Here is a 114,929-nt window from a genome sequence, read left to right as displayed (position 1 = left end):
TGTGTGAGGTGTATACTTTTGTTTCAAAGTAGATTTGTTTAAGACTACCAATAAACACTCTGTGTGACCCTGATTTAGCCCACTGCTGTAAAAGGTTTTAAATGCTACTCTGGATGAATCAGACAGGAGTTTTTAATTAAATGTATTGTTGAGAGTGGTGAGGTGAGATACATCAAGTGAGGTTTTAGTTTGAGGCTTTGCCAAAAATGGTTGTGGTGGGTGTGATAAGTGTGATAGAAGGAGTCAGGCGCAGGAGGGTAAATCACTGAATACAGAGTTTATTCTGTCGTACACAATTGCGCTGGATAGCGACACACGAAAACAGGCACAGGGGAAACGATCTACCCTGGCAATACACGGTACGGGATACTCCAACAATATACAGGCACAGGGGAAATATCTACCCCGGCAATACAAAGAGCGAGTAGCTCCACTGAGCTACACTACTCTCACAGTAAACAATAACCCACAAGGACAAGGGGGGCAGAGGGAACACATACACAGACTAATGAGGGGATAAGAACCAGGTGTGTGTAATTGACAAGACAAGACAAATGGAATGATGATATATGGAGCAGCAGTGGCTAGTAAGCCGGTGACGACGAACGCCAAAGCCTGCCCGAACAAGGAGGGGAGGCAGCCTCGGCGGAAGTCGTGACAGTGGGAGAGCAGAGGAGAGGAGTGAAATACATGAGCAGAGGAGTAATTATGACAATTCATTTACAGACTTGTGCTGCTTGCCACAGAACTATTGAAATGCTAAAATGCTATCATTTCAGAGTTAGAGTCATGAAAGGTGTTCATTCCCATAAATATGAAGCCACGAGAGGCTTGGAAACACTTTGTAATAACATTAATGAATAAGGCATTATAAATGTTTAGAAATATTTACAAATAATGAGATACTTATTTATGAACAGTTTATAAATATTTGATTCATGCTTATTCATGATAGTCATTATAAAGTGTTACCAGAGGCTTTCTGTAGATGCAGGAAGGAAGAAACTCCTATTAACGCTTGACAGTATATAAGCAAGTATTTACAACAAGGTTATTATGGTAAACTAAAACTGAAACTAAAACTAATCATGAAAAAACAATTTAGTAAACTGAAATAAAATCATTAACAAACAGATCAACATGGCAGTGTTGCCATTGTTTATAAAAGTGTTTCTTTCTCTCCATGTCTCCAAATCAATATCACACACTCACAAACTGAAATAATATGTCTGTACATTGTACAATCAATTAGTGAGAGAAAGAGAGAGGAAGAGAGACTCAAATATCACATTCATTTGTATATTGAGTTATTTCCAAGACGCTATATCCATCAATATTTCACATTTGTGTTTTTTCATCACAAATTATTGCTTATGGGTACCTTGATGTGTGTATAAAATATAACTGTTTTCAGATTTCTAATTCATAGATATGTATGAAAATGTGTTTTTTGGCATAATGCTATATATACATTGTTTAGCTGAAATTGAATCTTCATATCCTGTATATTTGACTCTGATAAGTGGTTGTCTCACCTAGCTATCTTAAGGTGAATGCATCTTAAGCTATCTGTAATTCACTCTGGACAAGAGTTTCTGCTAAATGACTAAAATGCCAAATGTAAACGTTTTACATATAGACCTTATATTACTTGACTGTTGTAGTGTATTAGGATTATGTCTTTGTTAATGTTTTTAAGTGGAACTGAAAGGAGGTTTATTTTAGTGTCAGAGGGAATGGTTTTAATGTGACAGCCCGGATAGGACAGAGAAGTATGTGTGTTGTAGACAGGGGATTGGACAGTAGAGGGAGCCACCCATATCTCGGGAAGATTATATATACTGGGTAAAAAGCGAAGAAGAGGTAGAGCGGCCATTGCAATCTGGGAAGTCGCTCTCCGGGTGGTCATGACATCCGTCACTTATGCTGGAATCTTGTGATATGAATAAAACTTATGATCAAAGGTTCAGTATGAGCGGACTCCTTTGTTTATCAGCAATAATTGCCAGCATTTACTCGATACTACACTGTGTAAAACCTAGCAGTACTACTTATTTCCCTGAGAGTGAGGCAGATATAAAGCATTTTGCAAAAAAAACATTTGTCTCTCTGAAATTAAACCATCAAGTGATAGATTTTAAACAAATACATTTCCTTCATTTAACAACCTCATGCCATGATTAGATAGTGAAAAAACATACCAATCTCTTTCATAATTTCTTTAAACAATAAAAGCTTATTTACTAACATTTCTGAAAATGGATGTATAGCGTTTTGGAATGAAACTCTTCATATATCCACTGTATACACGAATCGTGATAAAGTTGGTTTCTGTTTCAGTCATGTCTTTGATCACTTTCACATGGGTAGAAAACAACAACTCATGATTGGTTGACAATAGAGCCTCCCACAATGCAGGCCATGGCTGCAGGATGAAGTTTGTGGAGAGCAACTGCAGAAACCTGCAGTCGAATGCAGTCAAAACTTTATGACCTTTGATCACAAAAAAATGTAAAATGTAAAATGTAAATCACATGATTTTTGTAAAGTTCATGCAGTCGACATATAGGCGCAAGTCTGACAATTTTTATCTCCATAATGCAAAACACTTTGAAAGGCGGTGACCAACGATGGTCACCAACTTGACAAAAGTTTATCCGCTCGAACGTGCCCATTGACTTTATAATTTAAAGGTAGACTCAGCAGATGACTTTGCCATGAGCAGCACAGCAGTTATTGGGCGCGTTCAAGTGGATCGATTTTGCCTTTCAAAGTGTGTTGCATTATGGGGATACGAATTGTCTAACTTGTGCCTACTGGAGCGGCAGGTAGCTTAGTGGTTAAGAGTGTTGTGCCAGTAACCGAAAGGTTGCTGGTTCTAATCCCTGAGCCGACTAGGTGAAAAATCGGTTGATGTTACCTTGAGCAAGGCACTTAACCCTAATTGCTCCTGTAAGTCGCTCTGGATAAGAGCGTCTGCTAAATGACCAAAAAAAAACAAAAAAAAACATATGTTGACTGCATGAGGTTTACAAAAAAACGTGCTCAAAGCTCATGCAGTTTTTTATGAAGTCGCCTTCAAGTTGCTGTAGTTGCTTATCACCAACTGCACCATGCAGCCAATGCCTGGCTAGTGGGAGGCACTATTTGTCAACCAATCATTAGGGTGTTTTAGGTTGACCCACACGAACGTGAAACATAGACATGACTGAAACAGGAACCAACTTTGCTGCGATTCTAAAGCTACAGGCAGTGATATTTGAGACCTCTCTCTAACCAATTAATTGTACTCACGTTAGGTTTTCAGTTTGTGAGTTCTGTTTGTGAGTGTGTGATATTGGGGTTTAGAAAAGTTTATTTAAACATTTATAAAGACAAACTTTTGTAAACAATAGCAGCTTTGTTGACACTACCATGTTGATCTGAGCCTTGCTGTTGGAAAACCACTTCAGTGTCCGACTTTTGACTGTTGCAGATGCACCTCCCCCGACATCACTCGTTGACTGAGATGAGGTTGATGCAAGACTTTGCTCTCACACAGTCACACAGAGTATCTGCGCATGTGCACGGGTGTGCTTCCCTCTGCTACAATGTGGTAGCTACGGGACCAAAACAGCAGCAAAGTTTAGCATCGTGCTTCAATGCTCCTGGTTGTTGCAGAAATTGACCCACTACAACTGTTTACTTCGTGCATCTACGTCATCTCACTGAGTCTACCTTTAAACCTAACCTAACCTAACCTATGACCTGACCCATCACCTTATGCCTTACTAAATAATATAAAAAACGAAATAGATGTATTTTATACTTAAACTAAATATAAACTAGTAAATCAGATCTGAAAACTAACATGAAACTAAACTGAATTTCAAATAATAATCTTAAAATGAATAGAAATAAAAACAAATATATAAAAACACAAAACTATAATAACCTTGATTCACAAAGAGTCTCAGAGTAGGAGTACTGATCCAGGATCAGTTTTTTAGATCATAATATGACATAGATGACATGGACTGGGGGGACCTAATCATAGATCATACCTCCTACTCTGAGAAATATGAATTATGGGGTGAGAGACTGCTTTCCATCAACAGGTGGTGCTGTTCATTATCTAATGGATCTTAACAGGAAAACTTCTGAGAGAACTGCAACAGCACCATGCTTAGCATAGCAGCAATGTGTGTCAATGGTGTGCAATGTGCATCCTTATCACAACAAATAATTAACATGATTCACTGTTTAATAGTCACTGATTTTTTAAGGTAACTTAAAATTATTTTTGTCATATAGCTACATATTGTGTGGTGAATTTTTCAAAGCCATTTATCTGCAACAACCCTTGGAGAGCTACTGCGTGCAGGCTTTGTTCTAGCCCAGCACTAACACACCTGATTCAACTAATGAAAGTCTTGGTGATTAGTTGAATCAGGTTTGGAACCAAAGCCTGCACACCCTGAAGCTCTTCAAAGCCAACCAGGGTTAGAGACCACATTTTTAAAAGCACTAGCCTACTAGTTTGCATACGCCTTCCCCTTTCTTGAGCATTGCTCCTCCCACACCACACTTTAAAACAGTTTAAAACCCACTAATTTCTTCCAAGAGCTCTTACTACGCGCTGAGTCTGGCAAAAATTCCTCTTAACTCACATTCCAGATCTCATAATGTGGATTATAACAGAAGAAAACTAATATTTTATTAGTTCCAGTGAACAAGATTATGCATCGAGACTACAGGAGAAAACAGACAGATTGGGAATAGGCCTTTTTGGAGTCTAGCAGTGAGTGCAATTCTGTATATTTTTCAAGAGGAGAGGAAAATATCAGTATTGAGAGCATAGTGGTTTTCAGTGGAAGAGTGACATGCATGAGTGTTAAAACGCAAACATTCCAATCCCTGCTCTTACTCAGTCAGGGGTAAATGTCTATCAATTGTATTATCTGGAGTTCAGAACATCATTAATAGTCAGCGTTGTCGTGCAAATATTATGGTTAGAGATTTGGGGGTAGGCTACAATACATTGTTGATGTACTGCATTTTATGTTTTGTTGAAATATTGTTGATATACGAAGCACTTCACTTTTGACTGCAAATGACTTCAATTGAGTGTTGTGTGAGTGTAATATTGGTTCACACTACACATCTTTTATACTAAGTCTACATTAAGGCTGAGACTGGAGATTCAGATAAGATTACATGTAATACCACTTTAATGACATCATATTATTATCAGGGCTGTCAAAACATTATAATTACATATAGAACTGATTGATAGTATCTCTGTTGTCAAAACAGCCTTGAGCTCCAGCTGGTAGGAGACCATATGGAGTACATAAAACCTAGTAGATTACATGTTCCTAGTGATGTGAATAGTAGGCTAATACAGCTCTCTCCATAATGTCGCAACTGGTAAATGCAGAAGATGCCAGCAACCCCCAGGGTACTTGTAGTCTAATCAATCTATCATTGAAATAAGTATAGCTGGTGGCTAATGGCTATACGACTTTGGCTGAAACATTGACCCCTCCCTACATCTAGTGTTTTCCTTAATTCTTCTTGTTCTTGTTGATCTTGTTGAACTATTGGTTATAAAGCCCCTTTTTAAATTATTCAGCTCAAATGCTGATAGATGAAGCCTCCGTGGAACACTAAGATCACCACAGCAGAACAGACACCACAACTTGGGACAGTTGGGTTGCGTCCCAAATGTGCCCTACTTTTGACCATAGCCCTAGCTCGAGTTGCTTCAGATACAGACACCTGTTTGTAATTTAGGACAGCAGTATGTGTCTAGAGAGAAACATCAGGAGTTTGTCTTGTATGACATCCCTCAAAGTCAAGATGCCCTTTTTTTCCTGGCAGTCAGAGAAGACTTGATAATGCATTCAGGACAGGAGGTAAGAGTAACGATTTTCCATTGCGTGTGAGTGGGTTTAGCCTAGTGCAGTGGTTCTCAAACAGGGGTACTAGTACTTGGCTTATCTACAGGGAGTACTTGAGAAGACTCATGAGACCTAGGCCTACTGATAAAATGCACATGAGGGGGTTCTTAAGGGGTACTCCAGGCAAAGCAAAATGTACTTGGTGGTACAGTAACCTAAAAAGGTTAGGAATAGATTTAGGTGTGGATGGCTCAACTGAGGGTATAGTAAAATCAAAAGGTTCCATGTTATCACTTCTGTGTTCAAATGAGGTAATGACATTTCATCACTCAAGACCAGGGTGTGTAAAAAAAACAGTATAGATGCATCTCAATGCAGGTAGTTCATGCAGCTGTAGTATAATTAAAAAGGACACGATATCAGTCTAATTTATGTGTGAATCTTTCTTCTTCTCAAAAGATCCAATGAAAATGGCCATCTGCACGCACGAGAACCGCAAATCCCGCCTCAATTCGGCGTCCATGAACATCTTTCTGTTCCACAATTCGTCATACGCGGACAGTGTCCTGACGCTCCTCAACTTGCTCCGACAGCAGCGTCTCTTCACAGAAGTCCTCCTCCATGATTGAAGCCGCTCTTTCCCCTACCACCGTGCTGTGCTGGCTGCATGCAGCCGCTACATCCAGGTAAAAACACTTTGCAGCCGACATTGCAAACGACTGCTGACTGAATGATGTAAAAAAAATCACCTTGCATCATAAATAACTGTTCATTATTATTTGTAGATCAGTCAGTCACAATTTACCCACAATGCATCACATATTTGATGCTCTCAAACATGGCCACTTATTACACTTATTATTAAGACAGGGAACTAGCATAAGCATTTTCCATAGGAAAACATGTCACGTTTAGCTGCCATGCTCTTGGTTTCCAACTCTCTTTGTTCAAGGCCATGTTCTCTGGCGGGCTGAGGGAGAGCCAGGCCAGCGAGCTGGACTTCAGGGACTCAGTCACCCGGAAGTCTTGGAGCTGCTACTGGACTACACCTACATGTCCTGGATGGTGATCAACGAAGAGAACGCAGAGTCCCTCCTGGAGGCCGGGGACATGCTGGAGCTCCAGGACATTCGGGACGCCTGCACGGAGTTCCTGGAGCGTAATCTGACACTGCCTGGGCATGCTGCTGCTGTCCGACGCCCACCAGTGCACCAAGCTGTCCGAGCTCTCCTGGGGCATGTGCCTCAGCAACTTCCCCGCTTCGGCCATGGCTCGGCCGAACTCAAACACTGCCTCTACGTGGTAGGAGGCCACACGGCGGGTACAGGCTTCCTACCCGCCTCGTCCTCTGTGTCGCTGAAGCAAGTGGAGAAGTACGACCCGGTGAACATCAAGTGGTCCATGGTGGTGCCGCTGAGGGAGGGCGTGAGCAATGCGGCGGTGGTCAGCATCAAGCTCAAACTCTACGCCTTTGGAGGAACCAGTGTCACCCACGACAAACTACCCAAGGTGCAGCTCTATGACCCCCAAGAGAATCGTTGGCCCGTGCTTGCCTCCTGCCCACAGCCCTGGCGCTCTAGCCCTGCAGCCATTCTCAACAACCAGATCTTTGTAATGGGTGGGGACACAGAGTTCTCGGCATGTTCAGCCTATAAGTTCAGCAGTGACAGCTACCAATGGACTAAAGTTGGAGACGTGACGGCCAAGCGGATGAGCTGCCAGGCTGTGGCGTCTGGGAACAAACTGTATGTGGTGGGAGGGTACTTTGGCATGTAGCGGTGTAAGACTCTGGACTGTTATGACCCTACGCTGGACGGGTGGAACAGTATCACTACCGTACCCTATTCACTCATCCCCACAGTGTTTGTCTCCACCTGGAAACACCTCCCAGCCTGAGGACTGGACTCAGACTCAGCATTGAGCATCCGCCTCACATGAGTGGAACGATGACTGATATACAGTGCCTCCACATTTTGTTGTGTTACAGCCTGAATTGAAAATGCATTAAATATAGATTTTTTGGTCACTGGCCTAAACACAATACCCCATAATGTCAAAGTGGAACTATGTTTTCCAATTCTTTTTTACAAATTAATGAAAAATGAAAAGCTGAAATGTCTTGAGTCAATAAGTATTCAACACATTTGTTATGGCAAGCATTAAATAAGTTCAGGAGTAAATATTCACTTAACAAGTCACATAATAAGTTGCATGGACTCTGTGTGTAATAATAGTGTTTAACATGATTTTTGAATTACTACCTCATCCCTGTACCGCACAAATACAATTATCTGTATGGTCCCTCAGTCAAGCAGTGAATTTCAAACAGATTCAACCACAATGACCAGGGAGGTTTTCCAATGCCTCACTAAGAAGGGCACCTATTGGTAGATGGGTAAAAATAAAAAGAGCAGACATTGAATATCCCTTTGAGCATGGAAAAATGATTAATTACACTTTGGATGGTGTATCAATACACCCAATCACTACAAAGATACAGGCGTCCTTCCTAACTCAGTTGCCGGAGAGGAAGGAAACCGCTCAGGGATTTCACCATGAGGCCAATGGTGAATATGGATCAACAACATTGTAGTTATTCAAAATACTAACCTAATTGACAGAGTGAAAAGAAGGAAGCCTGTACATAATACAAATATTCCAAAACATGCATCCTGTTTGCAATAAGGTACTAAAGGAAAACTGCAAAAAATGTGGCAAAGAAATTAACTTTATGTCCTGAATACAAAGCGTTATGTTTGGGGAAAATGCAATACAACACATTACTGTGTACCGCTCTTCATATTTTTAAGCATGGTGGTGGCTGCATCATGTTATGGGTATGCTGTCATCGGCAAGGACTAGGGAGTTTTTCAGTATGCAAAAGAAACAGAATGGAGCTAATCCTAGAGTAAAACCTGGTTCAGTCTGCTTTCCACCAGACACTGGGAGATGAATTCATCTTTCAGCAGGACAATAACCTAAAACACAAGGCCAAATCTACACTGGCATTTCTTATCAAGAAGACAGTAAATGTTCCTGGGTGGCCGAGTTACAGTTTTGACTTAAATCTACTTGAAAATCTATGGCAAGACCTGATAATGGTTGTCTAGCAATGATCAAGAACCAATTTGGCAGAGATTAATTTAAAAAAGAATAATGGGCAAATGTTGAACAATCCAGGTGTGGAAAGCTCTTAGATACTATACTTACCCAGAAAGACTCACAGCTGTAATGGCTGCCAAAGGTGCTTCTACAAATTAATGACTCAGGAGAGTGAATCCTTATGTAAATTAGATATTTCTGTATTTTAATTTTCAATAAAAACATGTTTTCACTTTGTCATTATGGGGTATTGTGTGTACAGTCGTGGTCAAAAGTTTTATGGGGTATTGTGTGTACAGTCGTGGTCAAAAGCCAGGAATGGTAGCAGGCAGGTGTGAGTGCATCTGCACGCACAGTGAGGCAAAGACTTTTGGAGGATGGCCTGGTGTCAAGAAGGGCAGCAAAGAAGCCACTTCTCTCCAGGAAAAACATCAGGGACAGACTGATATTCTGCAAAAGATACAGGGATTGGACTGGGGTAAAGTCATTTTCTCTGATGAATCCCCTTTCCGATTATTTGGGGCATCCGGAAAACACCTTGTCCGGAGAAGACAAGGTGAGCACTACCATCAGTCCTGTGTCATGCCAACAGTAAAGCATCCTGAGACCATTCATGTGTGGGGTTGCTTCTCAGCCAAGGGAGTGGGCTCACTCATAATTTTTGCCTAAGAACACAGCCATGAATAAAGAATGGTACCAACACATCCTCCGAGAGCAACTTCTCCCAACCATCCAAGAACAGTTTGGTGACGACCAATGCCTTTTCCAGCATGATGGAGCACCTTGCCATAAGGCAAAAGTGATAACTAAGTGGCTCGGGGAACAAAACATCGACATTTTGGGTCCATGGCCAGGAAACTCCCCAGACCTTAATCCCATTGAGAACTTGTGGTCAATCCTCAAGAGGAGGGTGGACAAACAAAAACCCACAAATTCTGACAAACTCCAAGCATTGATTATGCAAGAATGGGCTGCCATCAGTCAGGATGTGGCCCTGGCTGACCAGAGCTGGATAAGGCACCGGTGGAGCGGACTGCTCTGGCTCCGGAGTGGAGCCGCTGACCGGAGCTGGACTGGACCCCGGTGGAGCGGACTGCTCTGGCTCCGGAGTGGCGCAGCTGACCGGACCTGGATCAGGCAACGGTTGAGCGGACTGCTCCGGAGTGGAGCAGCTGACCGGTGCCGGACCAGGCACCGGTGGAACAGGCCGGGCCGGGCTGGCGACGCGCACCACTGGCTTGGTGCGAAGAGCAGGAACAAGCCGGGCCGGGCTGGCGACGCGCACCACTGGCTTGGTGCGAGGAGCAGGAACAGGCCGGGCCGGACTGGCGACGCGCACCACTGGCTTGGTGCGAGGAGCAGGAACAAGCCGGGCCGGGCTGGCGACGCGCAACACTGGCTTGGTGCGAGGAGCAGGAACAGGCCGGGCCAGGCTGGCGATGCGCACCACTGGCTTGGTGCGAGGAGCAGGAACAGGCCGGGCCGGACTGGCGACGCGCACCACTGGCTTGGTGTGAGGAGCAGGAACGGGCCGGGCCAGACTGGCAACGCGCACCACAGGCTTGGTGCGAGGGGCAGGAACGGGCCGGGCCGTACTGGGAACACGCACCACTTTCTTGGTGCGAGGAGCAGGACTGGGTTCCTTTATTAACCCCCGCTCCTTCTGCTGCCTAACCAGCTCCTCTCGCCGTGCCTCTACTCTTTCCTTCTCCCTTTTAGCCTCCTGTAGCGCCTCCCTCTGACCGAATAACACCTTCTCCCTCTGAACCAATAGCCCCCGTAACATGGTGGCCTCCTCTCCTAACCTGCAGAGCCGCCTTTTAACGGCCTCCTGCTGCCTCGTCGTCCACACCGTGTGCCCCCCCCAAACATTTTTTTCTTGGGGTTGCCTCTCGGGTCTCCGTCGTCGGCACTGTTGGCGCCGTTTCTCCTCTCCTACCTGGGCATCCTCCTTCATCGCCCTCCGATAACGGACAGCCTCCTCCTCCGTAATTCTCCCCCAACCGAGGACATCTGTTGAGTCCCAGGCATTTGCTCCTTCTCTGCATGCTGCTTTGTCCTTGTTTGGTGGGATCTTCTATCACGTTCATCTAATGACGGGTCAGACCAAGACGCAGCGTGATATGCGTACATGTTTATTTACACTGAATAAACACATGACAAAACAACAAACAAACGAAACGTGAAGTCCTGAGGTTGTACATACAACAAACCTTACCCGGAACAAGATCCCACAACTAGACTGTGCCAATAGGCTGCTTAAGTATGGTCCCCAATCAGAGACAACGAGCGACAGCTGCCTCTGATTGGGAACCACACCGGCCAACATAGATCCACACATGCTAGATATACAACATAGAATATATACAAACAAAGAATACACACACCCTGACTCAACATATAAGAGTCCCCTGAGTCAGGGCGTGACACACCCTGAGTAACGTTAGGATCAAGACAGCCAGTTGACTGACTGGAGTGACTGACACACACTGACTGCTGCTTGTCTGGCTCAGTGAGAAGAGATGGCAAGTTTGATAGTTTTTATAGCTGTAGGCTACTTTTAGTTTGTTGAAATTATAAATATACTAAAATGTCAACTAAAGGATCATAAGTCATATCATGGTCATTATTTCATATTTAATTTATTGTTTAAAAACATTTATCCTCAAAGGTATTGCTCCTAGAATGACATTGAGCATAATCAGAAACAAATGGACAAGTCTACTTTTTTCTTTTTTTCATTAAATTGGAAACACTTCTCAACTTCTTTGTGGTGGTAAGTACAGTAGTTAATTTAGTATCTATAATAATAATATTATGCCATTTAGCAGACGCTTTTATCCAAAGCTACTTACAGTCATGCGTGCATACATTTTTTTTTTGTGTATGGGTGGTCCCGGGGATCGAACCCACTACCTTGGCGTTACAAGCGCCGTGCTCTACCAGCTGAGCTACAGAGGACCATATCTAGAATTCCACCTTTACAACACACAAAAGTAGAGAGCTTTGTGTTAAAGTCACGTGTGGCCGCTGATATGGGAACAGCAGACACCAAGACCGAGCATGCGCTGACCAACTGGCAAGTGTCTTCACTGACATTTTCAACCTCTCCCTGTCTGAGTCTGTAATACCAACATGTTTCAAGCAGACCACCATAGTCCCTGTGCCCAAGAACAATAAGGTAACCTGCCTAAATGACTACCGACCCGTAGCACTCACGCCTGTAGCCATGAAGTGCTTTGAAAGGCTGGTCATGGCTCACATCAACACCATCATCCCGGAAACCCTAGACCCACTCCAATTTGCATATCGCCCCAACAGATCCACAGATGATGCAATCTCTATTGCGCTCCACACTGCCCTTTCACACCTGGACAAAAGGAACACCTATGTGAGAATGCTATTCATTGACTATAGCTCAGCGTTCAACACCATAGTGCCCTCAAAGCTCATCACTAAGCTAAGGACCCTGGAACTAAACACCTCCCTCTGTAACTGGATCCTGGACTTCCTGACGGGTGGTAAGGGTAGACAACAACACATCTGCCACGCTGATCCTCAACACCGGGGCCCCTCAGGGGTGCGTGCTTAGTCCCCTCCTGTACTCCCTGTTCACTCATGACTGCATAGCCAGGCACGACTCCAACACCATCATTAAGTTTGCCGATGACACAACAGTGGTAGGCCTGATCACCGACAACGACGAGACAGCCTATAGGGAGGAGGTCAGAGACCTGGCCGTGTGGTGCCAGGACAACAACCTCTCCTTCAACGTGATCAAGACAAAGGAGATGATTGTGGACTACATGAAAAAGAAGAGGACCGAGCACGCCCCCATTCTCATCGACGGGGCTGTAGTGGAGCAGGTTGAGAGCTTCAAGTTCCTTGGTGTCCACATCACCAACAAACTATCATGGTCCAAGCACACCAAGACAGTCGTGAAGAGGGCACGACAAAACCTATTCCCCCTAAGGAGACTGAAAAGATTTGGCATGGGTCCTCAGATCCTCAAAAGGTTCTACAGCTGCACCATCGAGAGCATCCTGACTGGTTGCATCACTTCCTGGTATGGCAACTGCTCGGCCTCTGACTGCAAGGCACTACAGAGTGTAGTGCATACGGCCTAGTACATCACTGGGGCCATCATCCTGCCATCCAGGACCTATATACCAGGCGGTGTCAGAGGAAGGCCCTAAAAATTGTCAAAGACTCCAGCCACCCTAGTTATAGACTGTTCTCTCTGCTACCGCACGGCAAGCGGTACCGGAGCGCCAAGTCTAGGTCCAAGAGGCTTCTAAACAGATTCTACCCCCAAGCCATAAGACTACTGAACATCTAATCAAATGGCTACCCAGACTATTTGCATTGACCCCCACCCCTCTTTTACGCTGCTGCTACTCTCTGTTTATTATCTATGCATAGTCACTTTAATAACTCTACCTACATGTACATATTACCCCAATTACCTCGACTAACCGGTGCCCCCGCACATTGACTCAGTATCGGTACCCCCTGTATATAGCCTTGCTATTGTTATTTTTACTGCTGCTCTTTAGTTATATGTTATTTTAACTTCGCATTATTTTATATTGTATTTTTTTGTGTTTTTTGGGGGTATTCTTTCTTAAAACTGCATTGTTGGTTAAGGGCTTGTAAGTAAGCATTTCACTGTAAGGTCTACACCTGTTGTATTTGGCACATGTGACGAATACAATTTGATTTTATTTTATTTGAGTTTTCACCTACTGCAGCTCAGCCTGCTAGCTAACACTGTGGTACAGCATCGTAGCCAATAAGAGCTAGGCCTACAGGTAAAGGGAATAAGGGGGAAGTGTATGTGCGTGTGCGCATGATACAGTACTGACTGTTTTGTCCTATTGTAGCTCTATGGCAGTGTCGAGGCTGGTCGCAGTGAATAAGGAGACCGACTGTGGGAGTGGTCAGCTTTCTGGTGATTTACCCTCTCTACCTGCTAGTCTTCACTCTCTTCTAGATGAGCTGTAGCAAGGTGACGCACACACACACTTTTACAACTCACACACACTTTCATAACTCAAACACACACACCCTTGGATCCATCTACACACTCGTCACATCTCCACCAAAATACACTTGAATCTTTGAACACATCATAACAAGTCTGTTTGTGTGTGTCGTCCCTGCGTGTGCATATCAGTGTATGTAAAGCAGGTGTACTCCCAGGTGGATCAGGATTCAGGGGAGATTGACGACGTCCTGGATAACTCCATTGCAGGAAGCTCCTTCCTCATCTTCAAAGGGATCCCTGGAGAGGTGCGTGGATAATGATTCTGGTAAAAAGTAATGCACACACACTCTTTCGCTCTCTAATAGTAGTCTGTTTCTGGCAGCTCAAAATGTGTTTTCAAGTTAAAGCAGTGTAACTTATGCGGAATACTTCTGTGCTTCTGTATTCAAAGTTCATGGCACAACTGGACCAGTATTCGGATAACCTGATGAAGGTCGTCCGCACCAAAGGAGGAGTTGCAGGAACGAAGATATGCAACATTATGGCGGTCACAGCTAAGGTGTGTTCATTTGGTGTTAGAAGTTCATACAATGTCTTCTCTTTTCTTTTCTTTTTTTTTATTTTATTTTTTACAATGTCTTCTCTTTGCACTCTGAATAGCTATTATAACCTAATTCCATTTGGGATTGTATCACCTATAACGATATACTTGTACATTGTAAAGCAGGACCCAGCAAACATGCCCAGTTCCATCTTGATATGTTTTGTCTGACATTAACATAGAGAGAGACTGCATCCTGAAAAGCCTGTATGTCTACCCCAATGAGGATGAGAAGCTTACCAAGGAGTACTTGGTTAGTATACTGTATACAGTACCAGTCAAAAGTTTGGACACACCTACTCATTCCAGGGTTTTTCTTTATTTTTACTATCTATATTATAGAATAATAGTGAAGACATCAAAACTATGAAATAACACATATGGAATCATGTAGTAACCAAGAAAGTGTTAAACAAATACAAATATATTTTATATTTGAGATTCTTCAAATAGCCACCCTTTGCCTTGATGACAGCTTTGCACACTCTTGGCATTCTCTCAACCAGCTTCATGAGGTAGTCACCTGGAACACATTTTAATTAACAGGTGTGCCTTGTTAAAAGTTAATTTGTGTAATTTCTTTCCTTCTTAATGCGTTAGAGCCAATCAGTTGTTTTGTGACAAGGTAGGGGGGTTATACAGAAGATAGCCCTATTTGGTAAAAGACCAAGTCCATATTATGGCAAGAACAGCTCAAATAAGCAAAGAGAAATGACGGTCCATCATTACTTTAAGACACGAAGGTCAGTCAATACGGACATTTCAAGAATGTCGGAATTGGGATTGAGGGTGTGGAGGTTCTCAGCGACCTGGGACGTGTAACCTTCGGCTCTGCCATGTTGTTTGGACTGATCTATGCACTCAACTTGAGCTACCCTCAGGACTTCAAATGCACATTTGATGTGTTCCAGAAGATTATGATGAACTTGGACGGAAACACGCTTTCACCAAAAGTCCAGGCGCTCAAGATCAAAATGTTTCAGTGAACAACTGGAGCAGAATGTGACAGTTTGCAAATAGCAGTCAACTAGTCCGACAGACAACTGACTGATTTTGCCCTGGTCTAGACATTGTTTAGGACAAATGTCTCAACAGAGATGCCTGAGACTGCTATGAAAACGTCACTAACAAGGCTTTTAGGAAAGCCTTACTAGTTTCTCATTGTTTGCATTACTTGCCATGCTAGTTAACTGTGAAATCTATTTAGGACAAGGTGACTTTTATCTATATATTTGCCTGTATTTACCCCCCAAAAATGAAATTAGCTAATTAGCTGCTAATGTGGCTATCATAAAGAACTACAAATGCCACGTGCTCTCACCACTGGTGTCCCCCAGGGCTCAGTTCTAGGCCCTCTCCTATTCTCTCTATACACCAAGTCACTTGGCTCTGTCATATCCTCACCTGGTCTCTCCTATCATTGCTACGCAGACGACACACAATTAATTTCTCCTTTCCCCCTTCTGATAACCAGGTGGCAAATTGCATCTCTGCATGTCTGGCAGACATATCAGTGTGGATGTCGGATCACCACCTCAAGCTGAACCTCGGCAAGACGGAGCTGCTCTTCCTCCCGGGGAAGGACTGCCCGCCTCATGATCTCACCATCACGGATGACAACTCCATTGTGTCCTCCTCCCAGAGTGCAAAGAACCTTGGCATGACCCTGGACAACACCCTGTCGTTCTCCGCTAACATCAAAGCGGTGACCAGATCCTGCAGGTTCATGCTCTACAACATTCGCAGAGTACGACCCTGCCTTACACAGGAAGCGGCACAGGTCCTAATCCAGGCACTTGTCATCTCCCGTCTGGATTACTGCAACTCGCTGTTGGCTGGGCTCCCTGCCTGTGCCATTAAACCCCTACAACTCATCCAGAATGCCGCAGCCCGTCTGGTGTTCAACCTTCCCAAGTTCTCTCACGTCACCCCGCTCCTCCGCACACTCCACTGGCTTCCAGTTGAAGCTCGCATCTGCTACAAGACCATGGTGCTTGCCTACGGAGCTGTGAGGGGAACGGCACCTCCGTACCTTCAGGCTCTAATCAGTCCCTACACCCAAACGAGGGCATTCCACCACTGGCACCCCAATGGTGGAACAAGCTCCCTCACGACGCTAGGACAGCGGAGTCACTCACCACCTTCCGGAGACACTTGAAACCCCACCTCTTTAAGGAATACCTGGGATAGGATAAAGTAATCCTTCTACCCCCCCCTTACCCCACCCCCAAAAAATAAAAAAATACATATTGTAAAGTGGTTATCCCACTGGCTATAAGGTGAATGCACCAATTTGTAAGTCGCTCTGGATAAGAGTGTCTGCTAAATGACGTAAATGTAAATGTGAATGTAAATGTTATTCCCAACGTTTGGATGTTGAAATATATTGTCCCAATGTTCATTGTTGGATGTTGAAGTTTTTGGTCAGCAAAAAGTATCTGAAACAAAGGCATTCCTTTCACCATACTAGAATGCCAGATATTCTCCTCCTCTCTAATTTATGGCAGTATTAAGGTGTCAAGACTGGCACTGCTCCCCTGTGGGTATGAGGGTGTGGTTGTTGTCGGCCATTTGCCAAGCTGATGTGAGTCCTTTGATCCTCACCCAGGGAGAGTCATGATAGTCCCCCTCTGGTGGTTAAACCTTGGAAGGATATCTGTGTCTATCCTGTCGTCATGAAGTTGGTATAGGGCTAGGTCGTCTATGTGGATAATCGCCCCCTCTGATACCTTAACAAGAATTATCTGATTGGGGAGGTTCAGTTGGTGGTTGAGTCATGGCGTTCGTAAGTCATAGTGGCGGACGTGAATGGGGTGTTAATCAGCCATTGATTCCCTACCACTTCCACTTGCGTTGTGGTGACTCCACCTCTTGCTGTTAGTTTGGCTCTACAGCGTTCTTCGCTGGTGATAGGCTTAAGGCCACAAACGCGCTCAGTGTTATCCCTGACGAAGGGTTTGCCAGGACACAAGTAGTGGACTTTGGTTAGAGTACACATTAACAGGTTAGGGGTGAGATAGATATCTGGATTTTGTTCCTGACAAGCTATGACTGGTGGTGTGATGATTTTCACATGGGTGTTGTCACGCCAAACTCCTACGTTTAGAACTGTTTTTAACCTATAGATATTCTCCAGTTCAACAACCGGCAGCGTCAGTAAAAATCCCACTTCATTTCGATTAACATCAACGTGTATTGGAATTGCAGACCCCAGACTATAGGCCAGGTGTGACTGTAATGGCTTTCTCATGGTTGTGGTAGCTGAGGTCAATATGTTGTGCACCATTGAGAGAGGCACTAGATATGAGGGGAGTCTATTCATGGACAAGTGGTCCATAGAAGAGCTAACTTTACAGAGTAAATCCTCCAAAAACAATCAAACCAATTGGACATGGGCATAGTCATGGTTCATGACCTCTACTAGCTTGCCTACCGACAGGAGGGTTTTGTTCAGGAGAGTAGCATGTGTGTTTACCACCAGAATAGTGTCCTGGAGAGACCTTCCCATATGCTGCAACGTGAGTGCCTGTGATTACATCTGTTGTTGGATAAGTGCCATCTCTTCAGTAATCTCCCTAACATTTATTTTGACCGTGGCTAGACTGACTGCGTTGACGGCAGTGGTACCTAAAGCAAATAGTGACCCTACGGCTGCACCTATTGAGAGTGGCGCCCCGAGGAATCGTCTTTTCTCGCCTTGGCTCTGTTAGTTCTGACTGGGTGACTGTGAACTTTTGGAGTTGGGCCAACATATGGGCAGTGTCTAGCTGAGCGTGCTTAACTGCCTGGGTGGTCCAGTCATCCCCAGCCCAACTCATATGTGCCGCAGGGGAAATGGGTTGGCGGAACACGTTCTCTGCATCTAGGCGGATGTACACCCTCTGCATGTGTACTCTGCAGTTGGTTATAAGGAGTCCTGGATCATCACAGAGAATGATTCCCGTAGGGGGTCCACTCGTGAGTACATCTGCTGGATTGGTTGTGACCAGGGCACAGAGTGTCAGGATCATCCAAAGGTACTCCATCCTACAAAAACACATAATTTGAGATATTGTTTGATTATTTCAGTTGTGTTTTGTTTTGTTTTGTTTTTGTTTGAACGAAAGAAAAACGTTTTGACAACAAATTTAGCTGATTTTCCTATTTTGAACAGCACAACGCAGGTTGATATCAACAATGACAATGAAATGTGTGTCTTGTAGCTGGGAAGAGAAGAAAATATGTTAGGTAAAATGTACTGACCTCCCGGAAGGGATCAACTGAGGATACTTAAGAATTTTGTTAGTTCCTCTGATTGGCTAGGTTTCTATCTATTCGGGGCTGGCTTGCACCCCTTCTATTCCCATGGGGGGAGTGTACAACTTGATTTGGTTCCTGTGGACCCTCTTGAACGTGACGTTCTGTCGACCTTTGCTGATTCTGATTTGATAAGCAACAGGTGACGGCTTTAACACAATCTCATGTGGCCCTGTCCAGTGGGGCAGGTATCTTTTCACAACGCCCACGGGTTTGATGTATATGTGTACCACACCGTATCCCCAAACTCAAACTCCTGGTGTGAGGCCTTTTTGTCGTAATGGGTCTTGTCACCTTCCGCACTTCTTTCCAACTTTCCTTCAGCGTACGCAAAGGTAGTCTTTTTTTTATTTTATTTTTATTTCACCTTTATTTAACCAGGTAAGCCAGTTGAGAACAGGTTCTCATTTACAACTGCGACCTGGCCAAGACAAAGCAAAGTAGTGCAACAAAAACAACACAGAGTTACATATGGGGTAAAAAAAAACATAAAGTCAGAAATACAACAGAAAATATATATACAGTGTGTGCAAATGTAGCAAGTTATGGAGGTAAGGCAATAAATAGGCTATAGTGCAGAATAATTACAATAGTATTAACACTGGAATGCTAGATGTGCAAGAGATTATGTGCAAATAGAGATACTGGGGTGCAAAAGAGCAAATTAAATAACAATATAGGGATGAGGTAGTTGGGTGGGCTAATTTCAGATGGGCTGTGTACAGGTGCAGTGATCGGTAAGGTGCTCTGACAACTGATGCTTAAAGTTATTGAGGGAGATAAGAGTCTCCAGCTTCAGAGATTTTTGCAATTTGTTCCAGTCATTGGCAGCAGAGAACTGGAAGGAATGGCGGCCAAAGGAGGTGTTGGCTTTGGGAATGACCAGTGAGATATACCTGCTGGAGCGCAGACTACGGGTGGGTGCTGCTATGGTGACCAATGAGCTAAGATAAGGCGGGGATTTGCCTAGCAGTGATTTATAGATGGCCTGGAGCCAGTGGGTTTGACGACGAACATGTAGTGAGGACCAGCCAACAAGAGCGTACAGGTCACAGTGGTGGGTAGTGTATGGGGCTTTGGAGACAAAACGGATGGCACTGTGATAGACTACATCCAATTTGCTGAGTAGAGTGTTGGAGGCTATTTTATAAATGACATCGCCGAAGTCAAGGATCGGTAGGATAGTCAGTTTTACGAGGGCATGTTTGGCAGCATGAGTGAAGGAGGCTTTGTTGCGAAATAGGAAGCCGATTCTAGATTTAACTTTGGATTGGAGATTCTTTATGTGAGTCTGGAAGTTGAGTTTACAGTCTAACCAGACACCTAGATATTTGTAGTTGTCCACATACTCTAGGTCAGACCCGTCGAGAGTGGTGATTCTAGTCGGGTGGGCGGGTGCTAGCAGCGTTCGATTGAAAAGCATGCATTTAGTTTTACTAGTGTTTAAGAGCAGTTGAAGGCTACTGAAGGATTGTTGTATGGCATTGAAGCTCGTTTGGAGGTTTGTTAACACAGTGTCCAATGAAGGGCCAGATGTATACAAAATGGTGTCGTCTGCGTAGAGGTGGATCTGAGAGTCACCAGCAGCAAGAGCGACATCATTGATATACACGGAGAAAAGTGTCGGCCCAAGAATTGAACCCTGTGGCACCCCCATAGAGACTGCCATAGGTCCAGACAACAGGCCCTCCGATTTGACACACTGAACTCTATCTGAGAAGTAGTTGGTGAACCAGGCGAGGCAGTCATTTGAGAAACCAAGGCTATTTAGTCTGCCAATAAGAATGCGGTGGTTGACAGAGTCGAAAGCCTTGGCCAGGTCGATGAAGACGGCTGCACAGTACTGTCTATTATCAATCGCGGTTATAATATCGTTTAGGACCTTGAGCGTGGCTGAAGTGCACCCGTGACCAGCTCGGAAACCGGATTGCATAGCGGAGAAGGTACGGTGGTATTCGAAATGGTCGATGATCTGTTTATTAACTTGGCTTTCGAATACTTTCGAAAGGCAGGGCAGGATGGATATAGGTCTGTAGCAGTTTGGATCTAGAGTGTCACCCCCTTTGAAGAGGGGGATGACCGCGACAGCTTTCCAATCTCTGGGGATCTCAGACGTTATGAAAGAGAGGTTGAACAGACTAGTAATAGGGGTTGCGACAATTTCGCGGCTAGTTTTAGGAAGAAAGGGTCCAGATTGTCTAGCCCAGCTGATTTGTAGGGGTCCAGATTTTGCAGCGCTTTCAAAACATCAGCTGTCTGAATTTGTGTGAAGGAGAAGCGGGGGGGCATGGGCAAGTTGCAGCAGAGGGTGCAGAGTTGGTGGCCGGGTTAGTGGTAGCCAGATGGAAAGCATGGCCAGCTGTAGCAAAATGCTTGTTGAAATTCTCGATTATTGTAGATTTATCGGTGGAGATAGTGTTTCCTAGCCTCAGTGCAGTGGGCAGCTGGGAGGAAGTGCTCTTATTCTCCATGGACTTTACAGTGTCCCAAAACTTTTTGGAGTTAGTGCTACAGGATGCAAATTTCTGTTTGAAAAAGTTAGCCTTTGCTTTCCTGACTGCTTGTGTATATTGGTTCCTAACTTCCCTGAAAAGTTGCATATCGCGGGGGCTTTTTGATGCTAATGCTGTACGCCACAGGATGTTTTTGTGCTGGTCAAGGGCAGTCAAGTCTGAGGAGAACCAGGGGCTATATCGGTTCTTAGTTCTGTATTTTTGAATGGGGCATGTTTATTTAAGATTGAGAGGAAATTACTTTTAAGGAACAACCAGGCATCCTCTACTGACGGAATGAGATCTATATCCATCCAGGATACCTGGGCCAGGTCAATTAGGAAGGCCTCCTCGCTAAAGTGTTTTAGGGAGCGTTTGACAGTGATGAGGGGTGGTTGTTTGACCGCGGACCCGTTACGGACGCAGGCAATAAGGCAGTGATCGCTGAGATCCTGGTTGAAGACAGCTGAGGTGTATTTAGAGGGTATGTTAGTCAGGATGATATCTATGAGGGTACCCATGTTTAAGGATTTAGGGTTGTACCTGGTAGGTTCGTTGATAATTTGCGTGAGGTTGAGGGCATCTAGCTTGGATTGTAGGATGGCTGGGGTATTAAGCATATCCCAATTTAGGTCACCAAGCAGTACAAACTCAGAGGATAAATGGGGGGCAATCAATTCACATATGGTGTCCAGGGCACAGCTGGGGGCTGAGGGGGGTCTGTAGTACGTAGTCTGGAGGTGGGTTCGTAAGTACGTCACATATTGATGGGCCGTGTACGCGGTAGACGCGGCGACATCTCCTGGTTGGTACAGGAGATGCAGTGGAAGCGTCATTTGCCGGCCCATCATCATCTCAAATGGTGTTATTCCCGTAGACCTTTTGCTTGTGGCTCTGATCGCCATCAATACCAGTTGGAGTTTGAGGTCCCAATCTTTGTGGTTGGCTGCCACATATTTCCTCAAGAATCTTATGATTGTTTGGATGCTCCTTTCTACCCTGCCGGAGCTCCTAGGGTGGTATGCGATGTGGAGTTTAGCTTTGACTCCCAGGAGCCGCCACAGTTCGTTCATTACAGCAGCCGAAAAATGGGTTCCTCTGTCGCTGTCCACGGTTTCTACTGGCAGGCCGAAACGACTGAAAACGTGGTTGAGCAAAAGAATGGCCATGGTTTCCACTGTGTCATTGGGTGTGGGCAGGCACTTACCCACTTTGTGAATGCGCAAGTCCCTGTGAGGAAATACTTGTTGCCTCTTACCGACCTGGCAACCCAGTCGATCTGCAAGGGTGCTCTGTGAAGTGGCTTGGAGGGTTGGGTTGAAACTGGCAGCAAACTAGACACCCCCTCACATATTTAGCCACGTCTTGTTCCATGTGAGGCCAGTGGGCCACCTGTCACAATGTTTCACATGTAGTCTTGACCCCCCCATGGCCCCCACATGGCTTGTGTGTGTTTTAGGAACCACCCACCTTTGTGTGGCATCAGTTTCTGAAACATAAACCAGTAGGTTATCTACAAGTGTGAGGTGCTGTTTAGTTGCGTACAGCAAATGCCAAAGCCAGCTCAGACACTGGGTGATTGATAGGATCAGACAAGAAAGCCATGAAAGTGGCGAGGGACTCATCTTGGTGTTGCATTGCTACCAGGTCACCATTCAAGAATGAATGAGTTAGCAACACATTATGTTAGTGTGAAGAATATTCCTGCGGTGCTACATGGCTACATGTTACTGCAGACACCATGGGCGCCTCTGTGATCATTGCGTCCTGAGCATCGAACACCCAAGGGGTGCCGTGAATATCACCAGATTCCCCATGCTGTCAGCATGGTCGTTGCCAAGTTTGTCACAACCAGGTGATTTGGAGTGTCCCTTGACTTTTTTCCAATACACCTGTATGTCATGTTTGGTTATGAGGTCATCGCAAGCTAGAATGAGCTCTTTGTTTTTCACTTCTTTGCCACTTGAAGTAGTCATGTGCTTTTGTTTCCAAAACGGCAAATGGCATAAGAAGGTGAGTCTGGCATAGTTTGAGTCGGTGCAGATTGCCAGTTCTGATAAGTCGTGTTTTACCACAGTTTGCAGTGTGATAAGTACACCTGCTACTTCTGCGAACTGGCTGGTCTTGTTGCCTAGCTGAAATTGAAGCGGTTTGCACGGAATGTCGTTGTGCCATACCAATCCCACACCAGCTTGCAAGTGGTCTAGCTGACGGTAAGAACAGCCATCTACAAATGCCATCGGCATGCCAAGACACACGTTGTCTTCAAAGTAGTGATGGTTCGATGGCAACGGCAGCGCTATGTCACATGGGGCTGGTGCGAAGTCGGTTTCGTCTTCACCACAGCATTGACACACTGCCAAAGCCCCACCCAAAGGCAGGTTTTTCGCTTTTGAGTAGTTGACAACCACATCATGGCTTTGCAGCGTCATTAGCCAAGCCGCTATCCTGCTGTTGTGTACAGCACCCTCACGGATTCTTTGGCTTTTCAGAAAAGTCACCGGTTGGTGCCATGTTTCTATGATCACCTGTTGTCCGCCGACATAAGAGGTGAAGTGCTTGACTGCCCAGACTGTCGACAGCAGCACTTTTTCGCAGTCTTGAGTACTTGTGTTCAGCATGGTTGAGTGTTTTGCTCGCGTAAGCAACCACACGTCTGTCTTGGTCATATTTTTGGAACAACCCAGCACTAAGGCAGTGCTCTGAGAAACCTACTTCCAGACGTCGTCTTTGTTGGGGTAGACCAGGCAGGGTGCCGCACAAAGCAGGTCTTTCAAGGAAGTCACAGCTTCCTTCGTCGTGAGTGGCATCCCAAATGAACAGGGTGTCTTTCTGAAGAAGACGGGTCAAAGGTTTTGACAAGTCAGTATGATTTTCGATGAATTGACGTGAGTAATTACATACTCCCAAGAAGCTGCGTACCTCATGAAGGTTTGCAGGCATTTTGATGTTGCGGGCTGCTTGGATTCTGCTAGATTGTGGCAGGATGCCCTCAGCACCCACCAGAAGTCCAACATAGTTGACCTTGGTCCTGCACCATTGTCCTTTCATGATAGCCAGCTTAGCCCCTGCCGTTCCTAGTTGGTTAAGAATGTGGTCCATCTCGTTGAGGTGATGTGACCAAGTCTCGCTCCTCATGAAAACATTGTCCACATAGATTATCGTTCCCCTGGTGGCTGCATCTGGCATTGCCTTGTGCAGGAAGATGTTGAACTCTGTGGTGGAGTTCGAATACCCGAACGGGCAACGATTGAACGTGAAGAGCTTGTTCAAGAAAGAGAAAGCCTACTTTGGTGTTGGTCGCAAGGGTCGACTGTCATGGTCCAGAAACCATTCGCCACGTCGACAGTGGATAAGTATTTGCCGTTTGTCACCTTTGGCAACTCTTAGTCGAGCTGTGTCATAGGCCAACGAGACAACGGAACCAGCTTGTTGAGTTGTCTATAGTCAATGGTAAGATGCCATTTACCCATTGGTTTCAAAACAGGCCACACGGAGCGCTGTACGTACTGTTACATTCCCTGATTATCTGTTTAGCTAATAGGGATTCCATCATCTCTTGTACTGCCGAGTACGCTGCGAGCTGAATTTTGTATTGTCTCACAAACATAGGAGCTGCTCCGGGTGGCGTAGGAATACGCACCACATGAATACCCGTAACCCCGCAATCCAGCGAGTCTGTCGACCAGATCTCTCTGTGTTTGTTAAATAAGTCCCGCAACTGATGTCTTTCAGTGTAATTGACAAGTGTGTCTGCCTCTGTCAGTAGCTGTAGTACCTGTGCATGGAAAGCCAGGATATGGTTCAACAGCATTGTACAGGTATTCATCAGGTGGTGACGGCTTGTCAATGGTGGGGGAATCATTAGCTGTTACGTCATCAGTGTGTACTTCACGTGCAGAAGAAGATGCGGTATCATCCTCCGTGATGATGGAGTATATCAACAGGTCATTGTCAGAATCGTCATCCAGCCTGAACGTTGATGTGTCATCCAGTGGCAATATGGGAGTTATTGCGATTGCCTTTGACGGGCAAGTAAAAAGCGTCCCTTCCTCACCACATAGGTCTAGGGAGGAAGGAAGAGGCCCAATCACGGAAACAACAAGTTCAAAATCATGGAATGAGTAATCAATCAATGTTCCTAGCTGAGTGTGCTGAGGAATGGATATATCTGCTTGAGTCAGATTCTGCACCAAGAGGTAAGTGGATCTAGCGTTTAGCTCCAACAGCGTGTTACCATTGATAGTCAGCCCCAATTCGAATAATTGCGGCAAGGGTTGGAAGAATGCAGTGGTGCCTTCCATCTGGTAGCCGGGCACCAGGTTCCGTCTTATAGAAACCTCTGTGGTTCTTGCCGGTATCACCACGGCGGACTCAGTTATCATGTTGCAAGCTTCAGGAATAGTCTGCCAGGATGCCATTCACACAGGGTCGAAAGACAAGGCATGTTGAGCTGGCTGCACCAAAGACCAAAGAACTTGGTGTATGGTATCGCGTTTAACACCCAATCTCACCAAAATGTCCGCTCCCACATAGACTGTATGCGGGAGGTTCGCGACAACCAGTAAGTAGTGAAATACTTCCATGTTTCCAATGCGGCTCGATAGCGCACATACCCCTAAAGTGGTGAGTGTCGTCTGGGGAGTCGATCCCAGTGGGAATCTGAATGTTATCCGAACCAGGGGGTGGAAAATAGCCGTTTTTGAAATGTTGTTGAACATTTCCAAACTGATTGCAGATTTTTCGGATGGGTCCCCCGTTGCCAGTATGGCATCCTCAACCATTGTGCCGTTTAGGCACACGCCGCATATCAGTGGAGGGCGGTATGTATCGGCTGGTGATTCACCCAAGCTACATAGGAAAACCTCATGTTCGGTTAGTTTCCGAGTTGAACTAGTCACCCTGTCATCTGGGGGTATGTCAGTTGAGGACGCCGAACCGTCGTTGTCGCATAACGTATTGCATGTAGCCTTCGATGAAGGCGGTGGTGTCAGCAGAGTTATTGCGACTTGTGACCAGATTTGGTTGGATTTCCAATCCATCAGTGGTACCAAACGGTCTATTAAATCCATCCCAATCAGCATCTGCTCGGTGTCAATGCTAGTCACGTACACAGGGTGGACAAGTGACACGCTTTCAAAGCTTTCAGTTTTATTAGGATACGCTTGGTAAGAGGCGAGGTAGCCTGAGTGAAATCTCAAAGTTTAGTGTCGCATCGTTTTAACCAAGGTTTCGCTGGGTCCACTGCCCTTTTGAGTTCATCCAGCAAAGTTTGAGATATGAGGGAAATAGTAAAACCCAAATCTATCAGTGCATCACAGGTCAAACAGTCCTCTAAGACAGCTTTGAGGTATGGCCTGTTTGAGTCGGTTTTTCTTGTCATATCGCCAACAAAGTGGAGTGGGTTGGCAGAACGGAGTGGTGAGTTATCTGTGTTGAAAGCCCATGGGCTTGTGTCTAGAACGAGTGGGCTCTGGACTGCTATTTGAGTGAGGGCGGGGTTAAGGTGAACGTTTCCGACCTTGAATAGAATAGAATATGGTGTTAATTTCGGGGGACCCATTCTCTGGCAATTTCACGCCTAGTCATGGTGACTTATCTTTTCCCCCTTTCTCAAATGTTTTTCGCTGCAGTACATCTCTTATCAGAGCTTCTAGAGAGCTTTGGGTTATGTTTTGGTTACCATCGAACCCTTTGTTACTCTTGTTACGCTTGTTACCCTTGTTCCCTGACCATTTGTGAGGGTTAGATGCAGGAACGTAGCGGCCAGATCGACCTCTGCGAGGCCTGTTTGGTTGGGGACGTTCTTTGTAGCTATCATTACTGCGGTGGTCATCGGTGTGGTATGTACGTGGTAGCCGCACACCTGGTGTGTCATCTTTTTCCGCTCCTGTCCCTGATGCTGCACCCTCCAACTGGAGTGATTGCACCCCCTCAATATTGAAAACCGAGGTGTCCGGGCTCTTAGCCCGGCCCGCTTTGGATGCATCAAAAGCTGTGCTCGCAAGCTCTCAGAGTGTCGGAAACATAAAATACATGTTTTTGCCGTTGTAATGAATACTCGGACAGAGTGGTAAGATCCAATCGCAGAATTGCGATGCTTTATTAGAGTACAGACAAGGGGATAGCTTAATCGTGGTCGGGCGGGCTGTGGTCAAAACCGGGCCAGGCATAGACAGGCAGAGGTACCAAGGGAGCGGGCTTAGTCGTAGTCGAGGGCACAGGCACAGGATCAGAGGACGGTAATCACTGGGGTAGACAAGCAGAGGATTAAGCAATTCGGGGAGTCAAACAACAAGGCACAGGTCGGATACACGGGTAATCAAAAACAACAAACTCTCTCTCTCTCTCTCTCTCTCTCTCTCTCTCGGAACAAAACGCTTAGCAAGTCACAAAGGAACAATACCTCGCACCGACTGAACTTCTGAGCACACCTTCTATCCTGCCCTAATTACGGACAGGTGTGCTCAGAACTCAGGTGAACCAGATCGAGTCTGATGACTCCCCCTCTCTGTAGATCGGGGAAGTGTCAGACTCTGTCTAGACCCAGCCAACCCCCGATCCCTTACAGTATCCCCCTCCCCAGGGCCGGCTCCTGACGGCCTTCTACCTCTACCGGGTGGTCTTCCTCTGGGTCGGGGTCCGGGATGATCTGGGTTTCAGCGTGGAAAGTGGCCTTGAGAGCGGGGTCTAGTATGTCCTTAGCAGGGACCCAGGACCGTTCCTCAGGTCCATATCCCTCCCAGTCCACGAGATATTCGATGCCCCCTCGTCTCCGTCTTGACTCCAGTATCTCGTGGACTGTATAGGTGGTGTCCTGTTCATCTTCCAAAGGTGGTGTAGTAGGTTGTTGAGCGATTGGTGGGTACATCGGGCTATAATGGACAGGTTTCAACAGGGAGACGTGGAACGTAGGATTTATCCTGTAGTGTCGAGGGAGTAACAGACGGTAGGTGACAGGGTTAATACGTCTCTGTACCTTGAAAGGACCAATGTACCTGGGTTGGAGCTTCTTGCAGCTCCGTCGGAACCGCAGGTCTCGAGTAGACAGCCACACTCGTTGCCCGGTTTGATAAGTGGGAGTAGGTCTCCGGCGTCGGTCGGCGTAGGTCTTTTGCTGTTGTGAGGCTTGACTGAGATGTTGATGGGCCGTCTCCCAGACCTGCGCACTCCGACGGAACCACTCGTCCACCGCCGGTACCATCCCTGATGCGGTATCCCACGGGAACAGGGGTGGTTGATACCCTAGAACACACTGGAAGGGCGTTAGGCGTAGGGAGGTGTGAATGAGTGAGTTCTGAGCATACTCTACCCAAGGAAGGAATCGGCTCCACTCTTGCGGCTGCCGCGAACATTGTTGCCGTAGATATTTCCCAATTTCCTGGTTGAGCCGTTCTGTCTGCCCATTGGCCTGGGGATGATATCCGGAGGTTAGGCTAACCGAGATGCCCAAGCGTTCGCAGAAGGCCTTCCATACCCGGGATACAAACTGGGGTCCCCGGTCGGAAACAATATCCTCCGGGACACCAAACTGCCGGAACACCTGGGTAAACATAGTCTCAGCCATCTGAGTGGCGTTAGGCAAACGGGTCATGGGTACTAACCGGCACATCTTGGAGAAACGATCGATGACCACGAGAATTACAGTATGGCCCTCTGATTCTGGTAGGTCGGTAACAAAGTCCATGGCAATGTGCGACCAGGGTCGTTGAGGAGTTGGCAATGGCATCAGCTTACCCTCTGGTAGTGCACGAGGTACCTTGGACTGAGCACATACTGGACAGGATAAGACATAGTCTCTGACGTCATCTGTGAGGGAATCCCACCAGTATTTTCGGCTGATGAGTCGTGCAGTTCGAGTGATTCCGGGATGACCAGATCCCAGCGACGTGTGGCACCATTCCATCAGTTGAGGTCGAAACGGAGCTGGTACAAACACCTTTGACTCCGGGGATTCTGGAGGGGCTGGTTCCAATTGTAGGCTCTCCTGAATAGTGTCATCGATAGCCCACCTCACAGGACCAGCACGGCAACTCCTGGGGAGGATAGGTTCTGGTTCCACGGGTCTTTCCGCGCGCTCGAACCGTCGGGAAAGCGCGTCCGCCTTACCATTCTTGGACCCGGGGATATAAGAGACAGTGAATCGGAAACGGTTGAAGAATAAAGACCACCTTGCCTGTCGGGAGTTCAGTCGTTTAGCACTGTGAAGATGCTCCAGGTTGCGGTGGTCCGTGAGCACTTGGAACGGATGCTCTGCTCCCTCCAACCAATGTCTCCACTCCTCCAGTGCTAACTTCACCGCCAGTAGTTCACAATTACCCACGTCGTAGTTCTGCTCGGCCGAATTCAGTTTCTTTGAAAAGAAAGCACAGGGTCGTGATTTAGGCGGCTCACCTTGGCGTTGGGATAACACGGCTCCCACTCCAACCTCCGAGGCGTCCACTTCCACGATAAACGGCAAGGTAGGGTCCGGCTGACATAGAATGGGAGCGGTGTTAAAGCGTTGCTTCAACGTTTCAAACGCATGCACTGCCCCCTCCGTCCAGTTCAGACCGCGACCCTTGTAGCTGGTCATCGCCGACAGGGGAGCTGCGGTGGTGCTGAAATTACGCACGAACCGTCTATAGTAATTGGCAAACCCCAAGAATCTCTGGAGCTCTTTCACCGTCTGGGGTTGAGGCCAATCTTGTACCGCTTGTACCTTGGATGCATCCAGTTTAACCCCGTCGGGAGTGAGTATGGCCCCAAGGAAGGAAATCGTGGTGACATGGAATTCACTCTTTTCTGCCTTCACGAACAGAGAGTGGTGTAGGAGCCGATCCAGAACCTGTCGTACATGGGACACATGTTCACTCAGAGAGTTAGAATAGATTAGGATGTCATCAATGTACACTATCACAAAGCGATCAATCATGTCCCTGAAAATGTCATTCATGAACGCCTGGAATACTGAGGGCGCGTTGGTAAGTCCATAGGGCATGACACAATATTCATAGTGTCCTCGATGTGTGATGAAGGCGGTCTTCCATTCATCCCCTTCTCTAATGCCCACCAGATTGTACGCACTCCTGAGGTCCAGTTTACTGTAGATAGAGGCCTGCCCCACCTGCTCGAGGGCTGCTGGGATCAAAGGAAGAGGGTAACGATTTTTTATGGTAATATCGTTCAAACCTCGATAGTCTATACAAGGACGCAGTCCGCCATCCTTTTTCTTCACGAAGAAAAAAACTGGATGCGGCGGGAGACGTAGATGGGCGAATGGCCCCTTGCTGTAGCGCCTCATCAACATACTTGCTCATCGATTCTCGTTCCGGCTGTGACAACGGGTAGATTCTTCCACGAGGAGGTGTAGCCCCGGATAGCAGATCAATCGCACAGTCCCAGGCCCGATGAGGTGGTAATACGGTAGCCCTCTCCTTGGAGAACACCTGCGCGTAATCCTGGTATTCTGTTGGCACAACAGTAGACACCGCACCCTGCGCATCCTCCACAGTAGACGTTTTGCAAGGTAACTTGAGGCACTCGGCCCTACATACCTCACTCCAAGCTGTGATATCGCCAGATTTCCAGGAGATGACCGGATCATGGGTGACGAGCCAGGGGTGGCCGAGAACTAGCGGCTCCCGTGGAGCGGAGATGACGAACAAAATGATGTCCTCATGGTGTATGGAGCCCACTTGTAACTTGATTACCTCAGTACGGTGCGTAATGAACCCCGTGCCCATGGGCTCACCGTCTAGCGCGTTGACTCGCAGGGGGAGGTTGAATTGGGATAAGTTGAACTCCCAATTCCTCAGCGAGACCCATATCCAGAAAACTGGCAGCCGCTCCGGAATCAATAAGACCCTCCAACCTGCGCACTTTCTCTCCGACCGATAAGGTAACTGGCACATACATTTGTTTAGAGGTAATGTTGAACACTTGAGTCTCACTCACCGGTTTGGCAGTTCCGAGGCGATATCCTGGGTTACGGTTTGGGCGTACCGGACATTGACGAACGAAATGACCCGACTGACCACAATACAGGCATAGTCCGTCTTGCCGACGTTGTTGTCTCACCGAATCTTGTAGGGGTGACCGTCCCAGTTGCATAGGTTCCTCCTCAGATTCTCTCCTCCGCTCTGTCGAATGCGTAGGACCAGTGACCGAGGGCTCCCGGACTGTGGATACCTTATGTTGCACTATCAGATTATCAATAGAGATGGCTATTTTGATAAACTCATGTAGCACAGTGATATCTCCTCGACAAGCCAACTCAGTCTGTACGTCTTTGCGCAGCCCTCTTCGGAAAACGGTGAGCAAAGCAGTCTCGCTCCATCCGCTACCGGCTGCTATAGTACGGAACTCCAAAGCGTAGTCGGCTACTGTGCGACGGCCCTGCTGAAGTTCGCATAGTTGGTCTCCCACACTACGCCCAGATACTGGGTGGTCGAACACCTCTTGGAACAGTCTTTTGAACTGAACTTCCGCATTCAACTCGGGGACCTCAGCTGCCCAAAGTTCAGTAGCCCAATCCAGTGCTCTTCCCGTTAGCAGAGAAATCATGAAATCCACCCTGCTACGGTCATCGGGAAACATAGTACGATTATACGACATATACAGGGACGTCTGGAGTAGAAACCCCTGACATTTGCCAGGTTCCCCGTCGTACCTTGTCGGTAGAGAAATCGGAGGTGCATGACGAGGACTGACCGTGCTTGGGGTGGTGCCTTCAGCCGCACCAGCGTTGAGTAGTTGCAGGAGTTCATCCATCCGTTTCTCCTGTATCTCCCATCGCCTCTGTAATTCCGCTGGATCCATGGTATAGGCGAGGTATTCTGTAATGAATACTCGGACAGAGTGGTAAGATCCAATCGCAGAATTGCGATGCTTTATTAGAGTACAGACAAGGGAATAGCTTAATCGTGGTCGGGCGGGCTGTGGTCAAAACCGGGCCAGGCATAGACAGGCAGAGGTACCAAGGGAGCGGGCTTAGTCGTAGTCGAGGGCACAGGCACAGGATCAGAGGACGGTAATCACTGGGGTAGACAAGCAGAGGATTAAGCAATTCGGGGAGTCAAACAACAAGGCACAGGTCGGATACACGGGTAATCAAAAACAACAAACTCTCTCTCTCTCTCTCTCTCTCTCTCTCTCTCTCTCTCTCTCTCTCTCTCTCTCTCTCTCTCTCTCTCTCTCTCTCTCTCTCTCTCTCTCTCTCTCTCTCTCTCTCTCTCTCTCTCTCTCTCTCTCTCTCTCTCTCTCTCTCTCTCTCTCTCTCTCTCTCTCTCTCTCTCTCTCTCTCTCTCTCTCTCTCTCTCTCTCTCTCTCTCTCTCGGAACAAAACGCTTAGCAAGTCACAAAGGAACAATACCTCGCACCGACTGAACTTCTGAGCACACCTTATATCCTGCCCTAATTACGGACAGGTGTGCTCAGAACTCAGGTGAACCAGATCGAGTCTGATGACTCCCCCTCTCTGTAGATCGGGGAAGTGTCAGACTCTGTCTAGACCCAGCCAACCCCCGATCCCTTACAGCCGTTGGTCTTACTCACGCTACTGAAGGGCAATAGACAGAGAGATAATACTTTGCTTCAGCCAACAACGATATATTGTCAAATTTCTTTAATTTACTGGCCCATATGTCCTAGCTCAAGAAATTAATACTGACCGAGTCTACTCGCTTCTGAAACGCGAGAGACAGAAATAGTCCACGGTTGGCTCAACCTTGTCTATTTCTCTTGACAACTGCATTGGCTGGCTCATATGTCCTAGCTCGTAGCATTCAGTAAATCCCCTACACACTGACTTTTCGTCAGATATACAACACTGGAGTCAATCTCTCCCTACTAGTATCTGGATGAAAAGGGACCACACACACTCCACTCTCAACAACAATCCTGCCTACAGCGCTATTGGTGTACAACGTATCTTGCTACACAATTCCTATAGACTGAATTAAACAGTATGGCCTAGTTCTATCTTAGACTCCTCACACGGGGGCACCAATATGTCCTTACGTGACTTTCATTGTTGTGATGACTATTATTTATCGAATAATTACCTACTATGTTTAATTGTTACTAGATTAAATTAATAATGTAACAATTAACTCATTAGGAATTTGGGGCACCACGGGAAAAAATTACTCTAAAGATATCTAGATATCTCTTATCATTTAACAGTCATTTATTAATAATTTACCTCATATCAGTCTCATTCTGAAAGTCGTAGACTCTTTAAGTCTGCACGAACCTGAGTCTTACTGATCATTCCGTATCACACAAATTGATTTAATTTTTTATTTACTAACTAATTAAAAATGATAACACAAGACACAAACACGTACGCGGTGTAGGTAGGGATTAGAAACTTAATACAATGAAAACGGGTCCCTAGCGGACTAACATCATTATGGGGTATTGTGTGTAGATTGATGATACATTTTTTTTATTTAATCAATTTTAGAATAAGGCTGTAACGTAACAAAATGTGGAAAAAGGGAAGGGGTCTGAATACTTTCCAAATGCACTGTATATATATACAATAACCATAACAAAAGGAATAACTCTAACTTGGCCGCCACAGACCACATTTGTATGATACACACTGTCAAATAACACATATTTTGGGTTCCATGCTGCGGAGTTCGTGGTAATTTGGTTGATTACATTTAATTAGTGTGTGGTGACCAATAGGTGACAGATTTGTAAAAAATAAATCCTCTGTGTATCTTTGTGTCATACGTTACAATGTAATAATGAAAGTAATTGAATTTTTTTAACCAAAACACATTAACAGTACTACTATGTTGTCCTAACATTGTCAGAGAGCCTCCTGTGGGTGCTCACCACCTGGCATCAGACTTCAACTCAGCGCGCCACCTGCTGGAAACAGCTGAGATGGCAGAATGGGCCAACCAGGTCTGTATGATCAGAGGCAGGTCTCTGTACATGGTGAGAAATACTACAGCTAGCCTTCAACACAGATCTAGAATCAGCTTACTACGCACAAGGTGAGCAACACTCCTTAGACACAGGTATAGGGTCAGCTTACTGTTCAAGATCAGAAATATAACAGGTAGCCTTTATGCACTGATCTAGGATTTACTATGGACAAAGTGAGCAACATTGCATGAGGACATTGTCCTTTGGCATAGCTTATTCTCCCCCAATCCCACCCCTCCATGTCCTTGTAGATTTGTAAAGGAATGGGTAGGTGTTAGCAATATGATATTAATTCCACCTAGCTTATCAGGAGCTTCAAGGAACTATTGCCATATTGCCTACGCTTTTCTTTTCAGACTACAAAAAGTGCAGAGGAGAAGGTGAAATGGAATTGGGTTACTATCTCTCTGAGAGAGACAGACAGACAGACAGTCAGTCAGTCAATCATATAGAAAGATGCAAACTTGTGTAAATGGGTATGGTCATAAAGAAAGACATACCGGTGGAGAAATGGGTTTTGAGTGGGTGAATGTTTCAAACTGTTTACTAGAGCAGGAACTTCTTTACAGGGTTCAGACTTTACCTCAGTAACTTGTGACGCAAGAAATCATTAATGACCTTGGTGCATTCTCCAATGTGACTGCATTCTCTGCTGTCCAAAACACTTTAGCGCTTTTCAATTATGCTATTTGTCAGCTTAGCTGAAAGAAATTGAAAGTGGAAAAGTTTCAACTTCAAAACACGCACACACACGCACATACACACAGTGTCCCTCATACTTTTTATTTCTCCCTTGGCAGTTCAGTTTGTTGTCATGGAGATGTCATCGCTCAAGGATGCTTTAACAATACAGCATTCACACTCTTAAACTCTTCACTTCTCCACACACTCTTTAAAGATTAAGTTCAGGATTTTAAGACCTCAATTACTTTCCCTTTTACCACATAACCTTGTTATGAACACACACACACAAAACTGTCTGGGTCAAGCTACAATAGAGCATTTCAGTGGAAAATAAAGGGTCTGTATTTACCAAGTGTCTCAGAGCAGGAGTGCTGATCTAGGATCAAGTCCCCTCTGTCAATAATCAACACTCCTACTCTTAGACAATTGACAAATACTGGCCCAGGTCTTAAAATCCCAAACTTATACTTTCAGTGTATTTATTAGGGGTGCTGGCAGCGAAGCTATTGTTTTTGATAGAATTCTTATTTTTTCTTTATTATTCTTTCACACTTGTTGCAATATCTCAATGCTCGATTGGTAAAAAATATACTTTGGCAATATTAAAGTATATCAACACCGCTACTCAGAAACCCCAAAACATTATATTGGCCCATAGGTGGTGCTGTAATAAGCATTCAAAGTCTAAGGCTCAGCCCCGCTGCTCCGTTTGGATACAACCACGAAACTTGGAATATAACTGTTTCTGATCATAAAGAAACAATTTGCCTCAAGGACCCATAAGGTCCGCCATATTGTATTTTCCGCCATCTTGGATTTGTCATAAAATCATCATCCAATTGACTCTAAACTCAGAATGTATGTTAATGTCTGTCTTTACTAAGTTTGAAAAAAACTAAGCGATACATCAAAAGATAAGAGAAAATGACAACTATGTGGCACTGTAGACGCTCGTGGACAAATGAAACGTTGCGAGTCTGTCAAGGCTCACATAGAATTATGTGATTACGAGCACCAGTCGTTCCTGGTTTCATTGATTATTTGGACAAATCTGGATTGTGCGAAGGCAGTTTTCAAGCCCGTGTGCGGAATATAAACGGTTTCCACAGCCACTAAGTCAAAATTGGCTATATCATAAAAATGTATGAAAAAAAATAAAGTCATTTTTGGCCATGATAAACACTGGTGAAATTAGCGGAAGGGAGGGGCTTGGCCTAGAGTTTCCTCTTGCTTCCTTTGCACAAAGGTAATCACAATTGTTAATGGAATTTAACTTCTGGGTAACTGAGATTAATAAGATTTCAAAGTCAAAGGCTGTACATGAGGGAGGATGTACAGTATAATGCTTAAATGCAACTGTTTCTTTCAGCCTGCTCAAAAGCTAATATGAAAGACTATGCTTCCAAAACCATACCGCAAGCGACACGTGTTATGTGTTATGTAATGGAACTGAGAGTCATAATCGAGGGCTAAAGATAACCCAGTACTGGGCTGTAAAAATTGCTAAAAGTGCATAGGGGGTCAAATGTGCCATGAATTATGCCTCCAAATATGTGAAAATGTAGCAAAATTTGAAATGGTGTTTTTTACATTTGATGAAAGTAGAGACTCAGAGCTAGAAAATGGTATATCATACACTACAGTTGAGGAACAATGGAACAGTAATTCTGCTTTGAAAGTTGATAAACTTGTACCCCCACCTTTGAGAAAATGGCCCTTAAATGTTTTGGTACACCTACTGGAGAGCTCTTCTTTGTGTACATCCATTCAGCATCGTTCACACCCTTTTAAGCCTTAGCCCCACCCATCTCTTTAAGGATTCACATGTGAAACCATGTGCTAAACAGAGTGAGTATGGTAGTGTACTAAACAACCAAAGATTTCTAGACCAAAGGCTGGTTTATACTACGTCTATCGACATGTCTGTAGACAGTTGTCGAAGTGACACCATTAACATTCTATTGTCGTCCAACATCAAACTTGTCATTATGAAAAAGTATAAAAACAAAAACGAAACGACAGGCTGCATGATAGCCTAACTGGGGTATTTTAACACCAATAAACCCATCCGTTAAAAAATGAATTTAGTATATGTCAATCTAGCAAACCAGGCAACTAAAAGCAACTTTCTAAACAATGTTTTGGTTTGTTTCTAACTTGTTAGCTAGCTAGCTAATGTTAAGTTAGCTGGCTAGCCAGTTCAAATAATGACCATATCATATCGCTGACAATGTCTTAACTTTAGCTAATTTGTACTCCTGAGTGGCGCAGTGGTCTAAGGCACTGCATCGCAGTGCTAACTGTGCCACTAGAGATCTTGGTTCGAATCCAGGCTCTGTCGCAGCTGGCCGCGACCGGGAGACGCGGCGCACAATTGGCCCAGCGTCGTCCAGGGTAGGGGAGGGAATGGCCAGCAGGGATGTAGCTCAGTTGATAGAGCATGGTGTTTGCAACGCCAGGGTTGTGGGTTTGATTCCCACGGGGGGCCAGTATAAAAAAAACAAATGTATTCATTAACTGTAAATCGCTCTGGATAAGAGCGTCTGCTAAATGACGTAAATGTAATTATTACAGGAAAATAAACTCACAACAAGATCATTCTTTACAAGTTAATAATATTATTTATGAATAATATTACTACTCAGATCATACACCTAATGTTAGCTAGCGAGCCAGCCAGCTAATGTTAGCTAGCTAACATTATGCTTTAACTTGCAATGAAAACAACTTTCTGACAAAATTAGAAACGTATAATATCTGAAAATGTAGCTAGCTAGACTCTCTTACCCGTATACATAGATGAACGCTTCACCCTCTCTGTCACGGATGCCATGGTTAACCTTAGTTTGAAGGTGTAATCCGGAGACAGGTGTTTTATACAACAGCCTTCCTCTGTGTGTTCTCTTTTCGACTCCCTCTGCATTATTTGCAATCACATGGCAGAATTTTCTCCATCTCCTTAGCGATCATACTCCACCGGGCATTTCAAAACTCGGTCCTACAGAAAGTGGAGAGCATTAGCAACACTTATGCTGTTCTTCATGATATCTTTCAAAAAAGCTGCATTAGAAAGGATTACCTACACATACTGAGCAGCTCATGTTATAGACAGAAGCGTGCTACATGATAGACCAATCCGAACTCATCTCTCGGCATGTCCAGCCCATCCATTATCTCAGCCAATCATGGCTAGCGGGAAGGTTTCTGTCTTTTTCCGCCACTAAACCAACTAGGCTCTTAATTTAACAATTGTATTCGTATTTACAGATGGCATACAAGTTTGTTATTAAGGCACATGAAAGTTCGCATGTGGCAGAAGACATTTCTGCCAAAAAACGCATTTTGCTAAAAAATTAATGTTTACGTTCAAATGCCTCTAATGTGAAGTAGTAACACGTGTCATAGCCTGAAACTAGTCACATATGAGTAAAAAATAATAATATATACAGTTGAAGTCGGAAGTTTACATACACTTAGGTTGGAGTCATTAAAACTGTTTTTTCAACCACTCCACACATTTCTTGTTAACAAACTATAGTTTTGGCAAGTCGGTTAGGACATCTACTTTGTGCATGACACAAGTAATTTTTCCAACAATTGTTTACAGACAGATTATTTCACTTATAATTCACTGTATCACAATTCCAGTGGGTCAGAAGTTTACATACACTTAATTTTTTTATTTAACCTTTATTTAACCAAGTAAGCCAGTTGAGAACAAGTTCTCATTTACAACTGCGACCTGGCCAAGATAAAGCAAAGCAGTGCGATAAAAACAACAACACAGAGTTACATATGGGATAAAACAAGTCATAAAGTCAAAAATACCACAGAAAATATATATATATATACAGTGTGTGCAAATGTGGCAAGTTATGGAGGTAAGGCACTAAGTTGACTGTGCCTTTTAAACAGCTTGGAAAATTCCAGAAAATAATGTAATGGCTTTAGAAGCTTCTGATAGGCTAATTGACATCATTTGAGTCAATTGGAGCTGTACCTGTGGATGTATTTTAAGGCATACCTTCAAACTCAGTGCCTCTTTGCTTGACATCATAGGAAAATCAAAAGAAATCAGCCAAAACCTCAGAAAAAAATTTGTAGACCTCCACAAGTCTGGTTCATCCTTGGGAGCAATTTCCAAACGCCTGAAGGTACCACGTTCATCTGTACAAACAATAGTACGCAAGTATAAACACCATGGGACCACGCAGCCGTCATACTGCTCAGGAAGGAGACTCGTTCTGTCTCCTAGAGATGAACATATTTTGGTGCGAAAAGTGCAAATCAATCCCAGAACAACAGCAAAGGACCTTGTGAAGATGCTGGAGGAAACGGGTACAAAAGTATCTATATCCACAGTAAAACAAGTGCTATATCGACATAACCTGAAAGGCTGCTCAGCAAGGAAGAAGCCACTGCTCCAAAACCGTCATAAAAAAGCCAGACTACGGTTTGCAACTGCACATGGGGACAAAGATCGTACTTTTTGGAGAAATGTCCTCTGGTCTGATTAAACAAAAATAGAACTGTTTGGCCATAATGACCATCGTTATGTTTGGAGGAAAAGGGGGGTAGCTTGCAAGCCGAAGAACACCATCCCAACCGTGATGCACGGGGGTGGCAGCATCATGCTGTGGGGGTGCTTTGCTGCAGGAGGGACTGGTGCACTTCACAAAATAGATGGCATCATGAGGAAGGAAAATTATGTGGATATATTGAAGCAACATCTCAAGACATCAGTCAGGAAGTTAAAGCTTGGTCGCAAATGGGTCTTCCAAATCGACAATAACTACTTCCAAAGTTGTGGCAAAATGGCTTAAGGATAACAAAGTCAAGGTATTGGAGTGGTCATCAGAAGACCTCAATCTTATCGAAGATGTGTGGGCAGAACTGAAAAAGCGTGTGCGAGCAAGGAGGCCTACAAACCTGACTCAGTTACACCAGCTCGGTCAGGAGGAATGGGCCAAAATTCACCCAACTTATTGTGGGAAGCTTGTGGAAGGCTACCCTGTCACGCCCTGACTCAGGGGACTCTTATATGTTGAGTCAGGGTGTGTGTATTCTTTGTTTGTATATATTCTATGTTGTATATCTAGCATGTGTGGATCTATGTTGGCCGGTGTGGTTCCCAATCAGAGGCAGCTGTCGCTCGTTGTCTCTGATTGGGGACCATACTTAAGCAGCCTATTGGCACAGTCTAGTTCTGGGATCTTGTTCCTTGTAAGGTATGTTATGTGTTCTACCTTGGACTTCACGTTTCGTTTCGTCGTGTGTTTAAAGTTTAATAAACATGTACGCATATCACGCTGCGCCTTGGTCTGACCCGTCATTCAACGAACGTGACATACCCGAAACGTTTGATCCAAGTTAAAGAATTTAAAGGAAATGCTACCAAATACTAATTGAGTGTATGTACACTTCTGACCCACTGGAAATGTGATTAAATAAATAATAGCTGAAATAATTAATTCTCTCTACTATTATTCTGACATTTCACATTCTTAAAATAAAGTTGTTATCCTAACTGACCTAAGAGAGGGAATTTTTACTAGGATTAAATGTGACGAATTGTGAAAAACTGAGTTTACATTTATTTGGCTAAGGTGTATGTAAACTTCTGTCTTCAAATGTATACAGTTCCAGTCAAAGGACACACCTACTCATTCAAGGGTTTTTCTTTATCAAAATTATGAAATAACACATATGGAATCATGTAGTAACCAAAAAAGTGTTAAACAATCAAAATATATTTTATATTATACTTCAAATAGCCACCCTTTGCCTTGCTGACAGCTTTGCACACTCTTGGCATTCTCTCAACCAGCTTCATGAGGTAGTCACCTGGAATGCATTTCAATTAACAGGTGTGCCTTATTAAAATAATTTGTGGAATTTCCTTCTTAATACGTTTGAGCCAATCAGTTGTGTTGTGACAAGGTACAGGGGGTATACAGAAGATAGCCCTATTTGGTAAAAGACCAAGTCAATATTATGGCAAGAACAGCTCAAATAAGCAAAGAGAAACGACAGTCCATCATTACTTTAACACATGAAGGTCAGTCAATACAGAACATTTCAAGAACTTTGAATGTTTCTTCAAGTGCAGTCGCAAAAACCATCAAGCGCTATGATGAAACTGGCTCTCATGAGGACTGTCACAGGAATGGAAGACACAATGTTTAATAGGTGTCCAAAAAACATGCCGATGTCAAGGTGGGACTGTAGGAGTTGTTTGCAACAACAGGGTTGTGGGTTCTATTCCCACGAGGGGCCAGTATGAAAAAATAAATAAAATAATGTATGCACTCACTAACTGTAAGTCGCTCTGGATAAGAGCGTCTGCTAAATTACTAAAATGTAAATGTAAAATGTAGGAGTTAAAAGCCTATAATGTTAACTGCAAAACTTTAGCTTGTAGCTAACTTTAGCCACTGGCTAGGTTGCACATGTTTGCAAGCAAAATACACTCCAATACATCCTAAAAAACATGATCATACCTGAGAAGTTCCTCCTTTCAAATTATACGCCATGCAAGTGACGCGGCAAGTAGCCTTTTAGCTAGTTTTTGAACTTTTATAGGCTTTTTGAATGGTCTTCAATGGGCAAAAACGTAGAGTAATTGTCTTCAGAGCAAAAACTTCATAAAAGGCATCTGGCCGAAGTAAACACAAATATAATTTTATATATATCTTATATGACCGCACTTTCATGTATTTGATGTTATAATCTTGAAGCCTATGCAAAAGACCAGGGACTTGAACACAGAGGTGTCACGACTCTCTCCGAAGCTGCCACCTCTCCTTGTTTGGGCAGGCTTCGGCGTTCATCATCACCGGCCTTCTAGCCACTGCCGCTCCTCACTTCATCATTCCATTGGTTTTGTCTTGTTCATTACACACACCTGGTTCATATCCCCTCATCAGTACCTGTATAAGTGTTCCCTCTGCCCCCTTGTCTTTGTGTGTGATTGTTTATTGTGAGGATAGTGAAGCTCGGTGGAGCTCCTTGTATTTTGTATTGCCGGTTTATTTTCCCTGTGTGCCTTGTTGGTTCCAGTGTGCCTGTTTTGCGCACTGGACTGTTTTGACGCATTACTGCGTAACTCTGTTTTCCAGAATAAATCCTGTTATTCTGTGATTTACCCTCCTGCGCCTGACTCCTTCAAATCACCCATCACAAGAGGAACGCGTCACTTGCAAGGCGTATTCAGGTGAAAATTCATTGTGAGGGGGGTAAATTCCATAGCATAGCCCACTGGCAAGCTAGCTAGCTACTGGCTAACATCTTTAACTTAGCTTTTTGAATATTGAAAGAGATCTATGATCAGATACCCACACATCCTGATTTAAACCAAATTAGCTAAGATTTATAATGTCTGACACTGGATCAGTATAGAAATAATGATGTGCAGTTCACGAACGATTCATTCTTTTTGAACGACTCTTTTTACTGATTTGAGAGTCATGATTCGTTTTTCCGAGTGACTCGTTCATTTTAGTCGTCGTTTGACCTGCTGGCCGCAATGAGTTGTGGTCTTGTGTCTTGATCGAGCAGGTTCTGGATAGGGTTTTGAGTGAGAGCGGGAGTAATTTGACTGTTAACATCCTTGCTAAGGGTGTTAATTCTGGCGGCCCTGTTGTCCGGCAATTCCACGTCTAGTGATAGTGATTTGTCTTTTTCCTGTTTATCAAATTCTTTCCGGTTCTTTATTTCTCTTAGCAGAGCTTTTAGCGAGTATTGGCATATGCTTCTGTCATCATTTAACCCATTTTCACCCTTGTTACCCTTGTGCTCTGACACTTTGGTTGGATTGGGTGCCGGAATGTAGCGATCCGGTCTATTATAGCGGTAGTCGTTTTGCTGGCGACGTACTTTACAGTTATTTTGACCGTGGTGGGTATTGGTATCGTGGTTTCGTGGTAGAAACCGTTGTTGTACGTCATCTCTTGACGCTTCAATACCTGATAATGCACCCTCTAACTGGAGTGAGTGCTCCTGTTCAAACTCCAAAACCGAGATGTCAGGGCTCTTAGTGCTGCATACTTTTGCTGCCTCAAAAGCTGTTCTCGCAAGCTCTCTGAGTTCTGAGATTGGCAAACCAACGTGGGCTGTAGGACCCAAGTAGGTAATAAAGGTGGGATACATGTTCGACAGAAACATTTGTTTGAATGGTAATAGCTCTTCCATTCCGGTTTCAGTGAGTAGGCCAAAGTAAGCTGAACGAAGCCTACGATAGTAAGCTTGTGGGTGTTCATTCCGAGCTTGCTTGACAGTGTTAGCCAGCGAGCTGTCATGTTTGCGAGTCGCAGAACTACTGAATTCTATTTTCAAAGCTGTGGCAAGTTTAGCGTAATCGTTTTGCACGTCTTGCTGTTGGAGACGAATGGACCTTGTCACGTGTCTATTCGACATTCGCTTCAACAAGTAAAGCCTGTCAGCACCCGTAGTGTTCGGGTAGCCATTCAAGGTGTCCTCTATGTCTGCAAGGAACATCTCAGTGTCGTTTGGCTTACCTGGAACAGGGTCAAAAGTGCAGATGTTTTTGACGAGTTTGTCAAGGCGTTCCGTGCCAAGTGTGCGGGGAGGGTTGGCTTCATCCTGTGGGGAATTGGGGGCCGAAAGGCCAAGAGGAGAAGCGAAGCTTTGGCTTTGTTGGCTAGGAGGCGCCATATTACCCTGTGCCGAATGACCAAGAGGGTCAAAGTCTGAAACCTTCTGTCGTCTTCACTCCTTTGTGTACCGAGCTTCGGTTGCGAGCTTGGTTGCTTGACTGGGTAGTCACGCTGTAGTGCGTGACTGTTCTGGAATTCTTCCAGATGGTACCTAAGGGTTGTATTCACTTGGTCCACTTGGGCGCTTAAGAGTACTTATTTCAGACACGTGAGTGTCGCACTTGCTCCGTTCGGCCTCATACTTCTCTGACATGGTTTGCAGGTAGAGGTCTTGAGTACAGAGCAAGAGATTCAGTGATGAGATTTCCTCCGCTTGCTTAGAAATCAATATTTCCATCTTCATTACCTGAGTTCTCCCATCATTCATTTGGTCAGCGACTTCAATGAGCTTCGCTGATTTGTCATCCAACTTGGTCATTGTGTTCATTAACTGATCGTCTTTGGTGTGCAGCATTTGGACTAGAACATTATTGCTTTGAGTAACGTTCATCAAAACTGAATGTATGTTATCAAATTGCGCGCTCCTGTTTGTAGATAACTTGTCAGATTTATCTAGTTTGGCGTGGACTTCGTCATATTTAGTTTTTGCTAAATCGAGTTGTTCCTGTAGAAGACGATTTTGTTCCTGTAGAAGACGATTTTGTTGAAGAGTTTGTGCCCATTTGTCGTCATAAGTTTTTGCAATTACTTTTAATTGTTCCGTTTTCAAACGCAGTTCCTCGGTTAACATAATGTTTTCCTCATCTGCTTTTGTCATTAGTTTCCAGGTTCTTTCCACCTGTCCCGTCATATCAACCATTTCTTGCTCGTGCTTCAGCTGTGCACTGCAGTATTGGACCGATGCCAATCTCTGATGGCGGTACATCAAGGCTAAACTGGAGAGAACCTTTACAAGGCCTGTGCCCGATGGTTGATTTTGGAGAGCGTTTGTCGCAATTTCTGCAGTTTTTCCGCTAATGGCATAGTTAGGGTTTGTATCGCTGTGGAGGTCAGCGAACAATCCTTTTATGGGTGAAGGTTCACTAATTAGCGGGGGAGTGGGGACCACCCCCTCTGATAGCTTGCACATTATTTTTTATTTTTAATTTTTTCCAAAGTTTGGGTTTTGAGTTGTTGGAAGTTAATCTATTTATAGACGTTAATGAACCATCACTACTGCATCAGTAATGTGGGAGTTGGACGTGAATTAATTTGCAAAAGCAAATTTAGTTGATTAAGATAATTATTAATCATACCTGTATATGCTATCTGGGAATTCAACTTTAATTGACCTGAAAGCGTTGCTTTATCTAGGTTAATATGGAAAAGTTAAAAATTGTCTCCTTTGTTGAACCAAATCAATTTGGATCTTATCCAAATGATCAATCTGAAAAGGTATGTTCGGTAATTTAACTTATTAAATTGAATGAGACAATGATATCCAGTCAGTTGAGATTGGCTGGATTATCATAAATGTAACCGGTAGTTCAAATGTGAGGGTACATTTACCACCAGGGTCAGTTATCCCTAAGGCTGAAGCCACGTGGGATTCCTGTGAAGGCGGGACTTCAGTCAATACTGGTTCAGTACTGTGGGTGTTGGCTCCAATGAGCTTGCAAAAGCAAATTAAATTGATTAATCAATGTTAATGATTAATCATACCTGTATAGGCTATCTGGGAAATAAACTTTAATTAACCTGAAAAGTGTTGCTTTATCTAGGTTAATATGGAAAATTTTAAAATGTCTCATTAGTTGGAAGAACCTGAAAAGGTATGTTCGGCAATTTAACTTATTAAATTGAATGAGACAACGATATCCAATCAGTTGAGATTGGCTGGATATCATAAGTGTAGCCTGTAGTTACACACCATAAGAACACATTTTGCCCTCACATAGAATAATTTATTTTCAAAAGAAATTACTTGCGATTCTTCACCACTAGGGGTCACTGATCGCATAAAGCTGAACTCGAACGGGAGTACAGAGGGGCGGGACTTCCGTCGGCCAAGACGGGGATTTCAACGTGACACAGGAAAAACAAAATGAGTGCTCTCCCTTTGTTAGCTTAGCATCTAGTGCACAGCTAACCTTTCTTATACTTGTTTTAAGCACACAACAGGATCCCATACACAACGGGAAGGGGTTTCCTAGTGACATTCAAACCCATTCGGCATTCTCTTTGCTAGCACTATATTACCGGAACGTGCGGTAACATAAGAGATACGCATGTGGCCTACCCACGCTACCGAAGTGCAATAGGCAGATGGATAATAACTCCGGCCCGATCATTGCTGGCCCCATGTCCTTGCTCTAGAAATTAATACTGACCGAGTGAACTCGCTCCTGAGACGCGAGAGACAGAAGAAATAGTACCCGTTTGGCCCAACGGGACTATATCTGAGAATACCTAAATCAGCCGGCCCAAAATGTCCTGGCTCATAGCATTCAGTAATTAACTCTACACACTGACTTTTTGTCAGGAATACAACACCGGAGGCAACCTCTAGTATCTTGTTCAAATGGAAACACACACCTCAACGACAAATCCTGCCTACGGCTCTACTGGTGTATAACGTAACCTGGGTGTATAACGTAATGTGTTGTACAATTCATATAGACTCAATTCAACAGTAAGGCCTCATTCTATCTTAGATTCCTCGCACGGGGGCTCCAATATGTTTGGATTCCTCGCATGGGGCACCAATATGTTCTCGTACTTAATCATATATTTTTACAACATTTAGATGTAAACTTGATAGATAGACATCACAAAATAATAAACAATATGACATGATTATTCTTTAGATCCCCACTGACCATTTCCCACATTCTTTTAAGTAAGAATATTGTTTCATTATCCACTTTTGGATGTTGGAGTCTTGGCGGGAAGACTTCCTTTGTCTCACAGGGAAATTCTTTCTTCCCATACTAGAGATCAAAAGGAGTCCTTTTCTGCAAACTATTTATGACCGGCTGTTAAGTCATAAAACTGGCCCCCAGGAAAGGGGGTGTTCAAACCTTTGCCCAGCAGTAATGTTTGATCCTCAACCCATGAGGGCAAGTCATGACATAGGTAAGGCAAAGGCCATCTACTAGACATTTATACAGTGCTTTTTACTAAACACAAGTCATCATGTATTACAATAAAGGTCAATTCGGGGACTGTCTGTGTATTTTCACTTCTGAATCTCAGTCTCTTTAGCCCAGTGAGTGAGTTAATGAGCTGTAGTAACAAGTGACTGGTGTCAGATTACATTAGATAGCAACTGCACTGAAGGCTGGAAAGTCTCACCTATCTCCCGCTTATTTCATTCAGCTGAAAGCCCTGTCACTTCTTGGCAGAAAGATATGCATACGCGCGTGGCACTGTCAAAGGAAGCACAATGCTGGAAATCTGTCTGCATCCACATAAACTAGTCCCTGCATCGTTCTTTGACAAACACAGAAGGTTGTATATTGAATTCAATAGAAGAAAACAAAGAGAGGGGGAGAAAGACTGACAGTTCCTGAATGTACAGTATCCATTGGCTACAGCCAAAACATTAAGGAACAGTCAGTCTTTCTCTCTCCTTCTCTCTTTCTGTTTTCTTCTATTGAACTATATGTAACCTAATATTTAAACATTTATCTAAAGTGGGCAGGGGGAACACTTGAAATTACTTAAATATGTAGTTAGGCTGTTATAGATGACCATTGGCATGTATAATACCTTTATAAGGCATTTATTCAGTGATTTTGTCTAATATATGTGTTTATTAATTCACAACTAGGATGGCTAACACTTTATTTTTAAGGGTCCGTAATAAACCATTTATAAGACGTTTATAAATTGTGTGTTCGCCATTTATTAATCATTACTCCCACATTAATAAACAATTTACTAATCATCAGTGGCGATATTAGCATGTATATCTTGGTGGGGCAAACTAAACACAATTTTTGGCACATGGGGTACTAACAGCTTACTACACAACATACACTTAGTATTACTTTCTTGGCTACAGTATAAATATATCTCCCTAGCATATTACATCATTTATGCAGCAGCATACAATACATTTTTGGACTCACCTTATTGTGCTGTGCTCACTTGAACAGGAAGGTGGTGTGGCGGTCCTTATTGTGGGCTCTAGAAAGAGGCCAGAGTTCACGACTTGGAATTCCAATTTGGGTGACCGTTCAAAATTATTTTCTGTATTTTCCCAGTCGGAACTCATTTTTTTCAGAGTTCCCAGTTGTCTTGTACTCACTGAAGTCTGAGCTTTCCCAGTTCCAAGTTTCCAGTTGTTTTGAACGCGGCAGAAGTCATGCTGGATATCACGAAACTGGGGAGAACATTGTTTGCAAACTGATATGTGACACGTCTTAATGCAAAAATAACATGCAAAACAGGCAACAACAAAAAATAAAAAGCTAAACAGGTGGGGCTGAAAACAGGTGCTGCCCCACCTGCCCTGAATTACACGTCACCACTGCTAATCATTAGTAAAGTATTTTTACAGTTCATGAACTAAAGTCAGTGCTATTTATACTTTATAAAAATGTAAAAAATATTTTGAGTGACCAGTGTAATTTCTCACAATAAGATGGACATGCCATTGGTAGACATTACTGCAGTACCTGGTAAAAGAAGAAGCACATAACACAGGATGTTTAAGGATATATATATATGTATGTGTGTGTGTGTGTGTGTGAATAACTAGCTTACTAACATTTACAAATATGGAAGTAATGATTAATAAATGGTGCGCAAACGGTTTGTAAATGCCTAATAAATGCCTTATAAATGGTTTCTTATGGACCATTAAAATAAAGTGTTACTGCACACACATCTCAGCTGCTGCTGCAGCAGTCAAGTGTATTGGACATAGGGAGAAAACAGAGAGAGAGAGAGACAGAGAGAGAGACACACTGACACATGTACTGCCAGTTTATTGATATTTTGAAAAAGTATCTTTCATATTGTTAATATGCAGTAAAAACAGTAGAGGCCCAAGCACGCTCCCCTATGGAACGCCACAACTCATTGGTTTGCCAGTGAACCATTAACCTCTACTACATCAAATCAAATTTTATTTGTCACATACACGTGTTTAGCAGATGTTATTGCGGGTGTAGCGAAATGCTTGTGCTTCTAGCTCCGACACTGCAGTAATATCTAACAATTTCACAACATATACCCAATACACACAAATCTAGTAAGGAATGGAATTTAAGAATATATACATATATGGACAAGCAATGACAGAGCGGCATGGACTAAGATACAGTAGAATATTATATAATATAATATAGTATATACATATGAAATGAGTAGTGCAAGATATGTAAACATTATTAAAGTGACTAGTGTTCCATTTCTTAAAGTGGCCAGTGATTTCAATAGGCAGCAGCAGCCTCTAATGTGCTAGTGGTGGCTATTTAACAGTTTGATGGCCTTGAGATAGAAGCTGTTTTTCATTATCTTGGTCCCAGCTTTGATGCACCTGTACAGACCTCACCTTTTGGATGATAGCGGGGTGAACAGGCAGTGGCTCAGGTAGTTGATCTCCTTGATTATCTTTTTGGCCTAACTGTGGCATCGGGTGCTGTAGGTGTCTTGGAGGGCGGGTAGTTTGCCCCCGGTAATGCGTTCGGCAGACCGCACCACCCTCTGGAGAGCCCTGCGGTTGCGGGCGGTGCAGTTGCCGTACCAGGCGGTGATACAGCACGACAGGATGCTCTCAATTGTGCATCTGTAAAAGTTTGTGAGGGTTTTAGGTGCCAAGCCAAAGTTGTTCAGCCTCCTGAGGTTGAAGAGGCTCTGTTGCGCCTTCTTCACCACACTGTCTGCGTGGGGGGACTTGCTCCCTACCTGATAAATAGGACTTTACCCAGCCTAGAGGGATACTGCTTAACCTAACCCCAGTGCCTCCAGTTTGGAGATTAGGAGACAGTGGTTAACTGTATCAAAGGCCTCCTGTAGGTCAAGCAGTACCATTCCACAGAGATTTCCCTCATCAATCTCTTTCCTGATGAAGTCAGTCAAGTAAAGTAGACATGAATCAGTAGAGTATGTTTTTCTAAACCCCGACTGAAAATTATACATTAGACTTTGTTTGTTGACATATTCATAAATTTGCTCATGTACAACTCTCTCCAGGATCTTTGATGTTATACTGAGGATAGATACAGGCCTATAATTCCCTGGGTCAGACTTTATCCCTTTCTTATACAGAGGTATAACTTTAATGTGTTTCATGTCCCTGGGAAAGATGATTTGTTCAAGAGAGATTAACAATATACATGTCCCTAATACAAGGGGCAATTTGCTCAGCAGAATCTACACTGCTCAAAAAAATAAAGGGAACACTTAAACAACACAATGTAACTCCAAGTCAATCACACTTCTGTGAAATCAAACTGTCCACTTAGGAAGCAACACTGATTGACAATACATTTCACATGCTGTTGTGCAAATGGAATAGACAACAGGTGGAAATTAGCAAGACACCCCCAATAAAGGACTGGTTTTGCAGGTGGTGACCACAGACCACTTCTCAGTTCCCATGCTTCCTGGCTGATGTTTTGGTCACTTTTGAATGCTGGCGGTGCTTTCACTCTAGTGAAATCCAGACCTCCATGGGTTGATAAATTTGATTTCCATTGATAATTTTTGTGTGATTTTGTTGTCAGCACATTCAACTATGTAAAGAAAAAAGTATTTAATAAGATTATTTCATTCATTCAGATCTAGGATATTTTATTTTAGTGTTCCCTTTATTTTTTTAAGCAGTGTATATATTCTATGTTGTATATCTAGCATGTGTGGATCTATGTTGGCCGGTGTGGTTCCCAATCAGAGGCAGCTGTCGCTCGTTGTCTCTGATTGGGGACCATACTTAGGCAGCCTTTTGGCATGTTAGTTTTGTGGGATCTTGTTCCGTAGGGTTTTGTGTATAACCGAGGACTTCACATATCATTTGTTTATTGTTTTGGTTCGTGTGGTGTACTACATAATAAAGAATCACGCTGCGCCTTGTTCCGCTTCATCAGTCGACGATCGTGACACAGAGTAAAATGTTTTACTGATTTAGCAGTTCTAGTGTTTTTTTTACTTCAGTACTTTACACCACTGGTCATAGCTAATTTTCAAAGAAACATTATGATGCATTACAAGCTCAACAACAATGTGTACAAAAATGGCATTTATGACAAAACCGTGGCTATTTGCATGACAATTAATCATTACCCCAAATTCCATCATCATCACAGCCCTACCTTCCACAGACTTGTGTTTCTTCTCTCTTATCTGGCTGTTTCTCCTATTGATGTCTGTCATCATGGGGGGGTTTAGGATCAGATTCAACCATAGAGATAAAACTAAACCATATTTAAACTCAATGATAAATGTCTCAACTCCATGGCTTCAACTCTCTTCTCATGATCTAAGCCTCATTTGACTGAGACGAGATGGAGTCTTTTAATGGTCAGAATCACCATCCAGACTCTACCGCCCACCATTCTTAGTCCAAGATCTGTTTGTGCTGTTTTGCCAACTGTCTTGCCAATCAATGGCTTAGGAATTGGAACGAAAGCACAAATAGATCTGGGTCTCAGAATTGTCTGATCTTTACACAAAAATGAAACATGGTTGTTTTGTGATGTCTTTTGTTCTCTTTTCCTCCGATTCCTTCCTCACTTTGTCACAGTAATATTTGTAAATGATTTCTCACACACAAAAACACACACACACACACACACACACACACACAGTGTCTCACACGCATACAGTCAAGCGGAACACACACGTACATACTCTGTCTGTAATAAAGCCCTGCTCAATTAGTCCCCACCACCCTGGCTGTAATGTCTGGGACTGTAACGTGCCAGAACACACACTAGAACACGCTCCACGCAGAAAACACACACACTACTTGCAGAACACACATTAGAACAGACTCACACACACTTCACGCAGAACACACACTGGAACACACTCCACGCACCTGCTCATAACTTGATTGGCTCTTATAGCCGAGTCATTATACAGAGATAAGAGCCATGTGCCCCTCAGCCTGCAGTGTATGTACACACACACAGTCTGGAAAATGTCAGAGGGAAGAGACATTAGCATTTCTGATGACACCGACACCCACTCACTCATCTTATCACAAACAAACACATACACGATGAGTGAGCACCTGTTGCTGGGGAGCTCGCGGAGGAGATACACAAAAGCCGATTTGAGGCCAACAGAAATATGTAAATATGAGATTAATCTAGTGAACTAAATCCCTTGTGTGCTAGCCATTTTATAAACTGATATTTGAACACACACACACACTTTTGACTTTAATCTGACCTAGGTCAGCCTCTTTCTTTGTCCATCTTTGCTTTTGTCAATAAGTAAACTACTTCTGTATGACTCTTCAAGAGTATTTTGATTCTTTGACATAGGGTGAGCTATAAAGGGTCCTATTGTTGTGTCTTATTGTCTACGCAGGCTGAGCACTGTGCTGACGCTTAAACAGTGTGTGTTGAGATGTAGCTTTAGAGTTGTTCAAAAGGCTGCCTTTATTACCTCAGCCTTGAGAGGGTCAGGATCTGACACGGTCTGTCTGTCGAGTTATCACACAGATCTATGAAGACTTAAACAGACAGTACCTGAGATACTCAAACAAGGGTTGTGACATACTGCCACACACACGCGCACGCACGCACACAACACATGCATGCACGCACACACACACTCTCTCTTTCACACTCACAAACACACACAGGGTGTGCAAGTTCTTAATTACAACAAAGACAGAAAAGGGGAATGTGGCTTTCTACCTGCGTACAACATCTACCTCAGACCCATGTTCTGCACCGTCAGAATGGGACTAATATAATGAGTTCTCATTGGCTGTCTCTCTCCTGTGTTATTCAATTTGCACCGACCATCATGCCCTATTATTAACTTTCCTCTCTGGCTCTCTGCCAACATTCTCCTCCTCTCCAGTCACCACACTCTTTTCTCTATGTCCCTGTGTCACACTCTCTCTCCTCCCTCCCTCCCTCCCTCCCTCCCTCCCTGTCTCTCTCTTTAAAATGTAAAGCTTTCTCTCTCTCTAGCTAGCCATTACAACTGTCACACCTGCTTTTCTGTTCTCTCTTTCTACTATATTCCTCCTCTTTTCTCTTTCTCTCACTCAAAGGGTCTCTCAATCATAGGTCACAACACTTATTTCACTATCCTTTTCTCCCTTCTTGCCTCTTTCATTCCTCAGTGGGCATCTTTTGGTGAATTATCAACTGTTCGACCAGGATGTAAAAAAACAGAAGAGAATCACAGGTGATTTGAGGAGTCCATGACCACATAACTCAAGGTAAGTCATTCAGTTGGAATAATTTATAATGTATATGCTGTGAATACATGTGGGTTTAAAGATCAAACAAAACAATTAAGACAGGACAGAGATTGATGACGAGTAACTGAAAAGTGTTATGAGGGTGAGTTCAGTGACAGAACAAAGAAGTTTCACACAGTTGTGTTCCCTCATTTTTTATTGAAAATATTAATGAGCATGTAAGTCTTATCTGTGTGATAGTGAAAAATAATGGATTTTTGTTTACATAGGAATAACATTTTCTCTATGCCATAAAGCTTTTTATAACTCACTCATCCAGCATCAATGTATAGTTTGTTGCTTTAAAATTCTGTCAATGTCTGTTGTTTGCGAGTTGATAGTTCACTACGCTGAATTGTGTAAAGCAGTTCCTGGAAAATCTGTGTGAGATATATGAGCACCCCTCTAAGTATTACTTTAGTCAAGATTACTAATGCACAAATCAAATGTAATCATAGGAAGGTATACTGGAGAGTAGTAGACTCTTCAACATCTTCCAACCATGGTCTATGATTGCTTTCTAATAAAGTTTCTGGTAATTACGGGAAAATATTGCTTACAATAACCACCTTTCTATATGCAAATTTAAAAGATACCCTGCAAACACATACATTTTAGTCATTTAGCAGACGCTCTTACCCAGAGCGACTTACAGGAGCAATTAGGGTTAAGTGCCTTGCTCAAGGGCACATCGACAGATTTTCACCTAGTCGGCACGGGGATTAGAACCAGCGACCTTTCGGTTACTGGCACAACGCTCTTAACCACTAAGCTACCTGCCGCCCATACACACACCCAGCTAAGCGAATACACACATACAAATCCCCACTTCAAGTTGTTATCAGTCTTTTGGAGGGGAAATTTACTTTAAATGGTCTAGTAGGTATGTGTTTATGATTGCGTTGAGGCATATTAAAGAACCAATGTAGCCCATCTATAAATGTTCAACTAAGAAACATACACAGTAACCCTAATATGAACCAATTAATTTTAACTGTTAATGATAACAAATTAATGATGTATAATGTGTTTCTAAATGTTTAATTGATGGTTAATACACTAATTATAAACCCTTTATAAAGGTAACCTTATTGTAAGGTGTTACCGCACAAAAAAACACATACATAACATTACTCTGAGTATTGTACAGGATCATCTCAGCCGTGTAGCATCTAGGGATGAAATGCACCTTCCCTAGTGTTCAGTTGAGTTTCATGCAGAGAGTGATTTTGTATCATCACCATCAAAGTTCAATTTCTATACATACAGTAAAAACCAGCCACCTGGTCATTTCTCTAACTGTGACACTGTTACCCTACTGTAATGTAGTGTGTGTGTGTGTGTGTGTGTGTGTGTGTGTGTGTGTGTGTGTGTGTGTGTGTGTGTGTGTGTGTAAAGAGCAAAGCAGGTGTGAGGTGTTTATTTTATCTCACGAAATACGCCATTAAGCCAGCTAAGCGTCCTCAAATACCTTATTTTGATAAACAATCTCAAATGAATGTAAGCTACGTTGTGTGCTGTTGTCCATCTGTAGTTTTGGTGTTGTGTGTGTTTGTACATGTGTAGGTACTTGTGTGTATGTGTGTGTTGAATAAGACGAGGTCAGCCTGCCCTACATTCTGAAAATTGCATATCACATAAATAAAACATGATGCACTCACATGCACACACAGGCACACGCACACCCACACACAATTTCCATCTCCTAGACTGAATCTAAAGGTATACTGGTATCAAACAAACATGCATGGAAAAAATGGCTTGTCTACATTTTCAATGAAATTAATTAGAATGTACTTTTAAGACATTACATTTCTCAGAAACTTGATGATGGCATTTTGATTGAGCTAATAATTTTCAAATTTAATTTGACATATTTCCCGTCTGATTTCATTGTATTTTTGTGACAATAACTTTCTTTCAACAACATGGACCAGGGTTGGGGTTAAATGCGTTTTCATTTTTGAAATTGATTAAAATGTTCAATTCATAAATTATAAGTCTTCCATAATTCGAATCAATTACACAAGTAGGTCTAATCCCTAATGGATGACTTCTAATTCATGAATTGAACATTTGAATCAATTTCCAAAATGAAAATGCATTTAACCCCAACCCTGGTCCATGTGTTAAAAAAGTTCTGTGACGTATGACGTAGTAATGTACATATTGCCAAAGTGTACTTTGGAAATGGAACTCATTAACAATATAACTAATATATAATAATGAATCATAATTAACTCACTCTCGAACCAAAATGGTTGGAAATTGTTATTTTATCCCCCTGCCACTGAGGGCTGTGGTTGCGTCCCAAATGGCACCCTATTCCCTTCATAGTGCACTACCTTTGACCAGAGTCCTTTTGGACCTGGTCAAAAGTTGTGCACTATATAGGGAATAGGATGCTATTTGGGACTCATACTGTCTGTCATCAGGTATTCTCTCTGTACTCAGGCAGTTTGAAGGCCAGGGCCGGGCTCTCAAAGCAAAGTGCTAACTGAGGTTTAAATGCCACCCTACAGAGAGATCCCTCATCACAAGTCCTGCTGCCTCGGAGGTTGTCTCCAAAATGGCACCCTATTCCCTATATAGTGCACTACTTTTGACCAGGGCCCTGGGCTATAGGGAATAGGGTGCATTTGGGACGGGCCCTGACTGTGGAGAGCACACACCTCCTGCTGTCTGCAAACACATGCAGCCACACTCTCTGGCCCTGTATACACGCAAGTTGTACAACTGATGTAGAATGTATTTGGCACAACAGTTGTGAAACAACAGAGAGTATTTCTGCACAACAATATTTACACAAGTGTTGAGAAGAAACCACACAATGGTTGTCTTAAAGTTTTTATGCTGACAAACATATACAACAGAGATGTTATATCGCAAAATATCATTGTGTCAAATACGTTGTACATCAGTTGTACAACCTGAGTGTGTAAGGGTTGGGTAGGTTACTTTATAAATGTAATCTGTTACAGTTACTAACTACATGTCCAAAATGGTAATCTGTCATTTTTGGAATACCCAAACACAGTAACATTATCGGATTGCTTTCAGTTACTTTCTAATTACTTTCCCATTAAGAGGCATTAGAATAAGACAGAAAGCATCCATTAAACGCATTTGGTGTATCATCAGTGGTCTCTGATTGGTGGTCATCATTTGGTGTGTCATCATAGTGGTCTCTGACTTGTGGTCAGACTCGCTCAGGTGGAACAAACTTAAACTTGCACCTTTTTTGAATGCTGAATTGAATGTCATTGAGAAAACAAAGTCCTTTCTGAATTTAAAAGTAATCCTAAAACTAATCATCTAGTTTTTTTAAAGTATCTGTAATCTGATATGCAATATTTTTTCTGGTAAAGAAACTAATTACAGTTACAGATTGTTTGTGCCATGCTCTCTCTCTGTGCACTCTAAAGTCAACCTCAACTTTTCTGAGTGTCTCAGACCAACAACACAGGTCTCCTCAATTACCTCAGCCACTTGTTCATTTAAATAGAATAAGTATAGGCCAGTCTAGGTAAATCATTTGATCTGATGGCAAAAACTTTCCAAATACCGTGGTTTTCAAATGAAATGAAATCAAATTGTATGTGTTACATGCGCCGAATACAACAGGTGTAGACCTTACATTGAAATGCTTACTTACAAGCCCTTAATCAACAATGCAGTTTTAAGAAAAATAAGAGTTAAGAAAATATTTACTAAATAAGCTAAAGTTATAAAAATTACAAATAAGTAACACAATAAATAACAATAACGAGGCTATATACAGGGGGTACTGGTACCGAGTCAATGTGCGGGGGTACAGGTTAGTCGAGGTAATTGACGTAATATGTACATGTAGGTAGGGGTAAAGTGACTATGCATAGATATTAAACAGCGAGTAGCAACAGCGTAAAAAAAAGGGGAGGGTCAATGCAAATAGTCCGGGTAGCCATTTTATTAATTGTTCAGCATTCTTATGGCTTGTGGGTACAAGCTGTTAAGGAGCCTTTTGGACCTAGACTTGGCACTCCGGTACTTTTAGGGCCTTCCTCTGACACCGCCTGGTATAGAGGTCTTGGATGGCAGGAAGCTTGGCCCCAGTGATGTACTGGGCTGTACGCACTACCCTCTGTAGCGCCTTGCGGTCGGATGCTGAGCAGTTGCCATACCAGGCCGTGATGCAACCAGTCAGGATGCTCTCGATGGTGCAGCTGTAGAACTCTTTGAGGATCTGAGGACCCATGGCAAATCTTTTCAGTCTCCTGAGGGGGAATAGGCATTGTCGTGCCCTCTTCACGACTGTCTTGGTGTGTTTGGACCGTGAAAGTTTGTTTGTGATGTGGACACCAAGGAACTTGAAGCTCTCGAACTGCTCCACTACAGCCCCGTCGATGTGAATGGGGGCATTCTCGGCCCTCCTTTTCCTGTAGTCCACGATCATCTCCTTTGTCTTGATCACATTGAGGGAGAGGTTGTTATCCTGGCACCACACTGCCAGGTATCTGACCTCCTCCCTATAGGCTTTCTTATACAGTTTTGTTGTTTGATAGTCATTTTCAAGGAGCGTGTGAACATTCCATCTTGTCTCAATATTGTTTTATCCATAGATATACATATATGGCTTTATCAGCTTGCAAACATTCTATTGCATAGACTAGAGAGGTTATCATATAATCAATTTGGTCAGCGGCTTGAGGGGAACCATTTAATACCATCAAACCTTTGCCACCTCAAAGTGGACACATTTTTGGGCTTGACTATAAATCACATGACACTGTATGAAATAAAAGGATAATCCTTTTGGTAATACAACACTAAAGTTCTTGGTCATTAGAGCTGACATTTTCTATCACAAACTTCATTCTCTTTTGGTTCCCTTATACTCTCACCATAGCCGCGGGAAGTAGGGGTGCTGAGGGTGCTGCAGCACCCCCTGAAAAATCTGAATGAAATATATATACAGTGGGGGAAAAAAGTATTTAGTCAGCCACCAATTGTGCAAGTTCTCCCACTTAAAAAGATGAGAGAGGCCTGTAATTTTCATCATAGGTACACGTCAACTATGACAGACAAATTGAGAAAAGAAAATCCAGAAAATCACATTGTAGGATTTTTAATGAATTTATTTGCAAATTATGGTGGAAAATAAGTATTTGGTCACCTACAAACAAGCAAGATTTCTGGCTCTCACAGACCAGTAACTTCTTCTTTAAGAGGCTCCTCTGTCCTCCACTCGTTACCTGTATTAATGGCACCTGTTTGAACTTGATATCAGTATAAAAGACACCTGTCCACAACCTCAAACAGTCACACTCCAAACTCCACTATGGCCAAGACCAAAGAGCTGTCAAAGGACACCAGAAAAAAAATTGTAGACCTGCACCAGGCTGGGAAGACTGAATCTGCAATAGGTAAGCAGCTTGGTTTGAAGAAATCAACTGTGGGAGCAATTATTAGGAAATGGAAGACATACAAGACCACTGATAATCTCCCTCGATCTGGGGCTCCACGCAAGATCTCACCCCGTGGGGTCAAAATGATCACAAGAACAGTGAGCAAAAATCCCAGAACCACACGGGGGGACCTAGTGAATGACCTGCAGAGAGCTGGGACCAAAGTAACAAAGCCTACCATCAGTAACACACTACGCCGCCAGGGACTCAAATCCTGCAGTGCTAGACGTGTCCCCCTGCTTAAGCCAGTACATGTCCAGGCCCGTCTGAAGTTTGCTAGAGTGCATTCAGAAGAGGATTGGGAGAAAGTCACATGGTCAGATGAAACCAAAATAGAACTTTTTGGTAAAAACTCAACTTGTTGTGTTTGGAGGACAAAGAATGCTGAGTTGCATCCAAAGAACACCATACCTACTGTGAAGCATGGGAGTGAAAACATCATACTTTGGGGATGTTTTTCTGCAAAGGGACCAGGACGACTGATCCGTGTAAAGGAAAAATGAATGGGGCCATGTATCGTGAGATTTTGAGTGAAAACCTCCTTCCATCAGCAAGGGCATTGAAGATGAAACGTGGCTGGGTCTTTCAGCATGACAATGATCCCAAACACACCGCCCGGGCAACGAAGGAGTGGCTTCGTAAGAAGCATTTCAAGGTCCTGGAGTCTCCAGATCTCAACCCCATAGAAAATCTTTGGAGGGAGTTGAAAGTCCGTGTTGCCCAGCGACAGCCCCAAAACATCACTGCTCTAGAGGAGATCTGCATGGAGGAATGGGCCAAAATACCAGCAACAGTGTGTGAAAACCTTGTGAAGACTTACAGAAAACGTTTGACCTGTGTCATTGCCAACAAAGGGTATATAACAAAGTATTGAGAAACTTTTGATATTGACCAAATACTTATTTTCCACCATAATTTGCAAATAATTCATTAAAAATCCTACAATGTGATTTTCTGGAAAAAAAATTCTCATTTTGTCTGTCATAGTTGACGTGTACCTATGATGAAAATTACAGGCCTCTCATCTTCTTAAGTGGGAGAACTTGCACAATTGGTGGCTGACTAAATACTTTTTTTCCCCACTGTATATATATATAGTACCAGTCAAAAGTTTGGACACACCTACTCATTCAAGGGTATACAAAAGATAGTACTATTTGGTAAAAGACCAAGTCCATATTATGGCAACAACAGCTCAAATAAGCAAAGAGAAATGACAGTCCATAATTACTTTAAGACATGAAGGTCAGTCAATACGGAACATTTTAAGAACTTCGAACGTTTCTTCAAGTGCAGTCGCAAAAAACATCAAGCGCTATGATGAAACTTGCTCTCATGAGGACCACCGCAGGAATGGAAGACCCAGAGTTACCTCTGCTGCATAGGATAAGTTCATTAGTGTTACCAGCCTCAGAAATTGCAGCCCAAATAAATGCTTCACAGACACATCTCAACCTCAACTGTTCAGAGGGGACTTTGTGAATCAGGCCTTCATGGTCGAAATTGCTGCAAAGAAACCACTACTAAAAGGACACCAATAAGAAGAAGAGACCTGCTTTGGTCAAGAAACATGAGCAATGGACATTAGACCGGTGGAAATGTGTTCTTTGGTCTGGAGTCCAAATTTGAGATTTTTGGTTCCAACTGCCGTGTCTTTGTGAGATGCGGTGTAGGTGAACAGATGATCTCCGCATGTGTATTTCCCACCGTAAAGCATGGAGGAGGAGGTGTTAAGGTGTGGGGGTTCTTTGCGGGTGACACTGTATATGATTTATTTAGAATTCAAGGCACACTTAACCAGCATGGCTTCCACAGCATTCTGCAGCGATACGCCATCCCATCTGGTTTGGGCTTATTGGGACTATCATTTGTTTTTGAACAGGACAATGACCCAACACACCTTCAGGCTGTGTAAAGGCTATTTTACCAAGAAGGAGAGTGATGGAGTGCTCCATCAGATGACCTGGCCTCCACAATCCCCCGACCTCAACCCAATTGAGATGGTTTGGGATGAGTCGGACGGCAGAGTGAAGGAAAAGCAGCCAAAAAGTGCTAAGCATATGTGGGAATTCTTTCAAGACTGTTGAAAAAGCATTCTAGGTGAAGCTGGTTGAGAGAATACCAAGAGTGTGCAAAGCTGTCATGAAGGCAAAGGGTGGCTATTTGAAGAATCTCAGATATAAAATATATGTTGATTTGTTTAACACTTTTTTGGTTACTACATGATTCCATATGTGTTATTTCATAGTGTTGATGTCTTCACTGTTGTTCTACAATGTAGAAAACATTAAAAATAAAGAAAAACCCTTGAATGAGTAGGTGTGTCCAAACTTTTGACTGGTGCTGTATATATATTTTTTATGTTCACAATAGTACTGGGGCTATGCCTCTCACTCTGTTACTGGGTCACACTTTATTTGGATAGTCTAAAATGATGATCTACAGATGGTCAAACTATCAACAAACTCTCTGTTGCTAAAGTGTGTTGTTAGGATTAGCTTTAGAATAAGGGCAAGGGTTAAGGTTAGTATAAGTGTTAAGGTTAGGGCTAGGGTTAGTGGATAGTTGGTTAAAATGCTGTTGACAGTTATTGAACATCTACTGATTATCTACAAAACATCTCCTTGGAACTATCCAAATACAGTGATACTGGTTACTGTAGCAGGCTATTGAAGCAGACCCTAACCCCTCCAATACAAAAGGCAGCTGAATGCATCAGACTCTGGTTATTTGAATACGGCATATCTTTCAGAAGGCCTCATGTTATCCACCCTCCTACGCATGTCTTACCTTTTGAAATGACCAAACACATACAGTGATGATGAATACGCACGTACGCACACACAATCTTTTTATCTCTCTTTCTCTCTCTCTCTCTCTATTAAAGTCAGTTGGATGGTAGCAACAAAAACACAAGGCCAAGCAGACAATGGACTTTAGTGCTGCATACCGTCATACAGTCACTCTAGGAGCGGAGGGTGAGAGAACATCTTGAAGAGAGAGATGTCCCTTTGTATGTACTCAAGCTTTCTGGGGGGAGAGAGGCGTGTGTCTGTGTGTGTGTGTGTGTGTGTGTGTGTGTGTGTGTGTGTGTGTGAGAGAGAGAGTGTGAGAGTGTGTGAGTGTGTGAGAGAGAGAGAGAGAGAGAGAGACAGAGAGCGAGAGTGAGAGAGAGAGCGAGAGAGAGAGAGAGAGCTGTGTAACATGCTGCGTCTGTATGTTGAGTGTCTGCTTGACGTCCAGGTACCAAGGACAGGGTTAGGCACAGAACACACACACACACAGAGCCCCTCAACAAGGACAGGACAAGGATTAGTACAGAACCACATAACTAAATGCATCACTTGATTACTAAGTGGGTGTTCTATTACATAATTTCTGATTTAAGAACTAACCATTAAAATGTCATCACACTGTGAAAAGCATCTCTTAAAATCACGTCTATGTCCCAAATGGAACCCTATTCCCTATATAGTATATAGGGAATAGGGTTCCATTTGGGACATACCCCGTTTCTCTCTCCCTGGTCCTCAGTCAAATCAAATCAAATTGTATTTGTCACATGCGCCGAATACACCAGGTGTAGATCTTACAGTGAAACGCTTACTTACAAGCCTTAACCAACAATGTAGTTTTAAGAAAAATAAGTGTTAAGTAAAAAATAGATAACAAAAAAAGATAAATAAATAAACAATTAAAGAGCAGAAGTAAAATAACAGTAGTGAGTCTATATACAAGGGTACCAGTACAGAGTCAATATGCGGGGGCACAGGTTAGTCGAGGTAATTGAGGTAATATGTGTGTGTGTGTGTGGGGGGCAATGCAAATAGTCCAGGTAGCCATTTGATTGGCTGTTCAGGAGTCTTATGGCTTGGGGGTAGAAGCTGTTAAGAAGCCTTTTGGACCTAGACTTGGCACTCCGGTACCGCTTGCCGTGCAGTAGCAGAGAGAACAGTCTATGACTAGGGTGGCTGGAGTCTTTGACAATTTTTAAGGCCTTCCTCTGACACCGCCTGGTATAGAGGTCCTGGATGGCAGGAAGCTTGGCCCCAGTGATGTACTGGGCCGTACGCACTACCCTCTGTAGTGCCTTGCGGTCGGAGGCCGAGCAGTTGCCGTACCAGGCAGTGAAGCAACCAGTCAGGATGCTGTCGATGGTGCAGCTGTAGAACTTTTTGAGGATCTGAGGACACATGCCAAATCTTTTCAGTCTCCTGAGGGGAAATAGGCTTTGTCGTGCCCTCTTCACGACTGTCTTGGTGTGTTTGGACCATGATAGTTTGTTGATGAGAATAAAGTGAAGATATCATAGGTGTTAGGAGCAGGAAATACTGTGTGGTCCAAGACGGTATCAACAGTTCCATAATCTATGATTTCATAATATTAGCATAAAATAATCTATCTTCAAACCTTTGAAAAGAGCCGTTGCATCAAAAGCAGCGGAAACAAACTCAGACCCCCTCAGTTATGGGTACACTCAAAATGGCCACCGGTCCACCCATCATAGAACACTGACTTGAATGGGGAATTCTTATTTTAATCCCCTCTAGTAATATTCCAGTAATTCTATTTCTATGAACACATCTGTCTATATGTGATCCCACAGGGTCATGACGAAGTTAAATCTAGAATCTCACTGATGACCCTATAAGCCACTTACCACTACCTGCATTAGCATGACCTTTCATCTTTAATTTAATGCTGTAATGCTGTAGTTCAGTAACACTAAGACACCTTTTCTGTCCATCTGTGTTTCCACAGGGCATTGACAGAGTTGCCTCTCTACGCTACTGATGACCCTGTAAGACACAGTACCAGTACTTGCATTAGAGAGCCACCTGACCTTTGACCCTGTCATGGAGGACGCGACGGGGGTGCATACGGATGGGAACTCTCTGCTCAAGGCCGTGTTCCTGAGTCGACTGCGTCTGACACGCCTGCTGCTGGAGGGAGGGGCTTACATCAACGAGAGCAACGAGCGTGGCGAGACGCCCCTCATGGTGGCGTGCCGGACACGCCACACGGACGCACAGAGCGTGCCCAAACACAAGATGGTTCGGTAAGTAAGCTACTAGTCCATGACACCTCGTATGGGTTGGGTTGGTGTTTAGTGTTAAGGAGTAGAAAGTAAACACTGCAGAGCAGGGGCCCAATTGTATCCACAATGGGCCAGTGTGTGTGCAGGCTTTCATTCCAGCCGAAACAATTACACACCTGACTTAAATAATACATTGAAGACTATGATTGGATCAAATCCTGCACCAACACCTGCCCTTCATGAATAATATTGGCCACCCCTGCCCTACCGTAGGGTAGCCAAGTAAAAATACACTTTACCTCCTCTTCAGGAGTTTACTGATCCACAGGGTATTGATCAACATGTCATCCATGTTCCCCCACAGGTACTTGCTGGAGAGTGGTGCTGACCCAAACATCCAGGATAAGGCCGGTAAGACGGCCCTGATGCATACGTGTCTGGAGCAGGCCGGAGCGGACGTCCTCTCTCTGCTGCTGGGGAGTGGAGCCGACCCCAGTCTGAACGACCACTCTGGCTCCTCAGCTCTGGTCTATGCTGTCAATGCAGGGGACGAGGAGGCCCTGAAAGTCCTACTGGATGCCTGCAAGGCCAAGGGCAAGGAGGTGAGGATGTGGGTTAGATTCCTGCTTGGGTAGGGTTGCAAAATACAGGTAATTTTCCCCAAATTCCTAGGTTTTCCAGAAATCCTGGTTGGATGATTCTAGATTTCCTGCTTATTAACTTTCTATTACTATTCCAACCAGTATTTCTGGAAAACCTGGGAATTTTGGGAAAGTTGCCTAATTTTTGCAACCCTACGCTGGGGACAAATGTATACATGCTCTACTTTAAGTCACTTTTGGATAAAAGCTTCTGCTAAATGGCATGTAATATATTTTATTATGTATTATATTATTTATATTATATTACATTATAGGTCATCATCATCACCACGGACAAGCTGCCGTCGGGACGCCAGATGACCAAGCAGTACCTGAACGTGCCTCCACCGCCCGACCTGGAGGAGCGCCTGCACTGCACCCCTGGCTCGGCCGCCTGCTGTATGTCCCCCTCAGAGATCCAGCTCCGCACCCCTCCGCAGGGCTCCTCCGCCACCGCCTCCCCCCAGCCAGGGAGCCCCCTCTTGGGCCTCAGGGAGCACCACCACCAGGGTGGAGGAAGGGGAACTACCATCTCTGGTTCTACTGGTTCTGGTTCTTCTCAGCCGGGCTCCCCGACCAGGGACCCTAGGCCGTTACTAGGCCCAAGTCCTGGGGTGGCGAAGCTGCTCCATCTCCAGCGGCTCCACTCGGAGCCCTGGCTGAAGATCCCTCCATCCCTGCTGCTGAAGCAGAGCAAGGCCTCCAGGTAGGTAGCCAAGAGAAGCAGGGGTTCAAATCCCATGTCTGTCAGGAAAAAAATATTTTTGGAGTGGGCGGCAACCGGAAGGTTGCTAGCATCAGTGTCCTAGATGCCATCACCTACTAATGTGCCCTTGAAGACACTTAACCCCTAAACTGCTCAAAGGGCACTGCACTAGTTGCTGCCCATTGCTCCAGCCTCTCCAACCAAATGTGTATTTGTGTGTATGTGTGTGGTTTATTTCAGCCTGACCGAGGAGCTGCTGGACATCCCCCCAGAGGAGGAGCTCTCCTTCTGGGTCAACGGCCTGGCCTTCTCTGGGTCCGGAAGGGCAGGGCCTGGGTTACAGCCGACCATCGCCCGCAACCAGAGCATCGATGCCAAAGACGCCACAGGGCTGCTAAGGGCCCTGGAGCAGGTCATAATAATAATAATAATAATAATAATAATAATAATGATAATAATAACAAATATTATCATGTGTCTGTATAATAATTAATTTTGCCATATATTTTTTGTATCTCAGGTGGCTGGGAGCGAGGGAGGCGGAGGAGGACGAAGGAGAGGCCTGAGTAGGAAGATGTCTTATGACAGCACTGCAGCTTCTTCCCACCCCAACCTCTTGCACCGGGGGGATGGAGGAGGCTGCCCCAACTGTCCCTGCGGCGGCCATGAACCAGTCCTCCCAGTGGACAAAATCTCCCTAGACTGCTGCCTCCCTAACCTGGCCGTGTCCAGCCTAAGGAACGTAGTCCGCCGCCGCAACATCGGCATGGACCACTATAGCTCCGACTCCCAGCTGCCCCAGTTCGGCCACCCAGAGTGTAATGAATCTAACAGAGGCATAGGGGGTGGTGTAGGGGGAACTGAGAAGCGTAAGCTGGTCACCAGCCGGTCATCCACCCTGTCAGGCTCCAGGGAGTCCCTGGAGAGCGCTGCCCAGAGAAGGGGACCCGCGAACCTGGAGAGAAGAGGCTCGGGGGCCCTGCTCCTGGATCACATCTCCCACACCAGGCCGGGATACCTGCCTCCTCTCAACCCCAAAGCACCCATACCCGACATCGGGGTCAGCCCCTTCTCAACCTGCCCCGGCCTGAGTGGGAGCACCAAAGCACTGAATCTGAATGGGGGTGTTGCAGCAGGGTCAAAGCCTCTTGTCCCCTGCGCACCTTCCTTCCCCAGGGATCTGAAGTCTAAGACACTGCTGAGGAGACACTCCATGCAGACTGAGCAGATTAAACAGCTGGTCAACTTCGAGGAGCTCTTCAGCCACTAAGACGAACAATGCTAGCCTGGTCCCAGATCTATTCGTGCTGTCTTGCTAACCCCGGGCCTATAGTCATTGTTACGCCTTGGCAAAACAGCACAAACAGTTCTGGGACCAGACTAGAACTCTGAATTTTCTTTGTGTGTCTGACTACTGTGTGCTTTGCTTCCTATGTCAAGCGCTGTTGATGCTGTGTGACCATAACATTGTCAACAAAGAACTTGTGCCTTCTTACCAGAAGTCTATTATTCCTCATCCCAGCTTTTTCAATGTGCTTAATTACACTTCTTTTGACAACCAGACTTGCAATTCCATCAAGCTCAGGAAGGAATAGAGGAATTACGATCAGAACATCAGAACCATGGATAACACGACAGCTCTTCTTTGATCAATTGATCAATCAATATCCGTTTGAAGTCTGAGAGCAGAAATCTCATGGCACTTCTCCTCAGGACATCTAACAACAGACAGAGATGCTTTTAACACATGGAATGAACTGGAATGAACTTCAGTGGAGGCCTTGAATCCTATAAGGACAAGGACAGAAGAATTTACTCTTCAAAGGGAAGGGGGAGTGAGTCATTCTCTGACTAAATCAATGACAGATTGAAAGCAATGGATTTGGCAACACAGAACAAACACATCTGGGACTCAGGCTAACTCCTCTGACTGTGGAAGATCTAAGTCAATAAGGAAAATATGTATCTTTGTCACTGGGAAGAATGAACACCAAATAAAAAACAAGACAATCAAGATTCTTGATCACGAATATAAATGTTCTGCTTGAAAGTGCTTAGTAAGAATTTCAGAGCATCCAATTATAGTATTTACAGAGTATTTATTCAACACTGCTGTTTTGTACACTATTTGACGAGGTAGTTGTTGTGTTGCCTTTCGCTTGTTCTGTTGTGCTCCTTTACTGCTAATAAACTGCTTTACGGCCCTCTCCTCTTTTCTCTATACACCAAGTCACTCGGCGCCAGCAGTGGTGCCTGGAGAAGTGGGTATACTCTAATTTTGCCCAAGATATCCCGATCAGTAAAGGAAAGGCGCTCTGTGTGAAAAATTATATGAGAAACAATGACCCTGAACCCTTGAAAATGATCTATCCTATATTGGTCTTTCACAGTCAGTCCAACCCAACCTGTACTGTGCAAGTAGGCCTACTATTGAAACAGATAAATGAGGCTGTCAACTGAGTCAGAAATTCACATTATTTTGTTCAGGTTTTCGCTTTCAAAGTCACACTTTCTTAATAGAAAAACAACAACATTTGATGTTGTAAGTACATAACAATGCTTAAACCACATCAGGAGACCACTATTAAGGGTCTGTAGTTACCCTTTAATTCTGTCACACTAGCCTTCGCTTTGGCTCCCCCTCCTGTCCAGCTCAGGCATTCGGCGTTGCCGGCCTTCTAGCTGCTGCCGAACCTCCTGCTAGCAAACGCCCTTCACTCATCAAACCCGGACTTGTCTCGTCATCATTACGCACACCTGGTTCCAATCCCCACTCCATCACTGTATATATACGCCCTCTGTCATTTGTCTTTGTCGGTCATTGTTTATGTTGCTTGTTTTCCTGAGAGGAATCTCTCCTACTATTTCCTGAGTACTTTATATTTTGCACTGTGGGTTTCGTCCCGCTTTAAGCTATGGTGCTTTAATACATTCAGTAGTTCTAAACCTGCAACTGCCACCTGCCTACTCCTCTCTACACTTGTGACAAAATGACCGACCCAAGAAAACCGGGGGCAGCAGGCCACGACTCGTGCCTGGAGCACCTCGGGACTGCCATGGACGAGGTGATCCGGAACGTACACCTAACGGCAGGCTACACCTCCACCTTCCCAGCTCCTCACGGTCATTCCAGCCACCCCACCACCATCTACATCACCCGGTCCGATCAGCAACATCCACTGCCCCTCCCGATGTGGTTTGACGGCACCCCAGCTCACTGTAGGGGGTTTCTCCTGCACCTGCACATCATACCGGGACGGCCTTCGAGAGGGACAAGGTGGTCTTGGTGATTTCAGTGCTGACAGGCCGGGCTCTGGAGTGGGCGCACGCCTTCTGGGAGAGGGACGGTCCAGAAGTACAGTCCTAAGAGTGCTTCACCCAACTCTTCCATTCTGTTTTCGACCACCCAACAGAGGGCTGAGAGGGAGGTGAGTCTCCTCCATCTGCGCAAGTGGTCCAGGACAGCTTCTGAGTACGCTCTGGATTTCCGGACGGTGGCTGCGTCCACTGGCTGGAACGACCAGGCCCTGTTGATGGTTTTCCGCAGCGGGCTACAGGTGGACGTCAAGACCGAGCTGGCCTGTCGCGATGAGGACCTCACGCTGGACCAGCTCATCGCCATGGCCATCCACCTGGATAATCTCCTGCGTGCCCGTCGTCGCCCATCCCAGGGGTTCGGGTCTCTCCCGGGAACCTCCAGCAAGACTGAGCCCATGGAGGTGGGCACAATGCACCTTCCCCCAGAGGAACGTCAACGCCGCCTTCAACAGGGTCTCTGCTCCTACTGCGGGAAGTCGGACCATCCCTGGAACACCTGTCCCAGAAGGAGAACCAGGTAAGGAAGCAACAGGCCGAGGAGCGCTCCTGCACCTTCCCAGGTAGGCGTGGACGTGCCTTGCTCCTCTCTGTCCACCCAGCCTGACCTAGTGGACTAAGGTGCTCCAGGCAATTTCCTAGACCGGTCAGTGGCCTTATCATTACACATTCATCTAGTCCCTTTACAACCCCCTATCCCAGTCCATTCCCTAGACAACCGTCCCATAGGAACAGGATTGGTGAGCCAGACCACGATTTCCCATTTCCCTTACAGTTGATCACAACCACCAGGAACGCATTACGTTCATCATCTTAGACTCTCCTGCACACCCCGTAGTTTTAGGTTTCCCCTGGTTACAGTTGCATAACCCCAGTATATCGTGGACAGAGAGGAGGGCTTTTTCGAAGACTCATGCCACGTGCCTGCCACCTCATCGCCCATGGGACTGGACTATCGACATACTGCCTGGTTCTACCCTCTCACGGGAGCACATCTACCCTCTCTCGCATGCAGAGACCGAAGCCATGGAGGTCTACATCCAGGAGGCGCTGGCCCAAGGATTCCTCTGTCTGTCCACCTCTACGGTCTCTTCCAGCTCCTTTTTTTTGAAGAAGAAGGACAGAGATCTCCGCCCCTGTATTGATTACCGGACACTGAATAAGGCTACAGTTAAATTCAGTTATCCCCTGGCTCTCATACCCACTGTGATCGAACAGATGCACGGTGCTAAGTACTTTACCAACTTGGATTTACGCAGTACCTACAACCTGGTGCGCATCAGAGAGGGGGATGAATGGAAGTCCGCCTTCAGCACCAGCACCGGGTACTATGAATACAGGGTAATGCCCTAAGACCTGACAAATGCACCCTCAGTGTTCCAATCCTTCATTAACGAGATGTTTAGAGACATGTTGGGTCGCTCTGTAGTGGTGTAGATAGACGACATCTTGGTGTACTCCACGCGAGCAACATGTCTCTCATGTCAGGTCCATTTTGGAGAGGCTGATAGGGCATCACCTGTATGCCAAGGCGGAGAAGTGACTTTTCTTCCAGCAGGTGGTCTCCTTCCTGGGCTATCAGATATCTAATGCAGGAGTGGAGATGGAAGAACAGAAGGTCAGTGCAGTATGGTCGTGGCCTGTTTCCTCCAACATCAAGGCGGTGCAGCGCTTCCTAGGTTTTTCCAACTATTTCAGGCGCTTCATTAGGGGTTTCTGCACAGTGGTGGCCCCTCTCACCTCCCTCCTGAAGGGAGGTCCTCGACAGCTGCGCTGGACTGGGGAGGGCAACGAAGCCTTTTGCGCGCTCAAGGAACGGTTTACGAACGCAACGGTTCTGGCTCACCCTGACCCATCTCTGCCCTTCATCGTGGAGGTGGATGCCTCCAAGGTTGGAGTAGGGGCTGTTCTCTGCCAATGTACTGGACCGCCGCCTAAACTCCATCCATGCGCCTTCTACTCACGGAAGCTGTCTCCTGTGGAGCGGAATTACGACGTGGGGGATCGTGAGTTGTTGGCCGTCAAGAAGACGCTGAAGGCATGGCGGCACTGGCTGGAGGGTGCGCAACACCCATTCCTTGTCTGGACGGACCACCAGAACCTAGAGTACATTCGAGCAGCCAAGAGGCTGAACCTGCGTCAGGCCAGGTGGGCCCTATTCTTCACCAGGTTTGACTTTACCCTCTCATACCGGCCGGGATCTAAGAACGTTAAGGCTGATGCGTGGTCCCGGGTGCGTGACACAGAGGATCGGAGGGAGGATGTGACACCCATTATTCCCCTGTCCCGCATTGTGGCTTCTGTCGTGTGGAATGTGGACGCGGACATCCGTCGAGCCCTGCGACAGGAGCCCTCACCTGCCCACTGTCCCGAGGGGCGTATCTACGTGCCCTCTGATGTGCGGGACTGTCTCCTCGCCTGGGCACACACAGCACCTGTGTCAGGGCACCTGGGTATAGCCCGTACTTTCGACTGTCTCTCCGCCAAGTACTGGTGGCCCACCTTGGCCCGGGACATCCGGGTTTACGTCTCTTCCTAATCCACCTGCGCACAGAGAAAGACCCCCGAGACACCTCCCCTATGGCAACCTCCACCCGCTGCAGGTTCCACATGACCCAGGTCCCATCTCTCCTGTGGACTTTGTCACAGACCTTCCCCACTCGGAGGGGTACACCTCCGTCCTGGTCGTTGTGGAACGGTTTTCCAAAGCCTGTCATTTGATTCCTCTGCCTGGTCTCCTTACGGTCATGCAGACCGCGGAGGCTCTCATCTTTCACGGAGGATATCGTGTCTGACCGTGGTCCTCAGTTCACCTCCCGTGTCTGGAAGGCCTTCATGGAACGACTTGGGGTCACGGTCAGACTCTCCTCCGGGTACCGTCCCCAATCAAATGGGCAGATGGAAAGGGTAAATCAGGAACTGGGTAGGTACCTTCGTAGTTACTGTCAGGACCGGCCGGGGGAGTGGGCTGCGTTTCTGCCTTGGGCAGAATATGCACAAAGCTCCCTCCGTCACTCCTCCACTAACCTCACACCCTTTCAGTGTGTTCTAGGCTATCAGCCGGCCCTGGCCTCCTGGCACCGGAGTCAGATTGAGGCTCCTGTGGTGGATGATTGGTTCCGGCGCGCCGAGGAGGTATGGAACACAGCGCACACCCGTCTCCAGCGCGTCGTTCTCCGGCAGAAGGCGCAGGCCGATCGTCACCGCAGTGTGGCCACGGTCTTTCACCCCGGTGACAGGGTCTGGCTTTCTACAAAGGACCTGCCCCTCCGCCTGCCCTGCCGGAAGCTGAGCCTGCGGTTTGTGGGGCTGTTCAAAGTCCTGAGGAGAATCAATGAGGTGATTACAGCTCCCCGTCAGTTACCGTATCTCACCCTCATTTCATGTATCTCTCCTCAGGCCAGTGGCAGCTGGTCCCTTGGCTAGTGCTGGACCCCACGATGCACCTCCCCCTCCCTTGGACGTCGAGGGAGCCCCGGCGTACTCTGTCCGCAGCCTGTAGGTGGGGGGTCTCTCCAGTAACTGGTCAACTGGGAGGGGTACGGTCCCAAAGAGTGGTGCTGGGTTCCAGCGCTGGACGTCCTGGACCGTTCTCTCAATCGGGATTTCCACAGGCGTCATCCCGACCGACCCGCACCGCGTCTCCGGCAGCGCTTCGGGGAACGGGGGGGGTTACTGTCACACCAAACTTCACTTTGGCTCCCCCTCGTTCCAGCTCAGGCGTTCGGCGTCGCCGGCCTTCTAGCTGCTGCCGAACCTGCTGCTGGCAAACGCCCTTCACTCATCAACCCCGGACTTGTCTCGTCATCATTACACACACCTGGTTCCAATCCCCACTCTATCACTGTATATATACTGCCTCTGTCATTTGTCTTTGTCGGTCATTGTTTATGTTGCTTGTTTTCCTGAGAGAAGGTTTTTGAGAAAGCCTTTCCATCCACCAGAAGATGGTTAGGCCTATAATTAGCATCGCTATATTTTTCCTGTTCCTTCATTGTTTGAAACCTGGACGATATCTCAGCTTGAATATCGGCCCACCACTTCAAGCTCAACTTCGACAAGATGGAGCTGCTCTTTCTCCCAGGGAAGGCCTGCACATTCCAGGACTTCTCCATCACGGTCGGCAAATCCACGGTGTCCCACTCCCAGAGTGCAAAGAACCTTGGCTTGACCCTAGACAACACCCTGCCGTTCTCTGCAAACATCAAAACAGTGACTCGCTCCTGCAGGTTCATGCTCTACAACACACGTAGAGTACGACCTTTCATCACACAGGAAGTGGCGCAGGTACTAATCCAGGCACTCGTCATATCCCATCTGGACTACTGCAACGCTCTGTTAGCTGGGCTCCCCACTTGTGCCATCAAACCCCTTCAACTTATCCGGAACGTTGCAGCCTGTCTGGTATTCAACCTTCCCTTGTTCTCCCATGTCACCCCGCTCCTCTGCACACTCCACTGGCTTCCAGTCAAAGCTTGCATCCACTACAAGACCATGGTGCTTGCCTACGGAGCAGCAAGGGGAACTGGTTTCTGGGCTGTCCCACCTCTACGGGAGGTCAGCTCCCGCTCAGCCCAGTCAAAGCTCTTCTCTGCCCTGGCACCCCAATGGTGGAACCAGCTTCCCCCTGATGCTGATTTCTGCTTCATTGAGGAAAAATGTACTTACTACGACTGTGATATGTGGTTGTCTCATCTAGCTATCTTAAGATGAATGCTCTGGATAAGAACATCTGCTAAATGACTCAAATGTAAATGAGCTGAAACAGGAAATCTCAAGGGTGACATCTTACACATAATTTCTGAGCATAATGGTGTATAATTTGAAAAACACATTCATACCAAAAATAGTTTTTTGCCAAATGTTCAAGGTAAACTTTCAGATGAAACTGAAAACATTCTGCTACATTGTGATCCTGATGTCACAGTTTAACAATGGCAACATTACTATTGTCTTTTACATCGGTGTTGTGCAACTCCAGGTAAAGTAAGGTCTGCTAAAGTCCTCTTCAACTAGTTCAGCTTAGAAACAGTTCCATCTGACTTTTTTCACAAGCCTGGTACCTTATTCCCTAGGCACCAAAAGCACCTGTCCCTATGTCTCTGGTCAAAAGTAATGCACTACGTAAGGAATAGGGTGCCATTTTGTATGCACAACTATTGTCCTTTCACAAGTAGCCTAGGAGTCTTCTGAGCTCTGGGCCCATATTCAGAAGTGCTGATCTAGGATCAGTTTAGCATTTTAGATCATGACTATAATAATAAGGACATGGGAGCACCTGATCCTAGATCAGTAGCCAGGGAGTCCAGCAGGTCATAATAGACCCTGCTCTTGTCGATGTCTCTCCTGTAGGGCAGAAGGCTAAAACATCAGTCTGGCCTGTCCACACTGTCAGGCTGTACCTGAGAGAGGGAAAGAAACAGAGACACAGGGTCTTTATTGTCTGATAGTTGGCTACACTGGGAGAAGGGAGAGGCATAATTTTATTAGGTTCGAATTAGGACAGCTTGCACACTCACACACAGAGGATAAAGTGAAGAGCTTAGGATAGAGAGCAGAGTGGAGCCAAGCAGAGGGACAGAGAGGAGAACAGATGGATGAGTGAGGAGATTTGTGCCTCAGAGAGAAGGGATTAAGTCACACTTCACTTCAGCTGCATCATCTCCCTACCTAGGATTGGATAGGTAAGCTTGTCAGAAGGCAAAGTGAAGAAATGACCATATAGCTTGTAGACCTATTCACTAGACTAGGGGGTATAGGGGCTAGGCTATAGGGTAGAGGCTAGGGGTCTATCAGGGGTTCTGGGTGTGAGAGCCATATCCTACCTGTCTGACTGTTGTAGAAGCCAGTGGAGCTAGGGGAACGACCGCGCCAGGAGGGCTGCTCTGACAGGGAAAGTGACCGACTGTCTCAAGGTCCGACATACTGTCTCCATTTCTCTCACCATCTCCCAGCTGTAGCCTAAGAAGCAGACAGAGAAGTGAGATGGTGAGGGACAGACACACTAGCATGGTAGTCTAACCTAGATGAAAATCACTGGCTGTTTTGCAGATGACAGTTAATGTATTCATTTTAGGTTTGTTTCAATAGGGATAAATGCAAGCACACGGAAAAAACAATCCTTTGCTACGTTGCACCACAACTGGGGTTAAGGGTTGCATCTTCAAATGTGTTCAGGTTAACTTACCTGGGTTGTCCGTATCTGCAGCACAGCCCGTGGTCCAACCCAGGGAGAGCATGTTGCCATGGAAACCAGAGGTCTCCGCGGCCTCCAGGAAGACTTTGGGGTCAAGGGGTGTGGCCTTGCCTCCAGGGCCTGGTAGGATGTCAGCGTTGATCCACAGAGGACCACGCAGCTCAGACTGAACATCTAATAACATAATGGATTAGGTTGAATACCAAGGGATGATACAAACTGACTGAGAGGAACCTTTTAATGAATCAATCAAGAAACAGATTAAGCCTAGTCCTGAATCTCCATTGACATAGATTTTTAGTCCAGGTCTAGGTTTAGCCTAATCTGTATCTGGCCCTTACTGTCTAACATTTAGGTAAAACCTACAGGTTGTACAATAATCTAGCATACTTCAAATCAAATCAAAATCAAATTTGATTTGTCACATGTGCCGAATACAACAGGTCTAGGCCTTACAGTGAAATGCTTACTTACAAGCCCTTAACCAACAATGCAAAAAAAAAAAGAAAGTAACAAATAATTAAAGAGCAGCAGTAAAATAACAATAGTAAAATAACAATAGCGAGGCTATATACAGGGGGTACCGGCACAGAGTCAATGTGCGGGGGCACCGGTTAGTCAAGGTAATTGAGGTAATATGTACATGTAGGTAGAGTTATTTTACATTTACATTTACGTCATTTAGCAGACGCTCTTATCCAGAGCGACTTACAAATTGGTGCATTCACCTTATGATAGCCAGTGGGACAACCACTTTACAATATATATATTTTTTTTTCTTTCTTTTTTCTTTGGGGTGGGGTAAGGTGGGGAGAATTATTACTTAATCCTATCCCAGGTATTCCTTAAAGAGGTGGGGATTCAAATGTCTCCGGAAGGTGGTGAGTGACTCCGCTGTCCTGGCATCTTGAGGGAGCTTGTTCCACCATTGGGGTGCCAGACAGCGAACAGTTTTGACTGGGCTGAGCGGGAACTGTGCTTCCGCAGAGGTAGGGGGGCCAGCAGGCCAGAGGTGGATGAACGCAATGCCCTCGTTTGGGTGTAGGGACTGATCAGAGCCTGAAGGTACGGAGGTGCCGTTCCCCTCACAGCTCCGTAGGCAAGCACCATGGTCTTGTAGCAGATGCGAGCTTCAACTGGAAGCCAGTGGAGTGTGCGGAGGAGCGGGGTGACGTGAGAGAACTTGGGTAGGTTGAACACCAGACGGGCTGCGGCGTTCTGGATAAGTTGTAGGGGTTTAATGGCACAGGCAGGGAGCCCAGCCAATAGCGAGTTGCAGTAATCCAGACGGGAGATGACAAGTGCCTGGATTAGGACCTGTGCCGCTTCCTGTGTAAGGCAGGGTCGTACTCTGCGAATGTTGTAGAGCATGAACCTACAGGATCGGGTCACCGCCTTGATGTTAGCGGAGAATGACAGGGTGTTGTCCAGGGTCACGCCAAGGCTCTTTGCACTCTGGGAGGAGGACACAACGGACTTGTCAACTGTGATGGCGAGATCATGGAACGGGCAGTCCTTCCCTGGGAGGAAGAGCAGCTCCGTCTTGCCGAGGTTCAGCTTGAGGTGGTGATCTGTCATCCACACTGATATGTCTGCCAGACATGCAGAGATGCGATTCGCCACCTGGTTATCAGAAGGGGGAAAGGAGAAGATTAATTGTGTGTCGTCTGCGTAGCAATGATAGGAGAGGCCATGTGAGGATATGACAGAGCCAAGTGACTTGGTGTATATCGAGAATAGGAGAGGGCCTAGAACTGAGCCCTGGGGGACACCAGTGGTGAGAGCACGTGGTGCGGTGACAGATTCTCGCCACGCCACCTGGTAGGAGCGACCTGTCAGGTAGGACGCAATCCAAGAGTGAGCCACGCCGGAGATGCCCAAATCGGAGAGGGTGGAGAGGAGGATCTGATGGTTCACAGTATCAAAGGCAGCAGATAGGTCTAGAAGGACGAGAGCAGAGAAGAAGGAGTTAGCTTTAGCAGTGCGGAGAGCCTCCGTGACACAGAGAAGAACAGTCTCAGTTGAATGACCAGTCTTGAAACCTGACTGGTTTGGATCAAGAAGGTCATTCTGAGAGAGATAGCAAGAGAGGTGGCTAAAGACGGCACGCTCAAGAGTTTGAGAGAAAAGAAAGAAGGGATACTGGTCTGTAGTTGTTGACATCGGAGGGATCGAGTGTAGGTTTTTTGAGAAGGGGTGCAACTCTCGCTCTCTTGAAGACGGAAGGGACATAGCCAGCGGTCAAGGATGAGTTGATGAGCGAGGTGAGGTAAGGGAGAAGGTCTCCGGAAATGGTCTGGAGAAGAGAGGAGGGGATAGGGTCAAGCAGGCGGGTTGTTGGGTGGCCGGCCGTCAGAAGTTGCAAGATTTCATCTGGAGAGAGAGGGGAGAAAGAAGTCAAAGCATAGGGTAGGGCAGTGTGAGCAAGACCAGCGGTGTCATTTGACTTAACAAACGAGGATCGGATGTCGTCAACCTTCTTTTCAAAATGGTTGACGAAGGCATCCACAGAGAGGGAGGAGGCGGGGGGGGGGGATTCAGCAGGGAGGAGAAGGTGGCAAAGAGCTTCCTAGGGTTAGATGCAGATGCTTGGAATTTAGAGTGGTAGAAAGTGGCTTTAGCAGCAGAAACAGAGGAAGAAAATGTAGAGAGGAGGGAGTGAAAAGATGCCAGGTCCGCAGTCCTGTTGAAGTGACTATGCATAGATAATAAACAGAGAGTAGCAGCAATGCAAATAGTCTGCGTAGCCATTTGATTAGATGTTCAGGAGTCTTATGGCTTGGGAGTAGAAGCTGTTTAGAAGCCTCTTGGACCTAGACTTGGCGCTCCGGTACCGCTTGCCGTGCGATAGCAGAGAGAACAGTTTATGACTAGGGTGGCTGGAGAATTTGACCATTTTTAGGGCCTTCCTCTGACACCGCCTGGTATAGAGGTCCTGGATGGCAGGAAGCTTGGCCCCAGTGATGTACTGGGCCGTACGCACTACCCTCTGTAGTGCCTTGCGGTCGGAGGCCGAGCAGTTGCCATACCAGGCAGTGATGCAAGGAGGAGAAGGTGGCAAAGAGCTTCCTAGGGTTAGATGCAGATGCTTGGAATTTAGAGTGGTAGAAAGTGGCTTTAGCAGCAGAAACAGAGGAAGAAAATGTAGAGAGGAGGGAGTGAAAAGATGCCATGTCCGCAGTCTTATTGAAGTGACTATGCATAGATAATAAACAGAGAGTAGCAGCAATGCAAATAGTCTGCGTAGCCATTTGATTAGATGTTCAGGAGTCTTATGGCTTGGGAGTAGAAGCTGTTTAGAAGCCTCTTAGACCTAGACTTGGCGCTCCGGTACCGCTTGCCGTGCGATAGCAGAGAGAACAGTTTATGACTAGGGTGGCTGGAGTATTTGACCATTTTTAGGGCCTTCCTCTGACACCGCCTGGTATAGAGGTCCTGGATGGCAGGAAGCTTGGCCCCAGTGATGTACTGGGCCGTACGCACTACCCTCTGTAGTGCCTTGCGGTCGGAGACCGAGCAGTTGCCATACCAGGCAGTGATGCAACCAGTCAGGATGCTCTCGATGGTGCATCTGTAGAACCTTTTGAGGATATGAGACCCATGCCAAATCTTTTCAGTCTCAGGCCTACCATTCTTCTGTCGTCTGCAAACTTAATGATGGTGTTGGAGTCGTGCCTGGCCATGCAGTCATGGGTGAACAGGAGGGGACTGAGCACGCACCCCTGAGAGGCCCCCGTGTTGAGGATCAGCGTGGCAGATGTGTTGTTACCTAACCTTACCACCTGGGGACGGCCCGTCAGGATGTCCAGGATCCAGTTGCAGAGAATGTGTAGGCCTTTGTGTGTAAAGTTATTGGAACAGTACAGATGGTTAAGGTTACATTGTTGGACAAGTTTAAAAGCTCTTTGTATCCATACAGACAGTTTTTTCTCCTACAGACACACTCATTTAGAATGCCTGAAGCTTTAACAGTACATAAAGGTGCAAGTGCGTGTGTGTGTGTTGTGGCAGCCCAGTGGAGTCAGAGGTGAAACTCACAATAAAATAAGACAGCGGCAGACAGTTTTGCAGTGCTCAAACCAAAGTTGTTCTTTAATAAAGGTTGGGGGGACGGGGAGGGGAGACATACAACTGAAAGGCCTCTCAGGTAACGGGTGGGTCACTCTGTGTCCGGCGTGGTGGCTTCTCGGACCACCTGTGTTAATGAACAAAAGAGAGAGAGAGCGATGGTCTTTCACCTGTTTTTGTGATTGTCTCCACCCCCCTCCAGGTATCATCCATCTTCCCCATTATATTTATACCTGTGTTCTCGGTTTGTCTGTTGCCAGTTCGTTTTGTTTTGTCAAGCCAACCAGCGGGTTTCCCCTTGCTCCTGTCTCTCAAGTTCCTGTTTTCTAGTTTTGACCATTCTGCCTGCCCTGACCCTGAGCCTGCCTGCCATTCTGTACCTTTTGGACTCTGATCTGGATTACAGACCTCTGCCTGCCCTTGACCTGTCGTTTGCCTGCCCCCTGTTTTTGTAATAAACTTGTGTTACTTCAACACTGTCTGCATCTGGGTCTTCTCCTGAAACGTGATAACGTGACCTGGCCTCCACAATCCCCTAACCTCAACCCAATTGAAATGGTTTGGGATGAGTTGGATGGCAGAGTGAAGGAAAAGCAGTCAACAAGTACTCAGCATATGTGGGAACTCCTTCAAGACTGTTGGAAAAGCCTTCCAGGTGAAGCTGGTTGAGAGAATGCCAAGAGTGTGCAAAGCTGTCATCTAGGCAAAGGGTGGCTATTTGAAGAATCTGAAATATAAAATATATTTTGATTTATTTAACACTTTTTTGGGTACTACATGATTCCATATGTGTTATTTAATCGTTTTTATTTCTTCACTATTATTCTAGTCAAGTTATACGTCAAGTTTTTATTATTTCAATGCATAGGATTCATACAATACATTTATAGGTATAATTTTTTTTAATCTCCCAATCCCCCATCGGCAATCTAAAATAAATCATGAGATAAAAACAAATACATTAATATTACATAGTAAATCTTCTAAACAATACATCATATAGTCTCAGAAATAGTGACAAATAATTGATACACATTCATGGATGTAAAACGCCCATTGGTTAAGAGTTCAAAAATATCCGCTGCTGCTTTTTTCCATGTGTCCAGAGAGCTCCATAAGTACAATTTCCTTAAATGTGAGCAGCCATTTTTGCAATGGTAACTGATGAGGTTGAATCCACCTTTGTACAATCATTTTCTTAGCAGCTGTGGTTCCTGCCAACCACACTCTCTGTTGGCGTTCTGACAAGTGCAAATCAGAGTCATCACAAAGCAACATCACTATTGGATATAATGGCAGTATTTTATCTATAAGTACATAGATGACATCGTTGACTTTCCCCCAAGATTCAATCACCCCCGGGCATTTCCACAGCACATGCTGAAAAGTACCAAGGTCCCCTGTGGTGCAGAACTCACATAATGGCGATGGACTAATACATTTACATTTACATTTACATTTTAGTCATTTAGCAGACACTCTTTTCCAGAGTGACTTACAGTTAGTGAGTGCATACATTTTTCATACTGGCCCCCCATGGGAATCGAACCCACAACCCTGGCGTTGCAAGCGCCATGCTCTACCAACTGAGCTAAAGGAGGCCCATGTTATGTCTTTTTTGAGGTGTTAGATAGGTTCTTTGGCAAATTTTTAATTGGTACAATTGGTGATTGGGGTTTCTAGATGATCCAAATACAGTGGGGAGAACAAGTATTTGATACACTGCCGATTTTGCAGGTTTTCCTACTTACAAAGCATGTAGAGGTCTGTAATTTTTATCATAGGTACACTTCAACTGTGAGAGACGGAATAAATAAAAATAAAAATCCAGAAAATCACATTGTATGATTTTAAAGTAATTAATTTGCATTTTATTGCATGACATTAGTAATTGATACATCAGAAAAGCAGAACTTAATATTTGGTACAGAAACCTTTGTTTGCAATTACAGAGATCATACGTTTCCTGTAGGTCTTGACCAGGTTTGCACACACTGCAGCAGGGATTTTGGCCCACTCTTCCATACAGACCTTCTCCAGATCCTTCAGGTTTCGGGGCTGTCGCTGGGCAATATGGACTTTCAGCTCCCTCCAAAGATTTTCTATTGGGTTCAGGTCTGGAGACTGGCTAGGCCACTCCAGGACCTTGAGATGCTTCTACGGAGCCACTCCTTAGTTGCCCTGGCTGTGTGTTTCGGGTTGTTGTCATGCTGGAAGACCCAGCCACGACCCATCTTCAATGCTTACTGAGGGAAGGAGGTTGTTGGCCAAGATCTCGCGATACATGGCCCCATCCATCCTCCCCTCAATACGGTGCAGTTGTCCTGTCCCCTTTGCAGAAAAGCATCCCCAAATAATGATGTTTCCACCTCCATGCTTCACGGTTGGGATGGTGTTCTTGGGGTTGTACTCATCCTTCTTCTTCCCCCAAACACGGCGAGTGGAGTTTAGACCAAAAAGCTATATTTTTGTCTCATCAGACCACATGACCTTCTCCCATTCCTCCTCTGGATCATCCAGATGGTCATTGGCAAACTTCAGACGGGCCTGGACATGCGCTGGCTTGAGCAGGGGGACCTTGCATGCGCTGCAGGAATTTAATCCATGACGGCGTAGTGTGTTACTAATGGTTTTCTTTGAGACTGTGGTTCCAGCTCTCTTCAGGTCATTGACCCGGTCCTGCCGTGTAGTTCTGGGCTGATCCCTCACCTTCCTCGTGATCATTGATGCCCCACGAGGTGAGATCTTGCATGGAGCCCCAGACCGAGGATGATTGACCGCCATCTTGAACTTCTTCCATTTTCTAATAATTGCGCCAACAGTTGTTGCCTTCTCACCAAGCTGCTTGCCTATTGTCCTGTAGCCCATCCCAGCCTTGTGCAGGTCTACAGTTTTATCCCTGATGTCCTTACACAGCTCTCTGGTCTTGGCCATTGTGGAGAGGTTGGAGTCTGTTTGATTGAGTGTGTGGACAGGTGTCTTTTATACAGGTAACAAGTTCAAACAGGTGCAGTTAATACAGGTAATGAGTGGAGAACAGGAGGGCTTCTTAAAGAAAAACTAACAGGTCTGTGAGAGCCGGAATTCTTACTGGTTGATAGGTGATCAAATACTTATGTCATGCAATAAAATGCAAATGAATTACTTAAAAATCATACAATGTGATTTTCTGGATTTTTGTTTTAGATTCCGTCTCTCACAGTTGAAGTGTACCTATGATATAAATTACAGACCTCTACATGCTTTGTAAGTAGGAAAACCTGCAAAATCGGCAGTGTATCAAATACTTGTTCTCCCCACTGTATATTTTTCTGTACTGTCTCGCAATTGATTTGTCTGTCAGCAAGCGTAAAATCATTTTCCCATACAGTGGATAGAGTTAATGGTTTTTGTGCTCCTAGAATTAATTGACTTTAGATATTAGAAACAACTCCTTTTGAGGGGCGTCTGTCCGTTAGAAGTTTGACCAAATGGTGTATTGCTAGTTCTGCTACACAGGGGATCCCACAGGCTCGCATGGATAGGCGGAGTTGAAGGTAAAGACAAAATGATGAACCTGGGACATTAAAACACTGGCAGATTTCCTGGAAACTGAGGAGTCCATTCAAATTGAATATGTCTTTGAAAGTATAAATACCCTTCTTAGACCAAGAATTTGATATAAATGGTTTCTTACACGCTAAGAGTTCTTTATTACGCCAAATTGGAGAGTTTGAATGCCATTTAAGATTATAATAATAATATAATAAATAATATGCCATTTAGCAGACGCTTTTATCCAAAGCGACTTACAGTCGTGCGTGCATACATTTTTGTGTATGGGTGGTCCCGGGGATCGAACCCACTACCTTGGCGTTACAAGCGCCGTGCTCTACCAGCTGAGCTACAGAGGACCACATCTCGTATTAGATCTCATATGCTTCTCTGTAGCGTTCCACACATTTACTGAGTATGCTATAATGGGTCCAAACAATAATGCACATTTATAAGGAGTCAATCCAGAAAATAATAAATATTGTAAATGTAATTGGTGAAACTATTGACTCTTCTATAGCACGCCAAGGAACAGAATGTCACATTCGTTCAATGACGGGACAGACCAAGGAGTAGCGTGATATACGTACATGTTTATTTACTGATAAACACCACGACAAAACAACAAATGAAACGAAACGTGAAGTCCAAGGTAGCACTCACAACATACCTCACACGGAACAAGATCCCACAACCCACTAGTGCCAATAGGCTGCCTAAGTATGATCCCCAATCAGAGACAACGAGCGACAGCTGCCTCTGATTGGGAACCACACCGGCCAACACACCGGCCAACACATACTAGAATACAAACATAGAAAACGCACAACAAAGAATATACACACCCTGACTCAACATTTAAGCGTCCCCTGAGTCAGGGCGTGATACAGAAGCCTCTGGGTTTAACCAGGTCTTCAGGAAATTCATTTGGAACGATAGGTGATACAATTTTAGATTTGGAACTGCAAATCCACCTGATGCTTTTGTTCTCTGTGGAATCTTTCTCCCCCAAATGAACTTTATGACAGAGTCAAGTTTAGACCAATAGTCTATAGGAGGAGGCAGTAGTAACATGGAACTCATAACACTTATACGAGGGAGGACATTCATTTTAATCATTGAGATTCTAGCATGCAAAAAAGTGGCCATAGCGGACCACCATTTTATGTATTTTTGGATCTTTTGAAAGGTTTCTAAGTAGTTCTTCCTGCAAGTAGTGTGAATATAGGGGGATATGGTAATGCTTAAGTAGGTGATTTGTTTCTTCACTGGGATCATGGGTTGTAGTTGCACGCTTCCCATAGCTGAGTTAAGAGGTAGTAGAGCTGATTTAGACCAGTTGATCTTGTAACCAGACCATGAGCTGAATGCTGTGAAAATAGACATTATTGGCTGGAGGGATTTCAAATCAAATCAAATTCTATTTGCCACACGCGCCGAATACAACAGGTGTAGACATTACTGTGAAATGCTTACTTACAGCCCTTAACCAACAATGCATTAATTTTTTTATAAAAAAGTAAAATACAAATAAAAAGTGTTGAGAACAAAAGAGCAGAAGTAAAATAAAATAACAGTAGGGAGGCTATATACAGGGGGGTACCGGTGCAGAGTCAATGTGCGGGGGCACCGGCTAGTTGAGGTAGTTGAGGTAATATGTACATGTGGGTAGAGTTAAAGTGACTATGCATAAATAATAAACATAGTAGCAGCAGCGTAAATAGATGGAATGGGGGACAATGCAAATAGTACGGGTAGCCATGATTAGCTGTTCAGGAGTCTTATGGCTTGGGGGTAGAAGCTGTTGAGAAGCCTTTTGGACCTAGACTTGGCGCTCCAGTACCGCTTGCCGTGCGGTAGCAGAGAGAACAGTCTATGACTAGGGTGGCTGGAGTCTTTGACAATTTTGAGGGCCTTCCCTGACACCGCCTGGTATAGAGGTCCTGGATGGCAGGAAGCTTGGCCCCAGTGATGTACTGGGCCGTACGCACGACCCTCTGTAGTGCCTTGCGGTCGGAGGCCGAGCAGTTGCCATACCAGGCGGTGATGCAACCAGTCAGGATGCTCTCGATGGTGCAGCTGTATAACTTTTTGACGATCTGAGGACCTATGCCAAATCTTTTCAGTCTCCTGAGGGGGCGTGACTCCCTCTTCACGACTGTCTTGGTGTGTTTGGACCATGATAGTTTGTTGGTGATGTGGACACCAAGGAACTTGAATCTCTCAACTTGTTCTACTACAGCCGCGTCGATGAGAATGGGGGCATGCTCAGTCCTCTTTTTTTTTCCTGTAGTCCACAATCATCTCCTTTGTCTTGGTCACGTTGAGGGAGAGGTTGTTATCCTGGCACCACACGGCCAGGTCTCTGACCTCCTCCCTATAGGCTGTCTCATCGTTGTCGGTGATCAGGCCTACCACTGTTGTGTCGTCGGCAAACTTCATGATGGTGTTGGAGTCGTGCCTGGCCATGCAGTCATGGGTGAACAGGGAGTACAGGAGGGGACTGAGCACGCACCCCTGAGGGGCCCCCGTGTTGAGGATCAGCGTGGCATATGTGTTGTTACGTACCCTTACCACCTGGGGGCGGCCCGTCAGGAAGTCCAGGATCCAGTTGCAGAGGGAGGTGTTTAGTCCCAGGATCCTTAGCTTAGTGATGAGTTTTGAGGGCACTATGGTGTTGAACGTTGAGCTGTAGTCAATGAATAGCATTCTCACGTAGGTGTTCCTCTTGTCCAGGTAGGAAAGGGCAGTCCCACAGATGACAGTGCATGTCAGAGCAAAAACCAAGCCTTGAGGTTGAAGGAATTGTCTGTAGAGCTCCGAGACAGGATTGTGTTGAGGCACAGATTTGGGGAAAGGTACTGAAAAAAGTCTGCAGCATTGAAGGTCCCCAAGAACACAGCGGAACCACCAAGCCTCTTCCTAGAGCCGGCCAACCGGCCAAATTGATCAATTGGGGTAGAAGGGCCTTGATCAGGGAGGTGAACAAGAACCCAATGGTCACTCTGACAGAGCTGTAGAGTTCCTCTGTGGAGATGGGAGAACCTTCCAGATGCAGAACCATCTCTGCAGCACACCACCAATCAGGCCTTTATGGTACAGTGGCTGGACGGAAGCCACTCCTCAGTAAAAGACACATGCCAAGGAAACCTTGCACCATCCCTAAGGTGAAGCATGGTGGTGGCAGCATCATGCTGTGGAGGTGTTTTTCAGCAGCAGGGACTGGGAGACTAGTCAGGCTCGAGGGAAAGATGAACGGAGCAAAGTACAGAGAGATCCTTGATGAAAACCTGCTCCAGAGCGCTCAGGACCTTAGACTGGGGCGAAGGTTCACCTTCCAACAGGACAACAACCCTAAGCACACAGCCAAGACAATGCAGGAGTGGCTTCGGGACAAGCCTCAATGTCCTTGAGTGGCTCAGCCAGAGCCCGGATTTGAACCCGATCGAACATCTCTGGAGAGACCTGAAAATAGCTGTGCAGCGATGCTCCCCATCCAACCTGACAGAGTTTGAGAGGATCTGCAGAGAAGAATGGGAGAAACTCCCCAAATACAGGTGTGCCAAGCTTGGAGCGTCATACCCAAGAAGACTCGAGGCTGTAATCGCTGCCAAAGGTGCTTCAACAAAGTACTGAGTAAAGGGTCTGAATATTTATGTAAATGTAATATTTCAGTTTTAAATGTTCTATACATTTGCAAAAATTTCTAAAAACCTGTTTTTGCTTTGTCATTATGGTGTATTGTGTGTAGATTGATGAGGGAAAACATTTTTTAAATCAATTTTAGAATAAGGCTGTAACGTAACAAAATGTTGAAAAAGTCAAGGGGTCTGAATACTTTCCGAATGCACTGTATAAAGTATGTTGACAATATAATGGAGCAATATATTTTTTAATTAAGATAATCTTTGAGAACAAAAAATAACCTAAATAAAAACTAGACAGTCAGGGACAATCAGAAATTCTAAAAACGGCATAAGGGCCCAGTGATTTTGTTATAATGTTTGAGTCACTCAGATAGTACGAAAAAGTACAAAAATGTATGCACTCACTACTTTAAGTTGCTCTGGATAAGAATGTCTGCAAAATGACAAAACATTTAAATAGCATGAGAACACGACATAAGCCAAAATGTGTAGAATTGCAGTAAATTAGCTTTGAAACTGCAGTTTTTCTCTCAGCACCATGACAAAATGTGTAGAATTGCAGGAAACCAACTTTAAAACTGTAAAATACCCCATGGCAAAATGTGTGGAATTGCAGGAAATTTGATTTAAAACAGCAAAATGTTGTCTCTGCAGCCAAGAGGGCCTCTAAAACCGTGCCATTGACCATGCCTACTACCATCCTAGGTGAAGCACTGTTCTGGGTATCTTGGGTAACTATTTTAATCTCCTTTTCAATGCCCCCTTACCTATTATGCCCATTCATTTCATCTAGCCTATAGGCTTAGTTATGGAATTGAAGGCCTACCTCCAAGAACCTACGCCAGTCCCAAGACGGACGAAAAGGAGATGTCCACGGGTCAACAACAAGAAAGGTAGCTACTGTATGATTTTCAGACATAACAAATGGAATGTACCTATATTCACCTAAATCTGTCTACACCAAAACTGTCTACTGATAATGACGATTGGTTGTATTTTATCTGTGCTGTATCCTTAATCATCATCTACCCTCCTTAGATTGGAAGAGGAAAACGGCTTATAAGCCATGGCTACAAGTAGGTATTCCACTCAGGTAAAACAGCATAGCGGTGCTACTCACTCCTTTCTGAAACATTACTGACAGTTGCAACAATCACCTGACATGCATGGCTCTTCCCCACAGGACAGCACGCCCAAGAGCGACGTCGATCGCCGCGTGACTCCAGACCGCCAGCATCCGTCCATTCAGGTAAAACAACATAACAATTGAAATTGCATGAACTTAGAAGGTAGACTGACACCATTAAACAGTTGGGAATTGGTCACAGAAGGGACTTGAACTCTCAACCTTTGTGGCGAAAAGTAACTGCAATGATCACTTAGCCATAATATGCCATTTAGCAGACGCTTTTATCCAAAGCGACTTACAGTCATGCGTGCATAAATGTTTGTGTGGTCCCGGGGATCGAACCCACTACCCTGGCGTTACAAGCGCCATGCTCTACCAGCTGAGCTACAGAGGACCACAGCCATCCTAGAAGTTGGCAGGTTTTTAGGTAAAATGGGAATGTAGTTCCTCAACAGGTCAGATATTTGGGGATGGTGTTTAAAATATCCTCTGTGCAATATATTTAATGCTGAGTGCCTAACAAAGACTCATACAGTCACATTTTCTAAAAACTTGGTATGTCTTGGCCAGGATCGAACACCCAACCTTCTGACTTCAAAACAGAACTCTTACCACAAGACTAAAGGGTAGGCTCAATATATGGGAACAATACCAAAGTACAGGTTGATGACTGAGAGGTGCAAGCCAACAACATTATTCATCAAGGCAGGGACGTCATCAATCAAGTCGGAGGACAAGGAGGGGGGAGGAAAGGCTAAATCTATCCAAATGCAAAAATTACTGAAGATGAGTCTCTGCTCTCAATACTCTGCTAGACTCTAAGACACACAACCACCAAGATAGCTCTCAGAGATTTATTGGACATTATACATTTCCATTTTCCAGAGGGGACAAACAACGTTCCCAAACGTCTCTACAGTCGTGGTCAAAAGTTTTGAGAATTACACAATTATTAATTTTCACAAAGTCTGCTGCCTCAGTTTTTATGATGGCAATGTGCATATACTCCAGAATGTTGTGAAGAATGATCAGATGAATTGCAATTCATTGCAAAGTCCCTCTTTGCCATGAAAATGAACTTAATCCCAAAAAAAACATTTCCACTGCATTTCAGCCCTGCCACAAAAGGACCAGCTGACATCATGTCAGTGATTATCTCGTTAACACAGGTGAGAGTGTTGACGAGGACAAGGTTGGAGATCACTCTGTCATGCTGATTGAGTTAGAATAACAGACTGGAAGCTTTAAAAGGAGGGTGGTGCTTGAAATCATTGTTCTTCCTCTGTTAACCATGGTCACCTGCAAGGAAACACGTGCCGTCATCATTGCTTTGCACAAAAAGGGCTTCACAGGCAAGGATATTGCTGCTAGTAAGATTGCTGCTAAATCAACCATTTATCGGATCATCAAGAACTTCAAGGAGAGAGGTTCAATTGTTGTGAAGGAGGCTTCAGGGTGCCCAAGAAAGTCCAGCAAGCGCCAGGACCGTCTCCTAAAGTTGATTCAGCTGCGGGATCGGGGCACCACCAGTGCAGAGCTTTCTCAGGAATGGCAGCAGGCAGGTGTGAGTGCATCTGCACGCACAGTGAGGCGAAGACTTTTGGAGGATGGCCTGGTGTCAAGAAGGGCAGCGAGGAAGCCACTTCTCTCCAGGAAAAACATCAGGGACAGACTGATATTCTGCAAAAGGTACAGGGTTTGGACTGCTGAGGACTGGGGTAAAGTCATTTTCTCAGATGAATCCCCTTTCCGATTGTTTGGGGCATCTGGAAAAAAGCTTGTCCGGAGAAGACAAGGTGAGCGCTACCATCAGTCCTGTGTCATGCCAACAGTAAAGCATCCTGAGACCATTCATGTGTGGGGTTGCTTCTCAGCCAAGGGAGTGGGCTCACTCACATTTTTGCCTAAGAACACAGCCATGAATAAAGAATGGTACCAACACATCCTCCGAGAGCAACTTCTCCCAACCATCCAAGAACAGTTTGGTGACAAACAATGCCTTTTCCAGCATGATGGAGCACCTTGCCATAAGGCAAAAGTGATAACTAAGTGGCTCGGGGAACAAAACATCGATATTTTGGGTCCATGGCCAGGAAACTCCCCAGACCTTAGTCCCATTGAGAACTTGTGGTCAATCCTCAAGAGGCGGGTGGACAAATAAAACACCACAAATTCTGACAAACTCCAAGCATTGATTATGCAAGAATGGGCTATCATCAGTGTCAAGTGTCAATGTGCAGCGGTAGGACGGAGTCAGGCGCAGGACACAGAACTGAGTAAATGACGTACTTTACTCGAAAAATAAACAACACTAATTTCCATGCAGGGAAAACACACCAGCTCACATAAGTCTTAGACACAAAACAAAGAACAAACACGCACAAAACCATGTGGGAACCAGAGGGTTAAATAGGGAAATAATATAATGTAATGGGAACCAGGTGTGTACAATCAAGACAAAACAAATGGAAAAAGAAACGTAGATCGGTGGCAGCTAGAAAGCCGGTGACGACGACCGCCGAACGCCGCCCAAACAAGGAGAGGCACCAACTTCGGCGGAAGTCGTGACAATCAGTCAGGATGTGGCCCAGAAGTTAATTGACAGCATGCCAGGGTGGATTGCAGAGGTCTTGAATACGAAGGGTCAACACTACAAATATTGACTCTTTGCATAAACGTAATGTAATTGTCAATAAAAGCCTTTGACACTTATGGAATGCTTGTAATTATACTTCAGTAAACCATAGTAACATCTGACAATTATGCAAAGAGTCAATATTTGTAGTGTTGACCCTTCATATTCAAGACCACTGCAATCCGCCCTGGCATGCTGTCAATTAACTTCTGGGCCTTCAAATTACAACTCAGAAAATAATAACGTGAACTGGAGTAAAGCTATGGACGCTTCCCAATACCCTGGTTATTCCTCAAACTACTGGTACCCCCAGTCACATTCCACAGCAGGGCACTATGCAAATGCCTATCCTTCAGGATCTGACATGCAGCCACCTTACAACCCACAGGCAATGCAAGCATATCCAAATGGCCACGGTGTCTATAACCCTGGTCCAGGCCAGTATCCGGCAAGTTCTTTCCACCCATCCAATCCATTTTACTGTGCAGACCAGATGTCTCCCAGGCAGGCCCCAGGCCAGTACCCTAGCCAGGGCTGCCCAGGACCAGAGCAGAGCACAGGGGGGTCAGGACAACCACACGCCCAGCACCAACATCCGCACCACCACTATCCTGGACCACACTGTCAAGGGGCCTCTAGCTATCTTCCTGGGTCTTACCCGCACTATGGGGAAGGTGGTCCTGCGTTGCCCCCATACCCCACTGGACAAGCCATTCACCATAGGCCACAGGCTGAGGCTTGGGCCCACTCGGGTGGGTATGGGGGGCAGCCAGGCTCGCAGTGGTGGCCAGGCACCCAACCTCCACACAGCCACTATGGGACCCCTGTCTGCCCCCAACAACCCCCAGCCTGGCCAGGGACTGGCACTGGAGCACCACCCCCCTATGAAGCCAAGGACCAGCACTACCCAGGACCCCATCAGCACCAGCGTGACCCACAGGTGGGACCCAAACCCAGACCGGCCCACTCCCCTAACCCCACTAATGGCAAGCCTGTTGACTTCAGCTCACCTCCCCAGATGTACAATAAACCAGGGCGGGGGGGGGCGCAGGAGCCAAAGCCTTCCCAGGGTGAGCCTCCACCCCCAGTCCCAGCTCCAGCCCAACCCCAGGGACCGATCGGGCCTCAGTGCCTGAGCGACAACCCTAGCCTGGCCAAAGTCCAGCAGGTCATTGCCCGGGTGCTTTTGCTCCATGAGGATGTGGACGAGTTTGTGGGTAAAAAATCAGACAAGAGTTACAGGTACCTAGAGGAACTGCTGGCCAAGGAGCTACTGGTGCTGGATTCAGTGGAGACTCAGGGACAGGAAGTGGTAAGGCAGGCCCGAAAGGAAGCTGTGCAGAGGATCCAGGCCATACTGGACCGGCTGGAGAAAAAGGCCTTCTGAACTGAACCGGTTCTGTATATGGACGGGTCTTACTGTTCTTTTTCTTGTGACATTTGAATCTTCCACAGTCAGGTTGTGGGCCTTATTTCAGATTTAAACCGGTCCCTTAGAATTCATTGGAGTACTAAGTCCTTGTTTGTTGACTACACCTCCCGGATCAGAAAGGTTTAGATAGGCTGATTGTCAACAAGGGCGTAGGGGTTGGTTTGGAATCGGGCCAGTTTGGGCTACTTTATGCAGGTGTGATCACAACATAGTCCCCTGTAGCTCAGTTGGTAGAGCATGGATGTGCAACGCCAGGGTTGTGGGTTCGTTTCCTACGGGGGGCCAGTATGAAAATGTATGCACTCACTAACTGAGTCGCTCTGGATAAGAGTGTCTGCTAAATGACTAAAATGTATCTAAAAACACTGAAGCAGCAAACTTTGTGAAGACCAATACTTGTGTCATTCTCAAAACTTTTGACCACGACTGTACAGGTTTATGAAGAATTTTGACTGTAATTACACTTTTGAAATGCAGTATATTTGTCCAACATGCCAGTATTTATTTGGCAGTGAAGTGCCAGATCATTGCACATCATGTGGTTGCCTCCCTGGGGATATGACATCTCTTGTCAAAAGTGGATCAGTGCTCATGAAATTGTCAGTCATAAAACAACTAGAGCAAAAGTTATCAGACCCTAAATTCTGCAAAGCAATAGAATATAAGTATTTTAGGTCCAAGTGCAGCCCAGATAGTATAGATGACATTTATGATGGTGCACTATACAAGTCAATAGATGCCCTTAATGACAGTGATTTAATTAACCTTTCACTCTCATGTAATGTGGATGGCGTTCCAATATTCAAGTCCTCTCCCTTTCACATCTGGCCCCCACAAGTTACAGTTAATGAACTTCCCCAGAACATAAGAGCGAAGCATATCATTCTTGTGGGGCTGTGGTTTGGGCCAAAGAGCCCAGAAATGAATTATTTCCTTCAGCCCTTTGTGGATGAGTGTGTTTCACTTGAGGGTGAGGGCTTGACATTCCAGTTGAGAGGGACACCCACAAATGTATGTGTGTACAGTTTACTATGTATTTGTGATTCCCCTGCTCACTGCGAAGTACAGAATATCAAACAGTTCAATGGTGAACATGGGTGCAACTGGTGCTATCACAAAGGAGAAGTGGTAGAAAAGGGTAATGGGTTCACTAGAGAGTATCCGCTTGAGAGTGAGCCAGAGCCACACACACACACTAAAGACCACAGAGAGGTTGCCTTGGTGGTAAATCAGGGAACATCATACATGTTGTTAAGGGCCCATCTCCTTTAATGTTCCTTACTGTTTTCAACATGATTGCAGGGTTTGCTTTTGATTACATGCACGGCATCTTACTTTGCATATGTCGGCAAATGACTACACTATGGTTTGAGTCCAAATATCACCCTGAGTCCTGATACATTGGAAGAGAAATAGAGCACATAAATAAAAGATTGCGTGCCATAAAACCACCTGTAAATGTGACAAGACCACCACACTCAATTCATCCCGAGACTACTCACTATTACATTCAGCACAGAATCAAACCAAGCTAGCAAAAGGTTTGTTGAAGAAATGTTAAGGGGCTACAAACTTGCCAACAAATGTGGAGAAAAGGAGTGTATTTTTACTAGGGTATCCTGTTGCACGGAACCCTACATCAAGGGAGGCTTTTCTCCTTGGAGAGTCAGACGTTACTTACAAAGAACCATGTCAATTTCACTATAGGGCGATCATTAATGGGAATGGCATTCATTCCAAAACAGGAAGTACCTTATCGAAACGAGTAAACCATGTAGTGGTCACCCAACATGGATCAGTGGGGACGGTCAGGTCTTTTGTTGACGTTGGCAGTGAAGTGGGCTTCGCTTTTATAGACCCAGTGACAGTAACCGAAAGGTCGCTGGTTCTAATCCCCGAGCCGACTAGGTGAAAAATCTGTCGATGTGCCCTTAAGCAAGGCACTTAACCCTAATTGCTCCTGTAAGTCGCTCTGGATAAGAGCGTCTGCTAAATGACGTAAATGTAAATGTAATGTAAAATGACAACAAGATGCACAATAACCAACCTAGAGACAGGAGGCACTGCCTCTGGGATTCTTAAAGAGGTTGGCATTTCAAATGAGGTTAAATTAATCAAATACACAGACATCCTTACCACCTGTGTTTACCTGAAAGACATCCCAGGTGTACAAGGGAACTACATCTGTTTACAGCCTAACAAATGGGAGGTAGACTGAGAAAGGATTGAACTGCTTAACTTAACTGTATACAACTTTTTTTTACATTGTATTTATTTATTCAGAGTATGTATGAATTAAGGTGTTTCTTAAACTGGCAGTATGATATATAAATGCATTATTACATTATAACATTGACTGAACTGTGGGCCTACTGAAATCATTATTATTTGTGTTGGTATCCATCAAATAAAAATAGCATACACTATATTTATTGCATGTGGACATTTCCCATCTGCTGAGTTGAAATGTCTGATATTGCACTATATTTCAAAAGTGTATTTTCTCTGTTGTCACAACATACTGTATCTCAAATCCAAAGTTAACTTGAAATTGCCATTGTACTTGGTCCTGCAGGAATTGCCATATCCTGCTGGAATATCAAAATCCAGGACGGAGTTTGGGAAACCCTGCTCTAAGGGAAGTGTTTTGTCATTTTAGAGAAGTTCAAGGATGGGAAAATGGAATGTCTATTAATTAGATGCATGTTACATTTTCTTGTGGCATAGATTGTTTAACTATAGTTTAAATCAAATCTCTTTTGGCACTTTTCAGCTCTTTTGCATTTATAGCATTCCAATTGTTTATCTACATCAACAACACAAAATATTGATGTATGCCCACACCCCCTTCATCTATTGTCTTTTGTTAAATGTGTTTTTGTTTAAAATGTTATTTCTAGATATGTATGATCTTCTTTTACATCCATAATTTATTGTAAACATTGATAGTGAGACACATAGTCATGTTTGGCCTCATACAGCTAAAGTATTTCCATGGAATACTCACAGGTTGTAACAGTAGACAGTGGTAGTTTTGGCTAAAGCTTTATACTGTACAAGGAATGATGGTGGAACCACATAATAAAGAAGATAAATGTATTTACGATCAACTGGTGATTATTAGGTTGTCTGAAGATCCATAGGCCTATGCTACTTTCCATCCATTTGTCATGCTGTAGGCCTATCAACTGAAGTTTACTTGCAGCCTTCAGCTTTAATCGATGATACCATACTGACCTCCACTGGCTGTGTATGGTCTATGATCCAGATTGACTTCAAATCAATTGTTATTTGTCACATGCGCTGAATACAACAGGTGTAGACCTTACAGTGAAATGCTTACAAGCCCTAACCAACAATGCTGTTTTAAGAAAAGTAAGTGTAAAGTAAAAAATAGATAACCAAAAAATTAAAATAACAAATAATTAAAGAGCAGCAGTAAAATAAAAGTAGCATGAGTTGCATGAGTTAAAGGTCCAATGCAGCTGTTTTCATCTCAATATAAAATCATTGCTGGGTAACAATTAAGTACCTTACTGTGATTGTTTTAAATTAAAATGGTCAAAAAGAAACAAAAGAAACTTCATAGAGAAAAGCTTTCTCAAGCAAGAACATCGCTAGGACTGTCGGAGTGGTCTGAGAGAGGGGCCTAATTGGAGGCGCTTAATGGGAAGGATGTGTAACCTGAAAACAAGCTGTTATTGGCAGAGAGGGTAAACTCTCTTTGTTATTGGTCTATGAACTTATATAGGCAGTCCAAAACCCCCACCCAGCCAAACAAGCTACTCTTAAAAGCGCATTTAATTTTCACAGTTTCACAGTACAATTCCAACCTCATAGTGTGGTAAAATATATAAAACACAGGAAAATCACGTTTTTGACTGCACTGCCCCTTTAATTGTCTTATAACGCAGACTCGTCCACAATACTGACACTGATCAGAGATAAATATAATTCCACATTATTTTCAAAAAGTATAATAATATAAAAGGGCATTTCATTTTGTGCATAGGTTGTATGTGTGGCAAATGGCTTCTATTCCTGATGTTGATGCTCTGCCTAAACTGTATAAACTGAAATAGCCAGTTGGAGGAGCAAGTCTAGTCTACATTTTATGAGTGAAATGTAAATTAGAGTAACGGTAGAAAGTAGCAATTAGAAGTCCAAGGACCAGTGGGGTGTCGGATATCACCGGTTTCGATCCCAGTTCTGAGAAAGCGCCAGGCCTACCCATCTCACCAGTCTAGTTCGACCGCCCAGGTGGGTTTCTGTCAGACGACTATATCATACACAGGGAGAGGGAAGTTGGTCATAAGGTAATTGGCAGAAAGAAAACAGGTGGATTAAATCAACAGCAGGTAAGCAACATTTTGTAATAAAACATCAACTGAATTGTCACATTTAGGAATAGATCCAGATGTTTCAATAAATGTGCTTCTGCGGATGTGTGTAATATGATACATCTGATGCAGATAGCCTACTTTTAGGGATGTTAAACTGCAACCTGGTACAATCAGGCTCAGAAACAACGATCAATCCGTAAAAGTTAAATTGTTTCATTTTGATAGACAGGTTGGGCCAATATCTGTTATTGATCAGGAGATAGATTATCAGGATGGAAATGGTGTGTGTCTTTATCCCAAATGTTCCCGAACGTAGCCTACCTCCTCTCGTCCAAAGTGGCCATATGGTGGACTGCATCCCAGAATTATTTGGAACATTTTTAACAAATCAGACGAAAAGACATGCATTTTGATTTAGTGTACTCAAGAGTTGATAACCAGATAAGAAATAAATCAGGTTAAGAAAAAAATATTATCAAAGACCAAAACACCTAACCTGTCTCCTAAAGATAGGTCTGAACACTTAGCCTATCCTTTGTGCTTTATCTGCAAACCTGGAAATCTCTACAGCCATGAAATGGTGTACAGTATATAGGGTAGGCTATGCAGATATATTTAGAACACATTCTTCTTCTGTTAGGTCACTGTAACTGACTGTCACCCGTTTGTCCTCATTCCAGGTGAGTGACAGTGAGAGAAGATATCCAAACATGTTCAAGCTGAACAGCAAGACCATGTAAGTCTGGCCCAGTGACCACGTGTGAAAGAGGTATTATATTTCCACCACTCTTTTGTTGTTTTGTTAAAATGATTATTCCTGCAAAATTACTGTTGTCTCTTGCCAAAATGTTGTAAAGATGTTATGGTCATTTGGTAAAGGAAGATAATGTCAGATAACCTTTTTACAGAACACTAAACTTCTAGATCTTTCCCACATCAGGCACTGTTTGTAAAATAAAATGATTCTATTTTATACAGAACATGAGGTTTGGGAGGAAAGTTTAATTTAATTGATTTAACCACCAGGATAATCCACTCACTAACAATTGTCAATGCTGAACAGCAACCTGGTACAATCAGGCTCATAGTCCCAGTCGGTAGGAATAACAACCTGTGCTTACCTAGGTTACCCCATTGGCTCACAGCAAAAACGTTACCCTTTTTAAACTCAATTTCCTTATTGTCTGCTTGTTTTAGTCAATTACAAAACTACATTTACGAGTACAACATGTCTAAAGATTCCTTTTAAACTTTGCCTGCTCCAGACTATTCTCACTACTCACCAAAAACATGTAATATTGTAGGACTTCCCTCAAGCCCCTTTTCATGCCCCTTTTCACGTGGCTGCTAGCTAGCTACCGACCGGAACGTTACGCTAGCCTAGACCAACACAAACAAATAGACTATACAGCTACAAGTGGTGAGTGGAGTTACAAATGGACTATAGTAAACAAGTTAAATGTCTTACCTGTGATGAAATGTTTTCCACACACATAGCTACGTGTAGCCTATTTAGACACCGGGTCCCCACATTTCCCACTCTCCCACGCTGAATAGCTTGAAGCCACAGGGCTCTTCTCACAGGCTCTATTTCCCTACGTGGAAGCATTGCGATCCGTAGGTCGGGATTTTTGACCTGGTACATGTACATTGAACAACACAACTTTTCGGCATGTTTTGTTATTTCTGTATAACAAAAGATCGACAAAGAAGTTGGCTCTTTTACAATGGGGATGAATGGGAAAGAATGTTTGTTTTCCCCAATTTGTGGGCGTGGTCGTGGGAATTCCTTAATACGTGCATATCGACTCTGAGTATATGGATCAGAAACTATAATAAATCAGTGAATCTCAATTCCACAAGAGGTTTGGGTGAATTAGAGACGTGTAGGTTCTTTATCGTTATCTTTATATCGTTATCTGTGTGGTAACGGTATGTGTTATCTGTGTGGTAACAGGGTATCTGGTAGGCCTATTGTTCTCTTGCCATGGTTTCTACGTTTAACACCCAGGAATCTCAAGCAGCCCCTAATTGAAGGTAGTTTGCATGCTGCTGCTGCTACTACTACTGCTATTGCTACTACTGTCATCAAGAAAAAGTTCCTATCTCAAAGAAAAGGGACCAACTGTCATTTGTGTTAGATTGCTGTAGGCCTACATGCCTGGCTTAAAAATTGAAATGGGGTATCACATTCAATACTGCTAGTGCTGATGAGGTGAACCTAATGGCTCATATTTTGGTAATATATTTGTAACAGCATGTTCTAATAACAGCCTCTCTCTCTCTCTGTCTGTCTGTCTGTCTGTCTGTCTGTCTGTCTGTGTCTGTACTAGGACAAAGACCAGTGAATCCCCATGTCTGCTGGAGGGGGCTCCTCCGGCCGCTTCGACCTGGTCAGGGATGCGGAACCTCACTACGACCAGGTCCCTGTGGGCTCCTTATGGAGGGACCAGGGCCTCCCTCATCCTCCACGAGCCCTTGGGGGCCTCAGGGGGGCAGACCTGGCTGTGAGCTCGAACCCTCTGCCCCCCCCTCCCCTCCCGGACCAGCCTCCCGTGGGCCCTGACTTCTACCCCCCTAGCGATGGCGCCTCAAAGTGCCTGGACGACGACAGCGCGGCCATGGACATCAAACCCATCCACCGATTAATTCCTGACTCAGTCAATAATTTATTCCGCGGTAGCAGCAAGCCCTTCTCCTTACCCCCACCCCCCTCCCCGCCTGTGACAGAAAAAGACGACCTCAAACCGGGAACCACTAGAGGTGTCCCCTGCTCCCCTCCCCACTCCCCTCCCCCCTCTCCCTCCCTCCCCGGCTCTTACCTGGACCCGTACGGAGGATCTGGTGGCAGCTACAACTCCAGAAAAGAACGTGACGCCATGTTGCTAGGAGCCGAAGCCATCGAGTCTGTCTCGGGTCGCACCTTCCGCTCGGTCATGACCTACAGTGAGCGGGTGGAGGAATACCACCAGCGCTATGCCTATATGAAGTCCTGGGCGGGGCTACTGCGCATCCTGGGCTGTGTGGAGCTCTTACTGGGCGCGGCCGTCTTTGCCTGCTCGTGCGCCTATGTGCACAAGGACAACGAGTGGTTCAACATGTTCGGCTACTCCCAGCCACAGATGTTCGGGGGTTTAGGGGGTGGCGCGGCGGCCTTCGGGGGCAGTGGATCGGTTAGCTACACTGGACCTAAGACCCCCTTCGTTCTAGTGGTAGCCGGGCTGGCCTGGATAGTGACAGTCATTATGCTAGTCCTGGGGATGACCATGTACTACCGTACCATCCTCCTAGACTCGTCCTGGTGGCCCCTGACTGAGTGTGTGATTAACCTGGCCTTGGGTGTGCTCTACATGGTAGCAGGGTCAGTCTACGTCTGGGACACGACCAGAGGAGGGCTATGTTACTACCCCGTCTTCAATAATGGAGTTAATGGGGCGTTTTGCCGCACAGAAGCCGGCCAGACCGCAGCCATTATCTTCCTGTTTGTTAACATGTTGGTCTATTTTGTGGGCACCGGTGTGTGTCTGAAGCTGTGGCGGCATGAATCGGCGAGGCTGAGGAGGGAGGGGCTGGCGCAGGAGGTGAGGTCGGGATGGGACACACACAATTCTTTTTTTGGGCTGCAATTATTGTGTTATATGACTAATCCTTTGCCTCATCCTTTCCCCTTTGTCTTCTTTGTTCTCAGATGACAACCATTGGATCTTCCCTGCCAATATCTGAGGTGAAGTCCCTTAGTACAGTAGTAGAAAACGTTATAATCCCCAAGGGGAAATGTCACTCTTCATTCCATTAAACTGATCATGCATAATGAAAACCAAGGTTAGGGTCAATTCCATTTCCAGTCAACTCAGGAAGTACTCTGAAATTCCAACTCTCTTTGATGCTTTTCAATAAGGAGAATTGGAATGATTTGGTTTACTTTCTGAATTTTAATGGAATGGACCCCAACTCTGCTGACAACACAGTAACCATACCTCCCTTCCCCATCCTTCCACAGCTGGGCGGCTCAAGGGCCTCAAAGCAGACCCCTCTCCCCACCCTCCAGACGATCCCAGAAGTGTTGGACAGCCACGTTGTCTCTCCAGCCGTCCCTCTGATGATGGAGCCAGAGATCCTCAGAGGACACATCCCTGCAGGACACATCCCCAAACCTGTGGTCATCGCAGACTATGTGGCGTGAGTACTAACCACACATCTAACGTTATTTGACCTGTTCTCTGACTGTTGTACATGTTTTTTTATAATTAGAATTTTTTTATATATCATGCTCCTGCATTTGTTTGTTGTCATTTGTATCTCTGGTTCCTTATGACATACTTTGTATTTGCTGCATTTTTGTGAAGGGCTCCTTTGGAAAAATATACTTTGGTCTCAATGGAACGTCCCTGCATAAATACATGTATGGACCTTTAGTACTAAAGGGTAGCTGAATGCAACCGTCTGCTTCTCACTAAAATATTATCTATCTATGGTTATACGGTGCAGAACTCCAGCCCACAGTCCTTCTGTTTTTCTCTCTCTCTCTGCCACTTAATTGATCAGTTAATGGTACTGATGGGTTTGGCAAGAGAGTCTACACACCTGGTTGCCCAGGAGGTAGAAATTAGTTTCTACATATAAAGGCCTACACTGCATCCCTACCACGTAAATATGCAGATGAGTATATAATGGACAAGGAAGCCATTTGAGACTCTTGAGATGCACCCGTGGTTGTTGACGACCTTTACTTCCTATTTCCTGTGTCAACAGGAAGTACCCGACCATCCGTACGGAGGAGGCGAGGGACCAGTACAAGGCTGTGTTCAAAGACCAGTATTCTGAGTACAAGGAGCTGCATGCTGAGGTCCAGGCCATGGCCAAGAGGTTCGACGAGATGGACGAACTGATGAGGAACCTGCCTCCTCGGCCCTCCAGCCAACTGGTACTGAGACAGAGAGCGAGACACACACACAAGCATGTCACACGTAGACTACTCACGCGCACCACACACACAGTAGCCTGTCACATGCACACACCCACACCCATTTCAAATTCACACACACACGGATCACATTAACAAACACAAAGCTACCATAACATAGCCTAATGCCCATCATAGCGCTTTTTTACCAATCACTCGTTCAAAGTTAAGATATGTTTTCTATTTTTCAGGAGAAGGAACGCATGAATACCCTAGTACTGGAGTACCAGAGGAAGAAAGCGGTAAGTGTTTTTAAATCTGCTGGGTTTGAGAAATGTGTATAGGCAGGGGACACACTACACCTCCAGAGCCTCAATAATGATCTGTTAAAATAGGTTTTGTTCCAGAATATGTTTGTGGAAGATCCCCTTTAGAAGTTGTACAGTAAAACCTGTTTGTGTAGAATGGGAGTTTCACATAGTGTGTTAGTTTCCCTTTCAGCCAAACCAATGATGTGTGACAGACTGATAGTAGGTCAAAGCTCTTCTTCTCTCCACTCATTCCTCTGACTTCCTGTTTGTTTTAAGCAAAATCTCTGTCCCGTCTACACACACACACCACAGACTAGGAAATTTGCAGCGTTTACCTCATGAAACTGCAAAACATGATATGGGACTTTTTCCACTGATGTCTTAGGAAGGTGTTTGTGCGTGTGTTGGTGTGTGGCAGACAGTGAAATGGAGAGTTGGAGACAGTCCACAAAAGTAAGAATGTCACTCATTCTCTTGTTCTCCCGTTCCTGTTGTCAGGACCCCACATTCCTGGAGAAGAGGGAGCGTTGTGAGTACCTGAAGAACAAACTGTCCCACATCAAACACAAGATCAACGAATACAACAAGGTCATGGACTGGAACGATGGATTCAGCTAGAGTGAGAGACCTACACATTAAAGGAGTGGTTCCAACAGCCGTGTCTTTGTGAGACACGGTGTGGGTGAACGGATTATCTCTGCATGTGTATTTCCCACCGTAAAGCATGGAGGAGGGGGTGTTATGGTGTGGGGGTGCTTTGCTGGTGACACTGTCTGTGATTTATTTAGAATTCAAGGCACACTTAACCAGCATGGCTACCACAGCATTCTGCAGCGATACGCCATCACATCTGGTTTGGGCTTAGTGGGACTATCATTTGGTTTTCAACAGGACAGTGACCCAACACACCTCCAGGCTGTGTGAGGGCTATTTTACCAAGAAGGAGAGTGATGGAGTGCTGCATCAGATGACCTGGCCTCCACAATCCCCCGACCTCAACCCAATTGAGATGGTTTGGGATGAGCCGGACCGCAGAGTGAAGGAAAATCAGCCAACAAGTGCTCAGCATATGTGGGAACTACTTCAAGACTGTTGGAAAAGCATTCCAGGAGAAGCTGGTTGAGAGAATGCCAAGAGTGTGCAAAGCTGTCATTTGGCTATTTGAAGAATCTCAAATATAAAATATATTTTGATTTGTTTAACACTTTTTTGGGTACTACACGATTCCATATGTGTTATTTCATAGTTTTGATGTCTTCACTATTATTCTACAATGTAGAACATTTTAAAAATAAAGAAAAACCCTTGAATGAGTAGGTGTGTCCAAACTTTTGACTGGTACTGTATATTCTGAGCACACTTACAAGTCTCTCCTGGAGGTTGGTGTCCTGGCTCAGCCTAGTCTCCAGCATTTCCAGGTCTTTGCATGTTGATAGGCTAACAAGGTATTCATCTTGTTATCCATCTCAAGCGTTCAGTCATCCACTGTTCACATACGACGTAGCAAAAGTGTGTTATCCGGACCTATAGGGAGAGAAAATTAGCGGTTAATCACTGTCACTCTCCTAAAAACAGTTACAGACCATGATGTTTAAGGCTACACCAAAAAGAGACGTGGAACGTGTTCTTACCTGACTGCCCAGTAGCAGCAAAGGTCCTTAGCATGGTAGCAACCTGTGCCACTTTCATTACATTCTAGAGCAGTGAGTGAAAGCCCTATAACATAAAGTTACCAGCACCGACATATTTCGCAACAGCCAAGTTAATGTTGTTAACTAGCTAATTAACTCAACTAGCAAGTACACAAGCTAATAGTAAGCTAGCCAACTTAACACATGCTGCTAGCTAGCAAGCTAACATACCACCACACTAACGTTAGCAAACTAGCTAGCTAAGTAACTCGGCTAGAAAGGACATAAGAGCACTGACATAATTTAGCAAACTTAGTAAACATGCCAACGTTGCCTAAGTTAACGAGGCTAGCTAGACAACTTGCATTAATGTTATTGTCCTAAAAATAATGCAGTGAAAAACGCCAGCTAGCTAAATTAGCATGTATTTCATAGTTTACTTTGCTAGCTAAATGTGTTAACGATGCTGTTTGAGCAAAAATTTAAGACAAACAATTGTAAGTTATCAAAGTTTACATTAGCTATGACAATAGTCTGATAACATGTAACACAAGAAGAAAAGCTGTAATGTTACTTGAGTAAACAAGCTGAGTCGGAGTAAAAAACAAATCTGTAGTAGAGAAGGGTTTTTCCCAGAAAATATCCCCCCCAAGAATTTGACAGTTGGCATCCAACACCAATGAAAATGAATGGATTTCAACAACAATTAAAATGAATGGATTGGCGTTGAAGATAAAGTAGACGTGACAAGCCCACTAACCAATCCCTGTAAAGCTTTTCTTTCTGCGCGGTAACATGGGTGGGGGTATTGCTCAAGGACAAATGGAATTGCCTTAATTGACTTCAGTAACAAAACGAATGTAACTAGTCAAAAATATATTTGTGAAAAAAATACTCCATTGCAAGGGGAAAATAACAAATGCAACAGAAGAGTAAACTAAAAACAATAAAAAAAAAGTCAAATGCGTTGGAAGAAATGAAAAACGAGGTAGATCTCCAACAAGTTTTTACGTCGACAACTTGAATTGCTCTCCATGATTCAAAATCCAGGCCATTGAATTGGTTCTCCATCTATCTTTTGAATAAAAGTGTGCCACTAGTGTATAGTCGGTATTTCAAAACATTTGGTGGTGATAAATACAAACAATTAAAGTGTTCTTTAGTTCCAAAAGCCTACCGTCGCCATTTTCCTTCTTCTTCTTCTTCAATGAGGTTTAACGGCGGTTGGCATCCAATTAGTTGCATTACCGCCACCTACTAGACTGGAGTTCAACTCCCTTATCTTTCCTTGAAAAATTAAATAAAACAAAGCAAATAAATATCCTACCATCTAACACTACACTCCACAACTTCAACACTACAATTAATAAATAACCCCACCCTTCTCCACTGTTTAAATACACTCACTCCTACCTCATGCCGTCAACCTGAATTGATGGGACATCACCACTTAACACTCCCTGTAACGCTTCTGCTGTCAAGTCTCGCACACCCAAATATCTCTCTGCAGCTGCCACCACCACCTCAATTTGCGTTCCATACCTGCAGTACAATTAATAAATCCAATCTTGCTGAACCATATATCACTTTTTGGTTCATCCCTCTGTACTGGTACATCTCTACTACTCACACCACTCCTCTCAGGATCCCTCCCCCTTGACCCATCTTCCTCTACTTTCTTCACTGCCTCCGCATATGACAACTTCTTCTCTACTCATACCCTGGAAACCTCAACCTGCTTCTCTCGCACTGGACATGTCTAATCCCCAGCCCCATGGCCACCCCTATAATTAGCACAGACCACCACTTTCCCCACTGCTTCACACTCCTTTGTCTCATGCCCTTCTGCACACTTCTCACACCTTGGAATCTCCCTCCTACACACAACTTTTACATTCACTGCTACTCCAGTAATCACTCCTCTCAATGGCGCCCTTTTCTTAAGAGTGAAACAATTCACAATTCTTTCCCCCATTTGTTTAACTCTGAGCGCCTTCTCCCTCTGCCCAACAGAAACACAAACAATTATCACTTGACCACTTCTGGTTACCCTCACCGATTCCCCTTTACCCAACGCTTTTTTCACCCATCTTGAAACCACAATTGGATCAGCCAAAAGGCAAGGGTCTACTTTTTCCACAAACTTCACTCCTATTGTCACAGACTCATCTTTATCCTGACCCGCTGTGCAATCCTCGGGCTCCAAGTACTTCACCACACCTTCCCCCTCCGATACATCACCCTCATACACTTCCATTTCTACTCCTGTCTTCAGCTCACTTTGCTTACATTTCCTACCACTCTTCTTTAACAAACCTTCTCCCTTTTTACCCGCCATTTTTAACTGACTCAAACTCACAATCTTCCTCCATCTCTCTCTTAGACCTCCTCTGCCTCTCTTTTTCCCTCCATTCCTCCTCATTCATCCAAGTATATGTCTCCTTATGATAATACTGCATTTCTCCAAACCTATATCTGTTTCTTGCCTTCTCTAAGGACTCCATTTTCCCCCTCCTTTCCCTTCCGGTGTCTATTCTATCCTTGGCCTTGACCTCTTCATTGCTCTCCTCTTCTGATCCACTGTCCTCCTCTCCTGAATCACCATCGTCTTCCGATCCCTCATCCGAGCTGTTATCCTCACTATCATCGGGACTTACTCCCTTTCCAACTGCTCGTCTTTTCGCTGAAGACGCCATGCTCCACCCCTCAGTCGGTCAAGACCTTCCCACCTTGCTCCACCTCACAGGTAAGTCAACCAGAGAAACTGCCGTCGCCATTTTTCTATAGCTACTACAGCATTTGAGGGAGGATGTTTACTAACTTCCTGTTGATGGCATTGGCCTTTCCGTCTTCTTATGTGAGGGTTTAAGAGGTACCGCCACCTACTGTACGTAGTGTGCATTTCTCTTTTGGCAAGGTTGTAGGAGTATAAATCTTCTTCTTCTTCAGTGGGGTTTATCGGCGGTTGGCATCCAACGTTATGGTGCATTACCGCCACCTACTGTACTGGAGTGTGGGCCTTAGACAGGGAGAAACTAAATCCTACCTGCCAGCCCCGTTTCTCTTAAAAAAGATAACAAAATATTTGAGACATAATGTGAGGCTTATTATAATGTGCCTGGTATGGCAACTGCTTGGCCTCCGACCGCAAGGCACTACAGAGGGTAGTGCGTACGGCCCAGTACATCACTGGGGCAAAGCTTCCTGCCATCCAGGACCTCTATACCAGGCGGTGTCAGAGGAAGGCCCTCAAAATTGTCAAAGACTCCAGCCACCCTAGTCATAGACTGTTCTCTCTGCTACCGCACGGCAAGCGGTACCGGAGTGCCAAGTCTAGGTCCAAAAGACTTCTCAACAGCTTCTACCCCCAAGCCATAAGACTCCTGAACAGCTAATCATGGCTACCCGGACTATTTGCACTGCCCCCCCACCCCATCCTTTTTACGCTGCTGCTACTCTGTTAAGTATTTATGCATAGTCACTTTAACTCTACCCACATGTACATATTACCTCAACTACCTCAACTAGCCAGTGCCCCCGCACATTGACTCTGCAACGGTACCCCCCTGTATATATAGCCTCCCTACTGTCACTTTATTTTACTTCTGCTCTTTTTTTCTCAACACTTTTTTTGTTGTTGTTTTATTCTTACTTTTTTTGTTTAAAATAAATGCACTGTTGGTTAAGGGCTGTAAGTAAGCATTTCACTGTAATGTCTGCACCTGTTGTATTCGGCGCATGTGACCAATAAAATTTGATTTGATTTGATTTGATTTGACACTCTCTCAAAGACTTACATACAAAAAATCCCCACTTGGTCTGCTTATCTCACATTGACAGATTTTTGGCGGAGTAAATCCTCTCGCTTCACCTCATTCTCTCTGATATAATAATAATAATAATATGCCATTTAGCAGACGCTTTTATCCAAAGCGACTTACAGTCATGCGTGCATACATTTTTGTGTATGGGTGGTCCCGGGGATCGAACCCACTACCTTGGCGTTACAAGCGCCGTGCTCTACCAGCTGAGCTACAGAGGACCACATATAGTGCAACAAGACCACTCATGGCCAGTAAAGTTCTCTACTTTTGATCGATTTAAACAAACAATATTGGAATCACCACGGTCACAACCATAAACTGTCAACTCCCATCTGCCTGATAGAATATGCATTTTGGTTAAAATATGTTACATTTAATTAGGTTTTAGAGGTATAAAGCAACTGAGGGAGAAAAATAAATGCTACTGTCTATACCACTTTAAAAAATATATATTTTGGCAACTCTGTACATTTTTGTCTAACGTCAACTCCATCAGAGTGCTGAAAGTTCTAATAGAATGGTTATGTTTTTATTGGGGATTTTCAAATGAATTTATATTGTACTTGTATTTTTAGAGGCAAAAGTATGTCTATTTTGAGTATCTGTTGTCAACTCTGTCAGTGGCTTGTCAACTCACTTGTCACTTATGGCTAGCTGCCCTTAAGATATACTGTATTTTAATCACTGTTCTGCAACATATGCTTAAACATATGCCCTCCCTGAGTGCAAAGAACCTTGGCTTGATTCTGGTCAACACCCTGTCGTTCTCTGCAATCATCAAAGCAGTGACTCGCTCCTGCAGGTTCATGCTCTACAACATCCGTAGAGTACAACCCTACCTCATTTTTTATTGTCTTTTATTTCACCTTTCTCATTTACAACTGCGACCTGGCCAAGATAAAGCAAAGCAGTGCGATAAAAACAACAACACAGAGTTACATATGGGGTAAAAAAACATAAAGTCAAAAAATACAACAGAAAATATATATACAGTGTGTGCAAATGTAGCAAGTTATGGAGGTAAGGCAATAAATAGGCTATAGTGCAAAATAATTACAATTAGTATTAACACTGGAATGCTAGATGTGCAAGAGATTATGTGCAAATAGAGATACTGGGGTGCAAAATAACAAAATAAATAACAATATAGGGATGAGGTAGTTGGGTGGGCTAATTTCAGATGGGCTGTGTACAGGTGCAGTGATCGGTAAGGTGCTCTGACACCTTCTTCTCATACAGGAAGCGGCGCAGGTTCTAATCCAGGCACTTGTCTCCCGTCTGGACTACTGCAACTCGCTGTTGGCTGGGCTCCCCGCTTGTGCCATCAAACCCCTGCAACTTATCCAGAATGCTGCAGCCCGCCTGGTTTTCAACCTTCCCAAGTTCTCTCATGTCACCCCGCTCCTCCGCACACTCCACTTAAATCAAAATAAAATAATATAAAATGTATTGGTCACATACACATATTTAGCAGATGTTATTAAGGGTATAGCGAAATGCTTGTGTTCCTAGCTCCAACAGTGCGGTAGTATCTAACAATTCACAACAACACAAATCTAAAAGTAAAAGAATGGAATTAAGAAATATATAAATATTAGGACGAGCATTGTTGGAGTGGCATTGACTAAATAATACAGTAGGATAGAATACAGTATATACATATGAGATGAGTAAACCAGTATGTAAACATTTTTAAAGTGACTAGTATTCCATTATTAAAGTTGCCAGTGATTCCATGTCTATGTATATTAAATAATCCTCCTCGACCCCCGCTTCTATGCCTGTGATATGTGGTTGTCCCACCTAGCTATCTTAAGATGAATGCACTAACTGTAAGTCACTCTGGATAAGAGAGTCTGCTAAATGACTAAAATGTCAAATGTCAATTATGTTTGACCATTGAGGAGGCCACAGTCAATGCCTCCCCCAATGTTAAAAACCTAGGCGTTGTCATGGACTCCTCACTATCATTTTTTTAGGTTTTATTTATTCGCACCAAAGAAAACAAGTGAAAGACAAAACAGTACAGATAAAAAACTGGTAAAAAAGTTGTGCAGATGAGGTTGGAAAGCCAAAAGGGCTTATATGAAAACCACACCACAAAAACCAATACAAAAAAAGTTTGTTCAATCAGTTAAACAGAGCATACTAATTATAAATGTACATGATATACTCAGTATACAAGAAAAGTCATGTTTGATTATGTGTATATGTGCATGTGTGAGTGTGAGAGTTAGGCTACATGGACTGGGTAGTTTGAATCCCACATTAATAACACCAGATGGCTCTCCTTCCATCTAAAAAAACATTGCCAGGATCCGCCCGTTCCTCTCCTTCACAGATGCTGAAAGACTTATCCATGCTTTCATATCCTGTCGTTTGTCTTATTGCAATATCCTCCTGTATGGTCTCCCCTCCCACCTAGTTAACAGACTCCAACATGTCCAATACTCAGCTGCCCACCTCCTCACATCCACCCCCTCCCTTCACCACATCACCCCCATCCTCCAGGACCTGCATTGGCTCCCCATGAAGGAGAGGATAGACCTCAAAGTGCTACTCCTCACGTTCAAGGCCCTACATGACTCTGCCCCCTCCTACCTCTCACAGCTCCTCCAGCCCCGCTGCCCAGGTCGCTCCCTACATTCCTTCGACTCGGGCCTCCTGATGGTCCCAAAGACCAGGCTTCGCACCATGGGCGACAGAACCTTTGCCTCTACTGTCCCTCGCCTTTGGAATGTCCTGCCATCTCATGTCAGAGCTGCTGATAGCTAGTTTTAAAACCAGGCTTAAAGACGTCCTCCAGTGATTATTGAACTTTTCCTGTTGAAAAACGATATCCCAAGTATAAATAGAGTAAAGTACACACACTAAAGGGTAAAACATGTTTTGAGCAAAATAGGGTTTTTGTGATGTCATCGGCCTACCCCCTTGCTTGAGGAACAATAGAGGAGCAATAGAGAACAAAAGAGGAAAGGACCACCCCCTCCACTTGTGCCATGTCATGTCGGACGTGGACCACCTATTGAGATGTGCCTTTTGTCAAGTAAATCAGGTGTTAAATGAGATGAAAAGGAGACTGGAGTAGGACTATAAGACCCACCTATTTCAAGAGGCTTTTAAAGTGTAGGCCTAATGTTGCATATGTCTTAGCTGACTTCTCTCTAGCCATTCTAGGCCTTTTGTGTCTTTATGTGCTGTGTTATGTGTTTTGTATTGATTTGATGTTTATTTGTATTTATTTTTTGTGGCACTTTGGGGTTTTGAAAAGTGCGTTACAAATCAAATATATTATTATTATTATTATTATTATTATTATTATTATTGTTATTATGCTTTAGCAATCTGTCAGTCGATGACACAGTCAATGACGTGGCACGCAACCATTGGTTGACGCATACAACGTCTGAGAAGGGGAAAGCACATTGGGAATACAACCAATATTAGCATAGGAGTTTCAGCAGAGAGGAAGAGGCAAAGCGAAAGGTTTTACTCTGCCTAAAATCTGTCCACGAAAATAAGCACGCGAAGTAAGGATTTTTGTATGGAGGTCAACGAGAGTGTCGAATTTGGTCAACAAAACATTGAATAGCTATTAGCTACGTGAGGCTTATTTGATCGAATAGACGTTTCGTAATCTTAGGTGGTTACGAATGCACTGATATAAGTGGACTCACGTGGCATTTTGGCAACTTTGAAAAAAATAAACACTTATATCGTAGTTGTGCCAGTTGTCATAGAGATAGATGACTCACCATGGTATAACCAATTTTAGCATGGACATGGCCATTGAGGGCTTCCACCATTTAAAAGTAGTCAACTGGGTGGGGATTCCTATGAGTTGGGAGCAATCAGCCAATGAAGAAGAAAATGGGCTACTTTAAAATGGAGAGCCTCAACGGCGCTGCCCGTGCTTTCACAGTCGCTATAATGGCACAGATACAAAGATGAGTCCTCTATCTATCTCTATGGCCTGTTGTTCACACGTGTACAGTGGGGAAAAAAGTATTTAGTCAGCCACCATTTGTGCAAGTTCTCCCACTTAAAAAGATGAGAGAGGCCTGTAATTTTCATCATAGGTACACGTCAACTATGACAGACAAAATGAAAAAAAAAAATCCAGAAAATCACATTGTAGGATTTTTAATGAATTTATTTGCAAATTATGGTGGAAAATAAGTATTTGGTCAATAACAAAAGTTTCTCAATACTTTGTTATATACCCTTTGTTGGCAATGACACAGGTCAAACATTTTCTGTAAGTCTTCACAAGGTTTTCACACACTGTTGCTGGTATTTTGGCCCATTCCTCCATGCAGATCTCCTCTAGAGCAGTGATGTTTTGGGGCTGTCGCTGGGCAACACAGACTTTCAACTCCCTCCAAAGATTTTCTATGGGGTTGAGATCTGGAGACTGGCTAGTCCACTCCAGGACCTTGAAATGCTTCTTACGAAGCCACTCCTTCGTTGCCCGGGCGGTGTGTTTGGGATCATTGTCATGCTGAAAGACCCAGCCACGTTTCGTCTTCAATGCCCTTGCTGATGGAAGGAGGTTTTCACTCAAAATCTCACGATACATGGCCCCATTCATTCTTTCCTTTACACGGATCAGTCGTCCTGGTCCCTTTGCAGAAAAACAGTGTTGGACAGGTCGTCATTGTAAATAAGAATTTGTTCCAAGTGCCAAATATAGTAACAGGGTTGACGATTTGTTCTTAAATCAGCCATAAATCCTCTTGAGACAGGGGGAATGGAAGCTTGCTGTGTGCAACAGGAAGTGGCAATTGAAAGCAAACTTCACTAAAACATTTTTATTGTTGAAAAATGTCTACCCTGTCTATCTATGGGTAACAGGGTTAACATGTTATGCCCGACCCGCTCAGTTTTCCACCACAAAACACCAGAAAATGGCCAAAAAGAGTAGAACCAGATCACCTATGATTTGACTATTAGATGTTCAATGTTTGTTTTGAAATAAATATTTTAAAAGGAATAATTTCACAATTTTAAAACGAGAGTTCAGTTCATGTAACAGGGTTCACCTTAAAATGAGGGTTAGACGTAAATTAATCATTAATCATATGAAATGAATAATAATCTTCAGAAATGACTTTGTCAAAGCAACAAAATAACTTGGGCTTTACAATGATGGTGAAACTTAAAGACATTTTTGGGGATTAAGTGGGTTAAAATCTTCCTAGAAGTGACACAGGGTTGGCGGAGGGACATGTAAAAATGCTGAATATTGGCACTTTAGCAATACTTTTTTCGTATTCAAAATCAGATTTATTTAATTCTCCATCTGGACTATATTAAATGGCACTTCATCTAATATAACAGGCTTTTAAATTTCAATATTGGTGCACAATTTCTACTTAAAATATCAAAGGCACTAATTTCGTGGAATGACCCTACAACCACTTAGAGACAGAAGGTGGTGGTAGAGGTTTATCAGATGAAAACTGAATCAGATGAGCAGCATGTGACTGGAGAGCTTGACATCAAAATAAGTGAGGATACACTGAAGTGTGTTTTGTCAGATGAGGCAAATATTGGAGGGTTCAGGCTTACCACTAAACCAGGCTTACTTACCACTTACCTCTACAGATCCTACTGAGTAATTCTAACCCCACTTTTACTTCGGCACCTAGAATATTTGTTTTTCTAAAAGCCAATATGTAATTTACAGGCCTATCGTGTATTGCATTGCAGTGAATGGAATGGGTGGAGTAGAATGTGTTGCTGGGTATTTAGACCTCAGTCTTCCATGAAATGACACCATATATAGCTTCTACAGACACTACTGAGTATTCCCAACCCACTTTTACATCGGCACATAGAATAGTTCTCTCTATAAGCCAATATGTAGTTTATAGGCCTACAGTGTTGTATTGGGACCAATGGAATGGGTGGAGTAGAAAGTGTTGCTGGGTATTTAGACCTGAAGTCCCCTGTGAAATAGCACCATATATAGACTCTAGTGCTAGATCAGTAGGGTCTGTAGAATATTATGCTCTTTACATTCATTTACTTAAGCTCCAACCATTTCTCAATATGCTCCACCTAAAATATTATTTATCTTATATAAAGTAGTAATTCTCTTTAGTTTAGATTTCCCCCCGATGTAGTTATAATTTCGTGACACCATTTTTACATTATGCACAATGCAAAGCTGCAAAAATAATTGATTTCGTATCATACACATAGCGTTTTACCGCAGACTATTATTTTGAAGGTGAAATCGGAAAACCGGAAGTCTTAATGTTGCTGCCGGGATGTTAATGCTGCTGCTTTAACGCTAATCTAGACTGGTTTGCAAAGCACAAAGGCTTCTTCTTTCATGGGGAGTTGACGAATCGTAGCCAGCTATTTTCCTCCCGTTTGTGCTAACATAGAATGCTTGGGACGTCCCAAGGATTCCATTTAGACTTTATCATCTTCCTCCGGAGTACCGGAAGTACAGTTTTGAAGTTCCATTATCCTCTTCTAGATAGTTTTCTTTTAGTTTGAGTTTATTTACGATTATCAGTGCCAATTGCATGCATTTAAATAGTATAATCTATGTAAACAAGTGGTTGTTATGGCAAACTTCTCTTTGAACAAAAGTAAAAGGACCATATTCAATCTGTAAGCGGCATTCAGGTGTAACAAACTGAAATTATAATCCATATAGTTACACAAATTACACTGTTGCATCCAGCACCAATTCTACTTTTTCTGTTTTGTTAGTTGCCCTCTGTGCTGCCTAGGTTTTGGCTGGGGTAGCCTGAAAGGATTTAAATAGACTGGCTTGTAAATGGGTCTAAATATGTGCAAATAAATCTCTTGATGATGTCATTTGTTTTATTTAAAAAAATCTCTTTATATATATAATTGATATTATCATAAATCATGATCATAAAGTACATTGATGACCATTACATTTTATATGACCTTCAGTCTGGTTTTAGACAATCCTATTCTACCGACACTTGTTTACTGTACTTGACAGATTTATCAAGCAAGAAATTGACAAGGGCAACTTCTGTGGTATGGTCATGCTTGACCTACAAAAAGCATTTGATACTGTGAACCATGGATATTTTGTTGTACCAACTGAAAGCAATTGGTTTTTGCACCAACTCCTTATTATGGGTGACGTCATACCTAACTGATAGGGTCCAAAGGGTGTATGTGGGTGGAAACTGTCTGATGCTAAGGAGATAAACTGTGGTGTCCCCCAGGGAACCATTTTGGTACCTTTGCTTTTTTTGCTCTACATAAATTACATGGATTCTGCCTGTTCATGCCCTTTGTTCCAATATGAGGATGATTCTGCCCTCTTGGTATCATATAAGAATAAGGAGACCATTGTAAAGACCCTAAGCAGTGAACTGACTAAAGTCAGTAAGTAGTTATCTGACAACAAACTGTCTCTGTATTGAATAGAGCTGAAGGATGGGACTAATAACAAATAACAACAAATAATAACAAAGATAGCTAATAATGTAAAGCATACTGTGTCCATAATAAGTATATAGGCTGTATGTTGGGAGCTTTTGGGAAAGAGCACAGTTAGAAAGATATGGCATATAGAAGCAAACCGGATGGACATCATGAAAACGATCGGAGAGGTTGAGAGTAGAAGTAGTTCAGGAGCAAAAAATAAATAAATAATAATAATAATAATAATGATATATATGTATGTATGTATATGTATATATATATGTATATATATAATAGAATTATTGTAAAATTAACTGTGTCCATAAGGTGTAGATAGTAAGTATAGACCGGAAGTAGAGACCTGGGCATTGTTGTTCACTAATTTACTCCAAGTAGGGAAAGGATGGTGGGGTTGAAAAGTAATAAAGGGGAGTATATATAAAAAAAAAAAAAAAAAAAAAAAAAAAAAAAATGGGGGATTGGAAGTGATGCAGACAATTACATTGATAGAAGATACAATCTATCTGCAATATTAAGCTGATCCATTCCCCCAATAAAAAAAAAAATAAAAAAATAAAAAATAAATAAAAAAAACTGTCTCTGCATTTAGGCAAGTCAGAATCTATCCTGTTCGGTTCCAAACGCAAAGTGAGAAACTCTTCCAACTTCTTAGTCAAGTGTAATGGGGTAGCAGTGAAGGAAAACCACTCTGTTACATACATGGGATGTAAACTGGACCAACACATGACAGCTGAACTCATGGCTCTGAAGGTCATTGAGAAGGTTCACTCCAGGACAAAGTTCCTGGCAAGGGTAGCCAAGTTCCTGCATACAGAGACTATGAGAACCCTGGCAACATCTCTGATGCAGTGCCGCTATGACTACGCTTGTATCCCATGGTTCAGTGGTAAAACCAAAAATCTGAAGTACAAACTTAAAACGGCCCAAAACAAACTAATGAGAATTATACTCAAGCTCAGCCCTAGGACGCACATTTGTCCAAATCATTTGAGGGAACTGAACTGGCTTCCAGTTGATCACGGGTAGTGCAGATCAAACTGTTGATGGTTTTTAAAGTTATACGTGACCTTGCCCCCAGATACCTGTCTGGTTATTTTAATTTCATTAGAGACTCTCATAGCCATCACACCAGAGCCAGTGTTGCCAATATCAGACCGCTGGCTATAGGAGCATGGCTGGAAAAGGCTATTTCCTTAACACTGGTGCAGAGGAATGGAATGGTGTACCTAGGGCTGTGTTGGTCATGAAATTTTGTCAGCCAGTGATTGTCAAGCAAATAACTGCCGGTCTCACGGTCATTGACCATTAATGAACATAAACACATTTAGCGTCTCCTGGCTTCCACACATAGCCTACAAGCCACTGATGCAGACCTTTGGAACATCTACATTTAAAAAAGTCTAATAAATCCTTGTAATATAGCCTACACCACCATCACAATAAATCCGTTATTTATTTTAGACAGGTCTAAAGAAACATGACATGAAGAAAATGTAGTCTATTTCAGAAGAACAGAATAGCATACTCTGAGTTGGTCTTATGTTAGGCACTGATCTGGCTATATGCTTAATTTAGAGATATTTATGCAACTTTAGTTGTGATACAAACGTTGGGCTATATGTTTTGATTTTTAACACATTCTAAGGCTGCATGATGCGACTAATGATGATTCAAAAAAAGTT

The 114,929-nt window shown here is 44.3% G+C and overlaps 3 protein-coding genes and 1 pseudogene across 3 annotated transcripts; all 4 read left to right on the top strand.

Moving 5' to 3' along the window:
• Nucleotides 1-6,352: 6,352 nt before the first annotated feature.
• Nucleotides 6,353-7,778, top strand: LOC121584095 (annotated as a pseudogene).
• A 44,979-nt stretch (nucleotides 7,779-52,757) lies between these two features.
• Nucleotides 52,758-66,995, top strand: LOC121584094 (ankyrin repeat domain-containing protein 34B-like). The gene is made up of 6 exons (XM_041899924.1): nucleotides 52,758-52,980; nucleotides 63,210-63,507; nucleotides 63,851-64,088; nucleotides 64,403-64,833; nucleotides 65,074-65,245; nucleotides 65,354-66,995. Exons 2-6 carry the CDS (start codon nucleotides 63,305-63,307, stop codon nucleotides 66,101-66,103), a joined length of 1,794 nt encoding a protein of 597 aa, XP_041755858.1. The 5' UTR covers nucleotides 52,758-52,980; nucleotides 63,210-63,304; the 3' UTR covers nucleotides 66,104-66,995.
• A 22,583-nt stretch (nucleotides 66,996-89,578) lies between these two features.
• LOC121584093 (BAG family molecular chaperone regulator 4-like) lies at nucleotides 89,579-91,068 on the top strand. The gene has a single exon (XM_041899923.2). It carries the CDS (start codon nucleotides 89,620-89,622, stop codon nucleotides 90,742-90,744), a length of 1,125 nt encoding a protein of 374 aa, XP_041755857.2. The 5' UTR covers nucleotides 89,579-89,619; the 3' UTR covers nucleotides 90,745-91,068.
• A 4,010-nt stretch (nucleotides 91,069-95,078) lies between these two features.
• Nucleotides 95,079-101,049, top strand: LOC121584092 (MARVEL domain-containing protein 2). The gene is made up of 8 exons (XM_041899922.2): nucleotides 95,079-95,147; nucleotides 95,813-95,901; nucleotides 97,466-98,713; nucleotides 98,821-98,856; nucleotides 99,133-99,311; nucleotides 99,885-100,056; nucleotides 100,287-100,337; nucleotides 100,845-101,049. The coding sequence occupies exons 3-8, from the start codon at nucleotides 97,487-97,489 to the stop codon at nucleotides 100,962-100,964; spliced, it is 1,785 nt and encodes a 594-aa protein (XP_041755856.1). The 5' UTR covers nucleotides 95,079-95,147; nucleotides 95,813-95,901; nucleotides 97,466-97,486; the 3' UTR covers nucleotides 100,965-101,049.
• The last annotated feature ends 13,880 nt before the right edge of the window (nucleotides 101,050-114,929 follow it).

This window comes from Coregonus clupeaformis, chromosome 16, assembly GCF_020615455.1.
Source record: "Coregonus clupeaformis isolate EN_2021a chromosome 16, ASM2061545v1, whole genome shotgun sequence".
Classification (NCBI taxonomy): Eukaryota; Metazoa; Chordata; class Actinopteri; order Salmoniformes; family Salmonidae; genus Coregonus; species Coregonus clupeaformis.
This window is presented reverse-complemented; position numbering and strand designations above follow the sequence as displayed.

Excerpts from the sequence above, each read along its gene's own strand:
- LOC121584093 (XM_041899923.2), top strand. The coding sequence starts at position 89,620 with ATGGACGCTTCCCAATACCCTGGTTATTCCTCAAACTACTGGTACCCC.
- LOC121584094 (XM_041899924.1), top strand. The coding sequence starts at position 63,305 with ATGGAGGACGCGACGGGGGTGCATACGGATGGGAACTCTCTGCTCAAG. Across the intron at positions 63,508-63,850 it reads CCCAAACACAAGATGGTTCG|GTACTTGCTGGAGAGTGGTG; the intron begins GTAAGTAAGCTA and ends GTTCCCCCACAG. Across the intron at positions 65,246-65,353 it reads TGCTAAGGGCCCTGGAGCAG|GTGGCTGGGAGCGAGGGAGG; the intron begins GTCATAATAATA and ends TTTGTATCTCAG.
- LOC121584092 (XM_041899922.2), top strand. The coding sequence starts at position 97,487 with ATGTCTGCTGGAGGGGGCTCCTCCGGCCGCTTCGACCTGGTCAGGGAT. Across the intron at positions 99,312-99,884 it reads GTCATCGCAGACTATGTGGC|GAAGTACCCGACCATCCGTA; the intron begins GTGAGTACTAAC and ends CTGTGTCAACAG. Across the intron at positions 100,338-100,844 it reads AGTACCAGAGGAAGAAAGCG|GACCCCACATTCCTGGAGAA; the intron begins GTAAGTGTTTTT and ends TCCTGTTGTCAG.